We start from the raw sequence: 138,680 nt of genomic DNA, 5'->3' as shown, positions 1-138,680 counted from the left end.
TGTATTACACCCTCTAAACTTCTTTCACGGATCCCTTGACCATGATTGGTTTAATCTGATCTTGTTAGTAATATTAATGAAAAATATATTATATAAATATATTATATATATATATATACACTGAGTATACCAAACATTAAGAACACCTTCCTAATATTGAGTTGCCACCCCACCCTTAGCCCTCAGAACAGCCTCAATTCGTCGGGACATGGAACTCCACAAGGTGTTGAAAGCATTCCACAGGGATGCTGGCCCATGTTGACTCCAATGATTCCCACAGTTGTGTCAAGTTGGCTAGATGTCCTTTGGATGGTGGATCATTCTTGATACACACGGGAAACTATTGATCATGAAAAACCCAGCAGCGCAAACCGGCGCGCCTGACACCTACTACCATACCCCGTTCAAAGGCACTCAATGTTTTGCTTGTCTATTCACCCTCTGAATGACACACATTCATGTCTCAATTGTCTTAACGCTTAAACATCCTTCTTTAACTGGTCTACTCTCCTCTGAATTTAACAAATGAATAAGGGATCATAACTTTCACCCGGATTCACTGGTCAGTCTATGGCATGGAAAGAGTGTATATATTTTGAGATCTGGCCTTGGACCCTCTACAGTATCCAACTTTGAGAACCCCTGCACTTAATGAATTACGACTCTATGCCCTCAGCTTTGACCCTGACCCACTGAGACGTCATACGTTCTGGACCATCTGTATTGGGGGAACCTTCACCTGGCTGGGCATCTACGGGGTTAACCAGTCAACTATACAGAGATGCATCTCCTGCAAAACCGAGACACACGCCAAACTGTAAGCATATTCCTTCACTAAAGACATATACCGTTCTCACACTACTGAGCCGAGCCGAGCTGTACTCAAGCTGGCCTGCTTTATGGATCCGCCATAGTTGAAACCAGCCCACCATCCAGATCCGACACGTGTTTTTCGGAGTCCACTCTAACTAGGTGCTACTCTTATCTATGGTCCTTCGAGCCGGTTCTGGACGACTGTAACAATATACTGTATCCCTTTATTATTAAAGAGTGTCTGTGTGGAACAGTCAGGATGCTTAATATCACTACCGGGCCCAGCTACCTTTTGTCTGCTATCCACATGTCAAGGCTGAGTTACTGTAAAGCAACTTTGGGATAGCGGTTGATGTGAAAAGAGCTCTATACATTTAGTTGTGATTTTCAGTATCATTTGTCTGTCGTCCTCAGAGCTCTGTATTTCAACCTGCTGGGTCTGCTGGTCATCCTGATGTGTGCGGTGTTCTCCGGTCTCATTATGTATGCTTTCTACGCCAACTGTGATCCATGGACCGCCCAGTCAGTCACAGCACCAGACCAGGTTACTACTACTATCTATAATGTCTCTGGTTGTCCCTTTACACAGTCACAGCACCAGACCAGGTTACTACTACTATCTATAATGTCTCTGGTTGTCCCTTTACACAGTCACAGCACCAGACCAGGTTACTACTACTATCTATAATGTCTCTGGTTGTCCCTTTATACAGTAGTACACCAGACCAGGGAAAGTGCGTAAGCACAAAGCACCACTTTTCCCTAAAAGGTTGATATTTATCAAATATGAACTTGACAGGAAAGTGTTCGTATCTCAGACCGTAGCGTAGCACGACTTGTAGTGGTTGAAGAACTGTATTACAAGCAAACGTTGTTATTTTGGGGTGAAATGGAGGCGTTTGAATTAAAACAATGGTAGGTTAATAAAAACATTAAAATGTAGGCTAATGATAAAACAGAAGCATAGTCAAATTTTGTTTATAATCATATTTTCTGACATGACTGCTAGCTACACAACCAATATTAGGTTACCATTCATCCAATAGCCAAGCACGCTTGGTTACCATTCATCCAATAGCCAAGCACGCTTGGTTACCATTCATCCAATAGCCAAGCACGCTTGGTTACCATTCATCCAATAGCCAAGCACGCTTGGTTACCATTCATCCAATAGCCAAGCACGCTTGATTACCATTCATCCAATAGCTAGGTATGCTTGATTACCATTCGTCCAATAGCCAAGCACGCTTGGTTACCATTCATCCAATAGCCAAGCACGCTTAAAGGAAATAGACTGGTAGCCTAGACATATGGTATGGCTGCGGTATTGCTGTGACTGAGAAAGGAGAGTGATGTCATAGCCTTTTTAATGTCAGAGCTTATATACAAGTACAATATGGCTCTGATTTATCAATGAAAACATGCGTCTGATTTAAGAGCAAGAAACAGGCAGGAACAGGGGAAACAAACGCTGGTAGGTTTCAAAACGAACTGACAAACAGAGAACTCAGGTATAAATACACAGGGGATTTTTAATTAATTTTTTATTTAACGAGGCGAGTCAGTTAAGAACAAATTCTTATTTACAATGACGGCCTACCAGGGAACAGTGGATTAACTGCCTTGTTCAGGGGTAGAACAACATATTTTTACCTTGTCAGCTCGGGGATTCGATCCAGCAACCTTTCAGTTACTGGCCCAACACTCTAACCACTCGGCTACCTACCGCCCCAAAACAATAATGGAGGAAGATGGGCAACACCTGGAGGGGGGTGGAGACAAGCACAAAGACAGGGGAAACAGATCAGGGTGTGACACCTGGAGGGGGGTGGAGACAAGCACAAGACAGGTGAAACAGATCAGGGTGTGACACCTGGAGGGGGGTGGAGGGGGGTGGGGGTGGAGACAAGCACAAAGACAGGGGAAACAGATCAGGGTGTGACACCTGGTTACTGTTACTATCCTTTCTAAATCTGGTTGTGTCCCATGTCACCCTATTCCCTATATAAAGTAGGGCACTATTTTTGACCAAAGCCTTATTGGCCCTGGTATAAAGTAGTGCACTATATAGGGAATAGGTGTAACGGTCGTTCTCCTCCTCTTCGTCTGAAGAGGAGGAGTAGGGATTGGACCAAAGCGCAGCGTTGAAAGTAGACATAATTTATTAAATGAAAACGACGAAACACGAATAACACTAGAGAAATACAAAACAAATAAACGATGTAGACAGACCTGGACTTGAGAACTTACATATAACGAAGAACGCACGAACAGGTATAGACTACAAACAAACGATACAGTCCCGTGTGGTACGAACATACAGACACAGGAGACAACCACCCACAAACAAACAGTGAGAACACCCTACCTTAATATGGTTCTCAATCAGAGGAAACGTCAAACACCTGCCTCTAATTGAGAACCATATCAGGCAACACATTAACCCCAACATAGAAACACAAAACATAGACTACCCACCCAGCTCACGTCCTGACCAACTAAACAAAGTTAAACAAAGGAAAAATAAGGTCAGGAACGTGACAATAGGGTTCTATGGGCTCTGGTCTAAAGTAGTGCACTATATATAGGGAATAGGGTTCTATAGGGCTCTGGACTAAAGTAGTGCACTACATAGGGAATAGGGTGCCATTTGGGACACAGATTCTGTTTATATTTCTAGCCCTAATTAACTTGTCTTCTCCAATTCTTACTCTGTCACAGCCACAAACCATGTAGGTCACTACTGTCTAATTAGTGGGGCTGTTCTATATCAAATTATATTCGTCACATACACACATTTAGCAGATGTTATTGCGGGTTCTTTTGGCGAAATGCTTGTGTTTCTAGCTCCAACAGTGCAGTAATATCTAACCCTTAAATTCACATCTGGTCATTAGTGTTTACAGAGTTCGGGTGAATTCCATTTCAATTCAGGAAGTGACTGAATTGAAATGGAATTGACTCCAACCCTGGTGTTGAGTGGCCTACGTTGATACAGTCTCCAGTGTTTGTGTCCTGCGCTCTGCTACCCAGTACTCATGAACTTCACCTTATGTCTCTACTCATGCCATGACCTTTTCACGCTGTGTCTGTACAGCTCATGCCATAACCTTTTCACGCTGTGTCTGTGCAGCTCATGCCATAACCTTTTCACGCTGTGTCTGTGCAGCTCATGCCATGACCTTTTCACTCTGTGTCTCTCTACAGCTCATGCCATAACCTTTTCACTCTGTGTCTCTCTACAGCTCATGCCATAACCTTTTCACTCTGTGTCTCTCTACAGCTCATGCCATGACCTTTTCACTCTGTGTCTCTCTACAGCTCATGCCATAACCTTTTCACTCTGTGTCTCTCTACAGCTCATGCCATAACCTTTTCACTCTGTGTCTCTCTACAGCTCATGCCGTATTTTGTCATGGAGATTCTGGGGGATTATCCTGGGCTTCCAGGGCTGTTTGTTGCCTGTGCGTTCAGTGGAACACTCAGGTTAGCGGAATCACTGTGTGGATCATTTTAAATTGTTTAGGGATGCTTTTTCCCAAAGCCTTCGTAGCTAAAGTAGGATGCTATTTTGCTCCACAACGCAGCCACAAGAGAGTAATTGTAAAATCAGTGTTTTGGAAGGTCAATCTTCAATGCATTTGACAAACCAAGGCTTTGGGGAAAACCCAGCCCAGAATGACATTGTCTTGCCTTCATTGCACTCTAACTAAACTACAGAATTTATTAGGAGATCTCAACTAATTCCCAGTCTATGCCTCTCTCAGTACTGTGGCAGCCAGCATCAATGCCCTAGCCACGGTGACCTATGAAGACTTTGTTAAGCAGTGTTGTACTAACCTCTCCAACAAAGCCAGCGGCTGGATCAGTAAAGGACTGTGTAAGAATAACCCCCAGTTATTACTATAATAGAATAACCCCCAGTTATTACTATAATAGAATAACTCCCCAGGTATTACCATATTAGAATAACCCCCAGTTATTACCATAATAGAATAACCCCCAGTTATTACTATAATAGAATAACCCCCAGTTATTACTATAATAGAATAACTCCCCAGGTATTACCATATTAGAATAACCCCCAGTTATTACCATAATAGAATAACCCCCAGTTATTACTATAATAGAATAACCCCCAGTTATTACTATAATAGAATAACTCCCAGTTATTACCATAATAGAATAACTCCCCAGGTATTACCATAATAGAATAACTCCCCAGTTATTACCATAATAGAATAACTCCCCAGTTATTACCATAATAGAATAACTCCCCAGTTATTACCATAATATAATACCTCCCCAGGTATTACCATATTAGAATAACCCCCAGTTATTACTATAATAGAATAACCCCCAGTTATTACTATAATAGAATAACCCCCAGTTATTACTATAATAGAATAACTCCCCAGTTATTACCATGATATAATAACCCCCAGTTATTACCATAATAGAATAACTCCCCAGTTATTACCATGATATAATAACCCCCAGTTATTACCATAATAGAATAACTCCCCAGGTATTACCATAATAGAATAACTCCCCAGTTATTACCATAATAGAATAACTCCCCAGTTATTACCATAATAGAATAACTCCCCAGTTATTACCATAATATAATACCTCCCCAGGTATTACCATAATAGAATAACCACCAGTTATTACTATAATATAATACCTCCCCAGGTATTACCATATTAGAATAACCCCCAGTTATTACTATAATAGGTAAACCCCCAGTTATTACTATAATAGAATACCTCCCCAGGTATTACCATAATAGAATAACCACCAGTTATTACTATAATATAATAACTATGTTATTACCATATTAGAATAATCTCTAGTTATTACCATAATAGAATAACTCCCCAGTTATTACTATAATATAATAACTATGTTATTACCATATTAGAATAACCCCCAGTTATTACAATAGATAACCCCCAGTTATTACCATAATAGAATAGCCCCCAGTTATTACCATAATATAATAACCACCAGTTATTACTATAATATAATAACTATGTTATTACCATATTAGAATAATCTCTAGTTATTACCATAATAGAATAACTCCCCAGTTATTACTATAATATAATAACTATGGTATTACCATATTAGAATAACCCCCAGTTATTACCATAATATAATAACTGTTATTACCATAATAGAATAACTATGGTATTACCATAATATAATAACTCACCAGTTATTACCATAATAGAATAACTCGCCAGTTATTACCATAATATTATAACTCACCAGTTATTACTATAATAGAGGCCATACATTGGAGCCCAGCTTGTGCAAAAATAATGCCAACATACACATTCTACCATCTTCACCTCTGCAGGTATTGTGTTCGGCGTAGCCTGCACCACTATGGCCGTTGCTGCATCCTACATGGGAGGGATTGTACAGGTAAACACTGTCCCTATTAGTGTTTGAATGACTAGTACATGCAGGTACTAGTCTGATGCCTATGTGATTTTAATACGTCTTGATGTGTGTTTGTTTCCCAGGCAGCTCTGAGTATCCATGGTATGTGTGGTGGTCCCATGCTGGGCCTCTTCTCTCTGGGAATCCTCTTTCCCTGGACCAACTCTATGGTCAGAAAATACCTCTTCGTTGTCTCCACGGTGCTTCCAGACAGATTAAGCCTAGTTCCTGGATTAAGAAACTATTTCACTATTAGGAATAATGAATGATTAAGAAATTAGGTTTTATCCAAGAAACTGATCCTTGGAATGGTTTTACCAAAACTCACATATAAACACAAACAATTCTACATACATATACATTCAATAAATTCAGTCATCAAGTAAACTGATTATCTTTCCCAATTCAGTCCGTGTGCTGTACTGGTCGTCTTCAGGGAGCAGAATGTGGTCTGATAGTGGACGTAGTCCTTTTCGTTCTGGGCAAATGTTATCATAAGCCTTACTATGTGACATTATAAAAGGCTCATACATGCTTATAACAAGTTGTAAAAACGTTAAACCTGAAGGCTGTAAAGTGTTACTGTAACTTGTTGACATCTCGCCTTCAGGGAGCAGCCGGCGGTCTGACAGTGGGCGTCGCCCTGTCGTTCTGGGCAGGTGTCGGAGCCTTCGTCTACCCTGCTCTAGACATCAACACTAGACCTCTGTCTCTCAGTATAGAGGGATGTCGTCAACCGAACTCATCTGACCCTACCACCACTGTTCCACCTTCTTACCTGGACCCTACCACTCTACCATCAAGGTGTAGTACTGTATAGTCTCTGTCACCAGGGCCATGTTCAGTTCGGGAGAAAAATGTAGCAAAACGATTTAATGGAAAATTAAATCTGTGTTGTGATTGGACAAGTTCAGGTTGTGTCTGAACCTCTTCGAAATATTTCAAAACGATTTCTCCCCGCTGAACACAACCTACGTTTACACAGCTGTGATACACTAAATGTATTATGTACAGTACAGTATATATACACACCTCTCTTTAATACTTATGTAGGATCTTTGAGACAGTTTGCTACAGCGGAAATATAATCCTGCAGCAACAGCAAATTTAAATTATTATTTTGATTATAATTAATATTTAAAAAAATTGTAGGGATTGATACATTTTTCATTAGGGCAAATCAAGTTTGACATTTTAAAAGTGGAAATTACAAACTTCAGAAGTCTTTTAAAAACCTTGAATATACTACACATGTACATTTCCTGCTGTACAGGAACATTCTCACACAAACAAAAGAGTAATCAAATTAAGATGACATTGGATTCCCCATACTTTACATCCAAGTGATTTGTAGTTAGGGTTGCAAAATTCCAATAATTTCCCCACATTTTTTAGGTTTTCCAAAAATCCCGGTTTGAAAATTCCCCGGAGAGAATAGAATAAACAGGAAATTCACCATTCTCCAACTAGGATTTATTCTTTGAATGTTAACTAGGATGTTATTCTCCAACTAGGATTTATTCTTTGAATGTTAACTAGGATGTTATTCTCCAACTAGGATTTATTCTTAGAATGTTAACTAGGATGTTATTCTCCAACTAGGATTTCTGGAAAAACTGGGAATTGTGGGATAGTTAGCCTACAAATAAGGTTGCAAAATGGTTGCTATCTTGTGGACAACAGAATATTGTGACTCCTCTGTCCTCCACAGGTCACCCCTGGCTGATCACTGGTACTCCATGTCCTATCTGTACTATAGCGCTGTTGGATTTTTAGCCACCGTTACTGCTGGCCTGCTCATCTCCTTCATCACAGGTACTGTGTGTCTGCAGCGTAGAGACACGTCACAGGTACTGTGTGTCTGCAGCGTAGAGACACATCACAGGTACTGTGTGTCTGCAGCGTAGAGACACATCACAGGTACTGTGTGTCTGCAGCGTAGAGACACATCACAGGTACTGTGTGTCTGCAGCGTAGAGACACATCACAGGTACTGTGTGTCTGCAGCGTAGAGACACATCACAGGTACTGTGTGTCTGCAGCGTAGAGACACATCACAGGTACTGTGTGTCTGCAGCGTAGAGACACATCACAGGTACTGTGTGTCAGCAGCGTAGACATACAATTAGAACCATAGAATGGGGACTCATCAGCACCAACATTAGATGACAGAATCAAATAAAACATTAAAAAAAAAAAAAACGGGTAGATGCTGATTGGACGAGCAGCTTTCAAAATGTTATTTTTCTGCTGTGCTTGTCTCCTGAAATGATGTCATTGGAATATAAGGATCTGTTGTTAAGAATAGACATCAGCACATTCCAGAGCTGTAGAGCCCCTCTACTATTACACGTTCCTGTGGTCCTGCTGCAGAGACATCTTGCAAGAGACATTAATCAGCAGGAGGCAGTCATACAGAACAGGAATCAATGGCTACTGTCTGAAAGACGTGGGGGGAAAAGGGGTCTAAACCTCTTGAGTTATGTTGCTGTGGTTCCCGAACTCTCTGTCATCACAGGTTCAACACACACTGTTCTGTCTGTGTGGATTTAACTACATCTGCTATAGAATATGTCCCTAATACGTGTGGTACTTTACACTCACACAAAGGCCATTTAGAAAAACCCATTATTTGTTCAAATGCACTGAGAAAGACGGATTAATGATCTCATTCATTACTGAATGGCCAGGGAGGGAAAGTCTATTTGGCAGACATATTATATGGTGTGCCATGTATTTACTGCAGTGGGTCTAACGTGTTGTCAGTATACCACATACCTACCAGCCATCCCAGCTAGCACAAAGGGTTCCTGTAACATCTCTTAAAAGGTTCTCATTTCGTTACTTGAATTCTAAATGTTCCCACAACATTCTGGGAACCAAAATTTCATGAGCTGGGATGTGTCATTCTCTGAACTTGAAAGTGGTGTCTGTCTTCGACCTCTTGACAGGACACACCAGGAGTCAAGATGTGAAACCGTGGCTCCTACGACCGGTGTGTAACCTCTTCTGCTTTTGGTCAAAGAAGTACAGGAAGATATGCTGGTGTGGCGTCAACCACGAGTTAAAACAGGTGAAAGAGACAAGACATACTAACTTTTATTACCATGCTTACATATCAGAATACAATATAGCATAACCAGCATGGCCATACAAGGACCTTGTCAGCCAAACAACGTTAGGACATGTAGCATCTGATCCTAGATAAAAAGTGGAAATATAAATCAAATCAAATGTTATTTGTCACATGAGCCCGAATACAACAGGTGTAGACCTGACAATGAAATGCTGAATACAACAGGTGTAGTAGACCTTACCGTGAAATGCTGAATACAACAGGTGTAGTAGACCTTACCGTGAAATGCTGAATACAACAGGTGTAGTAGACCTTACCGTGAAATGCTGAATACAACAGGTGTAGTAGACCTTACCGTGAAATGCTGAATACAACAGGTGTAGTAGACCTTACCGTGAAATGCTGAATACAACAGGTGTAGTAGACCTTACAGTGAAATGCTTACTTATAAGCCCTGAACCAACAGTTTTTTTTAAGAAAGAGAAGCGTTAAGAAAATATTTACTAAAAAAACATTTAAAAATAAATAAACAATAAATTAAAAATAAGGAGGCTAAATACAGGGGTACCGGTACCGAGTACTGGTACTGTGCTGGGGGTACAGGTTAGTCACGGTAATAAGTACATGTAGGTAGGGGTAAAGTGACGGCATAGATAAACAGTGAGTAGCAGCAACGTAAAAAGGGGAGGGGGGGGGTCAATGTAATAGTCCGGTAGCCATTTGATTAGCTATTCAGCGGTCTTATGGCTTGGGGGTAGAAGCTGTTAAGGAGCCTTTTGGTCCGAGACTCGGCGCTCCGGTACCACTTGCCGTGCGGTAGCAGAGAGAACAGTTTATGACTATGGTGGCTGAAGTCTTTGGTGTAGAGGTCCTGGATGGCAGGAAGCTTGGCCCTAGTGATGTACTGGGCCGTATGCACTACCCTCTGTAGCGACTTGCGGTCGGACGTTGAACAGTTGCCGTACCAGGCGGTGCCCTTTCCACGATTGTTTTGGTGTGTTTGGAACATGATTGTGGACACCAAGGAACTTGAAGCTCTCAACCTGCTCCACTACAGCCCTGGCAATGAGAATGAGGGCGTGCTCGGTTCTCCTTTTCCTGTAGTCCACAATCATCTCCTTTGTCTTGATCACATTGAGGGAGAGGTTGTTGTCCTGGCACCACACGGCCAGGTCTCTGACCTCCTCCCTATAGGCCGTCTCATCGTATTCAGTGATCAGGCCAACCATCGTTGTGTCGTCGGCAAACTTAATAATGATGTTGGAGTCGTGCCTGGCCACCAGTCGTGTGTGAACAGGGAGTACAGGAGGGGACTGAGCACGCACCCCTGAGGGGCCCCTGTGTTGAGGATCAGCGTGGCAGATGTGTTGTTGCCTACCTTTACCACCTGGGGGCGGCCTGTCAGGAAGTCCAGGATCCAGTTGCAGAGGGAGGTGTTTAGTCCCAGGTTCCTTAGCTTAGTGATGAGCTTTGAGAGGGCTATGGTGTTGAACGCTGAGCTGTAGTCAATGAACAGCATTCTCACGTAGGTGTTCCTTTTGTTCAGGTGGGAAAGGGCAGTGTGGAATGCAATATCTGTGGATCTGTTGGGGCAGTATGCAAATTGTAGTGGGTCTTCTGGGATGAGGGTGTTGATGTGAGCCATGACCAGCCTTTCAAAACACTTCATGGCTACAGACGTGAGTGCTACGGGTCGGTAGTAATTTATGCAGGTAACCTTGGCTTTCTTGGGCACAGGGACTATGGTGGTCTGTTTGAAACATGTAGGTATTACAGACTCGGTCAGGAAAAGGTTGAAAATGTCAGTGAAGACAGTTGGTCAGCGCTCTGAGTGCACGTCCTGGTAATCCGTCTGTGAATGTTGACCTGTTTATTAAAGGTCTTATTCACATCGGCTACGGAGAGCGTGATCACACAGCCGTCCGGGACAGCTGGTGTTATCATGCATGCTTCAGTGTTTCATTAAGCTCGCACCTCCCGAGTGGCGCAGCGGTCTAAGGCACTGCATCGCAGTCACTACAGACCCCGGTTCGGTTCCAGGCTGTATCACAACCGGCAGTGATCGGGGAGACCCATAGGGTGGCGCACAATTGGCCCAGCATCGTCCGAGTTAGAGGAGGGTTTGGCTGGGGGGGCTCCAACACATTGGTGCGGATGGCTTCCGGGTTAAGTGGGCGCGGTGTTAAGAAGCGCGGTTTGGCGTGTCATGTTTTCAGAGGACGCATGACTCGACCTTCGCCTCCCGTTGGGGAGTTGCAGCGATGACACAAGATCAAAATTGGGGAGAAAAAAGTGGGTAAAATAAGTAATTTAGCTCGTCTGGTAGGTTTCCCTTTTGTAGTCCGTAATAGTTTGTTAAACCGAGCGTCAGAGCCGGTGTAGTAGGATTAAATCTTAGTCCTGTATTGACGCTTTGCCTGTTTGATGGTTGGTCGGAGGACATAGCTGTAATTACGGTAGTACTATGTGAGAAACTCAATGCTAAGTCTTTACCAATAAAGTGCATGTGTTCAGCTTGGGTCTAGTGTGACATCTCAATACCTCTTTCTCTTGTCTACTAGGACACGGAGTGCCCAGACACAGACACGGTTAAAGATGGAGGTCCCTTTGTCAAGGAAGACATCGGCAGAAAGGGGATGAGGAGAAAAGTACAATCGGCCGAAAACGGTTATAACCTGCGAGAGAAAGGACATGACAACGCTGGCTTTACCGAAGACACAAAGCCTTTTTAAAAGCCATAGAACTAAAATGACTAATTACTGTAATATAACACTTACTGTAATTCTTATGTGTATGTTAAAAGCATGAGAATTTTTAGTCTCTGAAAGGTAATAAAATGCTTAGATTGGTGACTACATGATAAAAGCAGTAACACCCACTCACTGACACCAACTCTCTGCTTCACACTAAACACACATTCTGTGTGTTCCAAATGGCACCCTTTCATTGGGGCTCTGGTCTAAAGTAGTGCACTATATATAGGGAATAGGGTTCTATAGGGCTGTCAGCGTTAGTGGTGTATAGGTGAGGACGGAGTCAAGCGCAGGAAACAGAACTGAGTAAAAAATAACGTACTTTACTCGGGGAAAAATATACAAGTACAAAATAAATCCACGTAGGGAATAACAAACCCTAACACATAACAGGAACAATCACACACAACACATACTGGGAACCAGAGGGTTAAATAGGGAGATAATAATAACTTAATGGGAACCAGGTGTGTACACTCAAGACATAACAAGTGGAAAACAGAAACATGGATCGGTGGCAGCTAGAAAGCCGGTGACGGCGAGCGCCGAACAAGGAGAGGCACCAACTTCGTCAGAAGTCGTGACAAGGGCCCTGGTCTAAAGTAGTGCACTATATAGGGAATAGGGTTCTATAGGGCCCTGGTCAAAAGAAGCAATCAGGTGTTTTTTCTTTGTACTCCTGGAACACAAAACAAGGCGTGAATAAGAATCTACTTCCTGGAACACAAAACGAGGCGTGAATATGAATCTACTTCCTGGAACACAAAACGAGGCGTGAATATGAATCTACTTCCTGGAACACAAAACAAAGCGTGAATAAGAATCTACTTCCTGGAACACAAAACGAGGCGTGAATAAGAATCTACTTCCTGGAACACAAAACGAAGCGTGAATATGTATCTACTTCCTGGAACACAAAACGAGGCGTGAATAAGAATCTACTTCCTGGAACACAAAACGAGGAGTGAATATGAATCTACTTTCTGGAACACAAAACGAGGCGTGAATCTGAATCTACTTCCTGGAACACAAAACGAGGCGTGAATATGAATCTACTTCCTGGAACACAAAAAGAGGCGTGAATATGAATCTACTTCCTGGAACACAAAACGAGGCGTGAATAAGAATCTACTTCCTGGAACACAAAACGAGGCGTGAATATGAATCTACTTCCTGGAACACAAAACGAGGCGTGAATAAGAATCTACTTCCTGGAACACAAAACGAGGCGTGAATAAGAATCTACTTCCTGGAACACAAAACAAGGCGTGAATAAGAATCTACTTCCTGGAACACAAAACGAGGCGTGAATATGAATCTACTTCCTGGAACACAAAACGAGGCGTGAATATGAATCTACTTCCTGGAACACAAAACAAAGCGTGAATAAGAATCTACTTCCTGGAACACAAAACGAGGCGTGAATAAGAATCTACTTCCTGGAACACAAAACGAAGCGTGAATATGTATCTACTTCCTGGAACACAAAACGAGGCGTGAATAAGAATCTACTTCCTGGAACACAAAACGAAGCGTGAATATGTATCTACTTCCTGGAACACAAAACGAGGCGTGAATAAGAATCTACTTCCTGGAACACAAAACGAGGAGTGAATATGAATCTACTTTCTGGAACACAAAACGAGGCGTGAATCTGAATCTACTTCCTGGAACACAAAACGAGGCGTGAATATGAATCTACTTCCTGGAACACAAAAAGAGGCGTGAATATGAATCTACTTCCTGGAACACAAAACGAGGCGTGAATAAGAATCTACTTCCTGGAACACAAAACGAGGCGTGAATATGAATCTACTTCCTGGAACACAAAACGAGGCGTGAATATGAATCTACTTCCTGGAACACAAAACAAGGCGTGAATAAGAATCTACTTCCTGGAACACAAAACGAGGCGTGAATATGAATCTACTTCCTGGAACACAAAACGAGGCGTGAATATGAATCTACTTCCTGGAACACAAAACAAAGCGTGAATAAGAATCTACTTCCTGGAACACAAAACGAGGCGTGAATAAGAATCTACTTCCTGGAACACAAAACGAAGCGTGAATATGTATCTACCTCCTGGAACACAAAACGAGGCGTGAATAAGAATCTACTTCCTGGAACACAAAACGAGGAGTGAATATGAATCTACTTTCTGGAACACAAAACGAGGCGTGAATATGAATCTACTTCCTGGAACACAAAACGAGGCGTGAATAAGAATCTACTTCCTGGAACACAAAACGAGGCGTGAATATGAATCTACTTCCTGGAACACAAAACGAGGCGTGAATATGAATCTACTTCCTGGAACACAAAACGAGGCGTGAATATGAATCTACTTCCTGGAACACAAAACGAGGCGTGAATCTGAATCTACTTCCTGGAACACAAAACGAGGCGTGAATCTGAATCTACTTCCTGGAACACAAAACGAGGGGTGAATATGAATCTACTTCCTGGAACACAAAACGAGGCGTGAATATGAATCTACTTCCTGGAACACAAAACGAGGCGTGAATAAGAATCTACTTCCTGGAACACAAAACGAGGCGTGAATAAGAATCTACTTCCTGGAACACAAAACGAGGTGTGAATAAGAATCTACTTCCTGGAACACAAAACGAGGCGTGAATATGAATCTACTTCCTGGAACACAAAACGAGGCGTGAATCTGAATCTACTTCCTGGAACACAAAACGAGGCGTGAATATGAATCTACTTCCTGGAACACAAAACGAGGCGTGAATAAGAATCTAATTCCTGGAACACAAAAACGAGGCGTGAATATGAATCTACTTCCTGGAACACAAAACGAGGCGTGAATAAGAATCTACTTCAATACACTCAAACAAAAAGAACATTCCGAACAGTTGATTCAAAAGATAAATCCATGATTTATTACAGATATCTGATTATATTTCATCATATTATTTTTTTAGTCTTCATATTCAGGCAATGTTTTTCCATGTATACAGGGTTAAAGTGATAACAGTGTTCAGTGTTGCTGCACCTCATGTTAGAACAATTGATGACATGGTATAGATAGTAAATCCAAGGTCTACTGGGCTTCCTCAGGGGCGGTTTCAGGGACACACATTAAGACTAATCCTGGAATAAAAAGCTTTATTTTTAATTTTTATAGTGACTCCATTGATCTTGCTTTTTTTTTGGTCCAGAACTAAGCTTCACCTGTGTGGGAAACCGTCCCCAAAAATTGCAAGAGACTCAACTAAAACCGTTCTAATTTCCATGACCCACCACATTCATTTGATATTTTTCATTCATCTTTTTTTAACCCGGTGAGTCCCAAAACAATATAAACAAAACAATATTTTCAGGCAGATTACAGTCTTGAGCTTCAAACAAGGAAGGTTTTGCTCCGTCCTAGAAACACGACTAAGCTTTATGACGACGTATAAAAAACTAAATGCTCTTCTTCAAAACGTCTCGGGAAGAAATATTATCAATCAGTACTTTAATCAATCTAACAATCTATTATCTTGACTGATTAACATCATGTACGATCAATCATGATGAAATAAGAAACTATTTTCTTTTGATAGAATAGAGACACATTGCTTTCCAAGACTTGTTGATTTAACACAGGTAAACTCTGGCTAAAAGCAGTCATGCATAGATTTCCAATGACCAATCACATCGGAGGGAAGATGTTTTCTGACCAATCACATCGAAGGGAAGATGTTTTCTGACCAACCACATCGAAGGGAAGATGTTTTCTGACCAATCACATCGAAGGGAAGATGTTTTCTGAGCTTGAACATTCCTCAGTCAATCAATCCAAAAACCAACACAATCTCAATCAATTCCATATAAACTGGACTTTACATGAGGAAACAAACATAGCTACATTTGAGCAAATATTGTTTTTAACTGTATTAAATGTATTTAAAAACATCAGACTACACATGATGTACTGACTGTATGTCGTTATATTATGATGATTATAATAACATCAACTCTGGTAAGGTTCTGGTATGGCTCTGGGCTAGCTATATGTGATTATAATAACATCAACTCTGGTAAGGTTCTGGTATGGTTCTGGTAAGGTTCTGGTATGGCTCTGGGCTAGCTATATGTGATTATAATATCAACTCTGGTAAGGTTCTGGTATGGTTCTGGTAAGGCTCTAGGCTAGCTATATGTGATTATAATAACATCAACTCTGGTAAGGTTCTGGTAAGGTTCTGGTATGGTTCTGGTAAGGTTCTGGTATGGCTCTGGGCTAGCTATATGTGATTATAATAACATCAACTCTGGTAAGGTTCTGGTATGGTTGTAGGCTAGCTATATGTGATTATAATAACATCAACTCTGGTAAGGTTCTGGTATGGTTCTGGTAAGGTTCTGGTATGGCTCTAGGCTAGCTATATGTGATTATAATAACATCAACTCTGGTAAGGTTCTGGTATGGTTCTGGTAAGGTTCTGGTATGGCTCTGGGCTAGCTATATGTGATTATAATATCAACTCTGGTAAGGTTCTGGTAAGGCTCTAGGCTAGCTATATGTGATTATAATAACATCAACTCTGGTAAGGTTCTGGTATGGTTCTGGTAAGGTTCTGGTATGGCTCTGGTTTGGTTCTGGGCTAGCTATATGTGATTATAATAACATCAACTCTGGTAAGGTTCTGGTATGGCTCTAGGCTAGCTATATGTATTCATTTGATACAATAAATTAACAAATCATGCTTTTTAACTTCAATTTAAGGATCTTGATCGTCTGACTTATGAGTGGCGGTTCATCATAGTCCTGCAAACGCTAGAGTGCAAAAAACATTTTAAAAAGCAGAAGAATACCTATCGATTGAATCTAAGGAAAGATGATTAAAAAGTAAATTTGCCAAACATTGAGGACACGTTTTACATGCATAGAAATATGATTACTAGAACGGGAAAAGCCCATGAGAACAGGGAAGATTGAAAGGGAATTTCCGTTCTACTAATTATATTTCTATGGTTACATTGCCTTGATTGCAGGTACAGAGAAGTGAACGTCATGCTGATCGATTGCATTCAGAATCGCTACAAAAATATTACACACAATCATAAATAATACATTTGAAAAGTTTATACATAGGAAAAAGTAAAACAGTTTTATAGAAAGTGTATATACAGAACATAGAAAAGTTAAAATAGAAAATTATAACAGTTAAACATGAAATAATGTACAATAAAAGTAACAACAAGTAGAGTTGCAAAATTCCAGCAACTTTCCCAAAATTCCCAGACATTTTCAGAAAAATCCTGTTTAAAAACAAGTGAAGTAAATTATTTGTCCCGATCAAGCCAGTCTGTAATCCCCTTAAAGACAGTCTGTAATCCCCTTAAAACCACAGTCTGTAATCCCCTTAAAGCCAGTCTGTAATTCCCTTAAAGCCACAGTCTGTAATCCCCTTAAAGCCAGTCTATAATTCCCTTAAAGCCACAGTCTGTAATCCCCTTAAAGCCAGTCTGTAATCCCCTTAAAGCCACAGTCTGTAATCCCCTTAAAGCCACAGTCTGTAATCTCCTTAAAGCCACAGTCTGTAATCCCCTTAAAGACACAGCCTGTAATTCCCTTAAAGACACAGTCTGTAATCCCCTTAAAGCCAGTCTGTAATTCCCTTAAAGCCACAGTCTGTAATCCCCTTAAAGCCAGTCTGTAATTCCCTTAAAGCCAGTCTGCAATCCCCTTAAAGACACAGTCTGTAATCCCCTTAAAGCCACAGTCTGTAATTCCCCTTAAAGACACAATCTGTAATCCCCTTAAAGACACAGTCTGTAATCCCCTTAAAGCCAGTCTGTAATCCCCTTAAAGACACAGTCTGTAATCCCCTTAAAGACACAGTCTATAATCCCCTTAAAGCCAGTCTGTAATCCCCTTAAAGACAGTCTGTAATCCCCTTAAAGACACAGTCTGTAATCCCTTTAAAGCCAGTCTGTAATCCCCTTAAAGACACAGTCTGTAATCCCCTTAAAGACACAGTCTGTAATTCCCCTTAAAGACACAGTCTGTAATTCCCCTTAAAGCCAGTCTGTAATCCCCTTAAAGACACAGTCTGTAATTCCCCTTAAAGCCACAGTCTGTAATTCCCCGTAAAGCCAGTCTGTAATCCCCTTAAAGACACAGTCTGTAATCCCCTTAAAGACACAGTCTGTAATCCCCTTAAAGACACAGTCTGTAATCCCCTTAAAGACACAGTCTGTAATTCCCCTTAAAGACACAGTCTGTAATTCCCCTTAAAGCCACAGTCTGTAATCCCCTTAAAGACACAGTCTGTAATTCCCCTTAAAGACACAGTCTGTAATTCCCCTTAAAGCCACAGTCTGTAATCCCCTTAAAGACACAGTCTGTAATTCCCCTTAAAGCCACAGTCTGTAATTCCCTTAAAGCCACATTCTGTAATTCCCCTTAAAGCCACATTCTGTAATCCCCTTAAAGCCACAGGCTGTAATTCCCCTTAAAGCCACAGTCTGTAATTCCCCTTAAAGCCACAGTCTGTAATTCCCCTTAAAGACAGTCTGTAATCCCCTTAAAGCCACAGTCTGTAATTCCCTTAAAGCCAGTCTGTAATTCCCTTAAAGCCACAGTCTGTAATCCCCTTAAAGACACAGTCTGTAATCCCCTTGAAGCCAGTCTGTAATCCCCTTAAAGCCACAGTCTGTAATCCCCTTAAAGCCACAGTCTGTAATCCCCTTAAAGACAGTCTGTAATCCCCTTAAAGACACAGTCTGTAATCCCTTTAAAGCCAGTCTGTAATCCCCTTAAAGACACAGTCTGTAATCCCCTTAAAGACACAGTCTGTAATTCCCCTTAAAGACACAGTCTGTAATTCCCCTTAAAGCCAGTCTGTAATCCCCTTAAAGACACAGTTTGTAATCCCCTTAAAGCCACAGTCTGTAATTCCCCGTAAAGCCAGTCTGTAATCCCCTTAAAGACACAGTCTGTAATCCCCTTAAAGACACAGTCTGTAATCCCCTTAAAGACACAGTCTGTAATCCCCTTAAAGACACAGTCTGTAATCCCCTTAAAGACACAGTCTGTAATTCCCCTTAAAGACACAGTCTGTAATTCCCCTTAAAGCCACAGTCTGTAATCCCCTTAAAGACACAGTCTGTAATTCCCCTTAAAGACACAGTCTGTAATTCCCCTTAAAGCCACAGTCTGTAATCCCCTTAAAGACACAGTCTGTAATTCCCCTTAAAGCCACAGTCTGTAATTCCCTTAAAGCCACATTCTGTAATTCCCCTTAAAGCCACATTCTGTAATCCCCTTAAAGCCACAGGCTGTAATTCCCCTTAAAGCCACAGTCTGTAATTCCCCTTAAAGCCACAGTCTGTAATTCCCCTTAAAGACAGTCTGTAATCCCCTTAAAGCCACAGTCTGTAATTCCCTTAAAGCCAGTCTGTAATTCCCTTAAAGCCACAGTCTGTAATCCCCTTAAAGACACAGTCTGTAATCCCCTTGAAGCCAGTCTGTAATCCCCTTAAAGCCACAGTCTGTAATCCCCTTAAAGCCACAGTCTGTAATCCCCTTAAAGACAGTCTGTAATTGTCTGTTTAAAAGTATGCACAAATAAAGGCGTTCCAGCGCTCCACTCCACTAAAGCTTCTAAAGCACAGGACAAATGCTATAAATCATAACGCCGGGATGTGGTTGGCCTCCGGGCCTTCAGGACCGTAACGTGTGGTTGGTCTCTGGGCCTTCAGGACCGTAACGTGCGGTTGGTCTCCGGGCCTTCAGGACCGTACGTGCGGTTGGTCTCCGGGCCTTCAGGACCGTACGTGCGGTTGGTCTCAGGGCCTTCAGGACCGTACGTGCGGTTGGTCTCCGGGCCTTCAGGACCGTACGTGCGGTTGGTCTCCGGGCCTTCAGGACCGTACGTGTGGTTGGTCTCCGGGCCTTCAGGACCGTACGTGTGGTTGGTCTCCGGGCCTTCAGGACCGTACGTGTGGTTGGTCTCAGGGCCTTCAGGACCGTACGTGTGGTTGGTCTCAGGGCCTTCAGGACCGTACGTGTGGTTGGTCTCCGGGCCTTCAGGACCGTACGTGTGGTTGGTCTCCGGGCCTTCAGGACCGTACGTGTGGTTGGACTCTGGGCCTTCAGGACCGTACGTGTGGTTGGTCTCCGGGCCTTCAGGACCGTAACGTGTGGTTGGTCTCCGGGCCTTCAGGACCGTACGTGTGGTTGGTCTCCGGGCCTTCAGGACCGTACGTGTGGTTGGACTCTGGGCCTTCAGGACCGTACGTGTGGTTGGTATCATGTACAGTACAGTTCACTACAGGACTCACATTTGCTGTTGGTTTTATAGTTTTCTACTTTGCAGCACTATAATCAGAGGCGAATAAATACCAGAGTTTGACACTGTGTTTGTCTTCATATCACATTCCTCCAAACAGAATCCTTGGGGGACAGACATTTCACAGTTTGTTGTTGTAAGCCACAATGGAGAAAAATGACAGAATATATTTTCTTGCACGTACAGTAAAGCATTTGCAGCACAAACAGGCACGTGTGATGTCTGTGACACATTGTGTGGTTGGTTAAAAAAACTCAACAGTCTATATAATAATGTCTAACATTCACACAGAATAGAAACGTACAGTAAAGCAAGACATGGATGTTGTCTATCCAGAAATACCAAACTAAATGAACCGTGCGTTTTATATGATTTAAATACAGAGAATTAAACCTCTATCAGATATGTTTTTCAGCTTTCGTTTGACAAATTAAACAAAAATACTTGAACAAATCTCCATGCTTTAAGGGCAATATTAATTACAGTAATTTTGCAAAAACAACACGATTATTGTCCATTGTTACTTTTGATAGCCACATACGTTACCAGAATCACTTTAGCAACAAGAATAATGACTATTAGTGTCATAGAGCAGTAGGACACACAGCCAGTGACTAGCCTATCAAACACCGCCAGTGACTAGCCTATCAAACACCGCCAGTGACTAGCCTATCCAACACCGCCAGTGACTAGCCTATCCAACACAGCCAGTGACTAGCCTATCCAACACAGCCAGTGACTAGCCTATCAAACACAGCCAGTGACTAGCCTATCAAACAGGGCCAGTGACTAGCCTATCCAAGTCCACAAGGAGACAAACACAGCCAGTGACTAGCCTATCCAACACAGCCAGTGACTAGCCTATCAAACAGGGCCAGTGACTAGCCTATCCAAGTCCACAAGGAGACAAACACAGCCATGTTGTGATCTGCACCAGACCGGACCAGACCGGAGTGTGGTAGGTCATAGCAGACTGCTAGTCTAGCTGCAACATAGAAATAGAGTGACATAGAAAGGGACAGACAGCAATACCCCTCAGACCACAGCACTTTGACTGGTACACTCAATACGGCTACCAGTCATAACCACCTTGGACCAGTGAACTGATCTGCAGCCCTTGTTCTGCATACATTACACGGGTAGGTATGGGGACAGGGACACAGGGACAGAGAAGGATGGGGACAGAGAGAGATAGAGGATGGGGACAGAAGATGGGGACAGGGATAGAGGATGGGTACAGAGGACGGGGACAGAGGACAGGGGACGGGGACAGAGGACGGAGGATGGGGACAGGGATATCAGATGGGGACAGAGGACGGGGATAGAGGACAGGGACAGAGGATGGGGACAGAGGATAGAGGATGGGGACAGGGATGGAGGATGGGGACAGAGGACGGGGACAGAGGATGGGGACAGGGACAGAGGACGGGGACAGAGGATGGGATAGGGGACAGAGGATGGGATAGGGGACAGAGGATGGGATAGGGGACAGAGGATGGGATAGGGGACAGAGGATGGGATAGGGGACAGAGGATGGGATAGGGGACAGAGGATGGGGACGGAGGATGGGGACAGAGGATGGGATAGGGGACAGAGGATGGGGATAGGGGACAGAGGATGGGATAGGGGACAGAGGATGGGATAGGGGACAGAGGATGGGATAGGGGACAGAGGATGGGATAGGGGACAGGGACAGAGGACGGGGACAGAGAACGGGGACAGAGGATGGGATAGGGACAGGGACAGAGGACGGGGACAGAGAACGGGGACAGAGGATGGGATAGGGGACAGAGAAGGATGGTAGAAGGGCCTCTGGTAACCGAAGAGGGCTTCTTTGGTGTGCAGAAGGGAGAATGGGAGTGCTTATGTTGGTGTGTGTTGGTGTGTGTGTGTGTTGGTGTGTGTATTGGTGTGTGTGCGTATGTTGGTGTGTAGGTTTGTGTGTGTGTGTGTGTGTTGTTGGTGGGTGTGTATGTTGGTGTGTGTATTGGTGTGTGTGCGTATGTTGGTGTGTAGGTTTGTGTGTGTGTGTGTGTGTGTGTGTTGTTGGTGGGTGTGTATGTTGGTGTGTGTGTGTGTGTGTTGGTGTGTGTGTGTGTGTGTGTTGTTGGTGGGTGTGTGCTAGTGTGTATATGTGTGTGTGTGTGTGTGTGTGTGTGTGTGTTGGTGTGTATATTCAGTGTACTGTATATATGAGTGTATGTGCTGTAGGTATGCAGACGAGGTACTGTATGCAGTACAGGGGGACGTAACATAACTAACGCTAAGGCCAGAGATAATTACCACAGAGACAGACAGACCGTAACATGACTAACGCTAAGGCCAGAGATAATTACCACAGAGACAGACAGACCGTAACATGACTAACGCTAAGGCCAGAGATAATTACCACAGAGACAGACAGACCGTAACCTAACTAACGCTAAGGCCACTCGTTGTGATATCTCCTGCCGTTCTGCCTCTCCTTCTGCAGGTGCTCCAGCTCTGTTTCATACATCATCTCCTGCATCAGGTACTTCTCCCTCCGCATGCGGTCACACAGACTCTTGGGCATGTCTGGGATCAGGTACGCGATGAACGACTTGATGCCAAACACCAGGTGCTGAGGAGAGAAACGGAGGATGAATTTTTTTTTACTTTGTCCATTGACATTTTTCAGATCACAGAAAATCAACACACTCCCTGAAGAGTTTTACAGGGTAGGTGACATGGCATCTAGGAGGACCAGAGGACTGGTGAACCTCTACATCTCGGCAGTATGGGAAATACTGCGCAGGTCATTACGTCATGCTGCCTAACCTCTGACACACCTAATCGGTGTCTGAGACAGGTTGAGGTGAGAGGATAGGACAGACAGAGACCTATATCTCTCTCTCTATAGATAGACATACAGAGACAGACACAGAGAGACAGAGAGACAGAGAGACAGAGAGACAGACAGACACGGACGGACGGACGGACGGACGGACGGACGGACAGACAGACAGACAGACAGACAGACAGACAGACAGACAGACAGACAGACAGACAGACAGACAGACAGACAGACAGACAGACCAGAGATAATTACCACAGAGACAGACATGCAGGGGGACAGACATGTAGTGGGACAGACATGCAGGGGGACAGACAGACAGACATGCAGGGGGACAGACAGACAGACAGACATGCAGAGGGACACACCAGAGATAATTACCACAGAGACAGACATGCAGGGGGACAGACATGTAGTGGGACAGACATGCAGGGGGACAGACAGACAGACAGACATGCAGGGGGACAGACAGACAGACAGACATGCAGGGGGACACCAGAGATAATTACCACAGAGACAGACATGCAGGGGGACAGACATGTACTGGGACAGACATGCAGGGGGACAGACAGACAGACAGACATGCAGGGGGACAGACAGACAGACAGAAATGCAGGGGGACACACCAGAGATAATTACCACAGAGACAGACATGCAGGGGGACAGACATGTAGTGGGACAGACATGCAGGGGGACAGACAGACAGACAGACATGCAGGGGGACAGACAGACAGACAGACATGCAGGGGGACACACCAGAGATAATTACCACAGAGACGGATCCTCAGACAAAGAGAAGACGCTGGCCCTCTAAACCCTTTGATGTTTGCACATTTGAAGGGTCCTTGATAAGTATAATCAGTGTCGATAGGAGAGAGTGAGAAAGGGATTTCTGTCGTACCTCGAAGACGATGATGAAGGCTAGTCTTGCAGCCAGGACGTGCCAGAACTGCAGAGTGAAGTCGTATGGTACCGGGCTCCAGGGAGAGGCTCTGTAGTCTCGGTACCTGCAGTATCTACTCCGCTCCTCGCTCCCGTTCCAGCGCTCGCCCATGTCGAACACGGACAGACTGCTGTTCATGTAGCCTCGCAGACATCTGACAGGAAGAGAGAGACGCGGGGCTCAGTCAGAACCGCGGACTACAAAACAGGAAGTAGTGTCTAAATCTAGCACATTTACGGAAAGGAACATTGATGTCCTGTCAAATAAGCCGACAGTAAAGTAAAGTAATATTGAGACACATTGCCCTATAGAATGGCACATTTACATGTTACAGTAAAGTAAAGTAATATTGAGACACATTGCCCTATAGAATGGCACATTTACATGTTACAGTAAAGTAAACTAATATTGAGACACATTGCCCTATAGAATGGCACATCTACATGTTACAGTAAAGTCATATTCAAATCAAAGTTAAGTTTATTTTATATAGCCCTTCGTACATCAGCTAATATCTCAAAGTGCTGTACAGAAACCCAGCCTAAAACCCCAAACAGCAAACAATGCAGGTGTAGAAGCACGGTGGCTAGGGAAAAACTCCCTAGAAAGGCCAAAACCTAGGAAGAAACCTAGAGAGGAACCAGGCTATGAGGGGTGGCCAGTCCTCTTCTGGCTGTGCCGGGTGGAGATTATATTGAGACACATTGCCTTATAGAATGGCACATTTACATGTTACAGTGAAGTAAAAGGCAGATTGTAACACAAGTCACCCCTGTAGACTAGGACGTCCTGCTTTATATGAAGAGACAAGAACAGACAGGAGACGTTGACGGCCAAAGCGGGAGTAGAGGTTGGACCTACTCGTCCTGCCGGTATCCCTTGTCCACACACGGTCCGTATTTGAAAGCGTAGACGAAGCGTGGGATGTAGTCGGTGGTGATGGCGATGACGAAGGCGTTGGTGATGACAGCCAGCACGCCGATCCCCTCCAGGATACCATGCCAGATACCTGTCAGACAGGGACAACGGGGACAACAGGGACAACAGCCTGTCAGACAGGGAACAACAGGGACAACAGCCTGTCAGACAGGGACAACAGGGACAACAGCCTGTCAGACAGGGACAACGGGGACAACAGCCTGTCAGACAGGGACAACAGGGACAACAGGGACAACAGCCTGTCAGACAGGGACAACAGGGACAACAGCCTGTCAGACAGGGACAATAGGGACACCAGCCTGTCAGACAGGGACAACGGGGACAACAGCCTGTCAGACAGGGACAATAGGGACACCAGCCTGTCAGACAGGGACAACAGGGACACCAGCCTGTCAGACAGGGACAACGGGGACAACAGCCTGTCAGACAGGGACAATAGGGACACCAGCCTGTCAGACAGGGACAACAGGGACACCAGCCTATCAGACAGGGACAACGGGGACAACAGGGACAACGGGGACAACAGCCTGTCAGACAGGGACAACAGGGACAATAGGGACAACAGCCTGTCAGACAGGGACAACAGGGACAACAGCCTGTCAGACAGGGACAACAGGGACACCAGCCTGTCAGACAGGGACAACGGGGACAACAGCCTGTCAGACAGAGACAACAGGGACAGCATCCTGTCAGACAGGGACAACGGGGACAACAGCCTGTCAGACAGGGACAACGGGGACAACAGCCTGTCAGACAGGGACAACAGCCTGTCAGACAGGGACAACAGGGACAGCATGCTGTCAGACAGGGACAACAGGGACAACAGCCTGCCAGACAGGGACAACAGGGACAATGGGGACAACAGCCTGTCAGACAGGGACAACAGGGACAACAGCCTGTCAGACAGGGACAATAGGGACACCAGCCTGTCAGACAGACAGGGACAACAGGGACACCAGCCTGTCAGACAGGGACAACGGGGACAACAGGGACAACGGGGACAACGGGGACAACAGCCTGTCAGACAGGGACAACAGGGACAACAGGGACAATAGGGACAACAGCCTGTCAGACAGGGACAACAGGGACAACAGCCTGTCAGACAGGGACAACAGGGACACCAGCCTGTCAGACAGGGACAACGGGGACAACAGCCTGTCAGACAGAGACAACAGGGACAGCATCTTGTCAGACAGGGACAACGGGGACAACAGCCTGTCAGACAGGGACAACGGGGACAACAGCCTGTCAGACAGAGCCAACAGGGACAGCATCCTGTCAGACAGGGACAACGGGGACAACAGCCTGTCAGACAGGGACAACAGGGACAACAGCCTGTCAGACAGGGACAACAGGGACAGCATGCTGTCAGACAGGGACAACAGGGACAACAGCCTGCCAGACAGGGACAACAGGGACAACGGGGACAACAGCCTGTCAGACAGGGACAACAGCCTGTCAGACAGGGACAACAGCCTGTCAGACAGGGACAACAGCCTGTCAGACAGGGACAACAGCCTGTCAGACAGGAACAACAGGGACAACAGCCTGTCAGACAGGAACAACAGGGACAACGGGGACAACAGCCTGTCAGACAGGGACAACAGGGACAACGGGGACAACAGCCTGTCAGACAGGGACAACAGGGACAACAGGGACAACGGGGACAACAGCCTGTCAGACAGGGACAACAGGGACAACAGCCTGTCAGACAGGGACAACAGCCTGTCAGACAGGGACAACAGCCTGTCAGACAGGGACAACAGCCTGTCAGACAGGGACAACAGGGACAACAGCCTGTCAGACAGGAACAACAGCCTGTCAGACAGGGACAACAGCCTGTCAGACAGGGACAACAGGGACAACAGCCTGTCAGACAGGGACAACAGGGACAACAGCCTGTCAGACAGGGACAACAGGGACAACAGCCTGTCAGACAGGGACAACAGCCTGTCAGACAGGGACAACAGCCTGTCAGACAGGGACAACAGGGACAACAGCCTGTCAGACAGGGACAGACAGGGACAACAGCCTGTCAGACAGGGACAGACAGGGACAACAGCCTGTCAGACAGGGACAACAGCCTGTCTAACAGGGACAGACAGAGACAACAGGGACAACAGGGACAACAGCCTGTCAGACAGGGACAACAGGGACAACAGCCTGTCAGACAGGGACAACAGGGACAGCATCCTGTCAGACAGGGACAACGGGGACAACAGGGACAACAGCCTGTCAGACAGGGACAATGGGGACAACAGCCTGTCAGACAGGGACAACAGGGACAACAGCCTGTCAGACAGGGACAATGGGGACAACAGGGACAACAGCCTGTCAGACAGGGACAACAGGGACAACAGCCTGTCAGACAGGGACAACGGGGACAACAGCCTGTCAGATAGGGACAACAGGGACAACAGGGACAACAGCCTGTCAGACAGGGACAACAGGGACAACAGCCTGTCAGACAGGGACAACGGGGACAACAGCCTGTCAGACAGGGACAACGGGGACAACAGGGACAACAGCCTGTCAGACAGGGACAACAGGGACAACAGCCTGTCAGACAGGGACAACAGGGACAACAGCCTGTCAGACAGGGACAACAGGGACAACAGCCTGTCAGACAGGGACAACAGGGACAACAGCCTGTCAGACAGGGACAACAGGGACAGCATGCTGTCAGACAGGGACAACAGGGACAACAGCCTGCCAGACAGGGACAACAGGGACAACGGGGACAACAGCCTGTCAGACAGGGACAACAGCCTGTCAGACAGGGACAACGGGGACAACAGGGACAACGGGGACAACGGGGACAACAGCCTGTCAGACAGGGACAACAGGGACAACAGGGACAATAGGGACAACAGCCTGTCAGACAGGGACAACAGGGACAACAGCCTGTCAGACAGGGACAACAGGGACACCAGCCTGTCAGACAGGGACAACGGGGACAACAGCCTGTCAGACAGAGACAACAGGGACAGCATCCTGTCAGACAGGGACAACGGGGACAACAGCCTGTCAGACAGGGACAACGGGGACAACAGCCTGTCAGACAGAGACAACAGGGACAGCATCCTGTCAGACAGGGACAACGGGGACAACAGCCTGTCAGACAGGGACAACGGGGACAACAGCCTGTCAGACAGGGACAACAGGGACAACAGCCTGTCAGACAGGGACAACAGGGACAGCATGCTGTCAGACAGGGACAACAGGGACAACAGCCTGCCAGACAGGGACAACAGGGACAACGGGGACAACAGCCTGTCAGACAGGGACAACAGCCTGTCAGACAGGGACAACAGCCTGTCAGACAGGGACAACAGCCTGTCAGACAGGGACAACAGCCTGTCAGACAGGGACAACAGCCTGTCAGACAGGGACAACAGGGACAACAGCCTGTCAGACAGGAACAACAGGGACAACAGGGACAACGGGGACAACAGCCTGTCAGACAGGGACAACAGGGACAACGGGGACAACAGCCTGTCAGACAGGGACAACAGGGACAACAGGGACAACGGGGACAACAGCCTGTCAGACAGGGACAACAGGGACAACAGCCTGTCAGACAGGGACAACAGCCTGTCAGACAGGGACAACAGCCTGTCAGACAGGGACAACAGCCTGTCAGACAGGGACAACAGCCTGTCAGACAGGGACAACAGCCTGTCAGACAGGGACAACAGGGACAACAGCCTGTCAGACAGGAACAACAGCCTGTCAGACAGGGACAACAGCCTGTCAGACAGGGACAACAGGGACAACAGCCTGTCAGACAGGGACAACAGGGACAACAGCCTGTCAGACAGGGACAACAGGGACAACAGCCTGTCAGACAGGGACAACAGGGACAACAGCCTGTCAGACAGGGACAACAGCCTGTCAGACAGGGACAACAGCCTGTCAGACAGGGACAACAGGGACAACAGCCTGTCAGACAGGGACAGACAGGGACAACAGCCTGTCAGACAGGGACAGACAGGGACAACAGGGACAACAGGGACAACAGCCTGTCAGACAGGGACAACAGGGACAGCATCCTGTCAGACAGGGACAACGGGGACAACAGGGACAACAGCCTGTCAGACAGGGACAATGGGGACAACAGCCTGTCAGACAGGGACAACAGGGACAACAGCCTGTCAGACAGGGACAATGGGGACAACAGGGACAACAGCCTGTCAGACAGGGACAACAGGGACAACAGCCTGTCAGACAGGGACAACGGGGACAACAGCCTGTCAGATAGGGACAACGGGGACAACAGGGACAACAGCCTGTCAGACAGGGACAACAGGGACAACAGCCTGTCAGACAGGGACAACGGGGACAACAGCCTGTCAGACAGGGACAACAGGGACAACAGCCTGTCAGACAGGGACAACAGGGACACAACAGCCTGTCAGACAGGGACAACAGGGACAACGGGGACAACAGCCTGTCAGACAGGGACAACAGCCTGTCAGACAGGGACAACAGGGACAACAGCCTGTCAGACAGGGACAACAGGGACAACAGCCTGTCAGACAGGGACAACAGGGACATCAACACAGCTGGTCAGCAGAGAAACCAACTCAGAAAAAGGTCTCAAGAGCAAAATGGTAGGAAATGGCATTTCCGACTTGGGATTTGACTATGCTCCTATGGGATCCCCCATGGCTCCTAACTATGCTAATGTATATGTGGGTTACACGGAGAAACAGTCTATTTTCAATCCTCTCAAAAATGTTTTCTTGCCTAACATCATTATTTGGAAACGGTACGTTGATGATATTTTGGTTCTATGGAGGAGTGAATCAGAACAGCTCCAGGCCTTCCATGCTTTTCTTAAATCCTGTTCTGAACATCTGAGATTTACTATGCAATCTGATACACGTCAAATCAGTTTTCTTGATCTTCTGATCTTGTGTGAAGATAATGTTCTATACACGGATCTTTACAGGAAACCTACTGATCTTAACAGTTTGTTGAGGGCTGATAGTCATCACCCACTTCCCTTGAAAAACAGTTTGCCCTACAGCCAATTCTGTCGAATCAAAAGAATTTGCAAAAGAACAAATCAGATTTCGACAGAAATACGGCTGAGACGCAAAGATAATTCAAGGAGAAGGGGGTACAAAAACGGTCAGATTAATGCCGCCGTTGAGAAAATGCAAACCAAGACATGATCTTTTTCAAGGTCAGTCTCGCAAAAAGAAGCGTTCTTGCGTTCTAACTATCCGCAAAAAAGCGCTCTGAACAAATGAAGGGAATCGTTCACAAACATTGACACATTCTAATATCCAATGACAGTACCGGTAATGTGTTTTCAGACCTTCCCTTGGTCGTGTTCTCGCGGGGAAGATATCTCAGAGATCAATTGGTAAACTCTGATTTACCATCCCAAGATATTCCTGAACAACGTCTCTTTGCGCCCCTACTGGATGGAAACTACAAGTGTAATGGCTGTGCTCAATGCAATGGCACTTATACATGTAGATCCTTCAAACACCCACAAACAGGGAAACGGATCCCAATCAAAGGTGTTATCACACCCTCCACTAAGGCAGTTATTTATCTTATAACTTGTCCTTGTGGTAAAAATGATGTGGGTAAAACAAAGCGTGAATTAAAAGTACGTATCTCGGAGCATCGTAGCACCATTAGGTACAGAAACTTGACTTATCCAGTTGCGGCCCACTTTTCGGAAGAAAACCACTTGATTTCGTCTCTACGTTATATTGGCATCGAACACGTCACCCTCCCTAGGAGAGGGGGTGACCTCGATAATTTATTGTTAAAACGAGAGGCTGCCTGGATCTTTCATTTAAAGACCCTTGCTCCTCTCGGTCTCAACGTAGACTTTGATCTGAAGCCATTCTTGTGATTTTCCTATTGTAAATGTTTGTAGGCTTATGTAGCCACATTGTATCTATGATCGTACACTATCCATTTATGTTTTCTTTGTATGCTATTTTAATATATGAGAATTAACCGATGATATCAGGCCACACCATGATTACAGATGCCTGTGTGTGTCTTTTGACATATATAAATATAAACGACAGCAGAAACACTAGGCCCTGTCCCTATATAAACGAGTCATCCTGCAGTGTTTGTCATTACACCCTGATGAAGACAGCTTGTCTGTCCAAACGTTGGACATAAATATTTCTGCATCTTGAGCTCCTAGAGAGTTTCTGCTCTCCTTTATTTTATTAAGTGTTCCGCTCCGCCAGCCAGCACCTCGCCTAAATATGTGTGCGTTTCTTTCGACCATCCCGACTTGGGATTTGAACCTGCAATCGGAAGGTTGCTGGTTCAAATCCCAAGTCGGGATGATCGAAAGAAACGCACGCATAGGCTACCTACTGGTACAACAGAGTTGTCATTACCGGTGATAATAAGCACAGGGCCTCCCGGGTGGCGCAGTGGTCTAGGGCACTGCATCGCAGCGCTAGCTGTGCCACCAGAGACTCTGGGTTTGCGCCCAGGCTCTGTCGCAGCCGGCCGCTACCGGGAGGTCCGTGGGGCGACGCACAATTGGCCTAGCGTCGTCCGGGTTAGGGGAGGGTTTGGCCGGTAGGAATATCCTTGTCTCATCGAGCACCAGCGACTCCTGTGGCGGGCCGGGCGCAGTGGGCGCTAACCAAGGAAGCCAGGTGCACGGTGTTTCCTCCGACACATTGGTGCGGCTGGCTTCCGGGTTGGAGGCACACTGTGTTAAGAAGCAGTGCGGCTTGGTTGGGTTGTGTTTCGGAGGACGCATGGCTTTCGACCTTCGTCTCTCCCGAGCCCGTACGGGAGTTGTAGCAATGAGACAAGATAGTAACTACTAACAATTGGATATCACGAAATTGGGGAGAAAAGGGGGTAAATAAATAAATAAATAAAATAAAAAGATAATAAGCACAGACATTAAAACACTACTGACCTATGTCTGTGGCTCTGGCAGGCATGGGCCTTCTCCACTGAGTGACAAACTTGTAGGCATCTAGACGGATCTCGATGATGTTGTTGAGCAGAGCCAGGAGAGGGGCCAATGGGAACGCAGCTACGAAGATGGTGATGAAACCAAACTGGAGAACTGAGGAGGAAAAAAGGAGCAAGAGGAGGAAGAAGGAAGTGGTTGTGGTCGGTTTTGAACATCCTGTGGTGGGAGTCCTCTGTAGAACACAGTGACCTCAGTCAAAGGCGAACTGAATACAGGCACAAGGCAATGTAACAGATTTAACCAACCACATTTTTATTGATTAAAAAAAAAACATCACAGAACCATCAAGGACCACATTGAAATAAGCGTTGTCCTCTGGGCTTTGTACTCTTTAACTGTAAATTATTGTTATTTAAAACAGGGAAGTTAATTGAGAACAAATGTATTTGACAAGGTAACATAAATAGCTGAAATGTCTTACCCATCTCCAGGTACTCATCCACCAGTCCGTGGGCATTCATGGGCTGCAGGTTCCAGTCTTTGTCCCACTGAGGAAGCTGTACTTTGTTCTCCACATTCTGTCCCCCTCCTGTCCTCTCCTTACTCTCTGTCCGCTTCATTTTCCTGCGAGACCACCAGTTCTGAAGCAGACTAGAGAGAGAGAGAGATAGGGAGAGAGAGCGAGAGAGAGAAAGCGAGAGAGAGAGAGATATATAGAGAGAGAGAGATATATAGAGAGAGCGAGAGATAAAGAGGGAGAAAGAGAGGAGAGAGAGAGAGATAGAGAGAAAGAGAGGAGAGAAAGGAGAGAGAGAGAGGAGAGAGAGAGAGGAGAGAGAAAGAAAGAAAGAGAGAGGAGAGAGAGAAGAGAGAGAGAGAGAGAAAGAAAGAGAGAGAGGAGAGAGAGAGAGAGAAAGAAAGAAAGAAAGAAAGAAAGAGAGAGAGAGAGGAGAGAGAGAAGGGAGAGAGGAGAGAGAGCGAGAGGACGACGATCATCCTGTGAGACCACCAGTTCTGCAGTAGACTGTAAACACTGCACAATACAGTAAAACTTTAGCTAACTGTAAACTCAAAGCCAATTGTCCCCGACGAAGCCCTGTGAGAACACACACTGAGAAGGAATTGATGTGGGTTTTTTTTTTTCTCCAGTCGAACAAAATACTTTTCATGTGGTAAGGAGAAGAGCCTCATACTCTCCATAGCTCATACGATGTTGTGCTGTACAGAAACACACAAAACCAGACACCACATGTAGTGGTTATGCTACATTTACACAGGCAGTACAATTCTGATATTTGGTATTTTGACCAATCAGATAAGATTTTTTGGCCAATAATCGGTATCATTACGTTTAGGGGGAGATTCTGACTTAGAGGCGTTCAGTCGTTAATCCCACAGATGGTAGCTTCGCACCATTGGCTCCTCAGCCAAGCACAAACACAAGGCCAGGAGAGCACAAACACTAGGCCAGGACAGCAGAAACACTAGGCCAGGAGAGTAGAAACACTAGGCCAGGACAGCACAAACACTAGGCCAGGACAGCACAAACACTAGGCCAGGAGAGTAGAAACACTAGGCCAGGAGAGCAGAAACACTAGGCCAGGAGAGCACAAACACTAGGCCAGGAGAGCAGAAACACTAGGCCAGGAGAGCAGAAACACTAGGCCAGGAGAGTAGAAACACTAGGCCAGGACAGCAGAAACACTAGGCCAGGAGAGTAGAAACACTAGGCCAGGACAGCAGAAACACTAGGCCAGGACAGCAGAAACACTAGGCCAGGACAGCAGAAACACTAGGCCAGGACAGCAGAAACACTAGGCCAGGACAGCAGAAACACTAGGCCAGGACAGCAGAAACACTAGGCCAGGACAGCAGAAACACTAGGCCAGGAGAGCAGAAACACTAGGCCAGGACAGCACAAACACTAGGCCAGGACAGCAGAAACACTAGGCCAGGACAGCACAAACACTAGGCCAGGAGAGCAGAAACACTAGGCCAGGACAGCACAAACACTAGGCCAGGACAGCACAAACACTAGGCCAGGACAGCACAAACACTAGGCCAGGACAGCAGAAACACAAGGGTCAGGACAGCAGAAACACTAGGCCAGGACAGCACAAACACTAGGCCAGGACAGCACAAACATTAGGGCCAGGACAGCACAAACACTAGGCCAGGACAGCAGAAACACTAGGCCAGGACAGCAGAAACATTAGGCAAAACCTGTCAAATAGGGGAGAAGTGTTGTGTCATGAGATGCTTTTTTGAAACTAGGTTTGCAGTTCATTTAAGAAATATGATATGGAAGGGAGTTGGACAATAATCAAGGACTGCAGGACTTGCTTTTTTTGGAGTGAGGAGTCAAAAAAGCAGAGCATCTCTTTATTACGGACTGCCTCTCCTCGTCTTTAGAGCCACTGAATCTATACGTTTTGATTTATATCAAACACAATGCTCTTGGTTTTAGACATGTTCAGGACCAGTTTATTCCCCCCATTCCAAAACAGACTGCAACTCTTCAAATCAAATCAAATTTTATTGGTCACATACACGTGACTAGCAGATGTTATTGCGAGTGTAGCGAAATGCTTGTGCTTCTAGCTCCGACAGTGCAGTAATATCTAACAAATTACACAACATACAGTTGAAGTCGGAAGTTTACATACACGTTAGCCAAATACATTTAAACACAGTTTTTCAATTCCTGACATTTAATCCTAGAAACATTCCCTCTTAGGTCAGTTAGGATCACCACTTTATTTTAAGAATGTGAAATGTCAGAATAATAGTAGAGAGAATAATTTATTTCAGCTTTTATTTCTTTCATCACATTCCCAGTGGATCAGAAGTTGACATACACTCAATTAGTATTTGGTAGCATTGCCTTTAAATGGTTTAACTTGGGTCAAACGTTTCGGGTAGCCTTCCACAAGCATCCCACAATAAGTTGGGTGAATTTTGGCCCATTCCTCCTGACAGAGCTGGTGTAACTGAGTCAGGTTTGTAGGCCTCCTTGCTCGCACACACTTTTTCAGTTCTGCCCTCAAATTTTCTATAGGGTTGAGGTCAGGGCTTTGTGATGGCCACTTAAATACCTTGACTTTGTTGTCCTTAAGCCATTTTGCCACAACTTTGGAAGTATGCTTGGGGTCATTGTCCATTTGGAAGACCCATTTGCGACCAAGCTTTAACTTCCTGACTGATGTCTTGAGATGATGTCTTGAGATATCCACATAATTTTCCATCCACATAATTTTCCATCCTCATGATGCCATCTATTTTGTGAAGTGCACCAGTCCCTCCTGCAGCAAAGCACCCCCACAACATGATGCTGCCACCCCCGTGCTTCACGGTTGGGATGGTGTTCTTCGGCTTGCAAGCATCCCCCTTTTTCCTCCAAACATAAAGATGGTCATTATGGCCAAACAATTCTAGTTTCATAAGACCAGAGACATTTCTCTAAAAAAGTACGATCTTTGTCCCCATGTGCAGTTGCAAACCGTAGTCTGGCTTTTTTTATGGCGGTTTTGGAGCAGGCTTTTTCCTTGCTGAGCGGCCTTTCAGGTTATGTCGATATAGGACTCGTTTTACTGTGGATATAGATACTTTTGTACCTGTTTCCTCCAGCATCTTCACAAGGTTTTGTGACCTTGCTGTTGTTCTGGGATTGATTTGCACTTTTCGCACCAAAGTACGTTCATCCCTAGGAGACAGAACGCATCTCCTTCCTGAGCGGTATGACGGCTGCGTGGTCCCATGGTGTTTATACTTGCATACTATTGTTTGTACAGATGAACGTGGTACCTTCAGGCATTTGGAAATTGCTCCCAAGGATGAACCAGACTTGTGGAGGTCCACAATTTTTTTCTGAGGTCTTGGCTGATATCTTTTGATTTTCACATGATGTCAGGCAAAGAGGCACTGAGTTTGAAGGTAGGCCTTGAAATACATCCCCAGGTATACCTCCAATTGACTCAAATGACATCAATTAGCCTATCAGAAGCTTCTAAAGCCATGACATCATTTTCTGTAATTTTCCAAGCCAAGCTGTTTAAACTTCTGACCCACTGGATTTGTGATACAGTGAATTATAAGTGAAATCATCTATTTGTAAACAATTGTTGGAAAAATTACTCGTGTCATGCACGAAGTAGATGTCCTAACTGACTTGGCAAAACTATAGTTTGTTAACAAGAAATTTGTGGAGTGGTTGACAAACGAGTTTTAATGACTCCAACCTAAGTGTATGTAAACTTCCGACTTCAACTGTATACCCAATACACACAAATCTAAATAGGAATGAATTAAGACTACAGTATATACATATGGACAAGCGATGTCAGAGTGGAACGGACTAAGATACAGTTGAATAGTATAGAATACTATATATATATTATATTCTGCCATTTTACCAGTCGCCTTGCCATGGTTAAATGCGGTGGTTCGCGGTTACCATCTATCCACAGTTGAACTCTTTGTTAAAAGATTTCAGTGACTTCTTTAGCTGTGGTTGCTAATGCGTATGTGGTTGAGTCATCTGCATACATGGACACACATGCTTTGTTTAATGCCAGTGGCAGGTCATTGGTAAAATAAGAAAAGAGTAGAGGTCCTAGAGAGCTGCCCTGCGGTACACCTCACTTTACATGTTTGACAGAGAGGATTCTATTAAAGAAAACCCTTTGAGTTCTATTAGATAGATAGCTCTGAATCCACAATATGGCAGAGGTTGAAAAGCCATAACACATAAGTTTCTCAACAACAGGTTATGGTCAATAATATCAAAGGCTGCACTGAAATCTAACAGTACAGCTCCCATAATCTTCTTATTATCAATTTATTTCAACCAGTCAGTCATTTGTGTCAGTGTAGTACATGCTGAGTGCCCTTCACGATAAGCCTGCTGAAAGTCTGTTGTTAATTTGTTTACAAAGAAGTAGCATTGTATTTGGTCAAACACCATTTTTTTTTTACAACAGTTTGCTAAGAGCTGGCAGCAAGCTGCTAGGTCTGCTGTTAGAACCAGTAAAGGCCGCTTTACCACTCTTGGGTAGCGGAATGACTTTGTCTTCCCTCCAGGCCTGAGGACAAAGACTTCCCTCTAGGCTCAGATTAAAGATATAACAGACAGGAGTGGCTATAGAGTCAGCTACCATCCTCAGTAGTTTTCCATCTAAGTTGTCAATGCCACGAGATTTGTCATGATTGATCGATAACAGTCATTTTTCCACCTCTCCCACCTCTAACTTTAATCAATTCAAACTTACAATGCTTTTGTGTCATTATTAGTTTGTTTTATGCATACAACAGCTCACTGTTCATTGTTGGCATTTCCTGTCTTAAGTTTGCCCACTTTGTCAATGAAGTAATCATTAAAATAATTGGCAACATCAAAATAGTTTTACCCATGACATGATGCAGCCACCTCTATGCTTCAACATATGGAGTAATGTGTTGTATTGGATTTGCCCCAAACATAACACTTTGTATTCAGGACAAAAAGTGAATTGCTTTGCCACATTTTTTGCATTATTATTTTAGTGCCTTGCTGCGAACAGGATGCATGTTTTCTAGTGTTGTATTCTGTACAGGATTCCTTCTTTTCACTCTGTCAATTAAGTTAGTCCTGCGGAATAACTACAATGTTGTTGATTCATCCTCAGTTATTTTCCATCACAGCCATTAAACTATGTAACTGTATTAAAGTCAACATTGGCCTCATGGTGAAATTCACTGCTCGAGCTGATGTTTGCAGCTAATCCTCTGCGTGGGCAACTGAGTTGAGGAAGGACATCCAAGTATCATGTTGAACACTATTGACTAAGTTGCATGAGTCCATGTTATTATTATGTGACTTGTTAAGCACATGTTTAATCCTTAACTTATTTAGGCTTTCCATAACAAAGGGCTTGAATACTTGTTGACTCAAGTCATTTCAGCTTTTCCTTTTTAATTCATCTGTACAAATTATGAGAAACATAATTCCACTTTGACATTACCGGGCATTGTGGGTAGGTCAGTGACATAAAATCTAAATGTCATCCATTTTAAATTCAGGCTGTAACAACAACAAAATGTAGAAGAAGTCAAGGGGTGTGAACACTTTCTGAAGGCCCTGTATCTGTCATGTTCAGGGACCCTTTTCATCTCTGAGAAAGAGAGAGAGAGAGAGGGAGAGCAAGAGAGGGAGAGCAAGAGAGGGAGAGCAAGAGAGGGAGAGCAAGAGAGGGAGAGCAAGAGAGGGAGAGCGAGAGAGACAGAGTAGGAGAGCGAGAGAGAGAGAGACAGAGTAGGAGAGCGAGAGACAGACAGACAGAGTAGGAGAGCGACAGAGTAGGAGAGCGACAGAGCGACAGAGAGACAGAGAGAGAGAGAGTGTGTGTGTGAGAGAGAGTAATTCCACAGTCCTTACGGATAACCCAGCTCCATGAAGTTGTTCCAGGTTTGTTTTAGTACCATGATGACTCCCATTTGTAGACACAGATCGATCAGACAGCCACTGGGATGGCACTGGAAATAAAAACCAACAACTATTAATTACAGTACAAATCACTGAGTGAAAGAAACCACAAAAACAGTAACATCCACGTCGCCAGATTTACTGCAACTGAATAAAACAGAACACAAAGTAAAACAATCCCAAAGTATTATATTCATATGAAACCTCATGCTTTATAAAATCAAAGAGAGCTTCATTAATCACTATTAATTGACTCGAATTCAATGGGTGATGCATGCCAGCCATTTCAAGCTCATTTTGAGTGTTTGGTTTTAGCGCCGTTACAAACCATAATTGATTAGTTATGAAAGAGATTAATGGTGAAAGTTTACGACAAAGGAATGATTACATGTTATACAGGAGTAAAAACGAATATGGCGCGTTGATTAATCACTACCGTAAAATCTCCCCTCAAATGGAAAGGCAATAAGCAGCCTTAACAGTGTTTAAATAATAACATTTAAAATTATTATTTCTTCCCTTATATAATGCAGACCAGAGCCCTCTACAGGGAACAGGGAGACCTTTAGAACGCAGACCATGGTTTAGTTGCTGGATTGCTTCCTGACTCCACTCACCTCCTCCAGTCTCCATCTATTGAACAGTTTGTTATATTTCCCTGGTCTGCCGGCGAACCTAAACACAGTCAGAGTGAAGATATTAGCTTCAGTTTAATTCTCCGGGACAGTTCAACACAGTACTAACTGTGAGCTGGGGGGGGGAAAGATTGAAACTTTCACAGAACCTTACTCACACAGACAACTTATTTGGTGAATCAACATATTCGGGGAATCTGAGGAATCATGAGATTGTAAGAACAAATAGTTTATTCTATTTGAAAAGAGAAAGAGGGGAGCATGTAGAACTTCTGCTGTTATATTTATTGAGGGCGGCTTCCAAAACCCCCCCTGTCTGTTACGACATTTATTAAGGTGACCTTTAATAGATACCTTCCAAGGAAGAAAGCGATGTAGAACGTAGAGCTGTTCAAGTTTACAAACTGGAAGAGAAACATCTTGAGAGAAAAACTGTTCTCCCATTCTGACTCAGTCCGTGGGTGTTCTACAGAGAGAAGGAGGGGGAGAGAGGGAGAGAGAGAGGGAGGGGGGGGGGGAGAGAGAGAGAGGAGGGAGAGAGAGAGAGAACGAGGGGGAGAGGGAGAGCAAGAGGGAGGGAGGGGGAGGGAGAGAGGGAGAGGGGGAGAGGGGGAGAGAGAGAGAGAGAGGGAGAGGTGGAGGGAGAGAGAGAGAGGGAGAGAACGAGGGGGAGAGGGAGAGGGAGAGGGAGAGGGAGAGAGAGAGAGAGGGAGGAGAGAGAGGGAGGAAGGGGGAGAGCGAGGGGGAGAGAGCGAGGGGGAGAGCGAGGGGGAGAGAGCGAGGGGGAGAGCGAGGGGGAGAGAGCGAGGGGGAGAGAGCGAGGGGGAGAGAGCGAGGGGGAGAGAGCGAGGGGGAGAGAGCGAGGGGGAGAGAGAGAGGAGAGAGAGAGAGAGGGAGGGAGGGAGGGAGGGAGGGAGGGCAAGCGAGAGCAAGCGAGAGCGAACGATGGGGGGAAGAGAGAGAGGAGAGAGAGGGAGGGAGGGGAAGAGAGGGAGGGAGGGGGAGAGAGAGAGGAAGAGAGGGAGGAGAGAGGGGAGAGAGGAAGAGAGAGAGGAAGAGAGGGAGGGAGGGGGAGAGAGAGAGGAAGAGAGGGAGGGAGAGGAAGAGAGGGAGGGAGGGGGAGAGAGAGAGGAAGAGAGGGAGGAAGGGGGAGAGAGGAAGAGAGAGAGGAAGAGATAGAAAGATGACAGAAGGTGACATGTACCTCTGAAGCAACATATGTGTAACGTTAACGAGGGTTCTGCTCACCTAAATTGGTGAGAAGGTAAGCCACCTTTTCATATACCTGAAGAGAGAATAACAAAGCTGTTTTGAGACAGATACCATCACAGATACCCACCCAGATACCCATCACATTACAGATACCCGCCCAGATACCCACCCAGATACCCATCACATTACAGATACCCACCCAGATACCCACCCAGATACCCACCCAGATACCCACCCAGATACCCATCACATCACAGATATCATCACATTACAGATACCCACCCAGATACCCATCACATTACAGATACCCACCCAGATACCCGCCCAGATACCCATCACATTCCAGATACCCACCCAGATACCCATCACATTCCAGATACCCACCCAGATACCCATCACATTCCAGATACCCACCCAGATACCCATCACATTACAGATACCCACCCAGATACCCATCACATTACAGATACCCACCCAGATACCCATCACATTACAGATACCCACCCAGATACCCATCACATTACAGATACCCACCCAGATACCCATCACATTACAGATACCCACCCAGATACCCATCACATTCCAGATACCCACCCAGATATCCATCACATTCCAGATACCCACCCAGATATCCATCACATTACAGATACCCACCCAGATACCCATCACATTACAGATACCCACCCAGATACCCATCACATTACAGATACCCACCCAGATACCCATCACATTACAGATACCCGCCCAGATACCCATACCCACCCAGATACCCATCACATTACAGATACCCACCCAGATACCCATCACATCACAGATATCCATCACATTACAGATACCCGCCCAGATACCCATCACATCACAGATATCCATCACATTACAGATACCCACCCAGATACCCATCACATTCACAGACATGGTGATCAGAAAGTTACAATTTGCCCGTGGATCAATATGCAACAATATCCTGTACGACTGTGGATGAGGTGGCTTGGCTTAACAGTTTGGCAAGACATCGATCACATTGAGGGACATGAAGTTGATACAGACTCTGGTTCCAGAGGGGTATAGGGCCAGAACCCACCACAATGAGACATGATCATGAAGTTGATATAGACTCTGGTTCCAGAGGGTTATAGGGCCAGAACCCACCACAATGAGACATGATCATGAAGTTGATATAGACTCTGGTTCCAGAGGGGTATAGGGCCAGAACCCAGCACAATGAGACATGATCATGAAGTTGATATAGACTCTGGTTCCAGAGGGGTATAGGGCCAGAACCCACCACAATGAGACATGATCATGAAGTTGATATAGACTCTGGTTCCAGAGGGGTATAGGGCCAGAACCCACCACAATGAGACATGATCATGAAGTTGATATAGACTCTGGTTCCAGAGGGTTATAGGGCCAGAACCCACCACAATGAGACATGATCATGAAGTTGATATAGACTCTGGTTCCAGAGGGTTATAGGGCCAGAACCCACCACAATGAGACATGATCATGAAGTTGATATAGACTCTGGTTCCAGAGGGGTATAGGGCCAGAACCCACCACAATGAGACATGATCATGAAGTTGATATAGACTCTGGTTCCAGAGGGGTATAGGGCCAGAACCCACCACAATGAGACATGATCATGAAGTTGATATAGACTCTGGTTCCAGAAGGGTTATAGGGCCAGAACCCACCACAATGAGACATGATCATGAAGTTGATATAGACTCTGGTTCCAGAGGGGTATAGGGCCAGAACCCACCACAATGAGACATGATCATGAAGTTGATACAGACTCTGGTTCCAGAGGGTTATAGGGCCAGAACCCACCACATTCAGAGACATGATGATCATGAAGTTGACACAGACTCTGGTTCCAGAGGGTTATAGGACCAGAACCCACCACATTCAGAGACATGATCATGAAGTTGATATAGACTCCGGTTCCAGAGGGTTATAGGGCCAGAACCCACCACATTGAGACATGATGATCATGAAGTTGACACAGACTCCGGTTCCAGAGGGTTATAGGGCCAGAACCCACCACATTCAGAGACATGATGATCATGAAGTTGACACAGACTCTGGTTCCAGAGGGTTATAGGACCAGAACCCACCACATTCAGAGACATGATGATCATGAAGTTGACACAGACTCCGGTTCCAGAGGGTTATAGGGCCAGAACCCACCACATTCAGAGACATGATGATCATGAAGTTGATACAGACTCTGGTTCCAGAAGGGTTATAGGGCCAGAACCCACCACAATTCAGAGACATGATGATCATGAAGTTGATACAGACTCCGGTTCCAGAGGGTTACAGGGCCAGAACCCACCACATTCAGAGACATGATGATCATGAAGTTGATACAGACTCTGGTTCCAGAGGGTTATAGGGCCAGAACCCACCACATTCAGAGACATGATGATCATGAAGTTGACACAGACTCCGGTTCCAGAGGGTTATAGGGCCAGAACCCACCACATTCAGAGACATGATGATCATGAAGTTGACACAGACTCTGGTTCCAGAGGGTTATAGGACCAGAACCCACCACATTCAGAGACATGATGATCATGAAGTTGACACAGACTCCGGTTCCAGAGGGTTATAGGGCCAGAACCCACCACATTCAGAGACATGATGATCATGAAGTTGACACAGACTCTGGTTCCAGAGGGTTATAGGACCAGAACCCACCACATTCAGAGACATGATGATCATGAAGTTGATACAGACTCTGGTTCCAGAGGGTTACAGGGCCAGAACCCACCACATTCAGAGACATGATGATCATGAAGTTGACACAGACTCCGGTTCCAGAGGGTTACAGGGCCAGAACCCACCACATTCAGAGACATGATGATCATGAAGTTGACACAGACTCTGGTTCCAGAGGGATACAGGACCAGAACCCACCACATTCAGAGACATGATGATCATGAAGTTGACACAGACTCCGGCTCCAGAGGGTTACAGGACCAGAACCCACCACATTCAGAGACATGATGATCATGAAGTTGACACAGACTCCGGCTCCAGAGGGTTACAGGACCAGAACCCACCACATTCAGAGACATGATGATCATGAAGTTGACACAGACTCCGGCTCCAGAGGGTTACAGGACCAGAACCCACCACATTCAGAGACATGATGATCATGAAGTTGACAGAGACTCCGGTTCCAGAGGGTTACAGGACCAGAACCCACCACATTCAGAGACATGATGATCATGAAGTTGACACAGACTCCGGCTCCAGAGGGTTACAGGACCAGAACCCACCACATTCAGAGACATGATGATCATGAAGTTGACACAGACTCCGGCTCCAGAGGGTTACAGGACCAGAACCCACCACATTCAGAGACATGATGATCATGAAGTTGACAGAGACTCCGGTTCCAGAGGGTTACAGGACCAGAACCCACCACATTCAGAGACATGATGATCATGAAGTTGATACAGACTCCGGCTCCAGAGGGTTACAGGACCAGAACCCACCACATTCAGAGACATGATGATCATGAAGTTGACAGAGACTCCGGCTCCAGAGGTTGCAAACGGCCAGTTCTTCTTGACAAACTCCCAGTCGATCGATGCAAACTTCTCCATGGCAATCAGTCGGAACACCACCACCGCAAACACCGCTGTCAGGACCAGAGAAATCTGGAGAGGAGACACGCACATAAACACACACACAGATACACAGACAGACACAGGTAGAAAGTGGAGGGGGCGAGAGACAGAAATAGACAGCAGAACTAGACTACTTATGAGGCTGTCAGTTCTGGGGGTAATAGATCCTGGCTGGGTCTGGGAATGTGTCCGTTTTGGGGGTAATACATCCTGGCTGGGTCTGGGAACGTGTCCGTTTTGGGGGTAATACATCCTGGCTAGTTCTGGGAACATGTGTTTACAATGTCTAGACTCTATGGAGCAACATTGTTAAACAATGACTCACTGTTACATGTCACAGACTCTAGACACGTCCTATTGTAGTTGAGTGATGAGCAACAATAAACAAACAATATCACAACAACAGAGGGGCAGAGTCACTGTTTCCAAGGAGTGGCTGTTGTATTGATGGGTCCTCTCCACCAGTGGGTGGTAGTAGACTGCTAGAAAACTCATCACTCTAGTAGGTAGAAAACTGTGTTCAAGGGTTGTGGGGGGGAGGTCAGTTCATTTTCAATTCAGTCAATTCAGAAAGTAAACCGAAATTCCAATTCGATTTTCAATTAAAAAACATTTCAGTGTACTTCTAGAATGTACTGAATTGAAATGGAATTGACCCCAAACCCTTACAGTATATGTACACACTGAGGATAGATCCACAGTAAAAGCCTTTTTATTTGTGTGATGGAAGGTCTTAGCTGTGAAGGAGATCCCAGACACAAACAGAAAGACACGGACCCCACAGTACAGCCTGATAACTCATGTGATGACGAGGTCTTACCATGAAGAAGACGCCGGACACAGAGATCATGAGCCGGCTGAGTTTGTCAGTGAAGGGCTGGAAGGGCTCTGGCTTGCCAGAGATGTGGTTTACTCTCTCTAACCTGGAGTACTTGGCTTCGAACTGGGGCCGCAGATTCTCCTGGGACAAAACACACATACCACCGCAGTATATCATTTCAATTACGCTGATATTTCTGACTGGAGCCAATCAAAAGATACCTCCCATCCACACAATGCTTGACTGTATCATAAGAAACATTGACATAGATGAATATGATGTGAAATCATATTCAAATAACCAGATATTGCTGAATGAGAAATGGCTGAACACTAGTGTACATACATGTAGAGATGTCTCTGACATTATTTCACATGAATAAAAACAGATACTTCTGTCTGGATCAAACCTCTTCCTCCTCCCAGTCGATGAGGTCCCAGTCATACGTCAACTCCGCCCTCCTCCTCTTCCAGAACTCCAGGAACACCGTGGCTACAGGGACAACATTCCAACAGAACACGGAACACGGAGAGGAGGGATCCATCAACCTTCATGGAATGACTTGCGTGATTTATTCCAGTAGCCTGAATTCCTGAACCTGTTTTTGCTCATGTTCCACTCCTTGTACTCCGTGACATGTCATGTTTGGCATGACGATTGGCAAGGAGTGGAACGATAGCTCTTGGGGGTGTCTGGCGTCTCTTGGGGGTGTCTGACATCTCTTGGGGGGGGGGTACTTAAAGTCCATATCTTTGACAATTGTGGGAGGGCCCACCTTGAAATCTGAATTCTCAATGGGGAAATATCTCTACGGCACATTCCCTACACACAGAAACATTGGATACACATGAGAACATGGTGACTTCAAAGAGTGATTCAAATGTATTTTTAAATGTGCAGCAAGATTCAGCTTGAATGGAGCTTGACCCACTTCTGTTTACAGAGGGAGAGTAGACGGGGAAAATGAGCTTTAGACGCCTGGGTTCTTTCACCTCATCTACACACCTACACGGCACGTACACGACACGTACACGACACGTACACGACACGTACACGACACGTACACGACACGTACACGACACGTACACGGCACGTACACGACACGTACACGACACGTACACGACACGTACACGACACGTACACGACACGTACACGACACGTACACGACACGTACACGACACGACATGTACACAGCCAACGCTGCTGTCCCATGCCATAGACCCACTAAACCACTGGTCACTTCCTGTTTCACGCTGTGTATTTAAATACTGTATCCCCCTGACGTAGCTCATCATAATATTTATACTACTGTATTTACACTGTTTAAATCAAATGAAATACAACAGGTAGACAGCAGAACTACCTGCTGTATTAAGTTTTTTTTTAGAGAAACGCTTACTAACAAGCCCTTAACAAAAAATGCAGTAATACACACCATATATTTATTTACACACTGGCTTCTTTCTTACTCTAATATATCTACTGGTGTTCTTGTTACTCTTATATATATATTATATATTATTATTATTATTATTGAATATCTTGTGTAAATTCCCCCCGGTGTAAACACACTATATACAGTTGAAGTCGGAAGTTTACATACACTTAGGTTGGAGTCATTAAAACTCGTTTTTCAATTACTCCACATATTTCTTGTTAACAAGCTATAGTTTTGGCAAGTCGGTTAGGACATCTACTTTTTCCAACAATTGTTTACAGACAGATTATTTCACTTATAATTCACTGTATCACAATTCCAGTGGGTCAGAAGTTTACATACACTAAGTTGACTGTGCCTTTAAACAGCTTGGAAAATTCCAGAAAATGATGTAATGACTTTAGAAGCTTCTGATAGGCTAATTGACATCATTTGAGCTAATTGACATCATTTGAGTCAATAGGAAGTGTACCTGTGGATGTATTTCAAGGCCTACCTTCAAACTCAGTGCCTCTTTGCTTGACATCATGGGAAAATCAAAAGAAATCAGCCAAGACCTCAAAAGAATTGTAGACCTCCACGAGTCTGGTTCATCCTTGGGAGCAATTTCCAAATGCCTGAAAGTACCACGTTCATCTGTACAAACAATATTATGCAAGTATAAACACCATGGGACCATGCAGCCGTCATATCGCTCAAGAAGGAGATGCGTTCTGTGTCCTAGAGATGAACGTACTTTGGTGCGAAAAGTGCAAATCAATCCCAGAACAACAGCAAAGGACCTTGTAACGCTCGTCTGAAGAAGAGGACCAAAGCGCAGCGTGGTTCATGATCATTTATTCACCAAAAACACTTGAGCAAAATAACAAAGTGAGAAATAAAACAGTCCTGGTGCAGACGCTAAACTGAAAACAACTACCCACAAAACACAGGTGGGAAAAAAGGCTGCCTAAGTATGATTCCCAATCAGAGACAACGATAGACAGCTGCCTCTGATTGGGAACCATACTCGGCCAAAAACAAAGAAATACAACACATAGAATGCCCACCCTAATCACACCCTGGCCTAACCAAAAATAGAGACTAAAACCCTCTCTATGGCCAGTGCGTGACAGACCTTGTGAAGATGCTGGAGGAAACAAAAGTATCTATATCCACAGTAAAACGAGTTCTATATCGACATAACCTGAAAGGCCGCTCAGCAAGGAAGAAGTCACTGCTCCAAAACCGCCATAAAAAAAGCCAGACTACGGTTTGCAAGTGCACATGGGGACAAAGATTGTACTTTTTGGAGAAATGTCCTGTGGTCTGATGAAACAAAAATAGAACTGTTAGGCCATAATGACCATCGTTATGTTAGGAGGAAAACGGGGGAGGTTTGCAAGTTGAAGAACACCTTCCCAACCGTGAAGCACAGGGGTGGCAGCATCATGTTGTGGGTTGCTTTGCTGCAGGAGGGACTGGTGCACTTCACAAAATAGATGGCATCATGAGGCAGGAAAATTATGTGGATATATTGAAGCAACATCTCAAGACATCAGTCAGGAAGTTAAAGCTTGGTCGCAAATGGGTCCTCCAAATGGACAATGACCCCAAGCATACTTACAAAGTTGTGGCAAAATGGCTTAAGGCCAACAAAGTCAAGGTATTGGAGTGGCCATCACAAAGCCCTGACCTCAATCCTATTGAAAATTTGTGGGCAGCACTGAAAAAGCGTGTGCAAGGAAGGAGGCCTACAATCCTGGCTCAGTTACACCAGGTCTGTCAGGAGGAATGGGCCAAAATTCACCCAACTTATTGTGGGAAGCTTGTCGAAGGCTACCCGAAACGTTTGACCCAAGTTAAACAATTTAAAGGCAATGCTACCAAATACTAATTGAGTGTATGTAAACTTCTGACCCACTGGGAATGTGATGAAAGAAATAAAAGCTGAAATAAATCATTCTGTCTACTATTATTCTGATATTTCACATTCTTAAAATAAAGTGGTGATCCTAAGTGACCTAAAATAGGGAATTTATACTAGGATTAAATGTTAGGAATTGTGAAAAACTGAGTTTAAATGTATTTGGCTCAGGTGTATGTAAACTTCCGACTTCAACTGTACACACAAAAGTATGTGGACACCCCTTCAAATTAGTGGATTCAGCTATTTCAGTCACACCGGTGCTGACAGGTGTATAAAATCGAGCACACCGCCATGCAATCTCCATAGACAAACATTGGCAGTAGAATGGCCTTATGAAGAGCTCAGTGAATTTTAACTTTGCAACGTCATAGGATTGTTCGTCAAATTTCTGCCCTGCTAGAGCTGACCCCGGTCGACTGTAAGTGCTCTTATTGTGAAGTGTAAACGTCTAGGAGCAACAACGGCTCAGCCGCGAAGTGCTAGGCCACACAAGCTCACACAACGGGACCGTCAAGTGCTGAAGCGCGTATGGTGTTAAAATGTGTCGTGGAAAATTGCAAGATTATGTTATAATGCTTGTATTGCATTATAATGGTTGTTTTATTCGACAGAATAGAGTATTCTGTCAACTATTGTGTGTGTTTTCCACTGAGGATGGGCCTCTATGAGATAGCACTGACAGAGGAGATTTACGATGTCTTTGGGTGATAAAACCTAACGAGCATTCCAGATTGGATGAGGTAATGGTTCTGTGCTATGAAGTACCAGGAACGAGATTAGAACCTCGTCTGAGGGACCAAACTGAGCAATAATTTATAGCGAATGTTATCTGGCTAAGAGATACTCCTTTCTCAATTATAAAGTCCCTTTGTGAAGAGTTCCTAAGATCTGTGGTTCGTCATGTAGGTTGAGAGGGGTGTATCTTGGCTATAAAAGATCTTTGTAATTTTCTGTAGTCAGTTCCAATGGTTCATTAGAAATGGTGCATCATTGAAAAGTCAAATTTCTATTGCAAAGCTCTTATTATTAAAGATGTAGTTTAAGTATAACTCTGACTGGTGTGTGAAGTTTGTAACTCTCCTCATTTGGTAAAGCAGAAATATGCCACCACAGTAGCGTGTAAAAATCGTCTGTCCTCGGTTGCAACACTCACTACCGAGTTCCAAACTGCCTCTGGAAGCAACGTCAGCACAATAACTGTTTGTCGGGAGCTTCATGAAATGTGTTTCCATTGCCGAGCAGCCGCACACAAGCCTAAGATCACCATGCGCAACGCCAAGCGTCAGCTGTAGTGGTGCATTGGGGCTCTGGAGCAGTGGAAACGTGTTCTCTGGGGTGATGAATCACGCTTCACCATCTGGCAGTCCAATGGATGAATCTGGGTTTGGCGGATGCCAGGAGAACACTACCTGCCCGAATGCATAGTGCCAACTGTAAAGTTTGGTGGAGGAGGAATAATGGTCTGGGGCTGCTTTTCATGGTTCGGGCCCCTTAGTTCCAATGAAGGGAAATCTTAATGCTACATCATACAATGACATTGTAGACAACTTTGTGGCAACAGTTTTGGGAAAGCCCTTTCCTGTTTCAGCATGACAATGCCCCGTGCACAAAACGAGGACAATACAGAAATGGTTTGTCGAGATTGGTGTGGAAGAACATGACTGGCCTGCACAGAGCCCTGACCTCAACCCCATCAAACAACTTTGGGATGAATTGGAACGCCGACTGTGAGCCAGGCCTAAACGCCCAACATCAGTGCCTGACCTCACTAATGCTCTTGTGTCTGAATGGAAGCAAGTGGTGTCCACATACTTTTGGTCCCCTAGTGTATGTATAGATAGCATTTGATTGCTGCTACAGTGCTATTTGGGTTGTTAATCAGATTCGTGGCCTGCACCAATGGGTCTTGGTCAAAAGTAGTGCACTATATAGGGAATAGGCTTCTATAGGGCCCTGGTCAAAAGTAGTGCACTATATAGGGAATAGGGTTCCATAGGGCTCTGGTCTAAAGTAGTGCACTATATAGGGAATAGGGTTCTATAGGGCTCTGGTCTAAAGTAGTGCACTATATAGGGAATAGGGTTCCATAGGGCTCTGGTCTAAAGTAGTGCACTATATAGGGAATAGGGTTCCATAGGGCTCTGGTCTAAAGTAGTGCACTATATAGGGATCCATAGGGCTCTGGTCTAAAGTAGTACACTATATAGGGAATAGGGTTCTATATGGATGTTTTCTAGAGAGCAAGATACATACTATAGAAAGAAAAACTGTCTATAAAAAAAACTATTAACTTTTAAAATAAATCAGGCATATAATGGGCATCCTTGGTGGTTAGCCTGTTAGCCTGGGTGGGGCTGCTTGGTGGTTAACCTGTTAGCCTGGGTGGGGTTGCTGTTAGCTCTAGTTATTGATTTCTCAGATGAAGAAATTCATTATTTTCAGAGCTATGTGCAGCTCTAAAATGATCAGTTAAGTTCAGATATAAAAATAAATCTCTTGGTTATTGGAACATGCAATTGAGAGAAAGCCCCTGTTTTTCCAGATGACTGTGTGATCTTGCTCTTGACCAGCAAAACGCTACAGAGGGTGGTGTGGACAGTCCAGTACATCACTGGGGACGAGCTACCTGCCATCTAGGACCTCTATATCAGAGGGTGGTGTGGACAGTCCAGTACATCACTGGGGACGAGCTACCTGCCATCCAGGACCTCTATACCAGGCGGTGTCAGATAAAAGGCCCCAAAAATTCATACCGACACAAACACACATTGCACGCAAACACATTGCACACACACACACACACACACATTGCGCACACACACAGCTGAGAGAGAGAGAGAGAGAGAGAGAGAGAGAGAGAGAGCGAGAGCGAGAGCGAGAGAGAAGACTCAGTGAGCATAGCCTTGCTATTGAGAAAGGCCGCCGTAGGCAGACCTGGCTCTCAAGAGAAGACAGGCTATGTGCAACACTGCCCACAACATGAGGTGGAAACTGAGCTGCACTTCCTAACCTCCTGCCCTTTTCCCTTGTGTGCTTTAACCATTTGTACATTGTTACAACACTGTATATATACATAATATGACATTTGTAATGTCTTTATTGTTTTGAAACTTCTGTATGTGTAATGTTTACTGATCATTTTTATTGTTTATTTCACTTTTGTATATTATCTACCTCACTTGCTTTGGCAATGTTAACACATGTTTCCCATGCCAATAAAGCCCCTTGAATTGAGTGAGTGAGAGAGAGAGAGAGAGAGACTGAGAAAAATGTCTTTACCCCATATAGCCATGAAGATAGCAAAGAACACAGTTCCTCCATTGTCAAAGAGATGGGTCACCTGCAGAAACAGACAGAGGTAAATAAACAATTCCCTTGGGTTGGAATCAAGGGCTTGTAAGTAAACATTTCACGGTAAAGTCTACACTTGTTGTATTCGGCGCATGTGACAAATAAAGTTTGATTTGAATGTTTAAATGATGTATTCAATATAGACAAGTAAAATACAATAATTGTGTGTTATTAGTTTGAACACACTGTGTTTGTCTATTGTTGTGACTTAGATGACGATCAGATGAAATGTTATGACCAATTTATGCAAATATCCAGGTAATTCCAAAGGGTCAACATACTTTTTTCTTGCCACTGTAGCTTAGTATATAGCAGCAGTTCAGGGATGAGCTTCTATTCCAATTCAGAAAGTCAATCCTAATTCCACATTTTTCTCATTAACCACGTTTCCATTCACAGTTTTCAAGTCATATCGTATAAAAAATAAAAAATAAATCATGACAGTGGTGTTGGAAACAGGAAGTTTATGAATACAATAAAAAAAATCTTGCTCTTATCCATAATAATCTCATGATGTAGGCTATACCCAACACTGTATCTGCAAGCTGTTGGCTAGAGCGCACGTGCCAAGACCAGAATTGGCCCATTTGCTATTTAACACAACCGTTTTTGTGACACAACTATCGCTAGAGTTGAACATGTGATGGAGACACATTGACTTTTAGATTTTTATTTGGTACATGAAAACTTCTAAAATAAAAAATAAAAAGTATATTTTGTGTGCTACATGATCACGCTGATTTTTATCCTCAACAAGTCTATTTGGTGGAAACACACCACTGGTGGGAAAATGGGCATATTTCCTTTATGCGGATTGTAGAATATTCACATGAAAATCTGTCGCCAATTGGATGGAAACCTAGCTACTGAAAAGTATTGGAATTTCCTGAATTGACTGGAATTTAAATGTAATAGGCCCCAAACCTAGTGGGATCCTCATGGACAGTACTTGCTAACAGTAATATTACTTCTGTTTAGTATAGTACTAGCTAACAGTAATAGTACTTATGTTTACTACAGTACTAGCTAACCGCAATAGTACTTCTGTTTACTACAGTACAGCACACTACAGTACAGTACTGTTTACTACAGTACAGCACTGTTTACTACAGTACTAGAGCTACCAAGGTGGATAACAGAATAGAATAGCTTCATGGTCGTATTACTGACCTTTGCATAGACACAGCTGTCACTGAGCTACCAAGACAGAATAGAATAGCTTCATGGTCGTATTACTGACCTTTGCATAGACACAGCTGTCACTGAGTTTCCAGGGTTTGCAGTTCTGCTCACACATGGGACACATGATTGTCGTGTTGGCCTCACAGATCTCTTTACTGATGGGACAAAACAGACAGACTGATATTCATGTCTTAAAAAGGACATTAAAAAGGACATGAAAAATCCCAACCGAAGGGGGGGGGGGGGGGGGGGCTGCAGATGGACCTACAATTTATTGGGGGAGAATGACTGTTCTGGTGACTTTAAAAAAAGGACATTCTTCAGAATAAATGAAAATCAAATGAAACTGACATCTAAAATATATTTTCCCCTTCCAGAAATGATCCCAATAACATATTGGTCCATATTATCAGTCAGGTGTGCTATTTAGCAATAAGCATCATCACCTGATGTAGCCCATCTGATGCAGCATAGTGGCTATAAATAAATAGGCGGAGGGTTGCCCATCTGCATGTACCCCATTGGGCTAGTCATTAGGTAGATAGCAAACTCTCCAGCGTAAACATTGGGCTAGTCATTAGGTAGATAGCAAACTCTCTAGCGTAAACATTGGGCTAGTCATTAGGTAGATAGCAAACTCTCTAGCGTAAACATTGGGCTAGTCATTAGGTAGATAGCAAACTCTCTAGCGTAAACATTGGGCTAGTCATTAGGTAGATAGCAAACTCTCTAGCGTAAACATTGGGCTAGTCATTAGGTAGATAGCAAACTCTCTAGCGTAAACATTGGGCTAGTCATTAGGTAGATAGCAAACTCTAGTGTAAACATTAGGCTAGTCATTAGGTAGATAGCAAACTCTAGTGTAAACATTAGGCTAGTCATTAGCTAGATAGCAAACTCTCTAGCGTAAACATTGGGCTAGTCATTAGCTAGATCGCAAACTCTAGTGTAAACATTAGGCTAGTCATTAGGTAGATAGCAAACTCTAGTGTAAACATTAGGCTAGTCATTAGCTAGATAGCAAACTCTCTAGCGTAAACATTGGGCTAGTCATTAGCTAGATAGCAAACTCTCTAGCGTAAACATTGGGCTAGTCATTAGGTAGATAGCAAACTCTCTAGCGTAAACATTAGGCTAGTCATTAGGTAGATAGCAAACTCTAGTGTAAACATTAGGCTAGTCATTAGGTAGATAGCAAACTCTAGTGTAAACATTAGGCTAGTCATTAGCTAGATAGCAAACTCTCTAGCGTAAACATTGGGCTAGTCATTAGGTAGATAGCAAACTCTCTAGCGTAAACATTGGGCTAGTCATTAGGTAGATAGCAAACTCTAGTGTAAACATTAGGCTAGTCATTAGGTAGATAGCAAACTCTAGTGTAAACATTAGGCTAGTCATTAGGTAGATAGCAAACTCTAGTGTAAACATTAGGCTAGTCATTAGCTAGATAGCAAACTCTCTAGCGTAAACATTGGGCTAGTCATTAGGTAGATAGCAAACTCTAGTGTAAACATTAGGCTCTCTTGTTGCTAGTTAGCAACATATTGATGACTTGAATGGCACTCAGCTAACCAAGGATCATGTACTGTGAATATAATGTAGGCCGTTACACAGGACCCCTGTTACATTTAGCCCGGTCTTCCCTATGCATTTCAACGCCATTGACGCTGCTAAAAACTGGTTCTAAAATGGTGCATTTGACAAATAAGTATATAGTCTAGTAACAAAAGAAAGCTTAGTGATCTTCCTCTTAACAGAAACCATCAAAACTGCTTTCAAAAGCTATGTTTTCCCACGACTGCATTAAGAATGTTGTAGCCTACAACGACTGGGCATGCATACTTCTCTCCCTGTGAGGTAACGACTGGGCGTGCATACTTCTCTCCCTGCGAGGTAACGACTGGGCGTGCATACTTCTCTCCCTGCGAGGTAACGACTGGGCGTGCATACTTCTCTCCCTGCGAGGTAACGACTGGGCGTGCATACTTCTCTCCCTGTGAGGTAACGACTGGGCGTGCATACTTCTCTCCCTGTGAGGTAACGACTGGGCGTGCATACTTCTCTCCCTGTGAGGTAACGACTGGGCGTGCATACTTCTCTCCCTGTGAGGTAACGACTGGGCGTGCATACTTCTCTCCCTGTGAGGTAACGACTGGGCATGCATACTTCTCTCCCTGTGAGGTAACGACTGGGCATGCATACTTCTCTCCCTGTGAGGTAACGACTGGGCATGCATACTTCTCTCCCTGTGAGGTAACGACTGGGCGTGCATACTTCTCTCCCTGTGAGGTAACGACTGGGCATGCATACTTCTCTCCCTGTGAGGTAACGACTGGGCATGCATACTTCTCTCCCTGTGAGGTAACGACTGGGCATGCATACTTCTCTCCCTGAGGTAACGACTGGGCATGCATACTTCTCTCCCTGTGAGGTAACGACTGGGCATGCATACTTCTCTCCCTGTGAGGTAACGACTGGGCATGCATACTTCTCTCCCTGTGAGGTAACGACTGGGCATGCATACTTCTCTCCCTGTGAGGTAACGACTGGGCATGCATACTTCTCTCCCTGTGAGGTAACGACTGGGCATGCATACTTCTCTCCCTGTGAGGTAACGACTGGCATGCATACTTCTCTCCCTGTGAGGTAACGACTGGGCATGCATACTTCTCTCTCTGTGAGGTAACGACTGGGCATGCATACTTCTCTCCCTGTGAGGTAACGACTGGGCGTGCATACTTCTCTCCCTGTGAGGTAATGACTGGGCATGCATACTTCTCTCCCTGTGAGGTAACGACTGGGCATGCACACTTCTCTCCCTGTGAGGTAACGACTGGGCATGCACACTTCTCTCCCTGTGAGGTAACGACTGGGCATGCATACTTCTCTCCCTGTGAGGTAACGACTGGGCATGCATACTTCTCTCCCTGTGAGGTAACGACTGGGCGTGCATTCTTCTCTCCCTGTGAGGTAACGACTGGGCATGCATACTTCTCTCCCTGTGAGGTAACGACTGGGCATGCATACTTCTCTCCCTGTGAGGTAACGACTGGGCATGCATACTTCTCTCCCTGTGAGGTAACGACTGGGCATGCATACTTCTCTCCCTGTGAGGTAACGACTGGGCATGCATACTTCTCTCCCTGTGAGGTAACGACTGGCATGCACACTTCTCTCCCTGTGAGGTAATGACTGGGCGTGCATACTTCTCTCCCTGTGAGGTAACGACTGGGCGTGCATACTTCTCTCCCTGTGAGGTAACGACTGGGCGTGCATACTTCTCTCCCTGTGAGGTAACGACTGGGCGTGCATACTTCTCTCCCTGTGAGGTAACGACTGGGCGTGCATACTTCTCTCCCACTCACAATTTGAATCCGCCTCGATAGGAATATTATTTTCTCGCATAGAAAGCGACAGGCTGAACAATTGAATAGGTCAACTATTCTACTATGGGATTGTTTTTGCTTACTAAAAAATTATCATTAGATAATTCAAATAACCAAAGGTACTCGGTCTCAGCTCCGACCTGGCTCTCATTTGGATCATTGGTGTCAGGTCTCGTTCCCGGCGGGACACGGCCCAGTTTAACCCCTGATGTGTCCTGACTGACCTGACTTGACTAGTGTCCATAGTAAGGAGTCCGTAGAGGAAGACGAAGAGACCCATCAGAGCTGCAGGGATCAGCATGCCAGTGTACCAGCCCAACCAGGCAAAGTAAAGCCCAATCTTCTCCCCAAAGTAACGCCTGGAGAGGAAAAGTCCAATGAATAAAATAGATTAGCAAAAGCTTGGTTGGGGTTGACCTTAAAAATCAGACCCGGCTGTATTCGCCTGGCAGGAACAAGTTCTTTGTAACCAACCAGGCAAAGTACAGGCCGACCTTCCCCCTGAAGTAAAGCCCGTAGTGCATGACAAGTCCAATAGAGAGAATAGATTAGTAAAACTCCCGACATGCATTGATTAATTTGGAGCAATTCAGACCCAGCTGTATTTGCCTGAAAGGAAGCAACTCCATTAATATAAATGAGTATATATATAAGTATAGTATATTATATAATATAAATGAGTATATATATAAGTATAGTATATTATATAATATAAATGAGTATATATATAAGTATAGTATATTATATAATATAAATGAGTATATATATAAGTATAGTATATTATATAATATAAATGAGTATATATATAAGTATAGTATATTATATAATATAAATGAGTATATATATAAGTATAGTATATTATATAATATAAATGAGTATATATATAAGTATAGTATATTATATAATATAAATGAGTATATATATAAGTATAGTATATTATATAATATAAATGAGTATATATACAGTGGGGAGAACAAGTATTTGATACACTGCCGATTTTGCAGGTTTTCCTACTTACAAAGCATGTAGAGGTGTGTAATTTTTATCATAGGTACACTTCAACTGTGAGAGACGGAATCTAAAACAAAAATCTAGAAAATCACATTGTATGATTTTTAAGTAATTAATTAGCATTTTATTGCATGACATAAGTATTTGATACATCAGAAAAGCAGAACTTAATATTTGGTACAGAAACCTTTGTTTGCAATTACAGAGATCAGACGTTTCCTGTAGTTCTTGACCAGGTTTGCACACACTGCAGCAGGGATTTTGGCCCACTCCTCCATACAGACTTTCTCCAGATCCTTCAGGTTTCGGGGCTGTCGCTGGGCATTACGGACTTTCAGCCTCACTCCAAAGATTTTCTATTGGGTTCAGGTCTGGAGACTGGCTAGGCCACTCCAGGACCTTGAGATGCTTCTTACGGAGCCACTCCTTAGTTGCCCTGGCTGTGTGTTTTGGGTCGTTGTCATTCTGGAAGACCCAGCCACGACCCATCTTCAATGCTCTTACTGAGGGAAGGAGGTTGTTGGCCAAGATCTCGCGATACATGGCCCCATCCATCCTCCCCTCAATACGGTGCAGTCGTCCTGTCCCCTTTGCAGAAAAGCATCCCCAAAGAATGATGTTTCCACCTCCATGCTTCACAGTTGGGATGGTGTTCTTGGGGTTGTACTCATCCTTCTTCTTCCTCCAAACACAGCGAGTGGAGTTTAGACCAAAAAGCTCTATTTTTGTCTCATCAGACCACATGACCTTCTCCCATTCCTCCTCTGGATCATCCAGATGGTCATTGGCAAACTTCAGACGGGCCTGGACATGCGCTGGCTTGAGCAGGGGGACCTTGCGTGCGCTGCAGGATTTTAATCCATGACGGCGTAGTGTGTTACTAATGGTTTTCTTTGAGACTGTGGTCCCAGCTCTCTTCAGGTCATTGACCAGGTCCTGCCGTGTAGTTCTGGGCTGATCCCTCACCTTCCTCATGATCATTGATGCCCCACGAGGTGAGATCTTGCATGGAGCCCCAGACCGAGGGTGATTGACCGTCATCTTGAACTTCTTCCATTTTCTAATAATTGCGCCAACAGTTGTTGCCTTCTCACCAAGCTGCTTGCCTATTGTCCTGTAGCCCATCCCAGCCTTGTGCAGGTCTACAATTTTATCCCTGATGTCCTTACACAGCTCTCTGGTCTTGGCCATTGTGGAGAGGTTGGAGTCTGTTTGATTGAGTGTGTGGACAGGTGTCTTTTATACAGGTAACGAGTTCAAACAGGTGCAGTTAATACAGGTAATGAGTGGAGAACAGGAGGGCGTCTTAAAGAAAAACTAACAGGTCTGTGAGAGCCGGAAATCTTACTGGTTGGTAGGTGATCAAATACTTATGTCATGCAATAAAATACAAATTAATTACTTAAAAATCATACAATGTGATTTTCTGGATTTTTGTTTTAGATTCCGTCTCTCACAGTTGAAGTGTACCTATGATAAAAATTACAGACCTCTAAATGCTTTGTAAGTAGGAAAACCTGCAAAATCGGCAGTGTATCAAATACTTGTTCTCCCCACTGTATAAGTATAGTATATTATATAATATAAATGAGTATATATATAAGTATAGTATATTATATAATATAAATGAGTATATATATAAGTATAGTATATTATGAGATATTCAATGAGTACAGGTATATCAAGCACATCTATCATGTTTCCAGGTAGATGGACGAATTAAAAAACAATTAATAAAAAGTGACTATTGGACCTGTTCAGACCTAGTTATGGGTCGACTGGTACATTGGACCTGTTCAGACCTAGCTATGGGTCGACTGGTACATTGGACCGGTTCTGACCTAGTTATGGGTCGACTGGTACATTGGACCGGTTCTGACCTAGCTATGGGTCGACTGGTACATTGGACCGGTTCAGACCTAGTTATGGGTCGACTGGTACATTGGACCGGTTCTGACCTAGTTATGGGTCGACTGGTACATTGGACCTGTTCAGACCTAGCTATGGGTCGACTGGTACATTGGACCTGTTCAGACCTAGTTATGGGTCGACTGGTACATTGGACCTGTTCAGACCTAGCTATGGGTCGACTGGTACATTGGACCGGTTCTGACCTAGTTATGGGTCGACTGGTACATTGGACCGGTTCTGACCTAGCTATGGGTCGACTGGTACATTGGACCGGTTCAGACCTAGTTATGGGTCGACTGGTACATTGGACCGGTTCTGACCTAGCTATGGTCTGCTGTGTTTAATTTAGATAGGACTCCTGAGAAGGGAACTTTGCCTGGGGTCCCCTGTGGAGGTTCTTTATCACAAATCACAAACACACACACACACACACACACACACACACACACACACACACACACACACACACACACACACACACACACACACAAACACAAACACAAAAAGGGTTCTTTGGCTGTTCCCATAGGAGAACCATTTTTGGTTACATGTAGAACCCTCTGTGGAAAGGGTTCTACCTGGAACCAAAATCGGTTCTTCAAATAGTTCTCCTATGGGGACAGCCGAAGAACCCTTATAAATTCTAGATAGCCCCTATTTTTTATTTTCCTTTCTAAGAGTGCACCACCACGCCACGCATGCACACCACCACACACCACCACACACACCTACCTGATAAGGTCGAGAGGCTGGTACTTGTACCACATGCCCCAGCGAGCCCACCTCTCGTACAGCAGGTGTCTGTGGTTCTGGGCACCGTGGGTCTCAATAGGGTGTCGGCTCCTATAGCCACCCTGGAACACAAGGACACAGAGAATGAACATTAGTGGAAGACAGGTGGTCACTGGTCTAGTCCCACTACTGTATCTACTTTTGGTATCCAGAGAATTAACAGGTGGCTCCAGATGTAGGATTTTAATTTGAGACAGTTTGCTACAGCAGGAATATAATCCCCCTCCCCCCCCCCCCCAGCAATGGGATATGTGAATTATGTGGATTATAATTAAGCCTTTTTAAACCTCAAATACACTACAAGTTTACATTTCCAGGAGAGTTATCCTGCAACAGGGTGATCAAATTAAGATCCTACATCTGTAGTGACAGACTAGTTCCATACTGTATGGGCTGTAGCCAACTCTTTTGTATCCACCCTGAAACAGAGACACAGAACTTTATGAAACAGGTGGAGTTGATAAATCAAATCGTGCTGACTATGCCAAATAAAACGGCCCCATATGGTTAGTAACACAGGTGTACTGTATAACAATCCTCATCTTTGTAACGTAATTGTTAAACAATAACAAGGCCCTGTTTCCCGATAGCGATGGAATTTAGGCTTACGAGTATTTTAACGACGCAACGGCAGAAGATATAACACGTGTTTCCAAAAACACCAAGCTAATAGAATGTTCGCTAAGTGCAGCTTAGAATGTTCGCTAATAGAATGTTGTAAAAAGCATATTTTTATTTTTTTAAAGCAGACGATAATGTTGCATAAAACATTTGAAAGGTCTATCATTTCAATCCTATTTTTATTTCGATTATTTAATTAACCTAAATGTTATTTCAAGTTATCCCTTTGGAGCGCAATAACACGTTGCTAGGCACTAGATGCCTTTAATTGACCAATTTATATGCAAGTCAGGCATATTTTTAACAATGTGTTATTGCGCTCCAAAGGGATAACTTGAAATAACATGTAGGTTCATTAAATAATCTAAAGAAAACTATATTGTTATTTATTAGCCTATGTGGTTGTAAGTATTTAGGTATATCATGTGAAAATAAGGCTCTTGTGAAATCATTTTCAAAAGCATGTAGGTCTAGACTATTTCTGGATTGATTATATAGAAATATTAAAATATTATTTCAAGAGAATGACAAGAGCATTCCAGGTGAAGCTGGTTAAGAGAATTCCAAGAGTGTGCAAAGCTGTCATCAAGGCGAAGGGTGGCTACTCTGAAGAATCTCAAATATAAAATATATGTTGATTTGTTTAACACTTTTTTGGTTACTACATGATTCCATATGTGTTATTTCATAGTTTTGATGTCTTCACTATTATTCTACAATGTAGAAAATAGTAAAAATAAAGAAAAAGCCTTGAATGAGTAGGTGTTCTAAAACTTTTGACTGGTACTGTACACATATTACCTAAATTACCTCGACTAACCTGTACCTCCGCACATTGACTCGGTACCGGTACCCCTTGTATATAGCCTCGTTATTGTTATTTTATTGTTGCTTTTTTATTTTTTACTTTAGTTTATTTAGTAAATATTTTTTTCAAAACTCTTATCTTTCTTAAAACGACATGGTGCGTTTAGGGCTTGTAAGTAAACATTTCACGGTAAGGTCTACCTACACCTGTTGTATTCGGCGCACGTGACAAATAAAAATAAGATTTTAATATCATTATAACGACGTTCGTACCTCGTGTGGAGGAAATGCAGCCTCGTATGTTCCATTGCCCAATAACCTGTTGACACCTAGAATAGAAGAAAAACACATAACATCGTCTTGCAGAACCAGAGTAGACTGGAAATATGTTAGAATTCAAAACATTACTTTCCCTTCCCAAGACTCAAAATACATTGCTAGACCCCAATCATCATTAGACAGAGGCCACCACTGAGGATTCTATCTAAAGCTACCACAGTTCTAATAACGATTATTACATTGCATTATATAAACAGAGAAGGTCAATGACGAGCTAGTTATGTTCGATGGCATTAGCCCCGCCCACAATCAAGGCAAAGCTAGGTCTACATATACTGCTACAGGTATTCAACAGTTTTGGAGGAAATTCCAGTTTTTTAAATTTTTTATTTAACTAGGCAAGTCAGTTATTAAGAAAACATTCTTATTTACAATGACGGCCTAGGAACAGTGCCTTGTTCAGGGGCAGAACGACAGATTTTTTACCTTGTAAAAAAGGGATTCGATCTAGCAACCTTTTGGTTTATACAGTGCATTTGGAAAGTATTCAGACCCCTCAACTTTTTTCCACACCACCCCCCCAAAGAATTCTCCCTCATTAATCTACACACAATACCCCATAATGACAAAGCAAAAAACAGGATTTTAGAATTGTTTAATCCATTTTAGAATAAGGCTGTAACATAACAAAATGTGGAAAAAGTCAAGGGGTCTGAATACTTTCCGAACACACTGAACAAAAATATAAAAACGCAACATTCCACAATTTCAAACATTTTACAGCGTTACAGTTCATAAAAGGAAATCAGTCAATTGAAATAAATAAATGAGGCCCTAATTTATGGATTTCACATGACCCCTTTGTTTCAGATGGGTTCGTGGCGATACTGTGAAGCAGCCGGGGAAGATACTGCGAGACACTGGGGCAGCCTAGTCCTTGATTTTAGAGGGTGTTTTGCCTTTGTCTGACAGTTCAGCAGCTGGTTACAGTGTGTTTAGTACAAGTCGTGGAGATGGGTTGCATAGAAGCTCCTTTGTATAACGTGGAACTCGATTCTGATCTTATTTCTGGTTCCATTGTCGTTGGAGTGAGGCCTAGCCTACCGGTGAACGGGGTCTCATTCATTTTGGGAAACGATTTGGCTGGAGGGAAGGTCGTTTGTAAGAAACCCAGAGTAGAGGAACCTGATGGGTTTTAGTGTTGAGGAGGAAGTCAGCGATCCAACCATGGTGAGCAAGTTTAGTGTTGAGGAGGAAGTCAGCGATCCCACCATGGTGAGCAAGTTTAGTGTTGAGGAGGAAGTCAGCGATCCCACCATGGTGAGCAAGTTTAGTGTTGAGGAGGAAGTCAGCGATCCCACCATGGTGAGCAAGTTTAGTGTTGAGGAGGAAGTCAGCGATCCCACCATGGTGAGCAAGTTTGGTGTTGAGGAAGTCAGCGATCCCACCATGGTGAGCAAGTCTGGTGTTGAGGAGGAAGTCAGCGATCCCACCATGGTGAGCAAGTTTAGTGTTGAGGAGGAAGTCAGCGATCCCACCATGGTGAGCAAGTTTAGTGTTGAGGAGGAAGTCAGCGATCCCACCATGGTGAGCAAGTTTAGTGTTGAGGAGGAAGTCAGCGATCCCACCATGGTGAGCAAGTTTAGTGTTGAGGAGGAAGTCAGCGATCCCACCATGGTGAGCAAGTTTAGTGTTGAGGAGGAAGTCAGCGATCCCACCATGGTGAGCAAGTTTAGTGTTGAGGAGGAAGTCAGCGATCCCACCATGGTGAGCAAGTTTGGTGTAGAGGATGAAGTCAGCGATCCCACCATGGTGAGCAAGTTTGGTGTAGAGGATGAAGTCAGCGATCCCACCATGGTGAGCAAGTTTGTAGTACCGCTGAAGGAAAAGAGGGTTCTAGAGTTGACATTTTGACGTCTAGGAAGCAGCTGAACAGAGTAAAGATGTTCCCCTCTCCCCTTTTTTTTGCTGAGATACGTCCAGAGGAGGAGTTTGATAAAGTCTGTGTGGGTTACTTTGACAGAGACGGTGTTCTAATGAGGAAATGGTATTCTCACGCCACACCTGGGCAAAACGATTGGTCCAGTGTATCTCACATTGTCGCTCCAATTACGCTTCGACAAGAGATACTGAGGTTGTCTCCCGACGGTAGTATGGCAGGCCATCTTGGGATCAACAAGACGTATGACCGTATCTTGTGTAACTTCTTCTGCCCTGGTCTGAAACAGGATATTGTATCTTACTGTACATCTTGTATCTTACTGTTTACCACCAGACGGGTAAACCGAACCAAGCTGTACCGGTCACACCTTTGCAGCCTATTCCTGCTTTTGACAAACCTATCAGCAGGGTTCTGATGGACTGTGTTGGTCCTTTGCCCAAAGCAAAGAGTGGTAACCAGTTTCTCTTGACCATTATGTGCGCTGCCACTCGTTTTCCTGAGGCCATTCCACTGAGGTAAAATCAGAGCGCCCAGTATCGTTAAGGCCCTGTAATTCTTTTCAACGTTTGGACTTCCGCAGGTAGTGCAATCGGACCACGCTTCGAATATTATGTCAAAGGCCTCCCAGCAAGTGCTACAGCACTTGGGTGTTACCCATTGCCCCTCTTGTGCCCTACCACCTAGAGTCTTAAGGTGATCTTGAGAGGTTATTAGATTATCACGTTTATGTTGAGAGTTTACTCCTTTGAGTTTGAGAAAGATTGGGATGAACAGGGGCCTCTTGTGCTGTTTGCAGTGTGGGAGGTTATTCAGGAATTTCTCGATTTTAGTCTTAATTAGCTCGTGTTCGGGACATCATGTCAGATTCGTTTGATCTTGCTGAGAGAGAGAGAGGTTGTTGCAGGGCAACACCTTAAATAAAAAACGGAACTGTTTGAAGCACGTTAGCTCTTTTCGATACAGCACCGCACCTGGGAGAAACTGGAGAAGGCGCAAATGAAAATGAAATCGAAAAGGCCCAAAACCGCACTTTCGATGTGAGTTGACCAAGTCCTGGTTATGTTACCCGTTGCGAGCTCACTTTTCAGGCCCTTACCCCATAGTGAATAGTAATAAATAAATCTGGATTACATCATCGCCACACTGGAGCACAGGAACAAAAAACTTGGCTGTGTCATGTCAACATGTTGAAACCATACTTCATCCGCTACGATCGGAGAAGTCGGTGGAAACCGGTAGTGATGTTCTGCCTGTGGCCACTGCTGTCACTGTAGAACATAGTCTTCCTCAAGAGCACGAGGAAAGCTCAATACAACCGTCCTTCAAAAGAACTACACTGGACTTTATGCAAACTGGAAACCCCATATCCATACCCATATTATTGTAGCTTGGGATTTTTGACAAAGCAAATTTGAGTAAAACCTAACCAACACATTGACTGTAGTACTCGCCCTGGTAAATCATTGAACCACTGCTACTCAACTTTCCGCTACCAAGGACTGTGGGCTCTCGCAAGGCTGCCGGCCCAAATGGCATCCCTAGCTGCGTCCTCAGAGCGTGCGCAGACCAGCTGATTGGAGTGTTTACGGACATGTTCAATCTCTCCTTATCCCAGTCTGCTGTCCCCACTCCCACCAGTATCACTCACTTCTGTCATCAGGAAGTGCTTTGAGAGGCTAGTTAAGGATCATATCACCTCTACCTTATCTGACACCTCAGACCCACTTCAATTTGCTTACCGCCCCAATATATCCACAGAAGATTAACTCGCCATCGCGCTGCACACCGCCCTATTCCCATCTGGACAAGAGGAATACCTATGTAAGAATGCTGTTCATTGACTATAGCTCAGCATTCAACACCATAGTACCCTCCAAACTCATCATTAAGCTTGAGACCCTGGGTCTCAACCCCGCCCTGTGCAACTGGGTCCTGGACTTCCTGACGGCCGCTCCCCAGTAGTAGGCCTGATTACAAAAAATGACGAGAAAACCTACAGGGAGGAGGTGAGGGCCCTGTGAGAGTGGTGCCAGGAAAATAACCTCTCACTCAATGTCAAAGGAGCTGATCGTGGACTTCAGGAAACAGCAGAGGGAGCACGCCCCCTATCCATCGACGGGACTGCAGTGGAGAAGGTGCGAAGCTTCAAGTTCCTCGGCGTACACATCATGGACAAACTGAAATGGTCCACCCATACAGACAGTGTGGTGAAGAAGGCACAACACCATCTCTTCAACCTCAGCAGACTAAAGAAATTTGGCTTGGCCTCTAAAACCCTCACAAACTTTTACAGATGCACAATTGAGAGCATCCTGTTGGGCTGTATCACTGCCTGGTCTGCAGCATTGAAGGTCCCCAACAACACAGTGGCTTCCATCCATTCTGAAATAGAAGTTTGGAACCACCAAGACTCTTCCTAGAGCTGGCCGCTTGGCCAAACTGATCAATCGGGGGAGAAGAGCCTTGGTCAGGGAGGTGACCAAGAACCCGATGGTCACTCTGACAGAGCTACAGTTCCTCTGTAGAGATGAGAGAACCTTCCAGAAGGACAACCATCTCTGCAGCACTTCCGTTATGGTACAGTGGGCAGACGGAAGCCACTCCTCAGTAAAAGGCACATGACAGCCCGCTTGGAGTAAAAGGCACCTAGGACTCTGACCATGAGGAACAAGATTCTCTGGTCTAAATAAACCAAGCTTGAACTCTTTGGCCTGAATACCAAGCATCACATCTGGAGGAAACCTGGCACCATACTTACGGTGAAGCATGATGGTTGCAGCATCATGCTGTGGGGATGTTTTTCAGCGGCAAGGACTGGGAGACTAGTCAGGATCGAGGGAAAGATGAACGGAGCAAAGTACAGAGAGATCCTTGATGAAAACCTTCTTCAGAGAGCTCAGGACCTCAGACTTGGGTGAAGGTTCACCTTTCAACAGGACAACAACCCTAAGCACACAGCCAAGACAACGCAGGAGTGGCTTTGGGAAAGGTCAATTAATGTCCTTGAGTGGCCCAGCCAGAGCCCGGACTTGAACCTGATCGAACATCTCTGGAAAGACCTGAAAATAGCTGTGCAGCGACGCTCCCCATCCAACCTGACAGAGCTTGAGAGGATCTGCAGAGAAGAATGGGAGAAAATCCCCAAAGGTGTGCCAAGCTTGTAGCGTCATAGCCAAGAAGACTCAATGCTGTAATCACTGACAAAGGTGGTTCAACAAAGTACAGAGTAAAGGGTCTGAATACTTATGTAAAAGTGATATTTAAGTGTATTATTTTTAATACATTAGTAAAAATTTCTAAAACAAATTTTTCCTTTGTCATTATGGGGTATTGTGTGTAGATTGAAAAGGGGGAAAAAACTATTTAATCAATTTTAGAATAAGGCTGTAACGTAACAAAATGTGGAAAAAGTCAAGGGGTCTGAATACTTTCTGAATGCACTGTAGATAGATAGCGTAGCTCCGTACCCATCTTAGATTTCCCGTCCTCATACTTGGTGCGTTGGAGAACATGGTGGACTATTCTGCTTCTGGTGGAGTTGGAGAAGAACGTCTGTCTGTTGTTGATGGTAAAACTGAGAAAAGAAAGTAAAACCAACAAAATGTCAGCATTATTATGTTATAGTATATCATCCATATAACTGAAGAGAGAACCAACTGTCACTCTTACTCCTGCTCCCTCCCTCCGACGTCAGCGGTCTACTAACCACCGGTCCTGGCAACCCACATTGCGCACACCTGGCAACCCACATTACACACACCTGCTCCCCCATTATTACACACACCTGGTCATCATTTTCTCCTTGATTACTCCCCCTTTAATTAGCCCTCAGTTGTCATCGGTCATTAGGTGTTATTGTTTCCTCTCACGTTCAGTATGCTTCTCATGTTTGTTCATTTGTATCGTTTCATTATTATAAGTCAGCACCTGCTTCCTGACTCCCGGCGTATAGGTCACACCAACAAAAAGCATTATTATGACACACAGTATATCACCCATCAAACTGAGGAGAGAAGTGGAAACCAACAAGCTCTTTGTTAAGGCATTCAACAGTCAATCATATGCTTAAAAAAAATTACTTTACATCTAATATCGCCACTAAATTAGGGATTTCCAGGACCAAATGTCAGTAATTAGATTAAATGCTGCACAGAGAGCAAAAAAGCAATAACTCTTTATTTTTGTTTTATCCAAGAACAAAAGCTGTAAACGAGATAAGGAGATTAAACCAAACTGGCAGAGAAACATGTACATGAGTTGAACTACTGACTTCCAACAAAAAGAGAGAGTTTGCATAAAGAAAGGGGGAGTTGTCGTAACAGAGACCGTAAAGAAAGGGGGAGTTGTCGTAACAGAGACCGTAAAGAAAGGGGGAGTTGTCGTAACAGAGAGCGTAAAGAAAGGGGGAGTTGTCGTAACAGAGACCGTAAAGAAAGGGGGAGTTGTCGTAACAGAGAGCGTAAAGAAAGGGGGAGTTGTCGTAACAGAGACCGTAAAGAAAGGGGGAGTTGTCGTAACAGAGAGCGTAAAGAAAGGGGGAGTTGTCGTAACAGAGAGCGTAAAGAAAGGGGGAGTTGTCGTAAAAGAGAGCGTAAAGAAAGGGGGAGTTGTCGTAACAGAGACCGTAAAGAAAGGGGGAGTTGTCGTAACAGAGAGCGTAAAGAAAGGGGGAGTTGTCGTAACAGAGAGCGTAAAGAAAGGGGGAGTTGTCGTAACAGAGAGCGTAAAGAAAGGGGGAGTTGTCGTAACAGAGAGCGTAAAGAAAGGGGGAGTTGTCGTAACAGAGAGCGTAAAGAAAGGGGGAGTTGTCGTAACAGAGACCGTAAAGAAAGGGGGAGTCGTCACAACAGAGAGCGTAAAGAAAGGGGGAGTTGTCGTAAACAGAGACCGTAAAGAAAGGGGGAGTTGTCATAAAAGAGAGCGTAAAGAAAGGGGGAGTTGTCGTAACAGAGACCGTAAAGAAAGGGGGAGTTGTCGTAACAGAGACCGTAAAGAAAGGGGGAGTTGTCGTAACAGAGACCGTAAAGAAAGGGGGAGTTGTCGTAAACAGAGACCGTAAAGAAAGGGGGAGTTGTCGTAAACAGAGACCGTAAAGAAAGGGGGAGTTGTCGTAAACAGAGACCGTAAAGAAAGGGGGGGTTGTCGTAACAGAGACCGTAAAGAAAGGGGGAGTTGTCGTAAACAGAGACCGTAAAGAAAGGGGGAGTTGTCGTAAACAGAGACCGTAAAGAAAGGGGGAGTTGTCGTAACAGAGAGCGTAAAGAAAGGGGGAGTTGTCGTAACAGAGAGCGTAAAGAAAGGGGGAGTTGTCATAGAGACGGTAAAGAAAGGGGGAGTTGTCATAGAGACGGTAAAGAAAGGGGGATTTGTCAAAGAGACGGTAAAGAAAGGGGGAGTTGTCAGAGACCGAAAAGGGGGAGTTGTCATAGAGACAGTAAAGAAAGGGGGAGTTATCATAGAGACCGTAAAGAAAGGAGGAGTTGTCAGAGACCGTAAAGAAAGGGGGAGTTGTCGTAACAGAGACCGTAAAGAAAGGGGGAGTTGTCGTAAACAGAGACCGTAAAGAAAGGGGGAGTTGTCATAACAGAGACCGTAAAGAAAGGGGGAGTTGTCAGAGAGACGGTAAAGAAAGGGGGAGTTGTCATAGAGACGGTAAAGAAAGGGGGATTTGTCAAAGAGACGGTAAAGAAAGGGGGAGTTGTCAGAGACCGAAAAGGGGGAGTTGTCATAGAGACAGTAAAGAAAGGGGGAGTTATCATAGAGACCGTAAAGAAAGGAGGAGTTGTCAGAGACCGTAAAGAAAGGGGGAGTTGTCAGAGACAGAAAAGGGGGAGTTGTCAGAGACCGTAAAGAAAGGGGGAGTTGTCATAGAGACCGTAAAGAAAGGGGAGTTGTCAGAGACAGAAAAGAAAGGGGGAGTTGTCAGAGACAGAAAAGAAAGGGGAGTTGTCATAGAGACCGAAAAGTAAGGGGGAGTTGTCATAGAGACAGAAAAGAAAGGGGAGTTGTCATAGAGACAGTAAAGGGGGAGTTGTCATAGAGACCGAAAAGTAAAGGGGGAGTTGTCATAGAGACCGAAAAGAAAGGGGGAGTTGTCATAGAGACAGAAAAGGGGGAGTTGTCATAGAGACCGAAAAGAAAGGGGGAGTTGTCATAGAGACAGAAAAGAACGGGAAAGTTGTCAGAGACAGAAAAGAACGGGGAAGTTGTCAGAGACAGAAAAGAACGGGGAAGTTGTCAGAGACCGAAAAGAACGGGGAAGTTGTCAGAGACCGAAAAGAAAGGGGGAGTTGTCAAAGAGACAGGAAAGAAAGGGGGAGTTGTCATAGAGACAGGAAAGAAAGGGGGAGTTGTCAGAGACGGCAGCTGACGTTATGAACTGTATTATAGAATCTTTATCTGCAGTCATTCTATCATCATTTCGTCCTCCTCTGTTGCCTCCAATTCACACAAACACATAACATTTCATACAAGCCAGTCTATTTTACAAGGGATGGGAGGATTGAGATGCTAGCAGGGGAGACGATCATAACAGAGACACTGCTGTCACTGTCTAAAGATAACTTCATCTCTTCCTCCTCTGTTTACACCTCCAGTGTAGCCTGTAACAAACACACATATGAGCCAGTCTCTCTCACAAGCTGTTCGTGTCAGATTGACTGTTTGTGTTAGAGTGTTGTAGCGACTGGGGAAAGGGTTAGGGTTAGGTTAGGGGGTTGAGGTAAGGGTTAGGGTTAGGTTAGGGGGTTGAGGTAAGGGTTAGGGGGTTGAGGTAAGGGTTAGGTTAGGGGGTTGAGGTAAGGTTTAGGGGGTTGAGGTAAGGGTTAGGGGGTTGAGGTTAGGGTTAGGGTTAGGTTAGGGGGTTGAGGTAAGGGTTAGGGGGTTGAGGTTAGGGTTAGGTTAGTGGGTTGAGGTTATGGTTAGGGGTTGAGGTAAGGGTTAGGGGGTTGAGGTAAGGGTTAGGGGGTTGAGGTTAGGGGGTTGAGGTTAGGGTTAGGTTAGTGGGTTGAGGTTATGGTTAGGGGGTTGAGGTTGAGGTTAGGGTTAGGTTAGTGGGTTGAGGTTAGGGTTAGGTTAGTGGGTTGAAGTAAGGGTTAGGTTAGGGGGTTGAGGTTAGGGTTAGGTTAGCGGGTTGAGGTAAGGGTTAGGGTTAGGTTAGGGGGTTGAGGTTAGGGTTAGGTTACGGGGGTTGAGGTTAGGGTTAGGTTAGGGGGTTGAGGTTAGGGTTAGGTTAGTGGGTTGAAGTAAGGGTTAGGTTAGGGGGTTGAGGTTAGGGTTAGGTTAGGGGGTTGAGGTTAGGGTTAGGTTATGGGGTTGAGGTAAGGGTTAGGTTAGGGGGTTGAGGTTAGGGTTAGGTTATGGGGTTGAGGTAAGGGTTAGGGTTAGGTTAGGGGGTTGAGGTAAGGGTTAGGGTTAGGTTAGGGGGTTGAGGTTAGGGTTAGGTTACGGGGGTTGAGGTTAGGGTTAGGTTAGGGGGTTGAGGTAAGGGTTAGGGGGTTGAGGTAAGGGTTAGGTTAGGGGGTTGAGGTAAGGGCTAGGGGGTTGAGGTAAGGCTTAGGTTAGGGGGTTGAGGTTAGGGTTAGGTTATGGGGCTGAGGTAAGGGTTAGGTTAGGGGGTTGAGGTAAGGGTTAGGGTTAGGTTAGGGGGTTGAGGTAAGGGTTAGGGTTAGGTTAGGGGGTTGAGGTTAGGGTTAGGTTAGGTTAGGGGGTTGCGGTTAGGGTTAGGTTACGGGGTTTGAGGTAAGGGTTAGGTCAGGGGGTTGAGGTTAGGGGGTTGAGGTTAGGGTTAGGTTCGGGGGGTGAGGTTAGGGGTTTGAGGTAAGGGTTAGGGTTAGGTTAGGGGTTTGAGGTTAGGGTTAGGTTAGGTTAGGGGTTTGAGGTTAGGGTTAGGTTAGAGGGTTGAGGTTAGGGGGTTGAGGTAAGGGTTAGGTTAGGGGGTTGAGGTAAGGTTTAGGTTAGGGGGTTGAGGTTAGGGTTAGGTTAGGGGGTTAGGGTTAGGTTAGGGGGTTGAGGTAAGGGTAAGGTTTAGGTTAGGGGGTTGAGGTTAGGGTTAGGTTAGGGGGTTAGAGGTTAGGTTAGGGGGTTGAGGTTAGGGTAAGGTTTAGGTTAGGGGGTTGAGGTTAGGGTTAGGTTAGGGGGTTGAGGTTAGGGTTAGGTTAGGGGGTTGAGGTTAGGGTTAGGTTAGGGGGTTGAGGTTAGGGTTAGATTAGGGGGTTGAGGTTAGGGTTAGGTTATGGGGTTGAGGTTAGGGGGTTGAGGTAAGGGTTAGGGGGTTGAGGTAAGGGTTAGGGGGTTGAGGTAAGGGTTAGGGGGTTGAGGTAAGGGTTAGGTTAGGGGGTTGAGGTAAGGGTCAGGTTAGGGCGTTGAGGTAAGGGTCAGGTTAGGGGGTTGAGGTAAGGGCTAGGTTAGGGCGTTGAGGTAAGGGTCAGGTTAGGGGGTTGAGGTAAGGATCAGGTTAGGGGGTTGAGGTTAGGTCAGGGGGTTGAGGTAAGGGTGAGGTCAGGGGGTTGAGGTTAGGTCAGGGCGTTGAGGTAAGGGTCAGGTTAGGGGGTTGAGGTAAGGATCAGGTTAGGGGGTTGAGGTTAGGTCAGGGGGTTGAGGTAAGGGTCAGGGGGTTGAGGTAAGGGTGAGGTCAGGGGGTTGAGGTTAGGTCAGGGCGTTGAGGTAAGGGTCAGGTTAGGGGGTTGAGGTAAGGATCAGGTTAGGGGGTTGAGGTTAGGTCAGGGGGTTGAGGTAAGGTCAGGGGGTTGAGGTAAGGTCAGGGGGTTGAGGTAAGGTCAGGGGGTTGAGGTAAGGGTGAGGTTAGGGGGTTGAGGTTAGGGTTAGGTCAGGGGGTTGAGGTTAGGTCAGGGGGTTGAGGTTAGGTTAGGGGGTTGAGGTTAGGTTAGGGGGTTGAGGTTAGGGTGAGGTTAGGGGGGTTGAGGTTAGGTTAGGGGGTTGAGGTTAGGTTAGGGGGTTGAGGTTAGGTTAGGGGGTTGAGGTTAGGGTGAGGTTAGGGGGGTTGAGGTTAGGTCAGGGGGTTGAGGTATAGAACCTACTGGTGCATGCGTGCCCTGCTGAACGGGGCTGTGTAGCAGTCTGTCTCCTCTAGGTCAGGTAGGGCCTCTTTGTCCAGCTTCATGGGGTTCCTGGGTAACCAGCTCTTTATCTGACGACACCTCAGATGGAACCGGCTTCAGGGAGAGAGGACACAGAGAAAAACAGATACATTTACCAGGATTAGCCTAGCAACAGACCACATAGGGTTAATTGACCAGGATTATACCAGATATCGTTTTATTTGATCAATGATAATAATTAAAATCACATAGAAATCACATTTTGCATTTTTACAGTCAAACACTCAATAGAAGATTGCATTATTATGTCTTGTTTACTTTGCAGCAGACACTCTTTAGTGATTCAGGGTGACTTATTATTGGGTTTAAAAGAGCTTAATATCGCACATTTGTATACACAACATAACATGTTTAAATAGCAGGATAAACTAATCCTGAACTAATTCATTAAATCGTGAATTAATTCCTCTGAGGTAGAGCATCATGACAGTTTGACCCATTCACCCTCCGTGATCAAATCACGGTTTACCTTCTTCTAACTCCTGATGGACCATGATCAATGGCTGCAGATTTAGATTTTTTAAAATTTGTTTTACCATTTTTATCTCCCCGATTTCGTGATTTCTAATTGTTAGTAGTTACAGTCTTGTCTTATCGCTGCAACTCCCGTACGGACTCGGGAGAGGCGAAGTTCGAGAGCCATGCGTCCTCCGAAACACAACCCTGCCAAGCCGCACTGCTTCTTGACACATCCAACCCGGAAGCCAGCCGCACCAATGTGTCGGAGGAAACACCGTACACTTGGCAATCTCTGGTGGCACAGCTAGCACTGTCTGCATCTTAGTATATCATCCAGTGTAGCAGTGGGACTCTGGACTCCAGACCAAACTTCCCTGCCTTCTTGTCCGTGTCTTTCTACCTCTATCTCTACATCCCCACTGTTCTTTCTCTCTATTCTACAAATAAAATAACAGCTACACCATCACGGTGATGTCAACAGGGCCACTCCAGCTGTGTTAACTGCGACTTCGACCACGGGCTCATCACCATCACGGTGATGTCAACAGGGCCACTCCAGCTGTGTTAACTATGACTCGACCACGGGCTCATCACCATCACGGTGATGCCAACAGGGCCACTCCAGCTGTGTTAACTGCGACTTCGACCACGGGCTCAGCACCATCACGGTGATGTCAACAGGGCCACTCCAGCTGTGTTAACTGCGACTTCGACCACGGGCTCATCACCATCACGGTGATGCCAACAGGGCCACTCCAGCTGTGTTAACTGCGACTTCGACCACGGGCTCATCACCATCACGGTGATGTCAACAGGGCCACTCCAGCTGTGTTAACTGCGACTCGACCACGGGCTCATCACCATCACGGTGATGCCAACAGGGCCACTCCAGCTGTGTTAACTATGACTCGACCACGGGCTCATCACCATCACGGTGATGCCAACAGGGCCACTCCAGCTGTGTTAACTGCGACTCGACCACGGGCTCATCACCATCACGGTGATGTCAACAGGGCCACTCCAGCTGTGTTACTGCGACTTCGACCACGGGCTCAGTACCATCACGGTGATGTCAACAGGGCCACTCCAGCTGTGTTAACTGCGACTCGACCACGGGCTCAGCACCATCACGGTGATGTCAACAGGGCCACTCCAGCTGTGTTAACTATGACTCGACCACGGGCTCATCACCATCACGGTGATGTCAACAGGGCCACTCCAGCTGTGTTAACTGCGACTTCGACCACGGGCTCATCACCATCACGGTGATGCCAACAGGGCCACTCCAGCTGTGTTAACTGCGACTTCGACCACAGGCTCATCACCATCACGGTGATGTCAACAGGGCCACTCCAGCTGCGTTAACTGCGACTTCGACCACGGGCTCAGCACCATCACGGTGATGCCAACAGGGCCACTCCAGCTGTGTTAACTACGACTTCGACCACGGGCTCATCACCATCACGGTGATGTCAACAGGGCCACTCCAGCTGTGTTAACTACGACTTCGACCACGGGCTCATCACCATCACGGTGTTGAATGCTCCCGATCCTGTATTTCATTAGAAGTGCTCTGCAGTGCTCAACCAGTCAAGCTCGGCATCACACTGTGCCTGAACCTAATAAGATATCATGTAAATCCACTTGCCTGCCCATAACTTTGCTCTTCCAATCCGTAAAGTACATTTTTTTCCTGAAAAAAAAATAAAAAACAATAAATTAGAAGACATTGTTGGTTGAGTCGAAGAATCCAACCGGATCAATACATACAAAGAGCTCCTAATACTTTATTGAACGAACTGTAGTTATAGATGTTTCTGAGTAGTTGTTAAGCGCTTATGTCATGTATTATAATGCATTGTGTATAGCTCATAAGGCGTTATAAATGTGTTTATAATGCATTATGTAGAGGGTATTCATAGGAAGTGCTACCTGAATGGCATTCTGATATTCATCTGCTCAGCGTATTTACAGAGTGTGTCCCAGGGGGCATGGATCTTCACAAACATGACGTCGGTGTTGGTCAGAGACGGCTTTCGAAGGGACGAAATTGGAAATTAGCTTGTGACAAAAGACTTAGGATCTGACAATATTTGAGAATATCATGACAAAAGACACGATGACAATATTTGAGAATATGCTCACGAGTGCCACCCCACTGGACAAAAAAAACTGGCTGAATCAATGTTGTCATTTCAACAACAAAAAGTATGTGATGACGTTGAGTCAACGTGGTAAAACTGATTGAATCAATGTTGTCATTTCAACAACAAAGTATGTGATGACGTGATTGGATATGCAAAAAGTATGTGATGACGTGATTGGATATGCAAAAAGTATGTGATGACGTGATTGGATATGCAAAAAGTATGTGATGACGTGATTGGATATGCAAAAAGTATGTGATGACGTGATTGGATATGCAAAAAGTATGTGATGACGTGATTGGATATGCAAAAAGTATGTGATGACGTGATTGGATATGCAAAAAGTCATGAATGTTATTTTCCCCCCCCCCCCCCCCCACTCAAATGACATGGCGACATGTTTTGTTGATTTCACGTTGAATTCATGTTAGTGGGACAACCAAACCAAATGTAAATCAAAAGGAGACGGTGAACAGACACGTACGTGCCCAGTGGGACACCAATTCACCAAATAGTTAAATAATAGTTCAAGGCATTGTATAAAAATTCTCTGTAGTTTCTGTAACAAAAATACAAAGACAAATACAAACTTTGTCATTAATATAGAGCTGTAGGGGCAATGTGGGAAGAGTATGTACTATTTTAATGTAGTACACAGTAGTAGAGTATGTACTATATTAATGTAGTATACAGTAGTAGAGTATGTACTATATTAATGTAGTATACAGTAGTAGAGTATATACTATATTAATGTAGTTGTAGTATACCGTAGTAGAGTATATACTATATTAATGTCGTTTTAGTATACAGTAGTAGAGTATATACAAAATTAATGTAGTTGTAGTATACAGTAGTAGAGTATATACTATATTAATGTAGTATCACTTAGGAATTCAGCTGATAATGAGTTTAATTTAGGAAATCTGTTCCCAAGTATTCCTACGAATGTGATAATTTCTCAATGTAATAAAGGTATGAAATTATTGTTATTTTCAAATAGAATCTCTTTTTTTGGGGCTTAGTTGTGGTCCATTTGCAGTGTACAAATTATTATAATTATGTTCCTGCCTTCCGCTCCTGAAAGAAATCGGCCCGTGGCTGAATCTAGTTGGTATATATATATATATATATCCCTGGTATGTATACTGAACCAAAATATAAACACAACAAGTGATTTTAGTCTTCTTTTTTTTTTTTTTTTCAAAACCAAAACTATAATCCCCCCCCAAAAAGTATAATTTGCAGGCCGGTTTTAGCCCAGCGGGCCGCCTGTTGCCGTCACTCTGACCTCTTGTTAGAGTATAGTACATATATATAGTATAGTACCCTACCACTTTCTCCAGCATCAGCCCCTCAGCTCTCAGGTTCCTCTCGAAGGTGACTCTCTTTTCCACCAGAGGACTGGACTTCTTATAGACCAGGATGTAATCGATACGCTTCTTTCCATCTCTGAACATCAGACCGGACGGCTGCCCGGCGTCGGTCCCCTACGGAAATAAGTGTTAATCAATATGCCTTCATAACACATCCATAGAACGCTTATGTCAACAACTTGAGTTTTTTTTCTTCCTCTCCCCAACTAAACTCATAATCATATTAATAACCTCAAATAAATGTATGTTTTAAATAGCATTTAGTGTGGGGGTGGTGGGGTGGGGTGAGGTGGGGTGGGGTGGGGTGGGGTGGGTTTGGGGTGTGGTGGGGTGGGGTGTGGTGGGGTGGGGTGTGGTGGGGTGGGGTGAGTTGGGGTGGGGTGGGGTGGGGTGTGGTGGGGTGGGGTGGGGTGGGGTGGGGTGGGGTGTGGTGGGGTGAGGTGGGGTGAGGTGCGGTGGGGTGGGGTGGGGTGAGGTGGGGTGGGGTGAGGTGGGGTGGGGTGGGGTGGGGTGGGGTGGGGTGTGGTGGGGTGGGGTGGAGTGGGGTGGGGTGGAGTGGGGTGTGGTGGGGTGAGGTGGCGTGTGGTGGGGTGTGGTGGGGTGGGGTGGGGTGGAGTGGGGTGGGGTGAGGTGGGGTGAGGTGGGGTGAGGTGGGGTGAGGTGGCGTGTGGGGATAAAATGGCTAGCTGGAGCTCGTCTGAGAGGTTGGCTCTGAGCCCTCACCTGCAATGTACTTATGTGCTGATTGACATTGATCTCCCCACTCTTGGGTTGTCTGGTCAGAACGTGACGTTGAGGCCCATAACTGTAAGCTTTGTCACCACCACACACACGGAAATACCCCTTGCATTTGAAGATGTTTTATCTACTTGTGTGGTCTTAATTTAATGGTATAGGGAATGAATAGGTTAGGAAACAGCATGTGAATAGTCCATCTGCATGTAAACACGCTAACTTGAGGTTGTCAAGGAAGGAGCCCTGCTGTGCGTCCAAGCGTCCCGATTGGGTGGAATAGCCGGGTGATTGACATGCCTGTGACGGCCAATCAGATTGAGAGGGCCGGCCTTTCTTTTACTGTGTGCTTGTGTTTGTGGTACCTGGAGCGAATCTGCTCGTGCCTCTAATTTGGCTCGGATGGCAGGTTTCTGAATGAGAAACGACTCGTCTGTTCTTCCTGCCTTGTACGCACTAGCTTCTGACTCCTCCCCATAGTGGTCCTTCACAGCTTCTGACTCCTCCCCATAGTTGTCCTTCACAGCTTCTGACTCCTCCCCATAGTTGGTCTTCACAGCTTCTGACAGACAGAGAGATACAGGATGATCAGTAAAAGGTCAGGACAGACAGACAGACAGACAGATCCAGGATGATCAGTAAAAGGTCAGGACGGACGGACAGACAGACAGACAGACAGACAGACAGACAGACAGACAGACAGACAGACAGACAGACAGAGGATGATCAGTAAAAGGTCAGGACGGACGGACGGACGGACGGACGGACGGACGGACGGACAGACAGACAGACAGACAGACAGACAGACACAGGATGATCAGTAAAAGGTCAGGACAGTATTTGTATTCTTAATGTTTGGATGTCATGTTATGTCGTCATGTTATGATGTCATGGTATTTCATGCTGCTAACATGCTGACCAGACCGGACACGTCGCGTGCGCGAGCGTCGCAAAATAAATGTTGAAATCCATGTTATTCAATTATTGCGCCAACGAGCGTCTGCAGGCTAAAATAGAAGTCATTCCTATTTCTGACGCAGATCGCGCTGCAAGCCCTGCCTCTCCCATATCCTCATTGGTTTATAGAAGCAGGTACCTAAGTGCCATCTCCTCATTGGTTATACCCACACGGGTGATTGAAAGACGAACTGTTTTGCCGGTAGTCGTGGTAGTACAATTGAAAGTTTAGATGCGATCACCATATAAATGAAACGATGAAAAAGCCTGGAAGGAGGAGAGATGACTAGAAACGATTCGGTTGGCCGTTTTATGTGTGGATTAATTGTCGGAGTAGAGGTCCTTGTGCATTTCAGGTAAAATAACAACTCAATGTTTATATCCCAGGACAAATTAGCTAGCAACAGCAAGGTAGCTAAATAGGACAAATTAATGTTAGCTAGCAAGTGCAAGCTAACTAGCTAAATTGCCGTACATGTTTAATTCTTTTCGACCTGTCCCCAAATTAATGTCATTGGTTCAGAGTTTGTTTTGATATTTTTACCTGCGTGTCGTGATCGCGTTTGGTGTAGGGGGACAAAATAAATTTATGCACGATAGCGCACGCGCGCAGCCGGTTTGGGTTCCGTGTAAGGCTAGACGGTACACTGTCCTTCTCTCAGCACATATCAAAGCTGCAGGCTAAAGTTAAATCTAGACTTGGTTTTCTCTATCGTAATCGTTCCTCTTTCACCCCAGGTGCCAAACAAACCCTGATTCAGATGACCATCCTACCCATGCTAGATTACAGAGACATCATTTATAGATCGGCAGGTAAGGGTGCTCTCGAGCGGCTAGATGTTCTTTACCATTCGGCCATCAGATTTGCCACCAAGGCTCCTTATAGGACACATCACTGCACTCTATACGCCTCTGTAAACTGCTCATCTCTGTATACCCGTCGCAAGACCAACTGGTTGAAGCTTATTTATAAAACCCTCTTATGCCTCACTCCCCACTATCTGAGATATCTACTGCAGCCCTCATCCTCCACATACAACACCCGTTCTGCCAGTCGCATTCTGTTAAAGGTCCCCAAAGCACACACATCCCTGGGTCGCTCCTCTTTTCAGTTCGCTGCAGCTAGCGACTGGAACGAGCTGCAACAAACACTCAAACTGGACAGTTTTATCTCCATCTCTTCATTCAAAGACTCAATAATGGACACTCTTACTGAGAGTTGTGGCTGCTTTGCGTGATGTATTGTTGTCTCTACCTTCTTGCCCTTTGTGCTGTTGTCTGTGCCCAATAATGTTTGTACCATGTTTTGCGCTGCTACCATGTGTTGCTACCATGTTGTTATCATGTTGTGTTGCTACCATGGTGTGTTGTCATGTGTTGCTGCCTTGCTATGTTGTCGTCTTAGGTCTCTCTTTATGTAGTGTTGTGTTGTCTCTCTTGTCGTGATGTGTGTTTTGTCCTAAATTTATATTTTTCTTTTATAATTTTTTAAAATCCCAGCCCCCGTCCCCACAGGAGGCCTTTTGGTAGGCCGTCATTGTAAATAAGAATTTGTTCTTTACTAGTTAAATAAAGGTTACATAAAAATAAAGCAATTTGGTTTGTGTTGTGGTTTTTCTTAGTCGAGGAAATGTAGTGTAGCTAACTGCAGTGTTTTTCCTGTCTGAAATCATCTTATCATCTGAAATCATTATTAAACTCAGTGCCTCTTTGCTTGACATCATGGGAAAATCAAAAGAAATAAGCCTAGACCTCAGAAAGAAAATTGTAGATCTCCACAAGTCTGGTTCATCCTTGGGAGCAATTTCCAAACACCTGAAGGTACCATGTTCATCTGTACAAACAATAGTACGCAAGTAGAAACACCATGGGACCACGCAGCCATCATACCGCTCAGGAAGGAGATGCATTCTGTCTCCTAGAGATGAACGTACTTTGGTGCGAAAAGTGCAAATCAATCCCAGAACAACAGCAAGGGACCTTGTGAAGATGCTGGAGAAAACAGGTACAAAAGTATCTATATCCACAGTAAAACGAGTCCTATATCGACATAACCTGAAAGGCCGCTCAGCAAGGAAGAAGCAGCTGCTCCAAAACCGCCATAAAAAAGCCAGACTACGGTTTGCAACTGCACATGGGGACAAAGATCATACTTTTTGGAGAAATGTCCTCTGGTCTGATGAAACAAAAATAGAACTGTTAGGCCATAATGACCATCATTATGTTTGGAGGAAAAAGGGGGAGGCTTGCAAGCCGAAGAACAGCATCCCAACCGTGAAGCACGGGGGCGGCAGCATCATGTTGTGGGGGTGCTTTGCTGCAGGAGGGACTGGTGCACTTCACAAAATAGATGGCATCATGAGGCAGGAAAATGAATGTGGATATATTGAAGCAACATCTCAAGACATCAGTCAGGAAGTTAAAGCATGGTCACAAATGGGTCTTCCAAATGGAGAATGACCCCAAGCATACTTCCAAAGTTGTGAAAAATGGCTTAAGGACAACAAAGTCTAGGTATTGGAGTGGCCATCACAAAGCCCTGACCTCAATCCTATAGAAAATGTGTGGGCATAACTGAAAAAGCGTGTGTGAGAAAGGAGGCCTGCAAACCTGACTCAGTTACACCAGCTCTGTCAGGAGGAATGGGCCAAAATTCACCCAACTTATTGTGGGAAGCTTGTAGAAGGCTATCCGAAACGTTTGACCCAAGTTAAACAATTTAAAAGGCAATGCTACCATGTACTAATTAAGTGTATGTAAACTTCTGACCCACTGGGAATGTGATGAAAGAAATAAAAGCTGAAATAAATCATTCTCTCTACTAATTATTCTGACATTTCACATTCTTAAAATAAAGTGGTGATCCTAACTGACCTAAGACAGGGAATTTTTACTAGGATTGAATGTCAGGAATTGTGAAAAACGGAGTGTAAATGTATTTGGCTAAGGTGTATGTAAACTTCTGACTTCAACTGTAGTTAACTGGCTATCATAGCAGCCAAGGACTTTAACCATCTTATTTGTGCATATTTGTGTCCCCGATTACAGGGTTTACAGCAGTTTACACTTTGACTTCCTTATATAAAAAATTTTACTTAGCAAAATATAGCTAGCTAGCTTTCCTTGTTTGTTGGTTAGCTACATAGACAAAGTTAGCACTCATCTTACTAGTATAATGTTATGTTAGCTACCTAGCTAATCAAAAGCACATTCATTTGGCTAGCTACCTTTATTTGCCTGTTCGTTAGTTAGCTAGAGGCTAGCTGCTGGACTTTGTACAAGCTTGGTAACATTAGCTACCTAGCTAATCAAAATATCTGCTTTTGCATTTCTTGATTAACCTCAGCTTGAACACCACCATATAGCTAGCTATCTACAAGGAGCCTAGGTTTGTTCGCATATACACTTCTTATGACTGGCAGCCTGGTGCAAGCAGCTGTGTTGTTGCCGAGCAACCGACCCGGTGTTAGAACTCTGAGATCCGGCTAAAAAAATATGTTAGCATCGTCAGAAATGTTACAAAAAAGTAGTACATCGTTTGTTCTTAATGTACAAAAATGAGCACGATAAATTATAAATGTAATCAAAACTGTTGCCCCTAACAACAGTCTGAAAGGTGTCAAGTCTAATGGTGACTTTATGGATGCTGTAGTCTTGTTCTTATCCGACGGCTAGATATTGAGCTAGTTCTGGGCAAATTTAACCTTTATTTAACTAGGCAAGTCAGTTAAGAACAAATTCTTATTTACAAATGACGGCCTACCCTGGCCAAACCCGAACGACGCTCGGCCAATTGTGCGCCACCCTATGGGACTCCCAATCACGGCCGGATGTGATGCAGCCTGGATTCGAACCAGGGACTGCAGTGATGCATCTTCGCATTGAGATGCAAAGAAATTGTCTGGCGAACCTAATGCTAACGACCATGTTAAAAATCAAGAGAGAATGAAAAGTGGATAGTGTCATTATTATTAACTTGGGTTATCTCCCCAGAGAGTGGCTTGTGTCATTATTAACTAGGGTTAGCGCCCTAGAGAATGGGTTGAAAGTCAACCCTTGCTGCTTTATGTGATTGTTATTGCAGTGTCAGAGTATCGGCATCATCATCATCATTATTATAATCATCATCATCATTATGCTAGTTAGTCTAGTTTTCCAGATTCAAGGCACATCACCCCAGATTGTTGTCTGATATGGGAAGAGTAGCATCATGTCAAACCAAGCCAAATACTGTACACCATTACAGTTCCTACTTAACGCTACACCATTACAGTTCCTACTTAACGCTACACCATTACAGTTCCTACTTAACGCTACACCATTACAGTTCCTACTTAACGCTACACCATTACAGTTCCTACTTAACGCTACACCATTACAGCAGTTCCTACTTAACGCTACACCATTACAGCAGTTCCTACTTAACGCTACACCATTACAGCAGTTCCTACTTAACGCTACACCAGTACAGGAGTTCCTACTTAACGCTACACCAGTACAGGAGTTCCTACTTAACGCTACACCAGTACAGGAGTTCCTACTTAACGCTACACCAGTACAGGAGTTCCTACTTAACGCTACACCAGTACAGGAGTTCCTACTTAACGCTACACCAGTACAGGAGTTCCTACTTAACGCTACACCAGTACAGGAGTTCCTACTTAACGCTACACCATTACAGCAGTTCCTACTTAACGCTACACCATTACAGTTCCTACTTAACGCCACACCATTACAGTTCCTACTTAACGCCACACCATTACAGTTCCTACTTAACGCCACACCATTACAGCAGTTCGTACTTAACGCTACACCATTACAGCAGTTCCTACTTAACGCTACACCATTACAGTTCCTACTTAACGCCACACCATTACAGTTCCTACTTAACGCCACACCATTACAGTTCCTACTTAACGCTACACCATTACAGTTCCTACTTAACGCCACACCATTACAGCAGTTCCTACTTAACGCTACACCATTACAGCAGTTCCTACTTAACGCTACACCATTACAGTTCCTACTTAACGCCACACCATTACAGTTCCTACTTAACGCTACACCATTACAGTTCCTAGTTAACGCTGGAATCCTTCATGGTGAATCAGCCATGTCTGTTTGCAATACTACAACAGTAAAGAAGTTACTGCAGAAACCCAACACTGTTTTCCCCCTCTGACATCAAGCACCATATGTACTACACATTGTTGTTTTACGACGCTGCACAAAGCTCCTCAGCTCGTACCACAAAAACAGGAACAACGGTGGTGGGGCGGCCAGTGGCACTGTTTCTTAAAAAAAAAAACGTTGGATTTATAAATGTGTTTAGAAGATTGATTCTCACATCATTGATGTCTGTAGTCTTTCATTGATATCAGTGTTCCCATTCCTCTGTCAAAGATAGTCAACACATTTTTATTTGACCTTAATTTAACTAGGCAAGTCAGTTAAGAACAAATTCTTATTTTCAATGACGGCCTAGGAACAGTGTGTTAAATGCCTTGTTCAGGGGCAAAATGACATATTTCTTACCTTGTCAACTCTGGGATTCAATCTCGCAACCTTTTCGGTTACTAGTCCCAATGCTCTAACCACTAGGCTACTTGCCACCCCACATTCCTGAAAGGTGTTAAAATGACCCATCGTGACTAAGACCAGGGTTCTACATGCATTACACACAGGACCTAACCCATAGAGATATAATGACATGGGACTTGAATGGGGATACCCATTCTAATAGTACTCCATGATCCAGTCATTACGGAACAGACTGTACAGACCACTAATTATCATCTTACAGGACTTATGTTATGACGGCGTAAAAATGTGTTCGCGCAACACGATTCGTATGTCGCACTAACTAGCCTTGTCCCAGACCTGACAGCACAAACAGATCTGGCGCCAGAGTGTATTTTCCCTGCTGGATCGTGCCTCAGAATAGACAGCCTCCCGTCCCAAACGGCAACCTATTCCTTATAGTGGTTCAAAGGCAGTGCACTATGCAGGTGAATTGGGGATGCATGCAGGGACTTCTGAGTCATGCTAAACTGCTCATTTGCATGTGAATGGTATTTGAGTGAATTCTGCCACGGCTACAGATTTCCTTATCAGAGGAGAATGATTTGTCTTCTCTTTACAGCGGTGACATGAGTCTTATCCATTGTGACTTAATGTGGTGTGTTGCTCACCACGCCGCTGCTTGGTTCTCACAGTGGTGCTAGCGTTCAAACAGCCACCGCTTTACACACAACACCACCTAAAACTGTATCACAATCATTTCCAATCAATAACATGTGTAAGCAATGACACTGTCACTATGAAAATAAAAATAAGTGTTTTTATTTTTATTTTTAGGTAGTGGATACTCAACCGGCAAAGTCAAAGGTTAAGGTAAGGGTTAGGTTTTACGGGGCTTGAGGTAAGGGCAAGTTTAAACGGGTATACGGTTAATTAAGGAACCATTGGAACCACTGAAAAAAATCTGCCTGGTTTTTTTTTTAATACCGGCGCAACATATTGTATTTTACAATCTGCCAGAGCTAACCATGAATAAAATCATTATCACATTTTATCATCGTCATAAACAAATCTCACATGATGGTGAAGTAAGTACCAGTCTATTCAGTGGATTAAGTACTGATATGATAAACAGGAAACGGTCCATGATAAACAGGAAACGGTCCATGATAAACAGGAAACGGTTCATGATAAACAGGAAACGGTTCATGATAAACAGGAAACGGTCCATGATAAACAGGAAACGGTCCATGATAAACAGGAAACGGTCCATGATAAACAGGAAACGGTCCATGATAAACAGGAAACGGTCCATGATAAACAGGAAACGGTTCATGATAAACAGTAAACGGTCCATGATATACAGGAAACGGTCCATGATAAACAGTACATGATAAACGGTCCACAGTCCATGATAAACAGTAAACGTTCCATGATAAACAGGAAACGGTCCATGATAAACAGGAAACGGTCCATGATAAACAGGAAACAGTCCATGATAAACAGGAAACGGTCCATGATAAACAGGAAACGGTCCATGATAAACAGGAAACGGTCCATGATAAACAGGAAACAGTCCATGATAAACAGGAAACGGTCCATGATAAACAGGAAACGGTCCATGATAAACAGGAAACGGTCCATGATAAACAGTAAACAGTCCATGATAAACAGTAGCAATTACAGTGTAGAAAGTGGACCATCAATATACACTACATGACCAAAAGTATGTGGACAACTGAACGTTGAACATGTAATTCTAAAATCATGGGCATTAATATGGAGTTGGTCCCTCCTTTGCTGCTATAACAGCCTCCACTCTTCTGGGAAGGCATTAATATGGAGTTGGTCCCCCCTTTGCTGCTATAACAGCCTCCACTATTCTGGGAAGTCATTAATATGGAGTTGGTCCCTCCTTTGCTGCTATAACAGCCTCCACTCTTCTGGGAAGGCTTTCCACTAGATGTTAGAACATTGCTGCAGACCCGATTAGGCCTGGCTCGCAGTCGGTGTTCCAATTCATCCCAAAGGTGTTTGATGGGGTTGAGGTCAGGGCTCTGTGCAGTCCAGTCAAGTTCTTCCACACCAATCTTGACAAACCATTTCTGTATGGACCTCACTTAGTGCACGGGGGGCATTGTCATGCTGAAACAGGAAACGGCCGCCCCCAAATTTGCCCCAAAGTTGGAAGCACAGAATCATCTAGAATGTCATTGTATGCTGTAGAGTTAACATTTCTCTTCACTGGAACTAAGGGGTCCGAACCATGAAAAACAGCCCCAGACCATTATTCCTCCTCCACCAAAATGTACAGTTGGCACTATGAATTTGGGCAGGTAGCGTTCTCCTGGCATTCGCCAAACCCAGATTTGTCCGTCGGACTACCAGAATGCACAATTCAAATGTAGGACAGTGTGGCTGTTGGTTAAAATAACACCAGACCCTTAACATTGACAGCCATGTCTGCCAGAGAATGCGTTTCCACTGCTCCAGAGTCCGTTGGCGGCGAGCTTTACACCACTCCAGCCGACGTTTGTCATTGCGCATGGTGATGTTAGGCTTGTGAGCGGCTGCTCGGCCATGGAAACCCATTTCATGAAGCTCCCGACGAACAGTTATTGTGTTGACGTTGCTTCCAGAGGCAGTTTGGAACTCGGGAGTGAGTGTTACAACCGAGGACAGATGATTTTCACACGCTTCAGCCCTCGCCGGTCCCGTTCTGTGAGCTTGTGTGGCCTACCACTTCACGGCTGAGCCGTTGTTGTTCCTAGACATTTTCACTTCACCATAACAGCACTTACAGTTGACCGGGGCAGCTCTAGCAGAGCAGAAATTTGACTAACTGACTTGTTGGAAAGGTGGCATACTATGACGGTGCCACGTTGAAAGTCACTGACATCTTCAGTAAGGCCATTCTACTGCCAATGTTTGTCTATGGAGAATGCATTGGCCGTGTGCTCGATTTTATACACCTGTCAGCAACGGGTGTGGCTGAAATAGCCAAATCCACTAATTTTACGGGGTGTCCACATACTTTTGTATATATATATATATATATATATATATATATGATATGTCATGATGCTGCCGCCGACAGTGAAAATGGTCTCACCATCCATCAACCCATCATGACCTTGTTAGACCTACAGTATGTGAGGATGTGGGTTTACTTCCTCCAGGAATCACACTACACTAAAACTCTATGTACTAACCGCACGGTTAAAGTTGCTGTAGAACACGTCTAAATCTCAGAGAATGGGGAGAACGGACAGACACGCCGACCGACCGACTGACCTGTCTCTGAGGAGATGAAGGTGCAGGAGGTGCTGTGGGTCAGAGGCTGGGTCTGGGCTTGGAGCCGACCGTGGTCCTTTCCCTGGGCCTGGTGCTGTAACCAGGGGTCGACCTGCTGGGTCTGGGCCTGGTGCTGTAACCAGGGGTCGACGTGCTGGGTCTGGGCTTGGTGCTGTAACCAGGGATCGACCTGCTGGCTCTGGAGCTGGGCACAGGTCTGGTCCTGGAGCTCAGGCTGCAGATGGAAGAGGGAAAATAGAATCCAGCTAGTCGGCTGTACCTGCTCCAGAACTCGTCTATTTATTGTCCTGTAGCTTCTCATGGCTCTCGTCTCACTGTGGCAGGCATATAGTGAGCAATATGTTTGGAATATCGAATCGCAATCCATATAGAATCATGATACATACAGTGCCTTCGGAAATTATTCAGACCCCTTGACTTATTCCACATTCTGTTACATTACAGCCTTATTCTAAAATTGATTAAATAGTTTCCCCCCCCTCATCAATCTACCCACAATACCCCATAATGACAAAGCAAAAACAGGTTTTTGACATTTTTGCAAATGTAGCAAAAATATCACATTTCCATAAGTATTCAGACCCTTTACTCAGTACTTTGTTGAAGCACCTTTGGTAGCGATTACAGCCTCGAGTCTTCTTGGGTATGACGCTACAAGCTTGGCACACCTGTATTTGGGGAGTTTCTCCCATTCTTCTCTGCAGATCCTCTCAAGCTCTGTCGAGTTGGATATGAAGCGTCGCTGCACAGCTATTTTCAGGTCTCTTCAGAGATGTTCGATCGGGTTCAAGTCCGGGCTCCGGCTGGGCCACTCAAGGACATTCAGAGACTTGTCCCAAAGCCACTCCTGCGATGTCTTGGCTGTGTTCTAACGGTCGTTGTCCTGTTGGAAGGTGAACCTTCGCCCCAGTCTGAGGTCCTGAGTGCTCTGGAGCAGGTTTTCATGAAGGATCTCTATGTACTTTGCTCCGGTCATCTTTCTCTCGATCCTGACAAGTTTCCCAGTCCCTGCCGCTGAAAAACACCCCCACAGCATGATGCTGACACCACCATGCTTCACCGTAGGGATGGTGCCAGGTTTCCTCCAGAAATGACGCTTGGCATTCAGGCCAAAAAGTTCAATCTTGGTTTCATCAGACCAAAGAATCTTGTTTCTCATGGTCTGAGAGTCCTTTAGGTGCCTTTTGGCAAACTCCAAGTGGGCTGTCATGTGCCTTTTACTGAGGAGTGGCTTCCGTCTGGCCCCTCTACCATAAAGGCCTGATTGGTGGAGTGCGGCAGAGATGGTTGTCCTTCTAGAAGGTTCTCCCATCTCCGCAGAGGAACTCTGGAGCTCTGTCAGAGTGACCATCGGCGGCCAGCTCTAGGAAGAGTTCATGGCTTGGTTTTTCTTTGACATGCTCTATCAACTGTGGGACCTTATTTAGACCGGTGTGTGCCTTTCCAAATCATGTCCAATCAATTTAATTTACCACAGGTGGAATCCAATCAAGTTGTAGAAACATCTCAAGGATGATCAATGGAAACAGGATGCACCTGAGCTCAATTTCGAGTCTCATAGCAAAGGGTCTGAATACTTACGTTAATAAGGTATGGTTTTTTTATTTTTTATAAACCTGTCTTCGCTTTGTCAGGGTAGTGTGTGTAGATTTATGAGGAAATACATGAATTGAATCCATTTTAAGGTTGTAACGTAACAAAATGTGGAAAAGGGCGAAGGGGTCTGAATACTTTCCGAATGCACCGTACATAGAATCACAATATGTATTGAATCGTGACATAAGTCATTGGTTCTCAAACCTCTCCTCGGGGACCCCCAGCCGTTACATTTTGTTATCTATTCCAGAGCAAGCACACCTGATTCAACTTGGCAACTAATCAAGGCCTTGATTAGATTAATCCGGGAAACTAGTTCAAGACTACAACAAAATGGTGAAACATCTGAGGGTTCCCAGAGAAGTGTTTTTTTTTTTTTTTTAGAAGTAGTGACTTAAGTGATAAAATACCCTGCCAACTCCCAACCCTACCGGTGTCTGGGGCTTGTCGTCCGGGGTGCAGGGCATGGACAGAAAGTGGCTGAGGCTCTGTGGGTGTATCTGGTTCTGAGCCAGGCAGGGCAGACTGCGACGGGACGGCTTCAGCGTCTTCTCCTTCAAGATCTCACTGATGCTTGTGTGCATGCCTGGAGGAGGGAGGTGAGGGTGGGGAGAGGAGGAGAGAGAGAGAGAGGGGGGAGGAGAGGAGGAGATGTAGAGGAGGAGGAGAGAGAGGTGGGAGGCAGATGGGAAAAGAGATTAACTTAATTGTCCAATGTGAATCGTAAATCTGTGTTTTTGCTAATTAATTACCCTTATTACCCTAACCCCACACACCATTCAAAGGCTGGGAGAGGCACAGGGTCAAAGACTGGGAGAGGCACAGGGTCAAAGACTGGGAGAGGCACAGGGTCAAAGGCTGGGAGAGGCACGGGGTCAAAGGCTGGGAGAGGCACAGGGTCAAAGACTGGGAGAGGCACAGGGGCAAAGGCTGGGAGAGGCACGGGGGCAAAGGCTGGGAGAGGCACGGGGTCAAAGGCTGTGAGAGGCACGGGGTCAAAGGCTGGGAGAGGCACAGGGTCAAAGACTGGGAGAGGCACAGGGTCAAAGACTGGGAGAGGCACAGGGTCAAAGGCTGGGAGAGGCACAGGGTCAAAGGCTGGGAGAGGCACAGGGTCAAAGGCTGGGAGAGGCACAGGGTCAAAGGCTGGGAGAGGCACAGGGTCAAAGGCTGGGAGAGGCACAGGGGGTCAAGTGCCTTGCTCAAGGGCACAACGGCAGCTAGTCTCAACATGTCTATCCCTGACCAATAAGACTCTATCTAGACTCAACATGTCTATCCCTGACCAATAAGACTGTAGCTAGTCTCAACATGTCTATCTCTGACCAATAAGACTGTATCTAGTCTCAACATGTCTATCCCTGACCAATAAGACTGTATCTAGTCTCAACATGTCTATCCCTGACCAATAAGACTGTATCTAGTCTCAACATGTCTATCCCTGACCAATAAGACTGTAGCTAGTCTCAACATGATCCCTCAGTCAGTAGAAATAGCAGCTGGTTTAATGGACCTATAGGGGCATGGCTTGGTTACTCACCAATGAGTTTGAAATAGTCCTGTCACTGAATGGAGTATCTATTGTGTGAAATTAGCGCCCGTGGAAATTCTACATGGCTTTGAAGAGAAAACGGGTGTGTGTTTGAAGAAGAAACCAGAAACCAACATGAGTAAACTATTTGATCCCAGTTTTAAACTATTCCAGTCGCCAGGGGAACTGAGGACTATATGACGTCAAGGGAGGAGGGTTGAAAACGTCTTAGGGATCGGTGTCCGTCTAGCGGGTCAACTTGGGGATGACATGATTGGTTAGGGAGGGTTGGACACGTGACATCACTGCCAGGCTAAAAATATTTTTTGTTTGAATCTTACATTTACGTCATTTAGCAGACGCTCTTATCCAGAGCGACTTACAAATTGGAAAGTTCATACATATTCATCCTGGTCCCCCCGTGGGGAATGAACCCACAACCCTGGCGTTGCAAGCGCCATGCTCTACCAACTGAGCCACACGGGACCGTGAACTCTTAGTCCCAGCTCTCCAAGGCAGCGGCCCTCTTGGAAACAGTGCTCCTCGCTGTACCAAACACCCCCGCATCGGACCACAGAGCAAACTGGATTCGGATTTATTAGGGATCCCCATTAGAGCATGGCGCAAGCAATGTCAGGACAGTCGGTTCGATTCCCAGGACAACCCGTACGTAAAATGTATGCACACATGACTGTATGTCGATGGTTTTTGACTGACCTTCATATCGTAAAGTAATGAGGGACTGTCGTTTCTTTTTGCTTATTTGAGCTGTTCTTGCCATAATATGGACTTGGTCTTTTAGCCCTATTTAGTATCTTCTGTATACCTCCCTACCCTGTCACAACACAACTGATTGGCTCAAACGCATTAAGAAGGAAAGAAATTACACAAATGAACTTTCAACAAGGCACACTTATTAATTGAAATGCATTCCAGGTGACTAACCTCATGAGGCTGGTTGAGAGAATGCCAAGAATGTGCAAAGCTGTCATCGAGGCGAAGGGTGGCTATTTGAAGAATCTCAAATATAAAATATATCTTGATTTGTTAAACATAGTTTTGATGTCTTCACTATTAGCCTGTACTGGGAGTCTGGGCTGCAGCATGTTAGCTCTAACGTCTTGCCATACTCCCAAGTACTTGTATGAGGTGACTACCTCAGGCTCTAAACCCTCAGAGGTAGTAATAACACCTGTGGGAAGAGGGGCTTCTTACCAAACCACAAACCCTTTAAGGTGGCCTTGTTAAATCTTGTTCATTCTCTTAAACTAAATACCATGACTGTTTTCTCATTAGCTTGTTTGAAATGTCCAACACAACATACGTTGGTGAAATCGTTATCAACTTACTCTGCAAAAAATATATACATTTCCGTGTGCAGGGTGTGCTATTAGCATGCTAACACTCATTAAGATAGACAGGTAGCATAGCTAGCCATCACATGCATTCACTGGTTGAACTTGATGTAACTTGTGTAGGAGAGTGTAATGGAATTGACTGACTATGACATGAATGACATAATTCATGACATATAATCCACCTCTAATAATAATTTAATTTGTTCTTATTTCATCTTTATTTAACTATTTTATTTGTTTTAATTTGTAATTAACCTTTATTTAACGAGGCAAGTCAGTTAAGAACAAGTTCTTATTAACAATGACGGCCTACTTTAAAAGTAAACTGCGTCGTTACTGCTTGAAATCAGGCTTGGCTGCACTGCTTTCGTGATCCGATCGTCCCCGCTTGTGTGAATTTAGTTGAAAGCGTCAAACTTATTGCCTCAGCGAACTGACTGTGTCTGAACCCGGCTCTGACGGGCCGCCCCCCCCCCCCTTGTTTAATGAATGACGTCATTACTGGTTAAAGAGACGGCGCCCACTTTTATAAAATAAGCTTCTTCTATGCAAATGTTGATCAGTACAATAAAAATCAGTCTCAACTGGAAGGGAAACAGATTATGTATCCCCATGAAATCAAGCAAAACAAGCTGAATAACTCAATGCATGTACACACTCCTCATGAATATGCATTCACCTGTATTGTGAAAGCGGATAGACCTAGGCTGCATCTTGTTTAGAAATGTAAAATTCAAATTAATTAATTATCATGAGGTTGTTATGTAGTTAAAAACCAAAGTTAAATGATTCGTATAATTGATTCATTCATGCATACACGTTGCTGTCTCTGAAAAATGTTGCGTAAAGATAAAAAATGTAATGATATTGAACTCAAAAGCATCTACAAGTGCAAACACCCACACATGCACACACAGACCCCAAGCACCCACACATGCACACACAGACCCCAAGCACCCACACATGCACACACAGACCCCAAGCACCCACACATGCACACACAGACCCCAAGCACCCACACATGCACACACAGACCCCAAGCACCCACACATGCACACACAGACCCCAAACACCCACACATGCACACACAGACCCCAAACACCCACACATGCACACACAGACCCCAAACACCCACACATGCACACACAGACCCCAAACACCCACACATGCACACACAGACCCCAAACACCCACACATGCACACACAGACCCCAAACACCCACACATGCACACACAGACCCCAAGCACCCACACATGCACACACAGACCCCAAACACCCACACATGCACACACAGACCCCAAACACCCACACATGCACACACAGACCCCAAACACCCACACATGCACACACAGACCCCAAACACCCACACATGCACACACAGACCCCAAACACCCACACATGCACACACAGACCCCAAACACCCACACAGACCCCAAACACCCACACATGCACACACAGACCCCAAACACCCACACATGCACACACAGACCCCAAACACCCACACATGCACACACAGACCCCAAGCACCCACACATGCACACACAGACCCCAAGCACCCACACATGCACACACAGACCCCAAGCACCCACACATGCACACACAGACCCCAAGCACCCACACATGCACACACAGACCCCAAACACCCACACATGCACACACAGACCCCAAACACCCACACATGCACACACAGACCCCAAACACCCACACATGCACACACAGACCCCAAACACCCACACATGCACACACAGACCCCAAACACCCACACATGCACACACAGACCCCAAACACCCACACATGCACACACAGACCCCAAGCACCCACACATGCACACACAGACCCCAAACACCCACACATGCACACACAGACCCCAAACACCCACACATGCACACACAGACCCCAAACACCCACACATGCACACACAGACCCCAAACACCCACACATGCACACACAGACCCCAAACACCCACACATGCACACACAGACCCCAAACACCCACACATGCACACACAGACCCCAAACACCCACACATGCACACACAGACCCCAAACACCCACACATGCACACACAGACCCCAAACACCCACACATGCACACACAGACCCCAAACACCCACACATGCACACACAGACCCCAAACACCCACACATGCACACACAGACCCCAAACACCCACACAGACCCCAAACACCCACACATGCACACACAGACCCCAAACACCCACACATGCACACACAGACCCCAAACACCCACACATGCACACACAGACCCCAAGCACCCACACATGCACACACAGACCCCAAACACCCACACATGCACACACAGACCCCAAACACCTACACATGCACACACAGACCCCAAACACCCACACATGCACACACAGACCCCAAACACCCACACATGCACACACAGACCCCAAACACCCACACATGCACACACAGACCCCAAACACCCACACATGCACACACAGACCCCAAACACCCACACATGCACACACAGACCCCAAACACCCAAAACTGCAGTTCTGCCTACAATTATTGCTCAGAGCCCAGACTGAGGTGATGCCCCAGAGCTTCTCCCACAGAAGCGGGGTTTCTAAGCACTCAATGCGTCTCTTTCTCTCTCTGCTTGGCAACATATCAAAGAACACAGGCTGGCTACGTCCCAAAATGGCACCCTATTGCCTGATTAGTGCTTAGGGTGCCATTTTGGACCCACAACCATCTGTTCGGTTCACAGAGGGGTGTTCAGGCGTCATTAGTGAGATAAGATAAATGTCTAGCTACTAAAACTAAAATCTTAACTTCAGTTGATAATTGCATTTCTTTGAATTAGAGCTTTAAAACACTCAAAGCCTCAAAGCCTCTATGTTTACTAAGCAACACATTTGTTGTAAATCTGAAAGGAGAAAGAAAGGCGGAGGGGTTTGTTTTAGTGTTGTCTCATCACACCAGAATTTGGACTTCATTACGGATATACCAGGTTTAGTATCACGATACCATCATGATACTCGATAACAAAACGACACCACGGTGGTATTAGCCAGTCACAGAATGGCACTTGATCCAGACAGATCAGATTAGTTCAATATCATTACATTTGAAATTAATTGATTTAATTAATCAATTAGACAACCATATAATCAATTTGACGTAGTTTTTTTTACCAATCGAACTATGCAACATAACGGTAATCATTTATTTTAATTACATTTCCATTGATAAACTGTGTAAATCAATACCCCATTGCCACGCTGGTATAATTGATTCGGGAGACAGGCGCAGGAATACGTAATATATATATTTTTATTGTAACCAAATTACGGCGTGACGTGTAAAGACACGGGGACGAAGACCAAACAAACACTATACAAAAAACACAGGGTTGAAACCCAAACAAAAGAGCGAGGAGCACCTCGAGTAAATAACACAAGAGCACGATGACTAACACACGGGACGAGACCCGTAATCATCTGCGCAATCCACAAGGGCACGAAAGCCCAAAACACACAGCACAGGTACTCACACGTAACATGGTGCAGGACTACTGGGAATCAGCATAACATGGTGCAGGACTACTGGGAATCAGCATAACAACATAACATGGTGCAGGACTACAGGGAATCAGCATAACAACATAACATGGTGGAGGACTACTGGGAATCAGCATAACATGGTGCAGGACTACTGGGAATCAGCATAACAACATAACATGGTGCAGGACTACAGGGAATCAGCATAACAACATAACATGGTGGAGGACTACAGGGAATCAGCATAACAACATAACATGGTGCAGGACTACAGGGAATCAGCATAACAACATAACATGGTGCAGAACTACAGGGAATCAGCATAACAACATAACATGGTGCAGGACTACAGGGAATCAGCATAATAACATAACATGGTGCAGGACTACAGGGAATCAGCATAACAACATAACATGGTGCAAGACTACAGGGAATCAGCATAATAACATAACATGGTGCAGGACTACTGGGAATCAGCATAACAACATAAAATGGTACAGGACTACTGGGAATCAGCATAACAACATAACATGGTGCAGGACTACTGGGAATCAGCATAACAACATAACATGGTACAGGACTACAGGGAATCAGCATAACAACATAACATGGTGCAGGACTACTGGGAATCAGCATAACAACATAACATGGTGCAGGACTACAGGGAATCAGCATAACATGGTACAGGACTACTGGGAATCAGCATAACAACATAACATGGTGCAGGACTACAGGGAATCAGCATAACAACATAACATGGTACAGGACTACAGGGAATCAGCATAATAACATAACATGGTGCAGGACTACTGGGAATCAGCATAACATGGTGCAGGACTACAGGGAATCAGCATAACAACATAACATGGTGCAGGACTACTGGGAATCAGCATAACAACATAACATGGTGCAGGACTACTGGGAATCAGCATAACAACATAACATGGTGCAGGACTACAGGGAATCAGCATAACATGGTGCAGGACTACTGGGAATCAGCATAACAACATAACATGGTGCAGGACTACTGGGAATCAGCATAACAACATAACATGGTGCAGGACTACAGGGAATCAGCATAACATGGTGCAGGACTACTGGGAATCAGCATAACATGGTGCAGGACTACTGGGAATCAGCATAACAACATAACATGGTACAGGACTACAGGGAATCAGCATAACAACATAACATGGTGCAGAACTACTGGGAATCAGCATAACATGGTGCAGGACTACAGGGAATCAGCATAATAACATAACATGGTGCAGAACTACAGGGAATCAGCATAACAACATAACATGGTGCAGGACTACAGGGAATCAGCATAACAACATAACATGGTGCAGGACTACTGGGAATCAGCATAATAACATAACATGGTGCAGGACTACAGGGAATCAGCATAACAACATAACATGGAACAGGACTACTGGGAATCAGCATAACAACATAACATGGTGCAGGACTACTGGGAATCAGCATAATAACATAACATGGTGCAGGACTACTGGGAATCAGCATAACAACATAACATGGTACAGGACTACTGGGAATCAGCATAACAACATAACATGGTGCAGGACTACTGGGAATCAGCATAACAACATAACATGGTGCAGGACTACAGGGAATCAGCATAACAACATAACATGGTACAGGACTACTGGGAATCAGCATAACAATATAACATGGTGCAGGACTACAGGGAATCAGCATAACATGGTACAGGACTACTGGGAATCAGCATAACAACATAACATGGTGCAGGACTACAGGGAATCAGCATAACAACATAACATGGTACAGGACTACAGGGAATCAGCATAATAACATAACATGGTGCAGGACTACTGGGAATCAGCATAACATGGTGCAGGACTACAGGGAATCAGCATAACAACATAACATGGTGCAGGACTACTGGGAATCAGCATAACAACATAACATGGTGCAGGACTACTGGGAATCAGCATAACAACATAACATGGTGCAGGACTACAGGGAATCAGCATAACATGGTGCAGGACTACTGGGAATCAGCATAACATGGTGCAGGACTACTGGGAATCAGCATAACAACATAACATGGTACAGGACTACAGGGAATCAGCATAACAACATAACATGGTGCAGAACTACTGGGAATCAGCATAACAACATAACATGGTGCAGGACTACTGGGAATCAGCATAATAACATAACATGGTGCAGGACTACAGGGAATCAGCATAACAACATAACATGGTGCAGGACTACTGGGAATCAGCATAACAACATAACATGGTGCAGGACTACTGGGAATCAGCATAACATGGTGCAGGACTACTGGGAATCAGCATAACAACATAACATGGTGCAGGACTACAGGGAATCAGCATAACAACATAACATGGTGCAGAACTACAGGGAATCAGCATAACAACATAACATGGTGCAGGACTACTGGGAATCAGCATAACAACATAACATGGTGCAGGACTACAGGGAATCAGCATAACATGGTGCAGGACTACAGGGAATCAGCATAACAACATAACATGGTGCAGGACTACAGGGAATCAGCATAATAACATAACATGGTGCAGGACTACTGGGAATCAGCATAACAACATAACATGGTGCAGGACTACTGGGAATCAGCATAACATGGTGCAGGACTACAGGGAATCAGCATAATAACATAACATGGTGCAGAACTACAGGGAATCAGCATAACAACATAACATGGTGCAGGACTACTGGGAATCAGCATAACAACATAACATGGTGCAGGACTACAGGGAATCAGCATAACATGGTGCAGGACTACAGGGAATCAGCATAACAACATAACATGGTGCAGGACTACAGGGAATCAGCATAATAACATAACATGGTGCAGGACTACTGGGAATCAGCATAACAACATAACATGGTGCAGGACTACTGGGAATCAGCATAACATGGTGCAGGACTACTGGGAATCAGCATAACAACATAACATGGTACAGGACTACAGGGAATCAGCATAACAACATAACATGGTGCAGAACTACTGGGAATCAGCATAACATGGTGCAGGACTACAGGGAATCAGCATAATAACATAACATGGTGCAGGACTACAGGGAATCAGCATAACATGGTACAGGACTACAGGGAATCAGCATAACAACATAACATGGTGCAGAACTACTGGGAATCAGCATAACATGGTGCAGGACTACAGGGAATCAGCATAACAACATAACATGGTGCAGGACTACAGGGAATCAGCATAATAACATAACATGGTGCAGAACTACAGGGAATCAGCATAACAACATAACATGGTGCAGAACTACAGGGAATCAGCATAACAACATAACATGGTGCAGGACTACAGGGAATCAGCATAACAACATAACATGGTGCAGGACTACAGGGAATCAGCATAACATGGTGCAGGACTACAGGGAATCAGCATAACAACATAACATGGTGCAGAACTACTGGGAATCAGCATAACATGGTGCAGGACTACAGGGAATCAGCATAATAACATAACATGGTGCAGAACTACAGGGAATCAGCATAACAACATAACATGGTGCAGGACTACAGGGAATCAGCATAACAACATAACATGGTGCAGGACTACTGGGAATCAGCATAACATGGTGCAGGACTACAGGGAATCAGCATAATAACATAACATGGTGCAGGACTACAGGGAATCAGCATAACAACATAACATGGTGCAGGACTACTGGGAATCAGCATAACATGGTGCAGGACTACAGGGAATCAGCATAATAACATAACATGGTGCAGGACTACTGGGAATCAGTATAACAACATAACATGGTGCAGGACTACAGGGAATCAGCATAACAACATAACATGGTGCAGGACTACAGGGAATCAGCATAACAACATAACATGGTGCAGGACTACAGGGAATCAGCATAACAACATAACATGGTGCAGGACTACTGGGAATCAGTATAACAACATAACATGGTGCAGGACTACAGGGAATCAGCATAACAACATAACATGGTGCAGGACTACTGGGAATCAGCATAACAACATAACATGGTGCAGGACTACTGGGAATCAGTATAACAACATAACATGGTGCAGGACTACAGGGAATCAGCATAACAACATAACATGGTACAGGACTACAGGGAATCAGCATAACAACATAACATGGTGCAGGACTACAGGGAATCAGCATAACAACATAACATGGTGCAGGACTACTGGGAATCAGTATAACAACATAACATGGTGCAGGACTACAGGGAATCAGCATAACAACATAACATGGTGCAGGACTACAGGGAATCAGCATAACAACATAACATGGTGCAGGACTACAGGGAATCAGCATAACAACATAACATGGTGCAGGACTACAGGGAATCAGCATAACATGGTACAGGACTACTGGGAATCAGCATAATAACATAACATGGTGCAGGACTACTGGGAATCAGTATAACAACATAACATGGTGCAGGACTACAGGGAATCAGCATAACAACATAACATGGTGCAGGACTACAGGGAATCAGCATAACAACATAACATGGTGCAGGACTACAGGGAATCAGCATAACAACATAACATGATGCAGGACTACAGGGAATCAGCATAACAACATAACATGGTGCAGGACTACAGGGAATCAGCATAACAACATAACATGGTACAGGACTACAGGGAATCAGCATAACATGGTGCAGGACTACTGGGAATCAGCATAATAACATAACATGGTGCAGGACTACAGGGAATCAGCATAACAACATAACATGGTGCAGGACTACAGGGAATCAGCATAACAACATAACATGGTGCAGGACTACAGGGAATCAGCATAACAACATAACAAGGTGCAGGACTACAGGGAATCAGCATAACAACATAACATGGTACAGGACTACAGGGAATCAGCATAACATGGTGCAGGACTACTGGGAATCAGCATAATAACATAACATGGTGCAGGACTACAGGGAATCAGCATAACAACATAACATGGTGCAGGACTACAGGGAATCAGCATAACAACATAACATGGTGCAGGACTACAGGGAATCAGCATAACAACATAACATGGTGCAGGACTACAGGGAATCAGCATAACAACATAACATGGTGCAGGACTACAGGGAATCAGCATAACAACATAACATGGTGCAGGACTACAGGGAATCAGCATAACAACATAACATGGTACAGGACTACTGGGAATCAGCATAATAACATAACATGGTGCAGGACTACAGGGAATCAGCATAACAACATAACATGGTACAGGACTACTGGGAATCAGCATAACAACATAACATGGTACAGGACTACAGGGAATCAGCATAACATGGTGCAGGACTACTGGGAATCAGCATAACAACATAACATGGTGCAGGACTACAGGGAATCAGCATAACAACATAACATGGTGCAGGACTACAGGGAATCAACATAACAACATAACATGGTGCAGGACTACAGGGAATCAGCATAACATGGTGCAGGACTACAGGGAATCAGCATAACAACATAACATGGTGCAGAACTACACTCTCAGAAAAAAGTATTCCAAAAGGTTTCTGCGTCTGTCTCTATAGGAGAACCCTTTTTGATTCCAGGTAGAACACCTTATGGAATCGGTTCCATCTGGAACCAAAAGGGTTCTACCTGGAACCAAAATTGATTTTTAAAGGGGTTCTCCTATGGGGACAGGCGAAGAAACCTTGTTACAACAGAAATGCCTAGATAATCTTGTTACAGCAATTACAGCAATACAATTCAGTCATATGCCTGCAGACTATGACACTACCACTTTATTCGTTCATTTATTTTACCTTTATTTAACCAGGTAGGCCAGTTGAGAACAAGTTCTCATTTACAACTGCGACCTGGCCAAGATAAAGCAAAGCAGTGCGACAAAAAACAACAACACAGAGTTACACATGGAATAAACAAACGTACAGTCAACAACACAGAGTTACACATGGAAATGTTTAAAGTTCATGTTAAAAAGTAAACAAATAAAACACCAAATACTGTATTAGCCTATAATGTGGGCTGGCACAGAACCTCCACATTGCATCATTGCAGCCAAAAGATGAAACATTTTAGACACACACACACACACACACACACACACACACACACACACACACACACACACACACACACACACACACACACACACACACACACACACACACACACACACACACACACACACACACACACACACACACACACACACACACACACACACACACACACCTCATAAACAACAGCTCCAGGGTAATACTACATCCTCTCTGCTGAGAGGTCATCAGCCAGGTAGATAGAACACTCATTACTCATCAGACAGCACCTGTCAGCCAGATCAATAGAGACTTATAGATCAATACAGAGAGACTTATAAACCAATAGATCAATACAGAGACTTATAAACCAATAGATCAATACAGAGGCTTATAAACCAATAGATAAATACAGAGACTTATAAACCAACAGATCAATAGAGACTTATAAACCAATAGATCAATAGAGACTTATAAACCAATAGATTAATAGAGACTTATAAACCAATAGATCAATACAGAGACTTATAAACCAATAGATCAATAGATCAATAGAGAGACTTATAAACCAATAGATCAATAGAGAGACTTATAAACCAATAGATCAATATAGAGACTTATAAACCAACAAATCAATACAGAGACTTATAAACCAACAGCTCAATAGAGACTTATAAACCAATAGATCAATAGAGACTTATAAACCAATAGATCAATAGAGACTTATAAACCAATAGATCAATAGAGACTTATAAACCAATAGATCAATACAGAGACTTATAAACCAATAGATCAATACAGAGACTTATAAACCAACAGCTCAATACAGAGACTTATAAACCAACAGATCAATACAGAGACTTATAAACCAATAGATCAATACAGAGACTTATAAACCAACAGCTCAATACAGAGACTTATAAACCAACAGCTCAATACAGAGACTTATAAACCAACAGCTCAATACAGAGACTTATAAACCAACAGCTCAATACAGAGACTTATAAACCAACAGATCAATACAGAGACTTATAAACCAATAGATCAATAGATCAATACAGAGACTTATAAACCAACAGCTCAATACAGAGACTTATAAACCAACAGCTCAATACAGAGACTTATAAACCAACAGATCAATACAGAGACTTATAAACCAACAGATCAATACAGAGACTTATAAACCAACAGATCAATACAGAGACTTATAAACCAACAGATCAATAGAGAGAGCTGTGTCTGTATAGCACAACTGATTTTGGCAGTCTCCACTCTTAAACATGGTCAAATGTTACATGTTAAATGCCTATAGGACACTGACAGGCCTGCCACTTGACCAGAGATCTATGCGGGAAGAGGGTGCCACTTGACCAGAGATCTATGGGGGAAGAGGGTGCCACTCTACCAGAGCCCTATGGGGGAAGAGGGTGCCACTCGACCAGAGCCCTATGGGGGAAGAGGGTGCCACTCGACCAGAGCTGTATGGGGGAAGAGGGTGCCACTCTACCAGAGCTGTATGGGGGAAGAGGGTGCCACTCTACCAGAGCTCTATGGAGGAAGAGGATGCCACTCTACCAGAGCTCTATGGAGGAAGAGGGTGCCACTCTACCAGAGCTCTATGGGGGAAGAGGGTGCCACTCTACCAGAGCTGTATGGGGGAAGAGGGTGCCACTCTACCAGAGCTCTATGGGGGAAGAGGGTGCCACTCTACCAGAGCTCTATGGGGGAAGAGGGTGCCACTCTACCAGAGCTCTATGGGGGAAGAGGGTGCCACTCTACCAGAGCTCTATGGGGGAAGAGGGTGCCACTCTACCAGAGCTCTATGGGGGAAGAGGGTGCCACTCTACCAGAGCTCTATGGAGGAAGAGGGTGCCACTCTACCAGAGCTGTATGGGGGAAGAGGGTGCCCCTTGAAGCCTGTAGATAATAACATGCTGTGTGTGGATTTACTAAGAGCACCACTCAAGGTACTGGCTCTGAATTATCACAGAGAGGCTGTATATTTGAGTCATTTACCAGACACTCCTATCCAGAGAGATTCACAAGAACAATTAGGGCTAAGTGCCTTGCTCAAAGGGCACAGACAGATTTTTTTTTCACCTAGTCTGCTCGGGGATTCGAACCAGTGCCCTTTCGGTTATTTCCCTAAACGCTCGTAACCGCGCGCGTAACCGCACTACCTGCCTAGACCCAGGAAGTGTGCTCCAGTCAAAAGTAGTGCTCCATAGGCTACCTGCCTAGACCCAGGTAGTGCTCTACATAGGGAATAGACTGACAATGATGATAGGCTATGAAAACAAGTGTGAAACTACCAATCAATGTGTTCGATTTATGTGCGCATGCAGATTTTTTTTTAAAAGGGTACGATTTGGGCTTATTTAGCCTGGCTCATCAAAATCATGTAGAATCAATAGAAATGTGATTGTTCGTCAAAAGTCTATTTATTTCAATGGTAAAATGACAAGAAATTGACCAAATGTCCTTACATGATTTCAGACTGTAGAGAACAGCCTGCACCATCTCGGTGTCACCCGCTCCAGGGAGACCCTGTTATCATAGCGCGCGGAGGGAATGAAGCAGAGGTGCACGCTCGTGACAGCTCGTCATTCCAAAAAAAAAACGGAATTCCCAAACTAGTAAACAAGGTACAAAAAGTCCACTTCGACAATCACATTAAAAAAGTAACACGACTAAATCAAAAACGAAACGAACACACTCATAACTACTAACCGTTTTGCTGCTTGAAGGACTGTGTGGATCCCGAGTGATGCACCATAGTACCGTTTGGTTGTTGATAATTATTTCCCCCGTAAATGAAATGATACACTCCGTATTTCGAAAAGCAAGGTTACCGAATACGTGGGAAACTATGGTGAGATTGCGTAGGCGTTCTGACAGCTGCTCTCCATGTCCAGAAGCCTCCAGTCATCACAGCAAGGATGAATAAAGCCATACGGAAACCAGATCAACACCTGTACTCCTCTCCTCCCTCCACATGCTGCTCCCCATCCATGGCTGTTGTTATGGTAACGGGCCGGAGGGGCGGTCCCGTGATGGCCCCCCCCCCCCCTTTTCCGCACACAGCGTACCTGGTTCTGAATTTAGGCTACTGATTATTCTCTGTAAAACAACCAGTCTTTTTGAAAATATATATATTTTTAAACAATAATAATATCCATTCTCCTATATAAAATATCATCATGACAAAGTCCTTAGGTCTACCACCCTCACCACACCATCATCGACTAATTGTCTGTCCTGACTGGGAGCATTACCTGGGGGTGTCCTGACTGGCAGAATTACCTGGGGGTGTCCTGACTGGCAGCATTACCTGGGGGTGTCCTGACTGGCAGCATTACCTGGGGGTGTCCTGACTGGCAGCATTACCTGGGGGTGTCCTGACTGGCAGCATTACCTGGGGGTGTCCTGACTGGCAGCATTACCTGGGGGTGTCCTGACTGGCAGCATTACCTAGGGGTGTCCTGACTGGCAGCATTACCTGGGGGTGTCCTGACTGGCAGCATTACCTAGGGGTGTCCTGACTGGCAGCATTACCTGGGGGTGTCCTGACTGGCAGCATTACCTGGGGGTGTCCTGACTGGCAGCATTACCTAGGGGTGTCCTGACTGGCAGCATTACCTGGGGGTGTCCTGACTGGCAGCATTACCTGGGTTGTCTTCCGTAGGGTTACTGCTCATGGGACTAGTGAGAGGATGACCTGAGATAGCGAGAGCCTATATGGCTTTGAGGCAGTTACCTGCTGTTATGAAGCCAATGAAAGGCTTTAGACAGGAAGAGAGATGCTCCCCATCTCATCCCATGGGGCTCTGCTACACCTGGAGTTTCTTCAGGCTAAACCAGGTTAGACAGGTCAGGCAGGCTAAACCAGGTCAGACAGGTTAAACCAGGTTAGACATGTCCGACAGGCTAAACCAGGTTAGACAGGTCCGGCAGGCTAAACCAGGCTAGACAGGTCAGGCAGGCTAAACCAGGTTAGACATGTCAGGCAGGCTAAACCAGGTTAGACATGTCCGGCAGGCTAAACCAGGTTAGACAGGTCCGGCAGGCTAAACCAGGTTAGACAGGTCCGGCAGGCTAAACCAGGTTAGACAGGTCCGGCAGGCTAAACCAGGTTAGACAGGTCAGGCAGGCTAAACCAGGTCAGACAGGTCAGGCAGGTTAAACCAGGTTAGACAGGCCCGGGAGGCTAAACCAGGTTAGACAGGCCCCACAGGCTAAACCAGGTTAGACAGGTCCGGCAGGCTAAACCAGGTTAGACAGGTCCGGCAGGCTAAACCAGGTTAGACAGGTCAGGCAGGCTAAACCAGGTTAGACAGGTCCGGCAGGCTAAACCAGGTTAGACAGGTCCGGCAGGCTAAACCAGGTTAGACAGGTCCGGCAGGTTAAACCAGGTTAGACAGGTCCGGCAGGCTAAACCAGGTTAGACAGGCCCCACAGGCTAAACCAGGTTAGACAGGTCCGGCAGGTTAAACCAGGTTAGACAGGTCAGGCAGGCTAAACCAGGTTAGACAGGTCCGGCAGGCTAAACCAGGTTAGACAGGTCCGGCAGGCTAAACCAGGTTAGACAGGTCAGGCAGGCTAAACCAGGTTAGACAGGTCCGGCAGGCTAAACCAGGTTAGACAGGTCAAGCAGGCTAAAGCAGGATAGATGGTGCTGCAATATTTTTCCTGCTGTGGGGATCCTAGTGGGAGGAGAGAACACATAGGAATAGAATCTATTCATTCTCATGGGCTAGACTCTATGATTCTATTCATGTTCATGGACACGATTCTATGATTCTATTCATGCTCATGGACACGATTCTATGATTCTATTCATGCTCATGGACACGATTCTATGATTCTATTCATTCTCATGGACACGATTCTATGATTCTATTCATTCTCATGGACACGATTCTATGATTCTATTCATTCTCATGGACACGATTCTATGATTCTATTCATGCTCATGGACACGATTCTATGATTCTATTCATTCTCATGGACACGATTCTATGATTCTATTCATGCTCATGGACACGATTCTATTCATGCTCATGGACACGATTATATGATTCTATTCATGCTCATGGACTAGATTCTATGATTCAATTCATGCTCATGGACACGATTCTATGATTCTATTCATTCTCATGTGCTAGATTCTATGATTCTATTCATTCTCATGTGCTAGATTCTATGATTCTATTCATTCTCATGTATTATATTATTCTATACATTCTCATGGATTATATTATAATATTGATTCTCATGGACTATTCTATGATTCTATTCATTCTTATGGACTAGATTCTATGATTCTATTCATTCTCATGGATTATATTATATTATTCTGTTAATTCTCTTGGATTATATTATAATATTCATTCTCAAAGACTAGATTCTACGATTCTATTCCTTCTCATGGATTATATCATTATATTCATGATCATAGATTAGATTCTATTCATTCTCAAGGACTAGATTCTATTAATCTATATTCTAGATACCTAGACCGATGTTTATTCTACGTGTACAGGAGACTCCTGGTTTGTATAAAAATAAAACACCGGATAGAGGAAGAGCTTTGGCATCACACTGTGATATCTGATTGAGTTCACATCCTGAGTAAGGTAAAAAAAAACAAACAGCTGCTCTAAATTGTTACTTTAATAATTCATAACAAGGGATGGATGAAAATGTCCATTTCCGTCAAGGTTTAGCATTTATTTTCTTAACCTAGTCCGGGGGGAGGGTCTAACCTAGTCCGGGGGGAGGGTCTAACCTAGTCCGGGGGGAGGGTTTAACCTAGTCCGGTGGGAGGGTTTAACCTAGTCCGGGGGGAGGGTTTAACCTAGTCCGGGGGGAGGGTTTAACCTAGTCCGGGGGGAGGGTTTAACCTAGTCCGGGGGGAGGGTTTAACCTAGTCCGGGGGGAGGGTTTAACCTAGTCCGGGGGGAGGGTTTAACCTAGTCCGGGGGGAGCGTTTAACCTAGTCCGGGGGGAGGGTTTAACCTAGTCCGGGGGGAGGGTTTAACCTAGTCCGGGGGGAGGGTCATGTAATTTATAATTGATGAAATTTGTAATTGATGAAATGTCAATATTTCTCAGAGTTTTAGAATTAGTGTCTTATCAGGCTATGCACTGAGTGGACAAAACATTAAGAACACGTCTCTAATATTGAGTTGCCACCCCCTTTTGCCCTCAATTCATCAGAGCACGGGACTCTACAAGGTGTTGAAAGAGTTCCACAGGGATGCTGGCCCATGTTGACTCCACAGGGATGCTGGCCCATGTTGACTCCACAGGGATGCTGGTCCATGTTGACTCCACAGGGATGCTGGTCCATGTTGACTCCACAGGGATGCTGGCCCATGTTGACTCCACAGGGATGCTGGTCCATGTTGACTCCACAGGGATGCTGGTCCATGTTGACTCCACAGGGATGCTGGTCCATGTTGACTCCACAGGGATGCTGGTCCATGTTGACTCCACAGGGATGCTGGTCCATGTTGACTCCACAGGGATGCTGGTCCATGTTGACTCCACAGGGATGCTGGTCCATGTTGACTCCAATGCTTCCCACATTTGTGTCAAGTTGGCTGGATGTCCTTTGGGTGATGGACCTTTCTTTGATACACACAAGGAAACTGTTGAGTGTGAAAAACCCAGCAGCTTTCCAGTTCTTGACACAAACCGGTGTGGCACCTATTACCATACCCCCTATTACCATACCCCCTATTACCATACCCCCTATTACCATACCCCCTATTAACATACCACCTACTACCATACCCCCTGTTCAAAGGCACTTAAATATTTTGTCTTGCCCATTCACCCTTTGAATGGCACACACAAACAATCCATGTCTTAAGGCATGAAAATCATAATTTAACTTGTCTCCTTCCCTTCATCTACACTGATTGAAGTGAATATAACAAGTGACATCAATAAGGGATCATAGCTTTCACCTGGATTCACCTGGTCAGTCTGTCATGGAGAGAGCAGGTGTTCCTAATGTTTTGTCCACTCTGTGTGCAATATCAATAGGCTATTTAGTGTGGTCTCAATCAAATGATCCATAGGCTATAGGCCATGGGTGGATAACTCCAGTCCTCCAGGGCCTGATTAGTGTCACACTTTTCCCCCATCCCCTAGCAAACACAGCTGATGAATCAAATTACATTCTAAACTGAAGATCATGATTAGGTGATTATTGGAGTCAGGTGTGTTAGCTGGGTGCAATACTGTGACACTAATCAAGCCCTCAAGGACTGGAATTGCCCACCCCTGACATATAGGATATAGGCTATGAAGTGCATGCTGGGAGAAGCACAGAGCATAGTTAGTTATATTTATAAGATAGGTGCTGGGATGGTGTAAATTAAACTAATCTAATGGATTTTCCAACCCTGAGCACCAGCCTGCTCTGCTCTTGCTGATCACATCCTTGTTTTGTGCTGCCTAACCAATTCTGTGCTGTGAAAGGCTATAGCGGCAGTTCAGGAGGAGAGCCAAAGAATTATTCAGAAAATAATTTGATTAGGTCTAGTCCCCCCCAAAAAATGCAATATCTTGCGTGCATAGCATATAGCCTGTGTTCTGTTAAGATGAGAAGGAGGACCGGATGTCCACATTGATGACTTGCTACTAATATAATTGATTTAAAAAATATATATATATGTTTCTTGCCCATGATGTCTTTATTAGAGTTATATTTGATTAACATACTGTACCTTGTGGTGCTGAAACTTGAAGCAGCAGTCAAGCACAATGGGCTGCTCATGGAGGCAGGTAGCCTAGTGGTTAGAGTGTAGGGACGGCAGGTAGCCTAGTGGTTGGAGTGTAGGGACGGCAGGTTACCTTGTGGTTAGACTGTTTGGGCCAGTAACCGAAAGGTTACTAGATCGAATCCCCAGAGCTGACAAGGTAAAAATCTGTAGTTCTGCCCCTGAACAAGGCAGTTAACCCCACTGTTCCCTGGTAGGCCGTCATTGTAAATAAGAATTCTTCTTAACTGACTTGCCTAGTTAAATAAAGATTTTTTTTAAACTAAAAGGTTAAAAAAAATGTTTTTTATCATGGTGCTGAAAGTATGCAAATTCAAGTAACAATAATTAATTTTAACAGTTTTCATTTTACACTGAACAAAAATATATAAAACGCAACATGCAACAAAAGATTTTACAGCGTTTCAGTTTAAATAAGGGAAATAAGTCAATTGAAATAAATTCATTAGGCCCTAATCTATGGATTTCACATGATCAGAAATACAGATATGCATCTGTTGGTCACAGATACAGTTGAAGTCGGAAGTTTACATACACCTTAGCCAAATACATTTAAACTCAGTTTTTTCACAATTCCTTTAGGGCTTTGCGTTGGAGCCTATTTATTCCTATTTAAGAAATAAATGATTTTTGACAGACAAAATTAGGCTATAGGCTGCTACGGTATATACAGTGCCTTCAGAAACGATTCACACCTTCTTACTTTTTACACATTTTCATGTGTTACAGCTTGAATTTAAAATGGATTAAATGTCAAAGTTGTATCACTGGCCTACAAACAATAACCCATAATGTCGAAGTGGAATTATGTTTTAACAAGTCACATAAGTTGCATGGACTCACTCCGTGTGCAATAATTGTCATGTTTTGTCATTGATCATCATGTCTTGTCCCTGTGCTTCCCTCTGCTGGTCTTATTAGGTTCTTTCCCTCTTTCTATCCCTCTCTCTCCCCCTCCCTCTTTCGCTCTCTCGCTCTCTCTCTCTATCGTTCCGTTCCTGCTCCCAGCTGTTCTCATTCTCCTAACGACCTCATTTACTCTTTCACACCTGTCCCCTATTTTGCCCTCTGATTAGAGTCCCTATTTCCCCCTCTGTTTTCCGCTTCTGTCCTTGTCGGATTCTTGTTTGATGTTTGCTGTTCTGTGTCCTTGTTCCGCCCTGTCGTGTTTTTGCCTTCTTCAGATGCTGCGTGTGAGCAGGTGTCTATGTCAGCTACGGCCTGTGCCTTCCTGAAGCGACCTGCAGTCTGTGGTCGCGTCTCCAGTCGTTCTTCTCTTCTGACGAGAGGATTTCAGTTTCCTGTTTTGGATTTACCTTTAATAATATCCAGGAGAATTATTGTTTGTTTAAGACTGGAATAAAGACTCTGTTTCTATTACGTCGCTTTTGGGTCCTCATTCACCAGCATAACAGAAGAATCCGACCAAGAATGGACCCAGCGACTACGGATTCTCGCAACACTGCCGTCGAGATCCAGGGAGCAATGCTCGGCAGACACGAGCAGGAATTGTCTGCTGCTCGTCATGCCGTTGAGACCCTGTCCGCTCAGGTCTCCGATCTCTCAGGACAGTTTCAGAGTCTTCGTCTCGTGCCACCAGCTACTTCCTGGTCTTCCGAGTCTCCGGAACCTAGGGTTAATAACCCACCATGTTACTCTGGGCAGCCCACTGAGTGTCGCTCCTTTCTCACCCAGTGTGATATTGTGTTCTCTCTCCAGCCCAACACATACTCAAGAGAGAGAGCTCGGATCGCTTACGTCATATCACTCCTTACTGGTCGGGCTCGGGAGTGGGGCACAGCTATCTGGGAGGCAAGGGCTGAGTGTTCTAACGTTTATCAGAACTTTAAAGAGGAGATGATACGGGTTTTTGATCGTTCAGTTTTTGGGAAGGAGGCTTCCAGGGCCCTGGCTTCCCTATGTCAAGGTGATCGATCCATAACGGATTACTCTATAGAGTTTCGCACTCTTGCTGCATCCAGTGACTGGAACGAGCCGGCGTTGCTCGCTCGTTTTCTGGAGGGACTCCACGCTGAGGTTAAGGATGAGATTCTCTCCCGGGAGGTTCCTTCCAGCGTGGACTCTTTGATTGCACTCGCCATCCGCATAGAACGACGGGTAGATCTTCGTCACCGAGCTCGTGGAAGAGAGCTCGCGTTAACGGTGTTTCCCCTCTCCGCATCTCAACCATCTCCTCCCACCGGCTCAGAGACTGAGTCCATGCAGCTGGGAGGTATTCGCATCTCGACTAAGGAGAGGGAACGGAGAATCACCAACCGCCTTTGCCTCTATTGCGGTTCTGCTGGACATTTTGTCATGTCATGTCCAGTAAAAGCCAGTGCTCATCAGTAAGCGGAGGGCTACTGGTGAGCGCTACTACTCAGGTCTCTCCATCAAGATCCTGTACTACCTTGTCGGTCCATCTACGCTGGACCGGTTCGGCTGCTTCCTGCAGTGCCTTGATAGACTCTGGGGCTGAGGGTTGTTTTATGGACGAAGCATGGGCTCGGAAACATGACATTCCTCTCAGACAGTTAGGGAAGCCCACGCCCATGTTCGCCTTAGATGGTAGTCTTCTCCCCAGTATCAGATGTGAGACACTACCTTTAACCCTCACAGTATCTGGTAACCACAGTGAGACCATTTCCTTTTTGATTTTTCGTTCACCTTTTACACCTGTTGTTTTGGGTCATCCCTGGCTAGTATGTCATAATCCTTCTATTAATTGGTCTAGTAATTCTATCCTATCCTGGAACGTTTCTTGTCATGTGAAGTGTTTAATGTCTGCTATCCCTCCTGTTTCTTCTGTCCCCTCTACTCAGGAGGAACCTGGTGATTTGACAGGAGTGCCGGAGGAATATCATGATCTGCGCACGGTCTTCAGTCGGTCCAGAGCCAACTCTCTTCCTCCTCACCGGTCGTATGATTGTTGTATTGATCTCCTTCCGGGGACCACTCCCCCTCGGGGTAGACTATACTCTCTGTCGGCTCCCGAACGTAAGGCTCTCGAGGATTATCTGTCTGTTTCTCTCGACGCCGGTACCGTGGTGCCTTCTTCCTCTCCCGCCGGAGCGGGGTTTTTCTTTGTTAAGAAGAAGGAGGGTACTCTGCGCCCCTGCGTGGATTATCGAGGGCTGAATGACATAACGGTTAAGAATCGTTATCCGCTTCCCCTTATGTCGTCAGCCTTCGAGATTCTGCAGGGAGCCAGGGTCTTTACTAAGTTGGACCTTCGTAACGCTTACCATCTCGTGCGCATCAGAGAGGGGGACGAGTGGAAAACGGCGTTTAACACTCCGTTAGGGCATTTTGAATACCGGGTTCTGCCGTTCGGTCTCGCTAATGCTCCAGCTGTCTTTCAGGCATTAGTTAATGATGTACTGAGAGACATGCTGAACATCTTTGTTTTCGTTTACCTTGACGATATCCTGATTTTTTCACCGTCACTCGAGATTCATGTTCAGCACGTTCGACGTGTACTCCAGCGCCTTTTAGAGAATTGTCTCTACGTGAAGGCTGAGAAGTGCGCCTTTCATGTCTCCTCTGTCACATTTCTCGGTTCTGTTATTTCCGCTGAAGGCATTCAGATGGATCCCGCTAAGGTCCAGGCTGTCAGCGATTGGCCCGTTCCTAAGTCACGTGTCGAGTTGCAGCGCTTTCTCGGTTTCGCTAATTTCTATCGGCGTTTCATTCGTAATTTCGGTCAAGTGGCTGCCCCTCTCACAGCTCTGACTTCTGTCAAGACTTGCTTTAAGTGGTCCGGTTCCGCCCAGGGAGCTTTTGATCTCCTCAAGAAGCGTTTTACTTCCGCCCCTATCCTTGTTACTCCTGACGTCACTAAACAATTCATTGTCGAGGTTGACGCTTCAGAGGTGGGCGTGGGAGCCATTCTGTCCCAGCGCTTCCAGTCTGACGATAAGGTCCATCCTTGCGCTTACTTTTCTCATCGCCTGTCGCCATCGGAACGCAACTATGATGTGGGTAACCGCGAACTGCTCGCCATCCGCTTAGCCATAGGCGAATGGCGACAGTGGTTGGAGGGGGCGACCGTCCCTTTTGTCGTTTGGACTGACCATAAGAACCTTGAGTACATCCGTTCTGCCAAACGACTTAATGCACGTCAAGCTCGTTGGGCGTTGTTTTTCGCTCGTTTCGAGTTCGTGATTTCCTATCGCCCGGGGAATAAGAACACCAAGCCTGATGCCTTATCCCGTCTCTTTAGTTCTTCTGTGGCTTCTACCGACCCCGAGGGGATTCTCCCTGAAGGGCGTGTTGTCGGGTTGACTGTCTGGGGAATTGAGAGACAGGTAAAGCAAGCACTCACTCACACTGCGTCGCCGCGCGCTTGTCCTAGTAACCTTCTGTTCGTTCCTGTCTCTACTCGTCTGGCTGTTCTTCAGTGGGCTCACTCTGCCAAGTTAGCTGGCCACCCCGGCGTTCGGGGTACGCTTGCTTCTATTCGCCAGCGGTTTTGGTGGCCTACTCAGGAGCGTGACACGCGCCGTTTCGTGGCTGCTTGTTCGGACTGCGCGCAGACTAAGTCAGGTAACTCTCCTCCTGCCGGTCGTCTTAGACCGCTTCCCATTCCTTCTCGACCATGGTCTCACATCGCCTTAGACTTTATTACCGGTCTGCCTTCGTCTGCGGGGAAGACTGTGATTCTTACGGTTATCGATAGGTTCTCTAAGGCGGCACATTTCATTCCCCTCGCTAAGCTTCCTTCCGCTAAGGAGACGGCACAAATCATCATTGAGAATGTGTTCAGAATTCATGGCCTCCCGTTAGACGCCGTTTCAGACAGAGGCCCGCAATTCACGTCACAGTTTTGGAGGGAGTTCTGTCGTTTGATTGGTGCTTCCGTCAGTCTCTCTTCCGGGTTTCATCCCCAGTCTAACGGTCAAGCAGAAAGGGCCAATCAGTCGATTGGTCGCATATTACGCAGCCTTTCGTTTCGAAACCCTGCGTCTTGGGCAGAACAGCTCCCCTGGGCTGAGTACGCTCACAACTCGCTTCCTTCGTCTGCTACCGGGCTATCTCCGTTTCAGAGTAGTCTTGGGTACCAGCCTCCTCTGTTCTCGTCCCAGCTCGCCGAGTCCAGCGTTCCCTCCGCTCAGGCTTTTGTCCAACGTTGTGAGCGCACCTGGAGGAGGGTCAGGTCTGCACTTTGCCGTTACAGGGCGCAGACTGTGAGAGCCGCCAATAAACGTAGGATTAAGAGTCCTAGGTATTGTCGCGGTCAGAGAGTGTGGCTTTCCACTCGTAACCTTCCCCTTACGACAGCTTCTCGCAAGTTGACTCCGCGGTTCATTGGTCCGTTCCGTGTCTCTCAGGTCGTCAATCCTGTCGCTGTGCGACTGCTTCTTCCGCGACATCTTCGTCGCGTCCACCCTGTCTTCCATGTCTCCTGTGTCAAGCCTTTTCTTCGCGCCCCCGTTCGTCTTCCCCCCCCCCCCCCCCCGTCCTTGTCGAGGGCGCACCTATTTACAAGGTACGGAAGATCATGGACATGCGTTCTCGGGGACGTGGTCACCAGTACTTAGTGGATTGGGAGGGTTACGGTCCTGAGGAGAGGAGTTGGGTTCCATCTCGGGACGTGCTGGACCGTTCGTTGATTGATGATTTCCTTCGTTGCCGCCAGGGTTCCTCCTCGAGTGCGCCAGGAGGCGCTCGGTGAGTGGGGGGGTACTGTCATGTTTTGTCATTGATCATCATGTCTTGTCCCTGTGCTTCCCTCTGCTGGTCTTATTAGGTTCTTTCCCTCTTTCTATCCCTCTCTCTCCCCCTCCCTCTTTCGCTCTCTCGCTCTCTCTCTCTATCGTTCCGTTCCTGCTCCCAGCTGTTCTCATTCTCCTAACGACCTCATTTACTCTTTCACACCTGTCCCCTATTTTGCCCTCTGATTAGAGTCCCTATTTCCCCCTCTGTTTTCCGCTTCTGTCCTTGTCGGATTCTTGTTTGATGTTTGCTGTTCTGTGTCCTTGTTCCGCCCTGTCGTGTTTTTGCCTTCTTCAGATGCTGCGTGTGAGCAGGTGTCTATGTCAGCTACGGCCTGTGCCTTCCTGAAGCGACCTGCAGTCTGTGGTCGCGTCTCCAGTCGTTCTTCTCTTCTGACGAGAGGATTTCAGTTTCCTGTTTTGGATTTACCTTTAATAATATCCAGGAGAATTATTGTTTGTTTAAGACTGGAATAAAGACTCTGTTTCTATTACGTCGCTTTTGGGTCCTCATTCACCAGCATAACAATAATAGTGTTTAACATGATTTTTGAATGACTACCTCATCTCTCTACCCCACAAATACAATTATCTGTAAGGTCCCTCAGTCGAGCAGTGAATTTCAAAACAGATTCAACCACAAAGACCAGGGAGGTTTTCCAATGCCTCGCAAAGAAGGGCACCTATCGATCAATATTAAAAAAGCAGACATTGAATATCCCTTTGAGCATGGTGAAGTTATTAATTTCACTTTGGATGGTGTATCAATACACCCAGTCACTACAAAGATACAGACATCCTTCTTAACTCATTTGCCAGAAATTAAGGAAACCACTCAGGGATTTTACCATGAGGCCAATAGTTATTTCAAAACAGTTACAGAGTTTAATAGCTGTGATAGGAGAAAACTGAGGATGGATCAACAACATTGTAGTTACTCCATAATACTAACCGAATTGACAGAGTAAAAAGGAGGAAACCTTTACAGAATAAAAATATTTGTGAACATGCATCCTGTTTGCAACAAAGCACTAAAGTAATACTGCAAAAAAATTGGCAAAGCAATTGGCTTTTGATGCTGAATACAAAGTGTTATGTTTGGGGTAAAATCCAATACAACACATTACTGAGTACCACTCTCCATATTTTCAAGCATAGTGGTGCCTGCATCATGTTATGGGTATGCTTGTAATTGTTAAGAACTGGGGAGCTTTTCAGGATAAAAAAGAAACAGAATGGAACTAAGTACAGGCAAAATCCTAGAGAAAAACCTGGTTCAGTCTGCTATCCACTAGACACTGGGAGATTAATTCACCTTTCAGCAGAACAATAACCTAAAACTCAAGGCCAAATCGACACTAGATTTGCTTACCAAGAAGACAGTATGTTTCTGAGTGGCCGAGTTACAGTTTAGACTTAAATCTGCTTGAAAATCTACGGCAAGACTTGAAAATGGTTGTTTAGCAATTATCACCAACCAATTTGATAGAGCTTGACATTTAAAAAAAAAAGATTAAAAGGGAAAATATTGTACAATCAGGTGAGCAAAGCTCTTAGAGACTTAATACATGTTAGAATCACATTAGACAGTGATTACAGCTTAGAGTCTTTCTGGTTAACTCAGGGGTGTGAATACTTATGTAAATTAGATATGTTTTTCATTTTCATTACATTTGCAAATATTCCTAAAAACATGTTTTCACTTCGTCACTGTTAAGTTAAAATCAGGACTCGAATTGAGGGGTTATCAGAAGGTATGCTATAGACCTACAGTTGAAGTCGGAAGTTTACATAAACTGAGTTTAAATGTATTTGGCTAAGGTGTTTCACAATTCCTGACATTTAATCCTAGTAAAAATGACCTGTCTTAGGTCAGTTAGGATCACCACTTTATTTTAAGAATGTGAAATGTCAGACTAATAGTAGAGAGAATGATTTATTTCAGCTTTTATTTCTTTCATCACATTCCCAGTGGGTCAGAAGTTTACATACACTCAATTCGTATTCGGTAGCATTGCCTTTTAATTGTTTAACTTGGGTCAAACGTTTTGGGTAGCCTTCCACAAGCTTCCCACAATAAGTTGGGTGAATTTTGGCCTATTCCTCCTAACAGAGCTGGTGTAACTGAGTCAGGGTTGTAGGTTTCCTTGCTCGCACATGCTTTTTCAGTTCTGCCCACAAATTTTCCATGGATTGAGGTCAGGGCTTTGTGATGGCCACTCCAATACCTTGACTTAAGCCATTTTGCCACAACTTAGGAAGTATGCTTGGGGTCATTGTCCATTTGGAAGACCCATTTGTGACCAAGCTTTATCTTCCTGACTGATGTCTTGAGATGTTGCTTCAATATATCCACATAATTTTCCTTCCTCATGATGTCATCTGTTTTGTGAAGTGCACCAGTCCCTCCTGCAGCAAAGCACCCCCACAACATGATGCCGCCACCCCCGTGCTTCACGGTTGGGATGGTGTTCTTCGGCTTGCAAGCATCCCCCTTTTCCTCCTAACATAACAATGGTCATTATGGCCAAACAGTTCTATTTTTGTTTCATCAGACCAGAGGACATTTCTCCAAAAACTACAATCTTTGTCCCCATGTGCAGTTACAAACTGTAGTCTGGCTTTTTTATGGCGGTTTTGGAGCAGTGGCTTCTTCCTTGCTGAGCGGCCTTTCAGATTATGTCGATATAGGACTCGTTTTACTGTGGATATAGATACTTTTGTACCTGTTTTCTCCAGCATCTTCACAGGGTCCTTTGCTGCTGTTCTGGGATTGATTTGCACTTTTCGCACCAAAGTACGTTCATCTCTAGGAGACAGAATGCGTCTTCTTCCTGAGCGGTATGACGGCTGCGTGGTCCCATGGTGTTTATACTTGCTTACTATTGTTTGTACAGATGAACGTGGTACCTTCAGGCGTTTGGAAATTGCTCCCAAGGATGAACCAGACTTGTGGAGGTCTACAATTGTTTTTTTTTTTGATTTCTTTTGATTTTCCCATGATGTCAAGCAAAGAGGCACTGAGTTTGAAGGTAGGACTTGAAATACATCCACAGGTACACCTCCAATTGACTCAAATGATGTCAATTAGCCTATCAGAAGCTTCTAAAGCCATGACATCATTTTCTGGAATTTTCCAAGCTGTTTAAAGGCACAGTCAACTTAGTGTATGTAAACTTCTGACCCACTGGAATTGTGATACAGTGAATTATAAGTGAAATAATCTGTCTGTAAACAATTGTTGGAAAAATTACTTGTTTCGTGAACAAAGTAGATGTCCTAACCAACTTGCCAAAACTATAGTTTGTTAACAAGAAATTTGTGGAGTGGTTGAAAAACAAGTTTTAATGACTCCAACCTAAGTTTATGTAAACTTCCGACTTCAACTGTACCTTAAAGACAATGCCAAAAAGCACAGACCCTTCCCATTGTTAGGTTAAGATTTAAGAAAATAAAACAGATCTGATTATATAAAGTGATCTATAAATGCTTTATGCTAGAAACAAGCTGTAAAATACCTTGGAAAGACATGACTCCAATGCATATCATTGTTTCTATCATGACACAATGCGAGACCCAAATGCAGACACAGGAGGCAGATGGTTGGAGTCTTACAATATGCATTAATCCAATAATGTAAGGCAAGAGAATGGTCCTGGACAGGCAAAAGGGTCAAAACCAGTTCAGAGTCCAAAAGGTACCAAAGGTCAGGCAGATTCAAGATCAGGGCATGACAGTTTCGTGTCTGACATTTGGAGGCTGAGCTACAACCTTCTATAGCTGAGGAGACACATTTATTTTTTATTTTTTACTTTGCTTGGGAAGTAATCTAATTCTGTCACTATCAATTGATTAAGCGATTCACTTCCTGTACAATAGAATATGTTTAAACCCAGACAGCTTTTAGGGGAAACATTCTGTCATTGGGTTAAGCTACGCAGGAACAGTAGCCAGCAGTTAAAGCTTTCATGTTTCTGCGTTGGTAGGGCCTACTGTCTGGGGTGGAAAGGGAGGCCTACTGTCTGGGGTGGAAAGGTAGGCCTACTGTCTGGGGTGGAAAGGTAGGCCTACTGTCTGGGGTGGAAAGGGAGGCCTACTGTCTGGGGTGGAAAGGGAGGCCTACTGTCTGGGGTGGAAAGGGAGGCCTACTGTCTGGGGTGGAAAGGGAGGCCTACTGTCTGGGGTGGAAAGGTAGGGCCTACCGCCCGGGGTGGAGAGGTAGGGCCTACTGTCTGGGGTGGAAAGGGAGGCCTACTGTCTGGGGTGGAAAGGTAGGGCCTACCGCCCGGGGTGGAGAGGTAGGGCCTACTGTCTGGGGTGGAAAGGGAGGCCTACTGTCTGGGGTGGAAAGGGAGGCCTACTGCCTGGGGTGGAAAGGTAGGCCTACTGTCTGGGGTGGAAAGGGAGGCCTACTGCCTGGGGTGGAGAGGTAGGGTGGAAAGGGAGGCCTACTGCCTGGGGTGGAAAGGGAGGCCTACTGTCTGGGGTGGAAAGGGAGGCCTACTGTCTGGGGTGGAAAGGGAGGCCTACTGCCTGGGGTGGAGAGGGAGGCCTACTGTCTGGGGTGGAAAGGGAGGTCTACTGCCTGGGGTGGAAAGGGAGGCCTACTGTCTGGGGTGGAAAGGTAGGGCCTACCGCCCGGGGTGGAGAGGTAGGGCCTACCGCCCGGGGTGGAGAGGTAGGGTGACTACCGCCCGGGGTGGAGAGGTAGGGCCTACCGTCTGGGGTGGAAAGGTAGGGTGCCTACCGCCCGGGGTGGAGAGGTAGGGCCTACCGCCCGGGGTGGAGAGGTAGGGCCTACCGCCCGGGGTGGAGAGGTCTACCGTCTGGGGTGGAAAGGTAGTCCTACCGTCTGGGGTGGAAAGGGAGGCCTACCGTCTGGGGTGGAAAGGGAGGCCTACCGTCTGGGGTGGAAAGGTAGTCCTACCGTCTGGGGTGGAAAGGTAGTCCTACCGTCTGGGGTGGAAAGGGAGGCCTACCGTCTGGGGTGGAAAGGGAGGCCTACCGTCTGGGTTTGGAAAGGGAGGCCTACCGTCTGGGGTGGAAAGGGAGGCCTACCGGCCTCCACGTCTCCTGATGTACTGGCCTGTCTCCTGGTAGCGCCTCCATGCTCTGGACACTACGCTGACAGACAAAGCAAACCTTTTTGCCACAGCTCGCATTGATGTGCCATCCTGGATGAACTGCACTACCTGAGCCACTTGTGTGGGTTGTAGACTCCGTCTCATGCTACCACTAGAGTGAGAGCACCGCCAGCATTCAAAAGTGACCAAAACATCAGCCAGGAAGCATAGGAACTGAGAAGTGGTCTGTGGTCACCACCTGCAGAATCACTCCTTTATTGGGGGTGTCTTGCTAATTGCCTATAATTTCCACATTTTGTCTATTCCATTTGCACAACAGCATGTGAAATTTATTGTCAATCAGTGTTGCTTCCTAATTGGACAGTTTGATTTCACAGAAGTGTGATTGACTTGGAGTTACATTGTGTTGTTTAAGTGTTCCCTTTATTTTTTTGAGCAGTGTATATTTTGCTGAAGGGAGGTCAGAGGTCATTTTCATTTCAAAAGGGAGGTCAGATTTTCTTCATGTAACCCTTATTTCAAATAACATTCCGCCCTAATAGTCTCATAAATGTAGAATCAGAAACATTGTCGTATGAAATTACAGAAGACGCCACAGAACTTCGTAGGGAAAGGGGATAGATTTACTATTAAATTGGTGGCCATTTTTTTTTTAATTGCCTAAAGTGAGCATACTTTCATGACTTCGGTAATCGAACAGCAGATATTTCTCATATACAACATTTAGTGGAAGTTACAGTATCTCCTGATGTTCACATGTTCCTTCATTGAGTCCATTGCAAACCATACAAGGACAACCGTAAGCTATCTTTCCTCTAAATCTTATCTCTCTAATTCATACGGTTTCACGCTCATTTCATCATCACATCCTTTAACGCAGAAGACAATAATAACGGATAAACAGACAGAATAAGATTCCTGCTTTAGAGGACAAAAACAACACTTATAATACAACAGAATAGTCCGGGTTCTACCCAATCATATTCCTTCTAGACGACAATGGAACTAACGGTCGTTCTGTCTGCCAGCCAAGGTCATTGGTCAGATTTTCAATGTCAACGGGCCAGCAGCAGCCAATCACAAGTCCAGTCTGCCTCCATTCACTGATTATTACAATCGGTCAATCGGCTTGTTCTTAGGATATTTTTACGATGTTTTACTACTCAAAATGGACAGAGAGGATATAGACCCTAAAAGGTTTTACTACTCAAAATGGACAGAGAGGATATAGACCCTAAAAGGTTTTACTACTCATAATGGACAGAGAGGATATAGACCCTAAGATGTTTTACTACTCATAATGGACAGAGAGGATATAGACCCTAAGATGTTTTACTACTCATAATGGACAGAGAGGATATAGACCCTAAGATGTTTTACTACTCATAATGGACAGAGAGGATATAGACCCTAAGATGTTTTACTACTCATAATGGACAGAGAGGATATAGACCCTAAGATGTTTTACTACTCATAATGGACAGAGAGGATATAGACCCTAAGATGTTTTACTACTCATAATGGACAGAGAGGATATAGACCCTAAGATGTTTTACTACTCATAATGGACAGAGAGGATATAGACCCTAAGATGTTTTACTACTCATAATGGACAGAGAGGATATAGACCCTAAGATGTTTTACTACTCATAATGGACAGAGAGGATATAGACCCTAAGATGTTTTACTACTCATAATGGACAGAGAGGATATAGACCCTAAGATGTTTTACTACTCATAATGGACAGAGAGGATATAGACCCTAAGATGTTTTACTACTCATAATGGACAGAGAGGATATAGACCCTAAGATGTTTTACTACTCATAATGGACAGAGAGGATATAGACCCTAAGATGTTTTACTACTCATAATGGACAGAGAGGATATAGACCCTAAGATGTTTTACTACTCAAAATGGACAGAGAGGATATAGACCCTAAGATGTTTTACTACTCAAAATGGACAGAGAGGATATAGACCCTAAGATGTTTTACTACTCATAATGGACAGAGAGGATATAGACCCTAAGATGTTTTACTACTCATAATGGACAGAGAGGATATAGACCCTAAGATGTTTTACTACTCATAATGGACAGAGAGGATATAGACCCTAAGATGTTTTACTACTCATAATGGACAGAGAGGATATAGACCCTAAGATGTTTTACTACTCAAAATGGACAGAGAGGATATAGACCCTAAGATGTTTTACTACTCATAATGGACAGAGAGGATATAGACCCTAAGATGTTTTACTACTCATAATGGACAGAGAGGATATAGACCCTAAGATGTTTTACTACTCATAATGGACAGAGAGGATATAGACCCTAAAAGGTTTTACTACTCATAATGGACAGAGAGGATATAGACCCTAAGATGTTTTACTACTCATAATGGACAGAGAGGATATAGACCCTAAGATGTTTTACTACTCATAATGGACAGAGAGGATATAGACCCTAAGATGTTTTACTACTCATAATGGACAGAGAGGATATAGACCCTAAGATGTTTTACTACTCATAATGGACAGAGAGGATATAGACCCTAAGATGTTTTACTACTCATAATGGACAGAGAGGATATAGACCCTAAGATGTTTTACTACTCATAATGGACAGAGAGGATATAGACCCTAAGATGTTTTACTACTCATAATGGACAGAGAGGATATAGACCCTAAGATGTTTTACTACTCATAATGGACAGAGAGGATATAGACCCTAAGATGTTTTACTACTCATAATGGACAGAGAGGATATAGACCCTAAGATGTTTTACTACTCATAATGGACAGAGAGGATATAGACCCTAAGATGTTTTACTACTCATAATGGACAGAGAGGATATAGACCCTAAGATGTTTTACTACTCATAATGGACAGAGAGGATATAGACCCTAAGATGTTTTACTACTCATAATGGACAGAGAGGATATAGACCCTAAGATGTTTTACTACTCATAATGGACAGAGAGGATATAGACCCTAAGATGTTTTACTACTCATAATGGACAGAGAGGATATAGACCCTAAGATGTTTTACTACTCATAATGGACAGAGAGGATATAGACCCTAAGATGTTTTACTACTCATAATGGACAGAGAGGATATAGACCCTAAGATGTTTTACTACTCATAATGGACAGAGAGGATATAGACCCTAAGATGTTTTACTACTCATAATGGACAGAGAGGATATAGACCCTAAGATGTTTTACTACTCATAATGGACAGAGAGGATATAGACCCTAAGATGTTTTACTACTCATAATGGACAGAGAGGATATAGACCCTAAGATGTTTTACTACTCATAATGGACAGAGAGGATATAGACCCTAAGATGTTTTACTACTCATAATGGACAGAGAGGATATAGACCCTAAGATGTTTTACTACTCATAATGGACAGAGAGGATATAGACCCTAAGATGTTTTACTACTCATAATGGACAGAGAGGATATAGACCCTAAGATGTTTTACTACTCATAATGGACAGAGAGGATATAGACCCTAAGATGTTTTACTACTCATAATGGACAGAGAGGATATAGACCCTAAGATGTTTTACTACTCATAATGGACAGAGAGGATATAGACCCTAAGATGTTTTACTACTCATAATGGACAGAGAGGATATAGACCCTAAGATGTTTTACTACTCATAATGGACAGAGAGGATATAGACCCTAAGATGTTTTACTACTCATAATGGACAGAGAGGATATAGACCCTAAAAGGTTTTACTACTCATAATGGACAGAGAGGATATAGACCCTAAGATGTTTTACTACTCAAAATGGACAGAGAGGATATAGACCCTAAGATGTTTTACTACTCATAATGGACAGAGAGGATATAGACCCTAAGATGTTTTACTACTCATAATGGACAGAGAGGATATAGACCCTAAGATGTTTTACTACTCATAATGGACAGAGAGGATATAGACCCTAAGATGTTTTACTACTCATAATGGACAGAGAGGATATAGACCCTAAGATGTTTTACTACTCATAATGGACAGAGAGGATATAGACCCTAAGATGTTTTACTACTCATAATGGACAGAGAGGATATAGACCCTAAGATGTTTTACTACTCATAATGGACAGAGAGGATATAGACCCTAAGATGTTTTACTACTCATAATGGACAGAGAGGATATAGACCCTAAGATGTTTTACTACTCAAAATGGACAGAGAGGATATAGACCCTAAGATGTTTTACTACTCATAATGGACAGAGAGGATATAGACCCTAAGATGTTTTACTACTCATAATGGACAGAGAGGATATAGACCCTAAGATGTTTTACTACTCATAATGGACAGAGAGGATATAGACCCTAAGATGTTTTACTACTCATAATGGACAGAGAGGATATAGACCCTAAGATGTTTTACTACTCATAATGGACAGAGAGGATATAGACCCTAAGATGTTTTACTACTCATAATGGACAGAGAGGATATAGACCCTAAGATGTTTTACTACTCATAATGGACAGAGAGGATATAGACCCTAAGATGTTTTACTACTCATAATGGACAGAGAGGATATAGACCCTAAGATGTTTTACTACTCATAATGGACAGAGAGGATATAGACCCTAAGATGTTTTACTACTCATAATGGACAGAGAGGATATAGACCCTAAGATGTTTTACTACTCATAATGGACAGAGAGGATATAGACCCTAAGATGTTTTACTACTCATAATGGACAGAGAGGATATAGACCCTAAGATGTTTTACTACTCATAATGGACAGAGAGGATATAGACCCTAAGATGTTTTACTACTCATAATGGACAGAGAGGATATAGACCCTAAGATGTTTTACTACTCATAATGGACAGAGAGGATATAGACCCTAAGATGTTTTACTACTCATAATGGACAGAGAGGATATAGACCCTAAGATGTTTTACTACTCATAATGGACAGAGAGGATATAGACCCTAAGATGTTTTACTACTCATAATGGACAGAGAGGATATAGACCCTAAGATGTTTTACTACTCATAATGGACAGAGAGGATATAGACCCTAAGATGTTTTACTACTCATAATGGACAGAGAGGATATAGACCCTAAGATGTTTTACTACTCATAATGGACAGAGAGGATATAGACCCTAAGATGTTTTACTACTCATAATGGACAGAGAGGATATAGACCCTAAGATGTTTTACTACTCATAATGGACAGAGAGGATATAGACCCTAAGATGTTTTACTACTCATAATGGACAGAGAGGATATAGACCCTAAGATGTTTTACTACTCATAATGGACAGAGAGGATATAGACCCTAAGATGTTTTACTACTCATAATGGACAGAGAGGATATAGACCCTAAAAGGTTTTACTACTCATAATGGACAGAGAGGATATAGACCCTAAGATGTTTTACTACTCATAATGGACAGAGAGGATATAGACCCTAAGATGTTTTACTACTCATAATGGACAGAGAGGATATAGACCCTAAGATGTTTTACTACTCATAATGGACAGAGAGGATATAGACCCTAAGATGTTTTACTACTCATAATGGACAGAGAGGATATAGACCCTAAGATGTTTTACTACTCATAATGGACAGAGAGGATATAGACCCTAAGATGTTTTACTACTCATAATGGACAGAGAGGATATAGACCCTAAGATGTTTTACTACTCATAATGGACAGAGAGGATATAGACCCTAAGATGTTTTACTACTCATAATGGACAGAGAGGATATAGACCCTAAGATGTTTTACTACTCATAATGGACAGAGAGGATATAGACCCTAAGATGTTTTACTACTCATAATGGACAGAGAGGATATAGACCCTAAGATGTTTTACTACTCATAATGGACAGAGAGGATATAGACCCTAAGATGTTTTACTACTCATAATGGACAGAGAGGATATAGACCCTAAGATGTTTTACTACTCATAATGGACAGAGAGGATATAGACCCTAAGATGTTTTACTACTCATAATGGACAGAGAGGATATAGACCCTAAGATGTTTTACTACTCATAATGGACAGAGAGGATATAGACCCTAAGATGTTTTACTACTCATAATGGACAGAGAGGATATAGACCCTAAGATGTTTTACTACTCATAATGGACAGAGAGGATATAGACCCTAAGATGTTTTACTACTCATAATGGACAGAGAGGATATAGACCCTAAGATGTTTTACTACTCAAAATGGACAGAGAGGATATAGACCCTAAGATGTTTTACTACTCATAATGGACAGAGAGGATATAGACCCTAAGATGTTTTACTACTCATAATGGACAGAGAGGATATAGACCCTAAGATGTTTTACTACTCATAATGGACAGAGAGGATATAGACCCTAAGATGTTTTACTACTCATAATGGACAGAGAGGATATAGACCCTAAGATGTTTTACTACTCATAATGGACAGAGAGGATATAGACCCTAAGATGTTTTACTACTCATAATGGACAGAGAGGATATAGACCCTAAAAGGTTTTACTACTCATAATGGACAGAGAGGATATAGACCCTAAGATGTTTTACTACTCATAATGGACAGAGAGGATATAGACCCTAAGATGTTTTACTACTCATAATGGACAGAGAGGATATAGACCCTAAGATGTTTTACTACTCATAATGGACAGAGAGGATATAGACCCTAAGATGTTTTACTACTCATAATGGACAGAGAGGATATAGACCCTAAGATGTTTTACTACTCATAATGGACAGAGAGGATATAGACCCTAAGATGTTTTACTACTCATAATGGACAGAGAGGATATAGACCCTAAGATGTTTTACTACTCATAATGGACAGAGAGGATATAGACCCTAAGATGTTTTACTACTCATAATGGACAGAGAGGATATAGACCCTAAAAGGTTTTACTACTCATAATGGACAGAGAGGATATAGACCCTAAGATGTTTTACTACTCATAATGGACAGAGAGGATATAGACCCTAAGATGTTTTACTACTCATAATGGACAGAGAGGATATAGACCCTAAGATGTTTTACTACTCATAATGGACAGAGAGGATATAGACCCTAAGATGTTTTACTACTCATAATGGACAGAGAGGATATAGACCCTAAAAGGTTTTACTACTCATAATGGACAGAGAGGATATAGACCCTAAGATGTTTTACTACTCATAATGGACAGAGAGGATATAGACCCTAAAAGGTTTTACTACTCATAATGGACAGAGAGGATATAGACCCTAAGATGTTTTACTACTCATAATGGACAGAGAGGATATAGACCCTAAGATGTTTTACTACTCATAATGGACAGAGAGGATATAGACCCTAAGATGTTTTACTACTCATAATGGACAGAGAGGATATAGACCCTAAGATGTTTTACTACTCATAATGGACAGAGAGGATATAGACCCTAAGATGTTTTACTACTCATAATGGACAGAGAGGATATAGACCCTAAGATGTTTTACTACTCATAATGGACAGAGAGGATATAGACCCTAAAAGGTTTTACTACTCATAATGGACAGAGAGGATATAGACCCTAAAAGGTTTTACTACTCATAATGGACAGAGAGGATATAGACCCTAAGATGTTTTACTACTCATAATGGACAGAGAGGATATAGACCCTAAGATGTTTTACTACTCATAATGGACAGAGAGGATATAGACCCTAAGATGTTTTACTACTCATAATGGACAGAGAGGATATAGACCCTAAGATGTTTTACTACTCATAATGGACAGAGAGGATATAGACCCTAAGATGTTTTACTACTCATAATGGACAGAGAGGATATAGACCCTAAGATGTTTTACTACTCATAATGGACAGAGAGGATATAGACCCTAAGATGTTTTACTACTCATAATGGACAGAGAGGATATAGACCCTAAGATGTTTTACTACTCATAATGGACAGAGAGGATATAGACCCTAAGATGTTTTACTACTCATAATGGACAGAGAGGATATAGACCCTAAGATGTTTTACTACTCATAATGGACAGAGAGGATATAGACCCTAAGATGTTTTACTACTCATAATGGACAGAGAGGATATAGACCCTAAGATGTTTTACTACTCATAATGGACAGAGAGGATATAGACCCTAAAAGGTTTTACTACTCATAATGGACAGAGAGGATATAGACCCTAAAAGGTTTTACTACTCATAATGGACAGAGAGGATATAGACCCTAAAAGGTTTTACTACTCATAATGGACAGAGAGGATATAGACCCTAAAAGGTTTTACTACACACAATGGAACAATGGACAGAGAAGATATGTATGATTCAATTGAATTGATAACACTTCTGTGATTGGTCAACTAGCAGGTCTGTAGGCTACAGCAGGCACTGCATTAAATACTTGTCTGTGGTTTGGATAGTGGTCTGTAGTCTCTAGTCCCAGAGAGAAATACCATCTGGTCTCCTCACAGCTCAGCAGGCCTCTTCCATCTGTCTTTTGCTCTCTATCTCTCCCTCTTCCCACTGTATCTCCCTCTTCCCACTGTCTCTCCCTCTTCCCTCTGTCTCTCCCTCTTCCCTCTGTCTCATCCCTCTTCCCACTGTCTCATCCCTCTTCCCACTGTCTCTCCCTCTTCCCACTGTCTCATCCCTCTTCCCACTGTCTCTCCCTCTTCCCTCTGTCTCATCCCTCTTCCCACTGTCTCATCCCTCTTCCCACTGTCTCATCCCTCTTCCCACTGTCTCATCCCTCTTCCCACTGTCTCATCCCTCTTCCCACTGTCTCATCCCTCTTCCCACTGTCTCATCCCTCTTCCCACTGTCTCATCCCTCTTCCCACTGTCTCATCCCTCTTCCCACTGTCTCATCCCTCTTCCCACTGTCTCATCCCTCTTCCCACTGTCTCATCCCTCTTCCCACTGTCTCATCCCTCTTCCCACTGTCTCTCCCTCTTCCCACTGTCTCTCCCTCTTCCCACTGTCTCATCCCTCTTCCCACTGTCTCATCCCTCTTCCCACTGTCTCATCCCTCTTCCCACTGTCTCATCCCTCTTCCCACTGTCTCATCCCTCTTCCCACTGTCTCATCCCTCTTCCCACTGTCTCATCCCTCTTCCCACTGTCTCATCCCTCTTCCCACTGTCTCTCCCTCTTCCCTCTTCCCACTGTCTCATCCCTCTTCCCACTGTCTCATCCCTCTTCCCACTGTCTCATCCCTCTTCCCACTGTCTCATCCCTCTTCCCACTGTCTCATCCCTCTTCCCACTGTCTCATCCCTCTTCCCACTGTCTCATCCCTCTTCCCACTGTCTCTCCCTCTTCCCACTGTCTCTCCCTCTTCCCACTGTCTATCCCTCTTCCCACTGTCTCTCCCTCTTCCCTCTGTCTCTCCCTCTTCCCGCTGTCTCTCCCTCTTCCCACTGTATCTCCCTCTTCCCACTGTCTCATCCCTCTTCCCACTGTCTCTCCCTAAGAGTATCTCCCTCTTCCCACTGTCTCTCCCTCTTCATCTCCCTCTTCCCACTGTCTCATCCCTCTTCCCACTGTCTCATCCCTCTTCCCACTGTCTCATCCCTCTTCCCACTGTCTCATCCCTCTTCCCACTGTCTCTCCCTCTTCTCAGAGTCTCTCCCTCTTCTCAGAGTCTCCCCCTCAGAGTCTCTCCCTCTCTGCTTCTGGGTCAATGAATAAATAATGAAGTAGCTGTTTAAATATGTATCTCCTCCATTTCTGTGTGTTAATGTTTAGATCTGATGTAGGTCAGGATTACATACATTATGCCAGCAGCATACCACCCTGCATACCACTGCTGGCTTGCTTCTGAAGCTAAGCAGGGTTGGTCCTGGTCAGTCCCTGGATGGGAGACCAGGTGCTGCTGGAAGTGGTGTTGGAGGGCCAGTAGGAGGCACTCTTTCCTCTGGTCTAAACAAAGATCCCAATGCCCCAGGGCAGTGATTGGGGACACTGCTCTGTGTAGGGTGCCGTCTTTCGGATGGGACGTTAAACGGGTGTCCTGACTCTCTGAGGTCATTAAAGATCCCATGGCACTTATCGTAAGAGTAGGGGTGTTAACCCCAGTGTCCTGGCTAAATTCCCAATCTGGCCCTCAACCATCACGGTCACCTAATAATCCCCAGTTTATAATTGGCTCATTCATCCCCCTCCTCTCCCCTGTAACTATTCCCCAGGTCGTTGCTGCAAATGAGAACGTGTTCTCAGTCAACTTACCTGGTAAAATAACGGTAAAAAAAATAAAAAAATAATAATAATAATCTCTGCAGCGAGAGCTACTGTAGCCTTTTTTTATGTAAAGGAACACTGCCACCTTGTGGTAAACTGAATAATAACTGTCATTTATTTTTATTTGAACCTTTATTTAACTAGGCAAGTCCGTTAAGAACAAATTCTTATTTTACAATGACGGCCTACCCCGGCCAAACCCTTCCCTATCCCCGGACGACGCTGGGCCAATTGTGCGCCGCCCTATGGGACTCCCGATCACGGCCGGATGTGATACAGCCCAAGATCAAACCAGGGTCTGTAGTGACGCCTCTAGCACTGAGATAAAGTGCCTTAGAAAAGGATAAAGGGGATACCTAGTCAGTTGTAGAAGACACATTTCAGTTGAAGGCATTCAGTTGTACATTTAACGCAAACCCCTTTGAATCAAAGCGGTGAGGGGGGCTGCCTTAATCACCCCGCCCGGTGAACAGTGGGTTAACTGCCTTGCTCAGCAACCTTTGGGTTACTGGCCCAACGCTCTAACCTCTTTAGGCTACTTATAATTTACAATCTTTGGGTTACTGGCTTTCATAAGTGGTCATTTCCCCTGGTCGCATGTGGGTTCCCTGCTAACTTAGGAGAGAACCCAAATGGGAGAGAACCCACATGGGAGAGAAGAACCCACATGGGAGAGAACCCACATGGGAGAGAACCCACATGGGAGAGAACCCACATGGGAGAGAAGAACCCACATGGGAGAGAACCCACATGGGAGAGAAGAACCCACATGGGAGAGAACCCAAATGGGAGGGAACCCACATGGGAGAGAACCCACATGGGAGAGAACCCACATGGGAGAGAACCCACATGGGAGGGACCCCACATGGGAGGGAACCCACATGGGAGAGAACCCACATGGGAGAGAACCCACATGGGAGAGAACCCAAATGTGACCATGGGGCAAAATAACCACCTATGAAAGTCAGTATCAATCTAACTTATACAAAGTAACTTTTAATTGATGAAAAACAATGTACTAAAATGTTTAAGCTGTGTTCAATTGGTAAACGACCACGTAGTGTGTCTCTGTTGGATGTATTACTGCAGAATCTGTCCACTTACTTCCAGTCTATTGATCTCAAAACATCGCTCACTGTTTCGATACATTTTCCCTCAAAAACCTGAATCACAGCATCACTCATGATGAACACACACAGCATAATCAGGAGTTTTAAATACATTACAGTCGACGTCCTACCTCCTTCATACACTCAGCAGCAGCTACCGACACAGCAGTAATTTGCTGATGTGGTTATTTTACCAGCAGCTCAGAGAAAACATGGAACAGGATTTGACAGATCATTTCGCAATAAATGTCCTTTTAGACAGCTAGACCAAACAGGAGGCTACAGCTGCTGAGGGGACTTCTGTCTATAGGGTTGATTCTATGCACGCGCAAACACACACACACACACACACACACACACACACACACACACACACACACACACACACACACACACACACACACACACACACACACACACACACACACACACACACACACACACAGTCTCACTGTCATCACGTCACAGAGTCATCAGTTAACCCAGGAGCACTGTGTTAACCCAGGAGCACTGCCAGGAGCACTGTGTTAACCCAGGAGCACTGTGTTAATCTATGAGTACTGTGTTAATCTATGAGTACTGTGTTAACCCATGAGTACTGTGTTAACCCATGAGTACTGTGTTAACCCATGAGTACTGTGTTAACCCATGAGTACTGTGTTAACCCATGAGTACTGTGTTAACCCATGAGCACTGTGTTAACCCAGGAGCACTGTGTTAACCCAGGAGCACTGTGTTAATCTATGAGTACTGTGTTAATATATGAGTACTGTGTTAACCCATGAGTACTGTGTTAACCCATGAGTACTGTGTTAACCCATGAGTACTGTGTTAACCCATGAGTACTGTGTTAACCCATGAGCACTGTGTTAACCCAGGAGCACTGCCAGGAGCACTGTGTTAACCCAGGAGCACTGTGTTAATCTATGAGTACTGTGTTAATCTATGAGTACTGTGTTAACCCATGAGTACTGTGTTAACCCATGAGTACTGTGTTAACCCATGAGTACTGTGTTAACCCATGAGTACTGTGTTAACCCATGAGTACTGTGTTAACCCATGAGCACTGTGTTAACCCAGGAGCACTGCCAGGAGCACTGTGTTAACCCAGGAGCACTGTGTTAATCTATGAGTACTGTGTTAATCTATGAGTACTGTGTTAACCCATGAGTACTGTGTTAACCCATGAGTACTGTGTTAACCCATGAGTACTGTGTTAACCCATGAGTACTGTGTTAACCCATGAGCACTGTGTTAACCCATGAGTACTGTGTTAACCCATGAGTACTGTGTGTGTTAACCCATGAGTACTGTGTTAACCCATGAGTACTGTGTTAACCCATGAGTACTGTGTGTGTTAACCCATGAGTACTGTGTTAACCCATGAGTACTGTGTGTGTTAACCCATGAGTACTGTGTGTGTTAACCCATGAGTACTGTGTTAACCCATGAGTACTGTGTTAACCCATTTAATCTAGGAGTTAATCTATGAGTACTGTGTTCACCTGTGAGTACCTACGCAACTCACTCAACAGAACCTGTCTCTGTACAATGTTAACTTGTACTTTGACTATATGTGTTGACTACAGAGAGAGGTTTATGTAAAAGACTTGCTGTCATAGATCTCACTCACCGGAGTCGTGATCTGTCTCAGTGTCTCCAGTGTGAAGGCTGCTAGCCAGGGAGGATCTCCAGGACGAGGAGTTGCTCAGACTGTGTCGCGGCAGGTTCTGGGGCAGGACATTCTGCCTGCCTCCCCTGGTCCTGATGGAGCCTGGGTCTGCGTCCTCCTCCAGCAGGGTCTGGGGCATGACATTCTGCCTGCCTCTCCTGGTCCTTATGGAGCCTGGGTCTGCATCCTCCTCCAGCAGGGTCTGGGGCAGGACATTCTGCCTGCCTCCCCTGGTCCTTATGGAGCCTGGGTCTGCATCCTCCTCCAGCAGGGTCTGGGGCAGGACATTCTGCCTGCTTCCCCTGGTCTTGATGTAGCCTGGGTCTGCGTCCTCCTCCAGCAGGGGCTGCTGACTCTCCTGAAGACATGACCCTGAAAGGGAGGGGTCACAACCCACGTCCATGTCAGTATAAAAACAACCAATCAACAATCGAATATATTTGGAAAGTCAAACAGTTAGTAGATCGGAATAATGCTGCCCTGGTCTTTTCTCTCCCTCTCATGTTGCTGGCAGCTGGGCTGGACCTCATCCATTTTTAAACCACCTGTTTAAGATTCCTCAGCCTGGCCTCATCCATTTTTAAACCGCCTGTTTAAGATTCCTCAGTTGGGCTGGACCTCATCCATTTTTAAACCGCCTGTTTAAGATTCCTCAGTTGGACCTCATCCATTTTTAAACCACCTGTTTAAGATTCCTCAGTTGGACCTCATCCATTTTTAAACCACCTGTTTAAGATTCCTCAGCTGGACCTCATCCATTTTTAAACCACCTGTTTAAGATTCCTCAGCTGGACCTCATCCATTTTTAAACCGCCTGTTTAAGATTCCTCAGCTGGACCTCATCCATTTTTAAACCGCCTGTTTAAGATTCCTCAGCTGGACCTCATCCATTTTTAAACCACCTGTTTAAGGTTCCTCAGCTGGACCTCATCCATTTTTAAACCACCTGTTTAAGATTCCTCAGCACGCTGATAACAGACTGCTGATCCTTGACACTAAAATGGAGGCCCTGGTTTTATCAGGGTGCGGAGTCCCAAAGCATATCAGAGGAGTAGTGGTGATCTAGGATCAGTTCTTCCTTTTAGCTCGTCATTATACGGACAAGGGGGGGGACCTGATCCTAGATCAGCACTCCTACTGTGAAAAACTTAGTGAATACGAGGCCTGGATTTTAATCAGGCTTCCTAAAGCAACTCTTTATGGGATACATGAATAAATAAGTACAGCAATCTTTCCCGCTGATCAAATATTTAGAAGGCTTACAATTAAATAATTTAGCCACGATCACTTCTAATAACTACTTCCTAAACTGCCTGGGTCGGCTAATCAAGATGGTGGTGGTGGTGTTGCTGTAAGGCGTGTGATTGCAGTATAAGTGGTACAATTTGGAGACAAGATTTACAGTATACTAATAGACTGAGAAGCCACATCGTTATAGCTGGGTTGGCGCCCCCCTTGGTTTGTGCCGTGGCGGAGATCTTTGTGGGCTATACTCGGCCTTGTCTCAGGATGGTAAGTTGGTGGTTGAAGATATCCCTCTAGTGGTGTGGGGGCTGTGCTTTGGCAAAGTGGGTGGGGTTATATCCTTCCTGTTTGGCCCTGTCCGGGGGTATCATCGGATGGGGCCACAGTGTCTCCTGACCCCTCCTGTCTCAGCCTCCAGTATTTATGCTGCAGTAGTTTATGTGTCGGGGGGCTAGGGTCAGTTTGTTATATCTGGAGTACTTCTCCTGTCTTATCCGGTGTCCTGTGTGAATTTAAGTATGCTCTCTCTAATTCTCTCTTTTTTTCTCTCTCTCGGAGGACCTGAGCCCTAGGACCATGCGTCAGGACTACCTGGCATGATGACTCCTTGCTGTCCCCAGTCCACCTGGCCGTGCTGCTGCTCCAGTTTCAACTGTTCTGCCTGCGGCTATGGAACCCTGACCTGTTCACCGGACGTGCTACCTGTCCCAGACCTGCTGTTTTCAACTCTCTAGAGACCGCAGGAGCGGTAGAGATACTCTTAATGATCGGCTATGAAAAGCCAACTGACATTTACTCCTGAGGTGCTGACTTGCTGCACTCTCGACAACTACTGTGATTATTATTATTTGACCATGCTGGTCATTTATGAACATCTTGGCCTTGTTCTGTTATAATCTCCACCCGGCACAGCCAGAAGAGGACTGGCCACCCCTCATAGCCTGGTTCCTCTCTAGGTTTCTTCCTAGGTTTTGGCCTTTCTAGGGAGTTTTCCTAGCCACCGTGCTTCTACACCTGCATTGCTTGCTGTTTGGGGTTTTAGGCTGGGTTTCTGTACTGCACTTTGAGATATCAGCTGATGTACGAAGGGCTATATAAATACATTTGATTTGATTTGACAAACCAGGCCACCTCAGAGATCACCATCTCTGGCAACATAGCATTCCGTCTCCCAGCTCCAGCCACAGACCTAAATAGAAGCATTGATTTAATCTTTGTCTGTGTGCTTGGCTCCTGTTCTAGTTTGTTAGATCATTTCAGTCCCAAATTAAATAGTCAATCACACAGGCACACTCACCAGTTAACACACATACACACACCACTCCGCAGTACTGTGGGGGGGAATGCCATCCATCAAGATATTAGGTCACGTGAAGTCTGATCTTACTGTACCTGGACGTATGGGATGGAATCTGGATGTACCTGGACATATGGGATGGAATCTGGACGTATGGGATGGAATCTGGACGTATGGGATGGAATCTGGATGTATGGGATGGAATCTGGATGTACCTGGGCGTATGGGATGGAACCTGGACGTATGGGATGGAATCTGGATATACCTGGACATATGGGATGGAATCTGGATGTACCTGGACGTATGGGATGGAATCTGGATATACGGGATGGAATCTGGATATACCTGGACATATGGGATGGAATCTGGATGTACCTGGACGTATGGGATGGAATCTGGATATACGGGATGGAATCTGGATATACCTGGACGTATGGGATGGAATCTGGATGTACCTGGACGTATGGGATGGAATCTGGACGTATGGGATGGAATCTGGACATACGGGATGGAATCTGGATGTACCTGGACATATGGGATGGAATCTGGACATATGGGATGGAATCTGGACATACGGGATGGAATCTGGATGTACCTGGACGTATGGGATGGAATCTGGCCGTACCTGGACGTATGGGATGGAATCTGGATGTACCTGGACATATGGGATGGAATCAGGACGTACCTGGACGTATGGGATGGAATCTGGATAGTGAAAGTCTACACACCCCTTTGTCTTCACATTTTTCTGCCTTAAAATTCAAATCTAAAAAGGGATTACATTAAAAGTCACAGATCATTTTCAAATTAGTAAGAAACACTAAATGAGGGTGATGAATTGCATCGGGTATGTCTCCTCCCCCCTGAGTGAATACTTGGTGGAAGCACCATAAGTCTCCACCCCCCTGAGTGAATACTTGGTGGAAGAACCATAAGTCTCCACCCCCCTGAGTGAATACTTGGTGGAAGAACCATAAGTCTCCACCCCCCTGAGTGAATACTTGGTTACAGCTGTGAATCATTTTTATGAAGATTTTACCAAACTCTTAGGGCAACATATATCCATTGTTTTTGTCAAAATTGCTCAAACTCAGTACATTTGGAATCGTCGATGGAAAGCAATATTCAAACATCGTCTCGTTTCTTTTTTTAAAAAGCAGATTTAAAATCAGGACGGAGTCTGGACCATTCAGGAACACTCAACACATCTTGGAAAGCCAGTCGGGTGTATCTTTGAGATAAAAATGTGTAAATATCTCTCTGAAAAATAAACTGTATCCCAAGGTTAGGTTTTCAGAAGACTTGAGGCAGGTTTTCCTTTAACTTTTTACCTTGACTTTGCTCCTTTCGTATTTATTTATATCCTGACAAACTCCCCAGTCTCTGCCGGTGACAAGCATACCCATAACATGATGCTGCCACCACAGTACTTGAAAATACAGGAGGGTTTCACACTGTTGTATTGGATAGGACCCAAACCTGTAGTTTTTTAAATTTAGGCCAAAAAGTTGATGTGTTAGCCATGTTGTCTTGCCGTAATGGCCTTGTTGCAAACAGAATGGATGATTTTACTCAAGGGCACAGACAGTCTGACTGTCAGCGTTTTTGCCTGTCTGACTATCAGTGTTCTGTCTGGCTACCAGTGTTCTTTCTGTGATTAAAATGGGTATTTCTGTGATTAAAATGGGTATTTCTGTGATTAAAATGGGTATTTCTGTAGGCTCAGTGCATCTCTACTAATCAGTCATACATGATGACGCATTCAGGTGTTTCGAGCTCCTGAGAGGAGTTAGATTATATCAAGACTTAGCCGTCGAAGTGAAGTTCGGTAATTGATGTGCCTTGTTATTAACGTGTTCAAGTAAAAAGGAACGTCTACCCCATCTTGGCTATTAGTCCAGATCCTACGACCAAAATATGGGCCCAATGGTTAAACGGATGTGTAAAGGGCGACACGTTGCTTGCTTAGCGAGTACCGGTACTTCCTTTAATATGTTGTGAAATCTGTTGAGAATGTATTGATGAGCAGGTAGACAGTACGATAAGCTGATTGATTGGAAAGCGGTACAGGTACTTCCTTCCTGGAATATTGATTAAGTTATTCAAACAAAACCCTCTTAATAAGAGACACATTTCCACTTAACTTAAAAATGGGACCATAATGTCTTAGCTCCTGCCTCATAGTATGTACATGAAAAAAGAAGAATGCTTTAACTCTTTGGGGTCTAGAGCAGGTTATTGTAAAGCACCTTGTGACAACTGCTAATTACCTTTAATAAAAAACAGTGACACTAGCAAGAGCAATGTACGGGTTTTTGCTTTTCTTTCAAGTTCTCAATGAGACCATGAACCTGCAACAAGATGTATGTGTGACTTTTTTTTGAATTTTGGTGATTTAAAAATAAGGTTTATAAATTTAATTGAATGAATGATGTGTTTTTTACCAGAGTAAAAACTTTCATAGCTTAAAAATTGTTTCCAGCTTTTGTGTGTGTGTGGAAATGTTAAGGACCAATAAAATGAAATAACAAAATCAAACTCAATATCAGAGGTATTTGTCCAGTTTATTCCTATAAATCAACTGATGACAGAGAAAAGAACAAATTAAAAGAATATAAAGAGCAATACTACATAGTGAAACATATATACAGTGGGGAGAACAAGTATTTGATACACTGCCGATTTTGCAGGCTTTCCTACTTACAAAGCATGTAGAGGTCTGTAATTTTTATCATAGGTACACTTCAACTGTGAGAGACGGAATCTAAAACAAAAATCCAGAAAATCACATTGTATGATTTTTAAGTAATTCATTTGCATTTTATTGCATGACATAAGTATTTGATACATCAGAAAAGCAGAACTTAATATTTGGTACAGAAACCTTTGTTTGCAATTACAGAGATCATACGTTTCCTGTAGTTCTTGACTAGTTTTGCACACACTGCAGCAGGGATTTTGGCCCACTCCTCCCTACAGATCTTCTCCAGATCCTTCAGGTTTCGGGGCTGTCGCTGGGCAATACGGACTTTCAGCTCCCTCCAAAGATTTTCTATTGGGTTCAGGTCTGGAGACTGGCTAGGCCACTCCAGGACCTTGAGATGCTTCTTACGGAGCCACTCCTTGGTTGCCATGGCTGTGTGCTTCGTGTCGTTGTCATGCTGGAAGACCCAGCCACGACCCATCTTCAATGCTCTTACTGAGGGAAGGAGGTTGTTGGCCAAGATCTCGCGATACATGGCCCCATCCATCCTCCCCTCAATACGGTGCAGTCGTCCTGTCCCCTTTGCAGAAAAGCATCCCCAAGGAATGATGTTTCCACCTCCATGCTTCACGGTTGGGATGGTGTTCTTGGGGTTGTACTCATACTTCTTCTTCCTCCAAACACGGCGAGTGG

At 44.7% G+C, this 138,680-nt stretch overlaps 2 protein-coding genes across 5 annotated transcripts in view; one reads left to right on the top strand and one right to left on the bottom strand.

Moving 5' to 3' along the window:
* Positions 1 to 12,218, top strand: part of slc5a12 (solute carrier family 5 member 12) — a 19,072-nt gene extending 6,854 nt beyond the window's left edge. Inside the window, exons 6-15 of the mRNA XM_071415725.1 lie at positions 677 to 817; positions 1,228 to 1,357; positions 4,211 to 4,299; positions 4,581 to 4,693; positions 6,179 to 6,246; positions 6,348 to 6,434; positions 6,875 to 7,068; positions 7,976 to 8,079; positions 9,216 to 9,337; positions 11,902 to 12,218. Coding sequence (XP_071271826.1) covers positions 677 to 817; positions 1,228 to 1,357; positions 4,211 to 4,299; positions 4,581 to 4,693; positions 6,179 to 6,246; positions 6,348 to 6,434; positions 6,875 to 7,068; positions 7,976 to 8,079; positions 9,216 to 9,337; positions 11,902 to 12,072 — 1,219 coding nt within the window. The 3' untranslated portion in view covers positions 12,073 to 12,218. The remainder of the gene's footprint in view (positions 1 to 676; positions 818 to 1,227; positions 1,358 to 4,210; positions 4,300 to 4,580; positions 4,694 to 6,178; positions 6,247 to 6,347; positions 6,435 to 6,874; positions 7,069 to 7,975; positions 8,080 to 9,215; positions 9,338 to 11,901) is intronic.
* Positions 12,219 to 20,859: 8,641 nt separating this feature from the next.
* Positions 20,860 to 104,136, bottom strand: LOC139584175 (anoctamin-3-like). 4 transcript variants are annotated; one of them, XM_071415721.1, is made up of 26 exons: positions 103,861 to 104,136; positions 89,071 to 89,225; positions 87,023 to 87,257; positions 77,617 to 77,813; positions 76,478 to 76,633; positions 74,932 to 75,032; positions 74,648 to 74,692; positions 72,460 to 72,594; positions 66,889 to 66,995; positions 61,474 to 61,529; positions 59,713 to 59,834; positions 56,283 to 56,417; positions 52,731 to 52,827; positions 51,419 to 51,479; positions 45,202 to 45,284; positions 44,793 to 44,933; positions 43,838 to 44,002; positions 40,368 to 40,404; positions 39,474 to 39,585; positions 39,102 to 39,159; positions 38,437 to 38,534; positions 32,506 to 32,675; positions 32,025 to 32,177; positions 25,022 to 25,169; positions 24,119 to 24,314; positions 20,860 to 23,004 (listed from the first exon to the last, which is right to left on the bottom strand). In XM_071415721.1, the coding sequence occupies exons 1-26, from the start codon at positions 103,904 to 103,906 to the stop codon at positions 22,825 to 22,827; spliced, it is 3,189 nt and encodes a 1,062-aa protein (XP_071271822.1). In that variant the 5' UTR covers positions 103,907 to 104,136; the 3' UTR covers positions 20,860 to 22,824. The 4 variants fall into 4 exon arrangements, with proteins under 4 accessions (XP_071271822.1, XP_071271823.1, XP_071271825.1 ...); XM_071415722.1 differs by having other exon boundaries at positions 77,617 to 77,810; XM_071415724.1 differs by having other exon boundaries at positions 77,617 to 77,780.
* Between the last annotated feature and the right edge of the window lie 34,544 nt (positions 104,137 to 138,680).

Source organism: Salvelinus alpinus, chromosome 9 (assembly GCF_045679555.1).
Source record: "Salvelinus alpinus chromosome 9, SLU_Salpinus.1, whole genome shotgun sequence".
Taxonomy (NCBI): Eukaryota; Metazoa; Chordata; class Actinopteri; order Salmoniformes; family Salmonidae; genus Salvelinus; species Salvelinus alpinus.
The sequence above is the reverse complement of the archived record's forward strand: the minus strand, read 5'-3'. Positions and strand labels throughout refer to the sequence as shown.

Excerpts from the sequence above, each read along its gene's own strand:
- LOC139584175 (XM_071415721.1), bottom strand. The coding sequence starts at position 103,906 with ATGGTGCATCACTCGGGATCCACACAGTCCTTCAAGCAGCAAAACG. Across the intron at positions 75,033-76,477 it reads GGCTGATGCTGGAGAAAGTG|CCGTCTCTGACCAACACCGA; the intron begins GTAGGGTACTAT and ends TCCCTTCGAAAG. Across the intron at positions 59,835-61,473 it reads CTGCATTTCCTCCACACGAG|GGTGGCTATAGGAGCCGACA; the intron begins GTACGAACGTCG and ends CTTGTGTTCCAG.